This window comes from Drosophila grimshawi, unplaced genomic scaffold, assembly GCF_018153295.1.
Source record: "Drosophila grimshawi isolate 15287-2541.00 unplaced genomic scaffold, ASM1815329v1 contig_848, whole genome shotgun sequence".
NCBI lineage: Eukaryota > Metazoa > Arthropoda > Insecta > Diptera > Drosophilidae > Drosophila > Drosophila grimshawi.
Window position 1 is genome coordinate 22,295,068 of NW_025063692.1, and position 121,169 is coordinate 22,416,236.

A 121,169-nucleotide genomic window follows, 5' to 3' on the forward strand; every position below is an offset into this window, starting at 1 on the left:
AAAGAAAACATAATATAGCCGCCAATAGAAACAATCGAGATATCCATCGAAGTACAAAAATAGAAGATATTAAGATACAAAAGAAGAGTTGGCAGCTTAACTCCGATTTAGAAGGATATATATTCTTCGGCGCGTCTAAGACGGGTGTTGTTCCTTTTTGATATTTAAAGTCGCATTCGTTTCTTTATAAATTCAAAAGGATGTTTAGTTTAATTGTCTGTTCAACTGCCGCATGTTGCTTATACGCCACGAATGTGGTCCACCATAATAGAAGAGAAACTGGCAGTGTTAGTTATTCAGTTTATATAATATATGTTTATTGATTGTTAGGCTTAATCAGAGAATACATAAATTGTTAAGTCTTACCCAAACTCGTAATCGGAATGCGAAAACTGCAACGACGAATTCTTGTTAAATGCTGAATGTTAAATTAAACATAATTTCGAGGCGCATTTAAGGGAGCGACTAAAGATGATAAATGGTCGACGACTGACTATGGCAATAATATAGCCAAAAAAGCCAATTGCGACTAAGACCCAATGGCCCATCGGTCCACAGACCCAAAGCGACCGGGAGACCCACAACACGACATAAACACCAACAAAAAAACATTGAGACAGCAATCAGCAGCCGCGTGGGTGGCCCTGGATGGCCCTGGGTGGCTGTGGGTGGCTGTGGCGCCCCAGATGATGCGTATGCCGAACGCTTTGTCAGTCAGTCAGTCGCTTAGTGAGTCGAACAAATTGAGCTACGAGACTCACAGACCAAAGCAGACAACTTGCAAACTCGTCAGTCAGCCAGTCAGTCAGGAAGAGTGCGTTTAGTGAAGGAAAACGCTTGTAAAACTAACGATAAGCGTCATGTAATTTGTGATACGGCCCCAAGTGTGTGTGTGTGTGAGTGTGTGTATGTGTGTATATGCGTATGTGTATGTGTATGCGTATGCGTATGTGTAAATGTGCGTAAACAAACTCGCATTATAAGGCAGCAAATTGATTTATTGTAGTTTGTTTATATTATCGTTTATGCAAAAAGGTGCCGGCAACCGAATTGGGCTCAGGGCGGTGACCTATTTGGTCAGTAAACTTGAAAAAGTTCGTTAATAACTAGACAAATACATATTTATACTTACAAACACACACACACACGCACAACTGCTATCTGATTTGTTTTCAAAAAGGCAGCCAAAGGGTTATCGTTTTGGTTAGTGTGTAAATATTCAATTAACTTTGTTTTGTTAAAATTAAAGTCCACTTTGTTTTATAGAATTCTTCAGGCAGGCACATTTTAGGAATATCTTACATAGCATTTATTAATAACTTTGCGACCCGACAGACCGACAGACGTTATTCTGTTCAAATGCATTTGAAATATGTACAAAGTTACGGCTGTGATAAGTTTTAATCCAAGGCTACAATCTTAAAATAATCGCCCTGAAAATAAGATAAATTTTTTTACAATAAATTAAATGCTTTTAAAATTAAAAATGTGTGAATATAAAAACTATCTAAAATGTTTGCTAACTTTGGTAAAACATCTCCCCATAAATTAGAAATATTTTGTCTAAAGATTTTTAAAATATCCCTGGCTTTATGAAAAGGACAATTTTTTTCCGTTTTATACTCCCTGCATAATAAGATGAATTACCAATTACCCTTTTAAGTTAAAGGAAATAAATGGCGATCTTGTAATGCATTTTTGAGGTCAAATTTTTGCATAAATTTAAACGAAAATTTCATTTGATTGGCAGTTACTATGGTAGATATACGATATAGTCTTCAAACGGGATACAAGGATGTATTTGTGTCTATTGTGTTTATTGGAAGGATTTTAAAATTGGAGATTGCTTTTGCTCACAAGGCTCAGTTCAGTTTTGTGCAACAAATGAGTGAATTGGTGTCCTGCGCTTCACATTTACTTTAGTTTTAGGCCCACAATCTGCCCTCACACACACACACTCACACACACACACTGACCAGACTATGTGGTGTGCGTGTGTAGCACTGCAATTGTGGGTCACAGACTGCATCGTCGAGGACGGGACAGTGGCGGAGGATGACTGTGGGTCTAAGGCTCTGTGCCATTGGGACATATTTTACATTTAATGCAGAACATTTGTCATGTGGTTGGCGCATTTATTCAAAGTATTTGCTGCAATTTTAATGCCAAAATGAGAGCACAATTTCAAAAACCAAATGTGCACGACAATCTCCAGCATCAGCTCCAGCTCCAACTATAGCGAGTCACATTTTATGTGCCTGCGTCTGGGTCACTATTTACAAATGAATTTATGCGAACATCTGTATGCGTACATATGTGTACATATGTATATATGTATATATATATATATACATATGTGCGCAAGTGTGACAGTGTGTAATTTTCGCTTTAATACGTAATTGTTGTAAATGTGCTGCAAGCGCAACTGACAATATGCTGAGAGCTGTCTGATTTATGCATATTAATACATGTATAAAGTTAAATGTATGTACGTATGTATGTATGTAGTTTCAGCGGCTCGCAGGCGCTCGAAAAAATAATATACATATATATATGTATATGAATATTGACATTGTAATTTGTAGCATATGCACTAAAAAGGCAATATTATAAGTAGTTATATGTAAGTTCTTGACTGAAGATCATTTTGATTAAATTTTAACTGCCATTGTGTTTTGTTTGTTCCATTTTCAATATTTTTGTAGAGCTACTTGGAGATGACACAAAGTGAGAGAAGGACATAGAGAAGGCAATTATCAAATGAAACTCTTCTAAGATAACGATCCCAAAGGCCATCAATAAGTAAATGTGCATATACTTGAAATAAATTCGCCTAGATGTGCATATAAGTAGCCCAAAATAAGAACAGCAAACAGTGCAACAACACCAGCAGCAACACCAACAAAAACAATAACAACAACAACAACAACTACAACAACAATAATAATAACAATAACAAAGCAACAACAAAATAAAAGAAATAATCACAGGCTATCAAATTCGATTTCCAAATTGAATTTTAAATGCACCAGCACACAGACACAATCACTTCTCAGTGATTGGCAGCAAAGTGCAGAGCAGGAGGGGCTTGTGCAACAAAGGTGAAAGGGACGCAAGAGGAGCGAGCGGCAAGTGGAAGGACATAACGACAATATTTGCCATCAGAATCGAATTGAATCGAAGTAGTGACAAGGCAACAACTACTTGTTAGCTAGACAAAGTAATCAAAAGTTGCCAAGCAGCAAAAGCAGCAGCAGACGGGCGAAAAACGCATCGAGAGCCGTAAACCAGTTCCGGAAATATATAAAAAAAAAAAAAAAATTAAATAACGGAAGCGTTCGCTCGATAGCCAACATCAAATGGAAAAGTTTTAAAAAGAGAAACTCAAGGAGCGGGCAAATCACAAACGAGACTCGCCGCACAAGTTCATACATACTACATATTTATGTATATATGTAAAACAATTGTGGCATTGCAAAAGAAGTAACAATCACCAGCAACAATCAATCAGATTCCGTTTCGAATCGAATACTAAATCACATACCAAACAAACAAAATCAATTTCTCGGCGTTGACAGCTTAAATAGTCAAGGTCAACGGCCGCCGCCAGGAGATGTCACAAATGTGGGCAAGCAGCCGTTGCTTACAAACACCTTACCGTGCCGCAGACAGAGCCTGAGACGGTCCGCAGACCCTTCCGTCCACGCCACACCACACCACACCACACCACACCACGCCACACCAGACCACATCATACCACACCACACCACGGCACGCCACGTTACCGACTTTCTCGATTTCCGGCCAAGCAACCCCACAATTCCACACCCCCACACCTCCCCCTGCGACCGGGCCTACTACAACACCTGAAACAAGGAGAAAAAGAACATTTTTGATAAATGGTCGCCGAAAGTAAAAAAATTTTGCGGCAAGCCAGAAGTAAAAGTTTCCGCCTTCTTGCAAAATTGAAAGGCAAGTAAGGTGGCTCAGATAAGGGGCAGAAACAATAATAATAACAACAACAATAACAACCGTCCCATCAGGAACAGAAGTGGCGTTAGCAAGCATCAGCCTCGACTTTGATAACAGCAACAACAACAACAACAAAAATACCAAAGAAAATAAAATCAAAAAGGAAAAAACCAGAGAGGAAAACAAAATAAAAAACAATTGCCGTAGAAAATTGTTTTCGTTGCCGTTCCGTCACCCGTCACCCGTCACCCGTCCGCTGTCCGCTGACCGGGTGGTGCCTCTGGTGCTGGGTTCTGGTTATTGATTCACTGTGCCGCCTGATCGATGCGCCATATGTCTGCCTAACGGACGCTGCCACTTTGCCAGTTGGCCGCATGCCACAGGTTGAGGTTGCGCTTGAGATTGGCAATTGAGTTTCTCTTTTTATTTTTACTTCAGCTCGCATTTGAGTTTAAATTTGCGTTTTGTGCTGAACGGAGAGATTGAGTGATTGCAACATCATAGAGACACTGATAGCGACAGATGAATGGCAATCGATCGAGCTCCGTTTGATCGAATGAATAAATGAATGAATGGCCTCAATTGGCTTTTAACTGCTGCCCACGACAGGAAGCAAACGGAAGCAAAGCAAGGAGTATTGCCGTTTCCCAAATTAATATACTTAACTCAACCAAATGCGTCTCATTGTGGCCATAACGAGAATGAGTTCCCAACGGACACACGCATCGAGAACAGCCTGGCTGGCCTATGCCTATGTCCTCAGATTTCTAATACTGCTGCCAGGTGAGTCAGCCAACCACAAATTTCTTTATCCAATTGTATCTGATTACATGCTTCATTGTTAATAGTCAAGTGAACCCGGCTGTCTAATTATCAACTCGAACCAATTAAGTTAAGTAGCCTGTCGTTAATTGTTTTGTGGCAATTCTACTTTAGCTATCTGGAATGTTATTTGCAAATGTAATTAATTTAATTACATTAGTAATTGGGTTTTTTTCTTTCCAATTTCGAAGTATTTTCATTAGATGCATCCACTTACACAGAATACCGGAAACCTATACTTGAGAGCGGAAATTAGCTATGCCAAGCTTCAGCCTAAGAGCTAATAAAATTTAGACATTTATAGTTGCCGAAAAGTAATTATTATCAATAACGGATAGGGCTATAGTGATGATTACTTTCATTACATAACATGTTCTTGCTTGCTCTAGATGAGTTAATTGTCATGCTGACTTACCCTTAATACTATTATGCTACATACGAGTAGTGTCAAATCAAGTGAGTTTTATAATCATTCCGATATCCGATCAAAGTGCTTATTAGTAACAGCAGAATAAGACAGTCCATTTATATTTTAAGTGTTTATAAAATGACTTCAATTTTAATTGATTTACTTGAGCGCCCGTAAGTGTGCCATTTTTGTAAGTAATCGTTGCAATCCTCAATTGGGTGAAATTATCACAAAGTGTCCACAAGTACCCAAAATTACCTACATATGTGCAAATATGTGCATCTCCATATTTATGTATATAAACACACACACACTAACGTGAATGAGCATATATTTTTCTTGTTGTTTTGCTCAGCTGAGAAAATGTTGTGTCCAGCGCATAACGGGAGGTCGTAACAAATGTTTATTACGCATACGCAGCGTTAATACTTGCGGCAGTGTCATTTGGTGCTTGATGCCACATGTCGAACTATTGCCTGCCACACTTTTGGTGCTCGGATGCTGATAACCGCTGGCTGATTGCTGATGGTTGATGGCGGATGGCGGATGGCGGATGGGTAATGGGTGTTTGTGAATGAAAGTCTGCTGATTCTGATTCTGACGACTAGCAATTTGTTTATTTGATTGCACGCGCTGAGCGATGGGACGGGCACAGGCACTGAAACAAGCAACAAACATCGTTGTCGGAACGAAGAAACTGTTTGCCCGATTGCTTAGCACAAATCAAAATCAGCTGCGGCAAATGGCACGACAAATAAAGTGCACCCGCTATTAGCAACGTTCTGAGTTGCAAGTTGCAAGTTGCAATTTGCAAGCTGAGATCTGCTGCTGCTATACGCAATAGCTGCTGCACCCAATTGACAATCATTCAAAGTTAGCTGGCAAGCAAATTTGGGGCTGCTTTACATTTCGAACATTACGACAATTAGATTGATGCACCAAGTCGAGCAAAACTTGGAAACTCGCTCAGGAAACGAGTTCAGCACCCTGCTGTTATTCATGGCTTTGGAAAGGTCTTGGAAGGATGGCATACATACCGATATGTGTGTATATAGTTTTAAATGATGCCACCAGCATAGGAGACTGACTGATACAGAAAGATGTAAATGTAGCTACTACAAGCAAGTAGATGTTCCCCTCGAAGAGCGTTACTCAGGGCATTAATCACTTGAAATTGCTGAGGCTAGAGCATCTGGAGGTTCGGTGCAAACCTCATCATCATTGTTAATGCCAATGTTTTGGAGGCCATTTGCATAAGCCTCAGCAGCAACTGAACAGAACATTTCTCTTTCGTTATTGCTCAGTGGGTCTATTCAAAATGTTGGCTGTTCTCCGCATGTTGGTTATGCATAAAACAACTTTTGAGGCACGTTTCAATTCATTTTGGCCAAACTGCTGTGGGCTATTCAGCCAGCAGAGCCCCTCAACCCCATCTTAGCTATAACAAAAATGTTTCGGACCTACTTGCAAATAACTCTCGTCGCTGTATTGCTTCAAGTATTTCTGCATATTTTCTGTATGTGTTTTCTTTCAGTTTTATGAATATTTTGCACACACACACACACACACACTCACATATTTACTTGTATGTTATTATATAAATTCCAGTCGGCTTTTTTTTTTTTGTATTCTCTTGCTGAGGGTATTTCAGTTTTGAAGTCATTACGTGTACGTATGTGTGATAGAGCGGTGTACAGCAATAAGAAAGAGATCAACGTCAGACTCTTCGGATGCTGTTATATACCATATGAACTATGGGTGAGCTTTTGCTCGTTTGCAAGAGTATAAAGTGTTCGGCGTGTGGAGGATAGCTATTCTTTAATGCTTTTCTCAGTTATATTTTTGTTGCTTTTGTCAACCCGGTTCTTATTTTTCGCCATATTTTTTGTTTTTGCCAAGTTACACATTTTGCAGCATACCGTCCCAGTTTCCCATCCAGACTGACATTCCCATCCACAGTAAGACTCACTCTCATAGCTACATGCTGGTGCCTGCTGCCTGCGGCACGGTGCCAGGTGGTAAATTCTGACCTCGCTTAATATGCATGCTAATTTTGAGCTCCCACTGCTCAAAGAAACAGCGACAGGGACATGGACACTGAGTGGCACTGTCACCAATCCCAATCCCAATCCAAATCCTAATCCCAATCCCATTTACATTGCCTGTTTTTGACCTAACCGCGGTAGCAGGGACAATCCCAATGCTTACCTCTAGGGTATCTTATTCACTGGTTGCCCCAATTTTATTATAGGCATAAATATTCATGAATCAATGCCCATTCTTTATATCGGTAGCAGTAACTGGAATAAGTGTTACTTGTTTTTTTCCCGATAAAACAATGCAACAAATTTCATCATTACAATTTACACAGCTCATAAATTCGCAATTCGTTGCTACCTTTGCTATCGGAAAGAGTATGAAAAATATATATGTGAACTCTAGCATATTCAATTATTATGCCCTTCCAAAGGGTATTTGAATTTTGTTGTGAAGTGTGAGTGGACGAGACATATTCAATCCAATAAGGTACATAGATTCTTGATGGTTTTTCTTTTCTTTTCTCTTCTTTTTTTTTGCTTAGATGAGCAAAACTTTCTCATACAAAATTTTACAGTAAAAACTTTCGTTTAAACGAACTGTGTTTTTATTGTGAATGTAACTTTAGGCCTTTTATGTCCCATTTGTGAATGTCCCTAAGAAAATTCTGCCCTTGTTTTGGTCCCAAAAAAAAAAAAAACAATTGAGAACGTTGCAGTCAGGCGTAACCGACTGCGAAATACTCTGATACCATAATTAATGCCTTCTGATAACAGGTGCCACAAAACAGGATGGGTGAAGCCGTGAAATACCGGTTTTTGACGAGTGAGTGAAAAAAATTACAGAAAATGTTCCTAGTATTTTTCTTTCCAATTTGGTTACTTTAGCTCTTAAATTAAGAGAACGTTTCTACTAATCTTCCTTCCAAGTTTTGTAACTGTTGTTACTAAATTACGGCTTACATCGGCTTCTGGGAATTTCGGAGGCGGAAGTGGGCGTGGCCTAAAAAATTTTGTAGTTCTGTCTAAGTAATCTTCCTTCCAAGTCTGGTAACTGTTGTTCTTAAATTGCGGGAGGTATAGGCTTTGATTGTTTTGGGGACTGAAGTGGTCGTAGTCCAAAATTATATTTCCAGACTTTTTAAGGGTTAAGGGTTTCACGCAATATACCTCTCAAATTTCTTGACTTTCGCTGTCAAATTTTGTGATATATGGTTTTATCGACTAACACTAACAGGTGTAACGGTTTGGGGAGGCAGAGTAGGCCTGACCCTCTAAATTTTTATCGATTTCTTAGGGTAGTTACCAGTAACATTCTTTCAAAATCTTGTGACTCTAACTTAAAAATTGTGGAAGATCTGCGCATTTCAGATTTCTTTGGTCAAAGTTTCTGGGGGTGGTGAGTGTGGGCGTGGTCATAAAAATGCATATGTTGATCTTTGAAAGAGATTACCACCTCTTTTCCGTCTAAGTTTGGTGACTCTATCATTAAAATTGTAAAACATATGCAGTTTTATCGACTTACACTTTCCGAGCTATCGGAACCTACCAACCGGATTTGGCAACTGTAACCATATAATTTTGGGAGATATATGGCTTTATCGAGTTGAAAATATCGATTTACTAGTTGACTAATTTGTACACGTTGTCTGACACACAGTCCAGTATATGTTCAAGTTTCGATTGCCTAGCTTTAAGGGTGTCGAAAAAGTTGACGGACATACCACAAATCTGATATACTATGATACCTTCGGTATCAGAGTATAAAAAAAAACTTTATGAAACGTGCAAACGTTTAGGCATCGAAAATATGTATTTTGATCCTACTTTAGGCTGGCCCAAAACTTTGCAATGATCATACAATTTGTACATTAAAAGTTACTAGGACTAGGAGAAAAATTTTGGGATATCGACTATTTATACCAAACAAATCAAAAGGTTAAGAATAGATTAACTAAACTGAAGAATGGTAGTATAAGTGGGTCGGGACCCTTTGATTCGTAGCTCTTTTGGTGTGGGAGTGTTCTTGGTGACACCACAGTGCATCATTTAAAGGGCTAAGGGGACAGATTGGTGGTAAAGGGTTTCCGCTTAAATATTATGGATTATTTATATTATGTTACATCTTTATTCCTTAATATTATATTATATTCTTCATTTATCTGTTTTTTATCCAGGTAGATGAACTTATATGATGAATATATTTGTTTAGCAAATTTTTGTATTTATATTTTGTTGTTTGTTTATTTAAATTGCATTTAATTCTTTTCTTTATTATGTGTGTTCTTTTTTTTTCAAATCCTTTAAGTTGTTTTCTGTTGTGGGTAATTTAATCAATTAATTCAGTTTTGTTCTTAATTTTCAATCTTCTAATATTGCATAATTTATTAAATTATAATAGCAGTGCAATATAATAATACAACAGTTAAATGGAGTATTAAGTAATTATAACTATGAAATGGAATGCTTAGTAAAGGTTATATGGGTGAACTTTATTTTAGTAGTGACTGTAACGTGATGATTTTTATAGGTTGCATCTTCAATATTACGTACATTGTATTCAACTTTCAACTTGTAACTTTTTTCGCATATTAATATGTATATATATATATCCTGATAACTTTTGTTTTAATTATTAATTGGTACGGTTTAATTAGACTAATTATATTAAACACTGAAACTATTTCTCTATACCGAAAAATGCTAAGCTTGTTGGCTATTTCTTGTAATGACAAATGCAATTTGCCTTTTCTTGGCAGTTGTGGCGATTAAGTGCTGAAATCGGAGCTAATGCAAATTGGTCGTTGGTGTTCCTGTTGCTGCTTTTGACAACAGATAACAGACAACAGAGAGCAAACGCTTTGCTTTCAAATCAGAGAATCAGAAGAGCGTGTAAGCCCCGCCCAGCCAGTTAATACCCGCCCAATTAGTGCAGCTTAGCGACGGTTTTCGCTGACAGAAGAAACAGCACGAACAGCAGGGCCAAAAGCAGCAGCAGCAGCAGCAGCAGCAGCAACAGCAACAAAAACAATAACTATATAGGAACGCAACTTCGTGGCGTGTTGCAATTAAGTATGACAAATTACTTGACAAGTGCCTCTGGATGTTTCCTACAATGTTCAAGTTGTTCAAGTCGTCAATGCCTGACTGCATTGCTACTCCTGCGATTGCTGTTGTTGCTGTCACTGTTGCTGTTGCTGATGTTACTATTACTGTTGCTATTGCTGCTGCTGCTGTTATAGTGCCCGCGGGTGTTGATGAGTGTTTAGTTACTGACACTTGTCGGCCATGTCTCGATTTCTGCACCAGTGTGCCTCGGCTCGCATTTGTGGTAATTTTCCAATTTTAGCCATTAACACGATTACATCAGAGCACCTGCTGCTCCCATTTTGATTGTCGGAGTTAAATGATATCACATTTTTGATTTATTCTGTAGTGCTTCTTGTAGCTCGTAATATTGTGAGTTGAGTTAAGTGTCCTCTAGTTGGTTCGCATACTTTGTGAAGTTTACTTGCAATATTTAATTTTCATAATATTTAGCTAGAGCCTAATTGGTAAACTCTACTCGAACGAGCTGTCTTTTCCATTGTGTGAAACTTAAATTATAAAGCAGACTACTGCAATAGGTTCACAAAAATATGCTCATCGATCACTTTAATGTTTCTGCTTGAACCAAATATATACATCTAAGCAACAGGATATCAAACTGTGTCTGGCAGTGTAGGTCAATGAGTAGTCGAAACTGACATTTCGCTAAGTCTTTGGTATATTAAAGATATTTCCTAGATTCTTACTGATTTAGCAATATAGTTGCAATTTTATGAGCATTTCTTAAAATAACAATTTGACTTCTCTGACGTTCTTAATTGGCAATTTCTTCGTTGACAGCTAACAACTCTTTCCTCGCATCTAATAACCAGAGAGGGCTAATTAGCTAGCCAAATGCTCAATAATTCAGTTTGAGAGTGCTGCCAATTGCCAATGGGCATGGACATGAACGTATTCTGGTCAGGTTCGCTGAAAATGTATTAAAAAAAAAAAAACGAAAACGAAAACAAAAACAGAAACAGAAAACCTCACTTTGCCGCATTTCGCGCAGCATCGAATTGAGTTCAATGTTCAGTCCTGGCTAGAGAGCAATGAACCGAGTGGCTGGCATTGCAGTTGGCAGCTACAAACAGCCTCAGCAGCTTTGTGCAAAAACACACTGAGCACCCACACACACACACACACACAGGCACATACACATAGACACATACACACACACACACACACACACACACACAGTGAGCCCAGGAGATGGCTTTGCTGAAGCGAGTGTCGCCGTCGAATGGACCGCATCAATGTTTATAGTCAAGTCAACGAATCTGCTGGCCAAATACTCTCGCATACTCTCAGCCGGCAAAAGCAAAGCAAACCACTCTCTGCAGACCCACCCACCCCCACATTGCCAGAGGCTACAGATGCCACGCCTAGTTTTGTCTGTTGTGGCGCGCCTCAATAGTTTTGCAACTGCCAGCTTCGGCGTGGCAAATTTCAATTTGGCAAACGTGCGCCGCATTTATTTTTGCTCTTCTTTTCTGATTTTCTTTTTTTTTTGACTTCAACTTTTTGAGTACAAGTTGGCAGCGCTGCTGCGTTATTCAATGCGTTAGCAGCTCGGCAGGCGCACGTGCAACTGCGGCCGTCTTTGTCTCTGCCCCTGACGATGCCACTGCCACTGCCACTGCCAGTGCCACTGCTTTGCATCCAATATTACCGAATTCAATCTCTTTTTTTTTTTATTCTATTTTGTGCTCACTGGAATGCAGCCGGACTAAGCGGACACAATGCAGCGGCATCATCAAATTTGCATGCTAGCAAATCTTTTCAAAGTTATATGTTGGGGCACACACATTCGAGAAAATTGGTGTTTCTATGAGATACGTAGCTCTCTCCATGTTGGCATGCTGGATGCTGATGTCCATGTCCATGTCCATATCCGGTATCTCGGTATCGCTTTCACTATTCAGCTGACTGGCTGCATTCTTTCCCATGTATCAGCTATCTGCTCATGCCGAAATAAGTAAAGGTTGGATTACGCAATTAAGCTACATTTGTGCAATAAGTTTGGCAATTGCAAAATTCTTCCAAAAGATTAAGTTTCTGCAGTTATTTTCTAAGGCAGTCAAGTCCTTAAACCATTTTCTTATATACGATATACGATACAGGTCGCTCATGAATGCTTTGCTTCACGTATGTAAGCATATAACATTAATTGGCACAGAGCTCTGCAAGAAAGATGGGGCATGAAATCAAGATAAAAACGATACGATATCATTTCCCATCTTTATTGCAATACAAGCCGTCCATTGAATGGAAAGACAAGCTAAAATTGTTGCAGAATAAAGTTCGACGGTACAGCTTTAAAAGGATACTTGTATTTATTTCTATATACCCAAGTGCCAAGCTGTTCTAAGTCAATTCATATTCATCGAAATACATATCGTTTTAGAGGTGCAGATTTAGATCTGGAATTAGAAATAGAATGCCAACCAAACAATAATAACAATCTAAAGTAAATCCATGCAATGTGTACCAGGTAGTATATTGAAGCATTAATAAGAATGAATGCAGTTGGGTTTAGAATTCAAATAGATATGGGCTTTTTGGACTTTTCAGTTTATCTATGCTTATCTTAAAATCTTGTTTGGAATGCATGCATTTGCGCAAGAGCAATAAATTAGAAGCCTGGCTGCTGGGCTGCGACAAAAGCATCCTCTATTATCCTGTCACACGCATGACGACAATGTGTGAGCGCCAACATGTGAGTGTGAGTGTGAGTGTTAGTGTTGCTGCCCGTGCATCGGGGGTGTGGACACGAAGTGATCAACTCTCTTAAACACACACATAGACAATCACACACTCGAAACTATCTATAGTACATGCATCACCATGAGCTAGCATCAAATTCACGCCAAATACAAAATAACGGCTGTAAATGTCGGCAGCTAAAGGCAGACAGCCGTCGAACACAGACACGGCTAGCAGGCCATGTCGTCACTTCCCACTCCCATTTCGAACACTGTTCCTCTTATTTCCGGTGTTATTGCTAAGTCACAGTGGTCCGAAATAAGTAGGAGAACCGAAAGTGCTCATATCGAGAGAGCTCTCTCTCTCTCTGTTCCTGCATCGCTCACTTAGAGACAGCTTGTAGCCAAGTTTGTCTATCTATACTAAATCGTACACTTCATAGATATTTAAACCCAAATGATATTATATATTGCTGCCTTACAATTCAAAAAATATCTACTGCTCTCTAGTATATCAAATTAATTGAATTATTTTTTCGATCTGTCATGGTGTATTCTAATCTACACATCAGTAATCGATTTTGATCGATAATTGGAGAAACGAAGGAAGCTATCGATCAAATGCAATGCCTTCTCGACTAGACTAGATTTTTAATTGCTGTTTTATCAGTTGCCAGTTGGAATATAACTCTGCTTCCTTGTGGCTATGTGTGCCACATTTTATTTTGTGTATATTTGTGATCGTTATCATCTGCTGTGGCCCCACTGTGCGGCTCCACATTGGCTGCGGCTTAGTTTCGCGTATTTTTGATTGCTCCTTTTGCCGCGGCAGAGATTGTCCTAATAAATCAAACTGTTTTGTTACCGTATCCACTTGCAGAGTGCGGCAAAAGACACAGTCACGGTTATCCTGCTCAACGTTCCCCAAAAAGGGGAGGCCCCCAGTTAAAATCATTGCTGCGTCACACATATGCCGTAAAGTGGCACAATAGCTGCAAGTGCAACTCAAAGGCCCAATATTTGAGTATAAGCAGCTATTGAGTTGTTAGATGCCATTAGATGCAAGTGAAATAGAATGGATCGCCCTCTACCCCTCTCTGTCTCTCACACACTCTTCCGTTTTTGTAGAACTGAAATCAAATCAAATTGAGTTGCAACTTGCTTTTTTAGTCACTGGCAGCTGTGCTGCTGTTGCTGCAGTAACTGTTGATGTTGCAGCGCTGTAGACTATTGCCACACACAGCTGCTGCTTGTTTGTCTTGCATGCTGAATGAGCCTTTGACAGTGATTTGATTTTAAGCTCTGATTGTGCCTCAGCAAACACTGTTTGTCCCTGTGCTCAAAATAACAGATTCGCCTTAATTGAACCCTGCTGCTGATATTGCACTTTGCAACACGAGTTTCGCTTCTTTCAAAATGAATATTCCAATTAATCAAATTTATTCCAAATTTGCTAAATGGCAACGCAATTGATTGCGAAATCAACTTCAGATCGCAACTTATCTAGTATAATATTTAATTTCCTGCCAGCAACGGCACGCTGCTCGGATTTTCAAAACCTCAGGGCCGCAACCTTACTTACATTGATTTTGACTTTGCGATATTTTCAGTGCTTGCCGCACACCACATGGTGCCTGCCATCCGTGTCCAACTGTGCGAAGCTCGTTCGCCGAAGTTGGGCGAAGGAAATTTGTCAAAGTCAAAATAACTTCTATGTCTATCGATTTTGAGCGGCAGTTAAATTGAAAAGAAAGCACCAAGCGACACGACGCGCACAAGGATGCGGATAAAGATGAGGACAAACAGGGGAACGCGGAGCAAGGGGCCGCAGCATGCAAGTGGAGAATGTGGCGTGCCTTAAAACTAATTCAAAAACATTTTCAAGCATGTCTTGGAGCGGATGCTCCTCCTAAAGAATGTGACGCATCACCGGGCTGACAGGCACCAGAAACAGCAATCACTTCTCCCAATCCTCCACCCTTTCTATTACCCTTGGAAGACAATCTGTTGGCTTGGGTTGCTTTTATCGTGGTGTAACTAAGTCTTAGGTGGAGTTAACGTAAATAGCTGTTAAATAACCTTAAAGTTGAAACACAGTTGGAACTCTTGGCGGTCGATTAAAATATCTCGAGCTTGTGTGTGCTCTAAAACTATGCACCATGCAAGTTAGACTTTCTCAGCCACTCCCTCTCCTTCCCCTACCGTACTCAGTCTGTGTATGTGTGTGCAAAATACGAAAAACAATTCATAAAACCGAGTGTTTAGTGGTGCTATCAAGAAAGCATTGCAAGCGGGTACTTCTGGCGGTGAGCGGTTCAGTTTTACTTGAATTAAAGAAATCATTGTTCGTATAGAATTTCGGGTCATTGAGATCAATTATTTAGCATCTTTTCGACAACTAAAAGTCTTAAAATATGTATTGTACTTCTTATAAATTAGTTTATTCATACTATCCGTAAGGTGTCCTCTAAGGTCGGCCCAGGGCACTCTTCGACATACAAACAGTTGGAAGGAAGGACGGATACGGCTGTAAGATGATGTATTCATCTGTGCCGGAAAAACCCTATTAGAAAAAAAGGCCGTCTTTGCTCTAAATAGGAAATAGAATTATTGCAATGTTTAGGGCTATATTTTATTTACTGAAACTTATACGCTCTCTCGGGTTGCGGTTGTTGCTTTCAATGGGTGCCCAAATGATTGTAGTACTGCCTTCTCTCTCTCTCTACAAGGGTAATTATCTAATAGATAATATGGAAAGAATAACTAATTATACAAGTTAGTTGAAATTCTTTGTCAATAGCGTATAAGATACACAACTTTAGTTTGTATTGGCATCCTCAATTCCAGTGCAATGAGTTCACTGGAGGAAGTCTCAGCTGACGCCGAGCCGCTGTCATTGTACTGCGGAGCATTTTCGACATTTGCATAAGTAGGCAAGGACTTGGATCATCCACATAGACCCGACCCAGGCCGCAACCCCATCCTAGCTCCATCGCAACCCCCTCGCAACCCCCTCGCAACCACCTCGCAGCCCTCTCGCAACCCCTCGTGGCCCCTCATGAGCGCACACCGAAAACGTCTTCAGAGATTGCCTTTGTTTGGTGTTTGTTCTTCAGTCTTTTGCCGTTGCCGTTGCCGTTGCAGCTGAAGGGGCTAAGCGTCAAATGAGGAAGTTATTTGCAGTGCCGGAAGACTTCAATAAAAACTAAACTACACATTTTCAGTACAATACGAAAGCGGTTGCGGGCATCCCCCCGTCCTCCTGTTTCTCTCGCTGCCCCTGTCTGTGTCTCTATGAGTATCTGTGTGTTTGAATGGCCCGCATTGTAAGCTCATTAAAGTCTTACTCACACACACCGTGAATATTTCATTAAATTTCCATCGCTTGCTGTGGCTGCACGTGTTTTAGCGGGAGCGGGGAGGAATATGTGCCAAACATTAGCATAAGCATTTCCACGAAAAAAACCAAATTATATAAGGAAAAATCAACAAAAAAAAAAAAACCAAAAAAACTAACAGGCAAAGGCAGGCACTGTGGATGTTGCCAGAACAACCCAAAAGGAACCATAAAATAAAAAAAATAAAAATGAAAAATAAAGAGGAGAGGGGCTGAACAAACTGATAAAAACCCGAAAGAGCAAAAGCGCAAAAGCACAGTATATGCTGTGAGTAGATTTGCAACAAAGGCTGGAAACAAACTGAAACACGGATGCGGACACCATGGCTGATGGGCTCCTGCTGAAGCTTGGCAGGAGCTGGGCGAAGCGCAGCTCGTATTTAATAAATTATGCAAAGTTACCAAGGCTTTTTTTTTGTGCAGCCGCTGAATGAATTTAATGAAAATAAACCAAACAAAACCAAAGCCGGCTGCATGCGCATATTGCGTGGCATTGTAGGCGTAGGAGGCGTGGCTCACATTCAGTATAAACTGCATTGGCATAGGCTTAGCCACATATCTGTAGCAGGGCGGATATGAGCGCTTTGTTCTTTGTGAATGGTGAATGCATACCTAATGGATTAAACGGCTGACAAATGAGGGCTGGGGCGGCGATTTGCCTGGCTGCCACTTAGCTACAGTCCCGCATTACAAAGGACTCGCAGTGATGAGACTCACACACACACACACACACAGAGCTCAGCTCAGCTCAGATGGTCCTGTTGGTTCTGTGTCACTTTGTTTTGCTATCACTTTTCACACCACGAGTGCCTGAAACATTGTGCATCTTGAAAGTCACATTAAGATACCCTGCAAATCAGTTCTAATGCTCAACCTACTCATAAGCTGGCAACATTAAGGCCAAACAAATATTCTGCTATTCTGCTGGTTCCAGCATTTTTAACATCAGCTTAAATAAGAAGCGTACATACCCCACTTACTGCCTTAGGTATATGATATTTAAATTGCGGAAGTGTGGCAGGAAATGAAGATTGAATTTACAGCTAAAGGAAGGCTCATCATTCAGTGATGATGTAAACGCTTATCAAATTATAAAAGTGACCACTGCTGTGACGTACTTTGTGTGGTGGATGTTTGGTCTACCTGGGCACTCAACAAATTATCTACGGTATTAAATGATCGAGATAAACGATGGCAGCGAAATAAATTGAGATGTCGAGAACCGAAAAATAAAAAAGTCTTATAATTTTTTTTTTTTAATTATGAAGTTTGGATTAAGTTATGGTGGTTGGACATCTGTGAAGACAACGAATAAATTAATTTTCTTTATGTAATAAAAAAAAGAATCTTAATAAATAAAACAAAAACAATCAAAGGCAGAGAACGAGCTCTGACCAAGAGGGAATTGCACTTGGAAATCCGTGCAGTTGTGGGCAAAGTCGAGAGTATGGAAATTTTTGTAATAAAAAACACTCATAAAGTAAATAAAAAATAAAATATATTTACGTGTACAAACATACATACAAATGTATGCATATAAAGCGTCACATTTTGCGAGAACGGACCGAAAAAGATTCGTTAGCATGGGAACAGAAAGCAATTTTGTATAAATAAACGTAAACGGATATGTAAATAATAAATAAAACACCCACATCCAAACACACATCCGCCTACAGATCCACAGCTAGAGTGCGAGTGGGCCAGTCCGATGTATAAATAAATGAGACTAGCATGTCGTGGGGACGAGTGGGCGAGGGGTGGTTTGGTGGGTAAAATTTCGGCCAGTATAAAAAATACAATTGAATTTAAATTTATTTACGATATTTATTGAGCAAGCACACAGACAGAAAGGAGAGGGTGTCGGAGAGGGTACGATAGTACGGCTAGCACATACCCTATTCGGCAGTGCAAAGCCTATTAAGCTGCAGCAGAGCAGCAGTGCAAGTAAATCAATTGTGGGTCTCATTTGGGAGCGGCTGACCGAACACATTTTATTGCCGCCGCAGCTACTACAATATACAACACAAAGTGCAGCAGGTGAACTGAGCGTCCTTCGTTGCGACTGAACTGCGGCATGCTCTGGGACAATCTTGACAATTTAAATATTAGAAACATTCGAATTTTCGATAAATGTATGAACATCATTTGTGGTTTTACAAATTGTTGGTTTTCTTCACTTGAAACTGATACAAAAAATGACTCAAGCAAGGTAGGGTTACTCTTTTCAAATCTCATTTAAAAAATTACTCAAAAATGGCCTGTATCATTTCTCCATTAAAATCTCACTTATATAATTTGTGCCAGATGTGAAAGAAACTAGAGCTTATAATCAAGAGAAGAGTTGCTGACCCTTGTAGCTAGGACTCCAGCTCTCAAGCATTATATTATATTTAATTAAATAAAAAATATTCAAAAATATAGGCACTACAGGCAAGTATGTATATACTTTTCTATGCTCTTTTACAGGGCAGCAAAAACGATTCAAGCGTAAGGTCATTTGGCTGCCGAAGGCATCGTCTGCCAACTCGCATTAAGCATTTTAATGACTGCGTCTTCTTTGGCCAGCCAAAATGTATTCACAAATGTCTAAAAGAACTCCAAGCCGCATAAGTAGCTATAATTTTGCTAATTTCAGCACACACAGACACAGACACATACTCACACACCAGACACACCACAGAGAGATAAGAAAGTCTTAAGTATTTTGATGTTGGCGCAAGTCAGTCAGCAAACGGCAACGACAAGAGCAGCATCATGTGTGGCTGTGTTTCTTCTTCTTTTGCTTGATGCTTGCAACGTGGATTTTCGGCCCTTATGCTTTACTTCCACTTTGTCACTGTGCCCTTTTCCTCCATATCCCTCGCCCATCGCCCATCGCCTCTTAAGTTTAAGCTCTCCCAGTGGTCTTTAGTGTGCCCACAGTGCGTATTACGAATTAAAATTATAATTAGTGCATCGCACATAAAAGCATTTAAGTTTTCGCCATTAATTTTCAGACATGTCGGACTACTTTAGTTTATTCACAAGCTCATTTTCGCTCTCTTTATCCGACTTAATATCCCAAACCACTTGAATTCGTTTAGAGAAGAATAAATTCGATTAAAACTACTGCATTCCTCTGGCTGTACATATATATACATATTTACTTCAAAATTTGCTAAAATGGCTATTCGTAATGTAATGTAATGTAATTATAATTGAATTACCCTATGTTTAAGCATTTTTAAGAAGGACTATTTACCAATTTTGAATTTTCAATCACTTTTTTTCTCTTATTTAAAGCAATTGATTCAATATATTTTGTATTTATTTAATAAACCAAATGACTGAAGCAAATAAAGCAATCAAAATCTTTTCGATTTTGCTCATCAATTTGAAACAGTTATAAAATGTATTTAAGCCAAGTACTTAGCCGAATGCCAAGTGCAACTGACAGCCAAATTGAAAAATAAAATAAGAGCTCCACGCCTGAGACAAATGTATTTTCTGCTATGTATAATTGTGGCAAAGCTGTGGATCAACAACGCCTGCACTTCGTTTCCGATTAATATTTGATAAATTGAATTTTAAAAGCATGAGTGAATAGCGATTATTTGTTTTCAATGACTTTCGAAATTGATTGTTAACCGAACCAATTAGTTGAATACCTACTGGGCTCTTTGTACGTTTCTTGAGCATTTTTTTAAACTTATTATGAACTTAAAGTACATCCACTCCAACTGAACTTGAAGTAGTTTAACCAACTACTTCGCAGAAAAAACTGGTTCACAAATATAACAAGCAGCAGCACCCACAATTTTAGCAGCAAGTTAACCAGTTTGACTCCAGCTACTAGAGCGGCCACAGGCTGATAGCCATGGCTAAGAGCGGTGCACCAAATGCAAAAAAAAAAGGAAATGAAGAAATTACAATTGATCGCAAGTAAGCCTCTTTATTTTCATATCCTAGACTCATCAAATTGTTTGAAAGGTGTGCAAAGAAATGACGAATGAATTTTATATTAATACTCTTCATTAGGAATGAGTCAGTGTTATGTCCTAATGTCTGTCCGCATAAGCTTATCATAAGCTTATATGAATGTATATTAGAATATCTGCAAGTCGGGAATACTTAATTGCCACATTAGCTCTTGTTTAGAGCAGCAGTTGGTGGCTTTATATTTGCCATACACAATCGCCATTTGTACACATAAGTGCAACATCTGCATGTATGTTCATATATAACTGTATTTATATATATTTATATATATATCAGATATGCAACCCTCATATGGAAAGTGCATGCTCTGCTTTCATATTTATATACTAATTAGGGACTATGTGTTGGAGTCTAATACATATGCATTAGGATGCAATTCGTTGTAATATGTGAAGTCAACACATATGTATACATATAAAAACATACATACACAAATGTATGTAAGTTGGCTTATCCACACACAAATACATAAATTTCTACAATATCTTAGTGAAGACAAAATGTATAATATTCATGAATCTCATGAATATGAAACTAAATATTCTGCATTTATATGCAATGAGCTAAAATTTGAATTTATCAATTTCACGGTCGTCGGAACCCAATTTGCTCTATGCCAAGTGGTACGCTTAGAATTAATGAATCGCATATTTGAGCAGAGGTCAGAGAGTAATCCAAAAACAAAGACCATTGCTGAGATGTGGCTGCAAATAAGTTTGGAAACAAACGTTTTGGAAAATAGGCTTTTGCTGAATCGCTTCTACAAGCATATAATAATATCTATATTCGTATATTCTTGCTTAAAGACAACCATATTTTCTGCGACCATAAAACTTCATTTCACATAAAGCTCTGTTGGAAAAATACACATACAAATACTAAATACTAAAACAGTGTAGTTATGAGCCATATTATACACTCCGCGAAATTCGATTAAAGGCACTCGTATTTGTGGTGCTAAGAACTGTACCAAGCTTAAATTCTTCGTCAGTTTTTTTTCACTTCCTGGCCCTCGGTAAAGAAAGTAGGGTGTTATATGGTATTTCTTTGAATGTGATAATAAAGAATTCATTCATAAGCAACAGACAAATATGAATTAAAAGACGTCGATCGGCATCAGCAATTGATAATATGTTAAAATTAAAAGAAAACTACAACAAATATTGCTAAAAAAGGAACATCAAACAATTATCACACTGGCAGAAATCTACAATCTTACAGGCTGGCCTGGATAAACATGCCACGGCATCTTAAATTCTATTTGATTTAAGGTCACAAAGACAGTATTAATGAAAGCACACCACATAGGCAGATTAAATGTTGCAAGAGATAATGCAATATTTTCTGATGAGATACAATTTAATTTCAATGGTTTAAACGGTTTAAATTATTACTGGCACGACCTAAAGAAGTCTGAGAGTTTTTTTCCTTACACGAAGCTGTGTGAAGCGGTGCTTCACTCATGATCTGGGCTGCATTAATTTTTAGCTTTTGTGAAACAAAAAATTGAATTTAAATGTTATAAGGAAAAATTCAAGTGCCTTTAATCGAATCCCCCTTGATTATATACCAAACGTGGACTTGTTATGGTTAAACTTGGTAAAAACATTAATATTTTCTGATATTTATTTTATTTTAATTTTTATATTTTGAAAAATTGATAAAAAAAACATTGCTAAATTTAAGAAACTTGCTTTCCTATATTTAGAAATTATTTATAAAAACTAAAAAATATCTATTTCGATCGATCTTTTTTTTGAGTGTAGCATAGTTTCAAACTGTATATATTCAAATATGTACATATTTATATATGCATGTTATTATTTGTTTTTCATCCCAAATTATGATAGGCTCTGCAAGCTTTTAAGGTGAGTAAGTGGAAATTGGTTTGGGTTTCTTCATTCAGGCCATCCGGTGGTCGAGAAAGAGAGAGAAAGAGAGAGAGAGAGAGGGATAGAGAGAGAGAGAGAGAGAGATAGGGGGAGAGAGAGAGAGAGAGAGTGGAACATAGAGCGCGCTCTCGTTATTTTTTGGCTTACTCTCTGTTGGCATTGTTTGTGTCGTTGACCTCTCGGCTTGGCGGTGGTAACGGTCAGGCGACAAGATGGCTGTCGAAATTATTGTAACGGTGACAACAGCAGCAGACAACCATTTATGTTATATGAGTATGCGAGTGTGTGTGTGTGTGTGTGTGGGTGCGCAGGCATGAGACGGTGTCTGTGTGTTTGTTGTTGCTGGTTATCTCTGTGTTGACGGTGTTCGTGCCACTGCTTTCGATGGAACAGGCGTTTTTTTAATTGTGCAGACGGTTGAAGGAAAGGGTGCAGATGTGGCAGGCGGAGGGTGACAGGTGGCAGGTGGCAGGTGGCAGATGGCAGGTGGCTTTCAACCGATTGTCCTGTATCCGACAACTGCAACTGTGAAAGGTCCAGCAGCAAAAAGCCATTTATATTCAGCGGTGAGCGGCAACTTTAAGAGATGGGTCACAACTTAATGCCACGCTCTACTTAAAAATGTTGCCTGCTGCTGCTGTTTTCATTGTTAGCATTCGCCATCGCCGTTGCCGTTGCCGTCGCTGTCGCTGCTGACAGGTGACGGTGACAGTCGACTAATTGGCCCAGCATCAGTCCAATCCAACCAACAGACCACGACCCACAATCTCGCTCAGCAGCCACTGAAGCAGCAAAGTGGACGCTTCCCTCAATTGCTTCTGGGTGCTGCTTACATTTTCGTTTGCATTTACGTTTACGTTTAGTTGTTAAGTTGATGTGACAGCCATTTTTTATGTGAGTGGCAAGCATCGTTTGTTAGCTTGTCTTGAATTAACAATTCATTCACTAATCAATTTATCAAACAATCAATTAAGCACGATGCAAGCACAAAATTCAAAGGGGCAACTAAATGGACGAACCAAAGAGTGATGCCTCTGTAATTGAGTGCAATTCATTGCTGCTTTTCAACAAAATATTTGAAGTTGAAATTCTCTGCTATTGTTGTCCTTCTTTATTTCTCTCTCTCTCTCTCTCTCTCTCTCTCTCTCTCTCTCTCTTTCCGACAGTAGCCTAGTTACCACCCATCACTCAGTCATTCATTTGCCCAGCTTCGAGGGTTCGAGGTCAATGTGTGTGAGAGCGAAGTTGGGTCCTTTGATTGGGGCTAATTTCGTGTCAATGTTTGTTCTCTTCTCACGATTTTAAAATGGGCACTCACTCACTGACAGAAGGGACTGGAATCTGCCTAGACTATCTAGAATGAATTGTTGTAACTTCACCAAACCATGACAAAACTGGAAATGCACAATCAATAATGGATTGGAAATCGGATAGTATGGCCATAAAATTAATACTGGAGAGGGTAAATTAAGTACAGACGGCAACAACATTGATTCGTGCTTATCTTAATAAAAAAATATATTTCGTATATTTGTATACCATTGTAGAGAGTAATTAAATTTAGTTATTAGATGTGCCACGAAGTAAAATAGACGTCTTCGACCCTTTGTTTTTGATCAGTATCACCAGCCGGGCACTTGTAGACCGGAGTTAATCTACTGATATCATTAATCAAAATATTTGTTACAAACAACAGAACATGGAATAGGAAACCTATAAATATTATTTGCTTAAAAACTATAGAAATGTAAGAATATTTTTATATATATCGCTTCATATAATTTCTTGTTGTCAAAGATAATAAACGATGGTCAGCGAATCAGATAAGATAAATTGAAATAAATAAATTGAATCAGCAATCAGTCGATATAGATATAATATTTCAAGCATGCCCACAATATACATTTATTCAATTCAGTGTAAACTTCAAGGCTGTAAAAAGTGAGACATTACAAATCATCGCTAAGCTCGCCGGTTGGTTGGTTGTATCACTATAGTCTTTGCTTATAGGCACAGCAATTGCCTATGCTCACTTATCATCAGTTAGCATAATCCGACTAGCTAACTACTTATGTGTATAGCAGCTGAGGGGATTTGCGAGTAACTGACAACGTCAGCGAATGCATTCGTTTTATTTAAATAGCAGCTTTTAGCTACTTGCTTAGTTAACATTTTTTTCTGGCTCTCCGACTCGCACTTGTCGCTAAGCGAAATACATACACGCATTGCCACCACAGTAGATGTTTTTCTATTTCTCAAAGTTTGAGTATTTAATAGCACTCGTTGCACAAACGAGTACACACACACACACACACACACACACACACACACACACACACACACACACACACACACACACACACATACACACACACACAATACAAATACAAACAGACACAGGCAGCAGCTGCAGCAGCAGCAGCAGCAGTTGAATATGGAATTTGCCCCAGACAGAGATGGGATTCAAAGTGCACCATGAGGGCGATTGCATTTGTTTCCACTTGCCTGGCGTTTTGCACGTTCTGATGCAGCCGTCGAGTCGGTTGGGTCGACTCCTAAATGCATTATCGCTGCCATTCACGGCATTATAAGCGGGCGTGTAAACACCGTTAGGACATCAAGTGTTTTGCCTCCTCTGAATAATTTAGTTGGCGCCTTAAACGCTGCCTGTAACTGTAAGTTACAATTTGCACGTTGCACTTTGCACGTTGCACGTTGCACGCTGCACGCTGCACGGTGCACGGTGTACCTGCTGTTCGCAGTTGATAGGAATAGCAACAGAATGTGCAGCAGCCAAAAACTGTGTGCTGTGCACGACAGCCACTATCGCTGTTGCCAGCTTGTGCCAAATCCAAATTAGCCAACAAACTAAAAACGCTCAGTTCATTCTGACGGTTTTGATGATGAGCCATTTATGCCAATTGAGATGTGACAGCCATGCACTTACCTCCACGATAAATAGGTCACAGCATTAAATATGCAACTTTATACTTGCAAGAGGGCATTTATTCTTGATTTCGCAAATGTGTCTTTTAAGGCATGACAGCTGAAGACTGACCTTAGCATAGTCAGAATGTTTCAAAATGCTAGCGCTTTTTTGTTTTATCTATTTTTGAATGCTCTTAAAAGTTTGACCTCACTAAAAACAAGAATGTAAACAAATCATTATTAGACTCTGTACAATCGATCAAAAGAAGGCTCGTTTCATTGGCAGCAATAATATACTATTATTATTTATAAATATTTAATATAAATTGAAAGCTCAATCATTTTTTATTTATTTAAATATTTACTATATTTTTTATTTGTTTTTATTTTGCATTTCAAACGATGATTAAAGAAAAGATTGTGCATTATAAGCTCATACAAAACAGTATTAATGCTTTTTTGCTGGTCTTATGAAATTGTCGGCTGTGATCAATAAAATAATGTAGGCTTACTCAGATGATACATTCATTAAATATTGATGTGAGTTGCGCACTTTGCACAAATTACTGAATGCCACTTATGAATACTTTTAGTGGCATTAACTTTGGCCTCTCATCATAACTGGGGCTGGATACATTGAGGTGCTAACGAGTCCAGAGTCAATTTAAGTTTGTCAAAGAGCATCCGTAAGATGCATGGTTAGAGAACTAAATAATTTCACCTTGGAGCAGTCAAAGGCCCACAAAAGCTGGCAGCAAACTAACAGAAGTTGTTACAGTTTTTGTTGTTACTGACTGCCTTCAGCATGCACACACAAATTGTAATAAAAAGCCAAGGTAAAATCAAGTAAACAGCATTTCGCCTCAAACTCGACGCCAAACTAGTGAACGACTCAACCGACTCCAATCGTGGCTTGTGGCTTGTTGACAACTTTGACTCGGTGACTGGCAACGACAACTTTATAAACATCAATTTGAAGTCACTTGCAGTAAACATGAGCATGTGTAGACTCCCCAGCACAGCACTTCAAAGTGTGGTGCGGTTGATCGGGAGTGGGTGAGGGTGAGGGGTACGGGGTAAGGGGTGAGTGTGGTTGCTTGGATTATGGCTATTGCAACAGCTGCAACATGGCAAATGCAAAGCACCGCATGCAACATTTCATAAAAATTGATTCCGTGCGATTGCGATGATTGCCGCAAGTGCAGCTGCGACGCAGCACCCACAGCCAAACTTGCCTCAAAAGCGCCACACCCACCCACACACACACACACACACACACACACACACACACGCACTGCAGCTAACCAACGACCATCCTTAACAATATCTTGCATCTCTATCTCTCCTTCATTCGGTCCCTTGCTCCTTTTTTGTATGCTCAACACGTTCAGGCAGGCAATTCAACCATTGATCAAAAAATTCCGAACGTCGCTCATAACCAAAAGGAAAACTAAAACGAAATTGAGCGTATATTTTGCAGTTGATTTTCATTCTTTTAACTTTTCTATTCACAAACATGCACTGCACTGTGCCGTGCATTTGTATCTTTCTGTCTGTCTGTGCGTGTGTGCGTGTGTGTGTGTGTGTGTGTGTGTGTGTGTGTGTGTGGAATGGGGGCGTGGCGAAATTTGTTGCAATATTCGCAATTTGAATTGGAAATATGCTGCAGGCGTTGCATGTTTGCCTAAGTGCCACATTGCCGCTATGTTACTGCCTCAACACGTGTGTTATGCTCTGTATCGCTTTGTGTGTGTATGTATGTGTGTGTGTGTGTGTGTGTGTGTGTGTGTGTGTGTGTGTGTGTGTGGATGACTGCGTGTGCCTGAATATATTACGATAAGCGACATTTAACGCATTTGCCACACGCTCTTCAAGATGCATAAGTGTTTTTTTTGTAAGTGTGTGTGTCTGTGTGGCAAGAAACGTCAAGACTAGCGTTTGTTACCCTGTAAGCTGCAGCTGCGGCAGATGATGATTTCACTGTGTGTCGAGTGGCAAATAGTGTTTTTAAGGTAGACAATTCATAAGTAATGTAAATGGAAAAAAAATTAATTAATTTGGATTCTTAGCAAAAACAATCGCCTTCAATTTTAGTATTACTCACGCTTAGATTTCTAAATAGGCTAATTGAGTTCTTCTACAAACCAGGTGTTCTTCATTCTAACGTATATTTATCAAAAATGTAGCAAAACATATGTCTAATTTCGTGGGTGGTGTTTTTGTATATGTACATATAATACTTAGATTAGCCTTTATTAATGCCTAATGATGCTTAAGTAATTAAGCTTAAGTAATTAAGCATTAATTACCGTTTCTACTTTTTAGATCTAGTTTCTAATATTTGGAAATATATTTCTGGAAAAATAGAAAAACAAACCTTATAATTGTTTTATTCTAATTTCATATATTTAGAAAATATTTCTAAAAGCAAGAAAAGCTTTTTAAGATATCAGCGCAATTTTTTTCAGAGTCTATGTGTATAAATTTCTGTTTAGTACAACTGTAAAAGTAATACCCTTAAACTAGGTTTACCACTCTGCACACTTTCCGTAAGCAGGAGAATTGCCAGCACTCGATTACATGTGCAATGCAATTTCAATATGTTTTTGTTGCGTTCTGTGCTGACAAGTGTTTGGTGATGTTCAGTTCTCTATCTCTCTCTTTCTCTCTCTCTCTCTCTCTTTCTCTCTCTCTCTCTCTCTCTCTCGCTCACTCACACATTATCTACGTATCTGTCACTCTCTGTATTATGCTCAATGGGCGGGCGACCTAATCGTTTTACATACGCATACATGCGGGCAACTTGGGCGGGGCTGTGCTTCGGTTTTGCTGTTGTGGCGCTGTTTGCATAACTCATACGCCATGTATGACAGGCGCGCATTTCGTGTCGCATTGTACTGGCAATTGGCGGCAGCTGCTGTCAGCGAATAGTTCTTCTTCAGCCTGCCGCTTTAATGCGCCCACATCCGCCACAGAAACATGTTGGAAATGCATTTGACAGGTGGGTCCATCACAGCCAACCGCCCAACCGCCCAACCACCCGACCACAGACACCGCACCAACACTTCATGCGTATAAATCAAGCGGATTTCATTACATCTCGTAATTAAAACTCTTCAGCCAGACGTTGTGCTTCTTTGACTGCCGAGTGGTAAATGCCTTTTAATATTCACTGGCAGCCGCCTTCATTATTATTTTTATTGTTTCAGCGAGCATTTAAAATAATGAAATACGAAATTTCAGTTAGTCCTCAACTCAACTTCATTGCGGCCGCGAAAAATACAGAAAATAAACTGCTTGAATTAAAAGTGGAGGCCAAGCCGTGACCAATATTTGGTAATGCAGATAACTCAAAAGTTGACCGCTGAAAAGGAGCTGAAAAATCAACTACTAAACAATAGAAATAAGTCATTCCATATATATATATAAAAGAGTGTATTGGTGACATTAATGCGGACAGATTTTCAGATATAATTTAACACTAGAACTTGTAACTGGCTGGATGTTGTTGTTATTGTTGTTCCCAGCCATTTAAAATGTTGATCTCATTGCTGGGGGGCAGGCAGGGGACTGTTAAATGATTTTGCAGAGATATATATTTTGGTTAATAATATTATCAATGTCATTAGACTAACTTTCCACGATTACTTCATACGGCAGCTCAAAACTTTCTTAAACACGTGTGTGCTGTAAGGCGTGAGTGTATATATATATATATACATATATATATGCGTGAGCATGAGTGTGTAAAACTGTATAAAACTTTTCCAATTTGTCCTTTGTGCATGTCTTTCGAGTGTAACGAGCAACGCAGCGTACAAAAATAACAACATTGGGAACGGCCAGCAAAGAAAATTTAAATAAAATTCGTCTGCATATTTATGGCGTTGAGAATTCCAAAAAAAAAATAAATTAAAATGAAATTCAAGAAAACAAAAATTCCCACACACAAACAAGAAGAACTGAAAAAAGTTGGCGCTTACGCAGCGCACTCAAAAACAAAAAAAATATATATAAAAAAGAGGACACAACAAAAATTGTTGGTCAGTTGGGCAAAGGGTGGGGTAAGGGCGCAAGCGGGGGCATCCCGGTGCACCGCAGAAAAACACAGCGAAAATTGCGAGAAAATGACGCAGAATGGCAACGTGTGGCACAAATAAACCAGCCGAGAGAATTTCGCACGCGGCGACAACAAAACGCAAGTGCCCCGAGTTTTGAGTGGAGCATAGTGGGCAACAGGAAAAACAGAAACAATAACAACATCAGCAACTGCAACAGCAATAGCAACAACAACAACAACAGCAACAACAGCAACAGCTTTAGGAGCAACAGCACAGGAGCTGCGGTACAACTATCACAGCTTCCGCTTTATCAACACCCCAAGCTTCCGCTGCAGACGAGACCTGCCCTGGCATGCAGCAAAAGAAGCGGAGATTGCATAGCAAAAAAAAAAAAAAAAACAGAAACAGAAACTGTATCTGAACCCCACGGACATTGTCGTTGCCACTGTGCCGGCGTGCACAACTTTTGTTTTGGCATTTTCATTTATTGTGCGCAATCTTTCGCCGCGGGCCATTGAACCCAGCAATGGCAACGAGTGTGTTTTGTATGGGGCTTACAGCGAGCAGCTTCGTTGCCAGTTGAAAAATTGCATTTATTAAGTGCTCGACCAGCTGACAAAACTGATAAACTGTTTTTAGCCGCATCACACATACGCCAAGGAGTCAACAACTGTCACTCAACAAACAAAAAGTTGGCTTACAACAGCCCATCAAAAAAGCATATCAAAGTATTCATACACATTATGGCTGGCAGTTGCAATTGTTCAGTGTTGAATTTGGCTTTAATTTTGGTAACAAAAATAAAATACAAAATTATAAATACTAAACAGCACGCCATAAAGATAACAGCATGCGTGCTGCCATTGTCATTGTGTGGGTTTGGTGGTTGGCTTGGTTTGTTTCTGTTTCTGTTTCTGGTGCCACAAACCGCCAACAGCTCACCTTGGTGGGAGTGGATGGCGTATGGACAAACAACGTTGGCGTTGATGTTGCTAATAATTTTCAGGCCGCTGCTGTTGCCACTCTGCTGGAGTCGAGCTCTGACACAACCCTCCTTCCACCCCCAACTCTGGGCTACAGAATATGTACGTAAGGACTACTGGCAAGGCATTTTATGTGAATTCAGAATCAGTGGACACATAAATCAAATCAAGGAAGCGCCCTGCCGCATTGCTACTCCGGCTGCAGCTTTAGTAACAGCTCCTCCTGTGATAATAGTGCTGTAGTTCCCTCCCGTTCCTATCTCTGCTCTGCTCTTCGTGGGGCATCATATTACATTAAGCGTTATACAAATTTAATGCGCACATATAAAATATGTATATATTTGTTAAATATTATGCATTTTATTATTTTTTTTTTCAATTGTAAATTGAAAGTAAAATACTTGAAATGAATAAGAAATGAATAAATTAATAAAAACTAAATTCAAGTTAAAATATTGAATTACAACTTCACTTTTTTGCATTGGACTATTTTATAGCATATTTCTATTGCTTTTAAACAATATTTATTTTTAAATTTGAATTCATTGTTGAAATTATCAACAATTGCTAGTCCAAGCGAATCGTTTGCATTTCAGCTCTTAAGTGGAAACTAGATTCTTCTCTTGGCCACTTGCACAGAAAGAAGTCTAACCAAAGAAATCGCATTTACTTACTATATCTGTAAGCAGAGACTTGGCTTACTGTTTTCCATTGACTAAAGAAATATGCATTATGCTTATTAAATATCATACGTTTTCAAACTGATTGAACATTTGAAACCTGTGCGTTTGAAATGGGTCTTTAACCAAGTTCGTAATCGTTCTTTGCATCGATTCTAACGTATTTACACAGATATCCAATGCAATTCCCATGAAAGCTTCACATAGGAACCAAATATACAATAGTAAATCATTTTAGGCCATAAATATAATTTTTTTATATTTTTCAATGGGCGTTTCCTGCTGCTTTGGAGTTGAATTGACGTGACCCATGCCCAAGAGCCGTTGGTCCAATCCCGTGACCCCTTCTGCAGCTGTACAGCTGTACAGCTGTCACAAATGCGCATTTTGGTGCATTTTTTATGACGGCAAGTGTACTTAAAATTCAACCAAAAGCCCAGCACGTACGCGCAGTATTCCCCAACTGTGCCTGTCAGCTGTTGTTGCTGCTGTGGCGCCAACAAAGGATACAAGTACGGCGTTTGAAGCGATTTAACCAAAAGAGCGCACAGAGAGAAGTAAGCATCTTGGCCAGAGATGCTCACATGCATTAACCAGGATAAAGATAAAGTCGCCAAATTAAACGCAAACAAAACAGAAGACAATATAGCTAGAGGACGGAGATTAAGTGCTTTGCGCATATCCTCATTAATTGCACTCACATTACATATTCGCTTCGATACGTGTTCAGCTCGTTGTTACATGCAGCCAAAATATACACAAAACAAATGCCAAAGCCAAAAGCCAAAAGCCAGCACCGCATAAACCGTCTGACACAGTAAGTTGTCCAACAAATCAATTTGACGAGCACAGCATGTGAATTGCCTGGTTATAAATGCGGCAAATGTTTGCTCTACTATATATTTTTGTATTCACAAGCAGAGGCAGCTGGCAAATGTGGCAGCAGATGGAACAGCGGCCAGCTGGCCAAGTACCTATGCACATTTTTCCTGGGGCCAGAGTTCTTGAACTCAGGCTTGGTTGCTTTTGGACAGACTACAGCTGGCTGGCAGGCGGGCGAAATCCTCAAACAAATGACTAGGCCATCTAGGCAACAGTTTCCCAGTTACCGTCTCAATATCAGAGTGTATATTTTAGGGGCTATGCTCTTTTGCTGGCATGATTTATGCACGTTACTTTGGATCTGCATGCAAGCTGAGTGTGTTCTGTAATGCAAACTACCCGATGTAAAGTCAAAATAATGCACAGCATTAATGACCAACAATCAGTTTAGGTGGAAGTGAAAGGTTCTGGCAGCAAGCTCAACTGCCAAATGGAACCTGAGCTGCTGGAGACTGAATTTGAATCTGAAACTGAATCTGACTCTGAGGCAAGTGCTCTAACTGTTGGTCGTTGCATTTTTGATTGCCACACGTCGACAAAATTTACTGGCATCATATGTAAAAGTGTTTTGTGTACTTTTTTTGTGGATGTCATCCACTGCTCTGCGGGGTCCGCTCAAATTGTGAATGATGGCCAGATTTATGTTTGTCAAAGACCCACTTGGCAAAATGCAATAACAGCACCAGCAGCTGCTGCTGCAGTTGCAGTTACAATTGTTGCAGTTGCAGTAAATAAAGGCTTTACTCAACGAGCGCTTAATGAAAAAAATTTCTTTGTAATACCCACGTGGTGGATATATACAGAAGCGAAAACTATTGCTGAGAGTACACTATATACATGTATTTCATATGTTCAAAATTACATTATTATAAAAATGCGAATTAAATTATATATATATTTAATCCAAAAAACCAATCTCCTAAAAACTAAATATCTTCCAAATTTAAAAGCTTAAAAATGTATGCTGACTAAACGCACTCGGCTGTTGATGATAATCAAGCACTTGATTTTTACTTATAAAATTGAAAATAAAATTAAAAAGAATTATTTTTTGTTTCACAAAAGTTAGCTGTTTTAAATACACATCAAATTAAAATGGAATTAAGTTTGCAACATTAACATAACCTTTTTTATTAATTTTATTGTTGTTTAAAGTGATGTTAAGGTGCGAAATTCGATTAAAGGCAGTGCTAATAAAATTAATACAATATGTAGAAATTATATGAAAATATCAAATTAATAATGTGTTCAGCCTACAGATTTGATTATAACTTAAAAATGGATTTGACATCGATTCAACAACCATTTAGAAAAAAAACTCTCAGACTTCTTTATATCGTACCAGTAATATTTTAAGCCGTTTAAACCATCGAAATTAAATTTGTTCTCATCAGAAAATACCACATTTTGTCCAGGACATGTGTTCTTTTGCAACATTTAATCTGCCTATGTGGTGTGCTTTCATTAATACTGACTTTGACCACATTGACTTCCAAACCAATCGATCACCTGATGAAATTTGTTGAACACTATGTTTCGATATTTGTAACCTTAAATCAAATAGAATTTTAGATGCCGTAGCATTTTCATTCAGCCCAGCCCATAAGTTGTTGCTTTTTTAGCATTATTTGTTGTAGTTTTCTTTTAATTTTAACATGTCATCAATTGCAGATATTTGTCTGTTGTTCATTCCAGTATCCTTGTATGCAACTCATCTATTTTTACCAATAAAATATTAAATAAATATGTATACTTTATTATCCCTTTCAAAGAAATTTCATATAATGCCCTAATTTCTTTTCCAACGGTTAGAAACTGACTGCCTTTAATCGAATTTCGCACCTGAAACTAGTTTAAAAAAAACAACAAACAAAAATATGTCAAAATATTGGCAACAAAAACTAACGGAACTTTCACTTTGTGAAACAAAATTCTGTGAGGCTTGGTACAGTTTTTAGCACCATAAAAACGAGTGCCTTTAATCGAATTTCGCTGAGTGTATATACTCTATAGGGTCGGATATGCTTCGTTCTGCCTGCTACATGCTTTTACTCAACTTCATTATACCATTTTTTCTACATTTTATTTGGCTCATGGTATTAATACATATTCAAGCTTTATTACTTAAAATTAAAAAAAAAAAAAAAATAATAATAATTAGAATTATAATTATCGTTGCATGCAATCGGTGATGGTATCAGTTGGTGAAGATAAACATGAATATTACTCGGCTACAGCCTGATAACCCCCTAAACCCATATCCATGGTTTGGGCTAAGGGCTCAGGCATAAGCCAAGACTCATAAAAAATAGCTGCTGGGTCGAAGACTTTCTCTTTGCTGTCACACAGTTCAAAATAGATTTTATTGCCTCTGCTGCTATCGTTGATGCTGCTGCTCCTGCTCCTGCTGCTGCTGCTGCTACTGTTGCTGTTGCTCATTGTTGTTGTTGTGTCATTTCAATTTGAAGCACTCGGCAACGTTTTGATGCCGCTTATTACTTGCAGCGTTTTGTGTGCTTGTCCTGTGGCAGTGACAAAAGAATTCATAATTTCACTTGCAAAAATATGAAGCGAGCTGTCGAATAACTGCACAACGCCTTTGGCTGGCCAAAAGCAAACGACAAGAAAAAAAAAACACTTAACAAGTTTATGCAGCAATTGTGTGTGCTTGGGGAAGGGGATGGGGGGCAGCCTGCAGTTTGGGAAAAGTGGAAGCTGCTGAACGGACACATAAATAACTCAATACGCGTTGAGAGTCGCGTTACGCGACTGACATAAATTTTAATGCCGTACTCGAAACTCACGAAAGGCGCTGACTGCGACAAAGACAGACAAACAGATGAACGGTCTGACACGGGGACAGATGAATAAACGGACGGAGTTGTTAAATTCAACGGCAAAATGCCAAAATGTTGCACACACACACACACACACACACATATATATATATATATATATATACACAGCCAGCCTTAACTCGACCGTTAAGCGCATAAAGCGACCGCCGTTTGCCTCGACCGCGTTTGCATTTGTGGTCCACAATTTCCCTGCAATCTCACCGAATCCCTGTGCCCATCATCATCGGGTTGCCTCCTGCTCCTGCCCATTGCCTCCGTTGCCCTGCAGACCACATAGCTCAGCGCCTGCCATAACCATCCCATTCCCATTCTCAATCCGCATTTATCGCTGCATGGACATTAAACTGTAAGCTGCTGCGACTGCGAGAGGGGCTTCCGCACATAATGGAAATAAATATATATAGAACATGCGCGAACTATCGTTGGCACACCGAAGATGACATACCCTCATCATCGTTAACTATGCGATACACACACACACATATATATATATATATATAATGAATTGTATGAAGTTAAACGAGTGGATTTGATTAACATATCCAAGGTAAAATTAAGTTTTTCAGACGTGATTTTATCTATCGATCGAGAATATATATAAATGCTTAACGGATCAGACATGTTTTCTTCGCGACAACATTTCGATATACCCCCGGCAAGGGTATGAAAAGTCGAAAGATAAATAAGCACAAAAATCAACAGTGTGGCAACGTTGTCCCCAATTTGACCGTTCTCTCCGTTGTCAACGCCGGATAGACAGCGCACAAAGCGGTGTTCAATCAATTTGAAAAGGGACGAAAACAACGGCCACATAAACTGTGGCAACAACAAATAATAAATAAATAAAATAAACTTTAACTATAGCTTGCAATCACATTTACATATTGTATAGTAAAGTACATAGTTTGAAACTAGCTTCAATCAAGGCAAACTAAAATATACTCTTATGCGCCCAGTTAAGATATGGACAAATATCAAATATCATAAATAAATATCAATTAATAAGCGTTTCGTCCCCTCACCGTGCAGGTAATCCACACTCTTAGTGAACTCCTCGTACCAGCTATATAAACTTCAGGGAGGATAAATAGAGATTACAAGTGATATGCAAGTACTTAGCTTCTGCATTTTGTAAACTTTTTATTGCTCTATTGTTTGTTATTTAATAAATCAATTATACAAAAAATATATTAAAAACAATGATTAACCTTCTGAATTAAAAACAAATTTTAATAAAAATAGTAATATATTCTTTGATCTTTAATATTTGTGGATGGGTATTTTTAGGTTGTTTGTTTTTCATCGCTTAAATCCAATCCAACCAAAGTTCCGCAAAATAGTTCAAAGGATATGCTAATATTAAAAAAAAAAAACAAGGAGAATTTAGTTAACATTACGTTCATTCTTTACTCAAGTCTAGCTAATCTATCTAGTTTTATCCGAGCCTCAGCTGGTAATACAGTATTTAGTATATGGACACTGATGGGATCGAATTATGGCTACGATATCCACTGAGCTTCGCTTGAAGCACTTATATCTATATACATATTTCGCAACGTCATGATAATAAATGTGATTATTAATTTAATAACAATCGGAATACAGGGTATCTAACTGATCATTCGTGACAGCAAAATTCAAATTTGCTATATTTGAGCGCCGTTTGTGGCATCAAAGCAGCAGTGGCAACAAAAAGAAACTTCGTCAAGCCATAAAAATATTAATAACGAACAAAAATATGTGCAGATAAAAATCAGGAAACAAAGTACCAGAATAAAAAACAACAAGAACAATCCCAACAAACAGCACACACACACACACACACACCAATGTATACAGATTTGCATTTTAAGCTGATTTGAGTTGACAGTCACAAGAATGTTTTTCTTTGTTGATTTTCTTTTTGGCTGTGGCACACATGTTGCAACACCCCAAATACATATGACACACTGTACACATTGTTGCGAGCTGATCGAGTGTTGGTTGGTTACTTAACTGTTTGGTGTTGGCCCTAATTAGACTGTCTGTGATTAGCTAAGCCACAGTAATATATAACTACAGTATGTGTGTTAGTTGAAATAACATTTAAATTTGGTTTTAGCCTCGAATGGGGCCGGCCGCATTGGCGTACTGTGTTTTGTGTGTACATTATGCAGACACACACACACACACAGAAACGCTTTATTAAATTTATTTTTGTAATTTGAACTGCCAATTTGGCAGCCCAAAAGATGAGCGAAATTCAATTTCTGGGATGATGTCGGCCAACAGACTGCAGAGAGTTGCAGGCGAGTGTTGGCCATGTTGGAGCTCTGTAACTTACCCTGTGTGCTAATTTGGCGACTGCTGCAGCACATAAATCCATTAAGCTAATCACAAAAATTGCAAAATATGTTTGCAAACTACAAGCTATGCACAAAATGGAGAGACTGCACCAGCTGCAACTTGAGCAACTTAACTGAAGCAAAGCTATCAGCCTGCTAAACTGGCTGCCTCTCAGGCTCTCAACCTGACAGCCTTGGTCAATAGTAAAGGCTAGGCTCCACAAAGCAATGATATGCTAAAGGAGTGGCAGTCCAATTGCAACACCCCTGTCTCAGATTCTGCCCCTGGTTATGCTTCTGCCCCAGCCTCTGCCCCTGCCCCTGCCCCTGCCCCGACCACAACTTTAGATCCTGCACCCGCTTCACTTTAGCCGTCTTACTGAGCCGCACTAAGCCGACATTTAAGACTTTTCCATCATTTTATTTCATTTCATGTGCGCCCGATTTTCCGTCGGTCTCTCCTCTTATCTTTTATTTATTTTTTTCTTTTTTTTTTTGAGAAACTGTTGAAGCACTTTGCTTTTAATCTTGCAGTATTCGCCATGACAGCATCAGAAACAACAGCTATGGTAACAGTGCACAGTGCCACAAAATGAGTAGAATTCAACGCTTTTGATTTGGGTTCAGTATTTTTTAGTGTACTGAAATTAAGTAAAATGTAAATCATAGTTTATAATTCAATTGTATATATATATTTATATTCAAAGCGAAAGTTTCAAGCAATCCGTTAACAATTATTTCTGGAAATGTATTAACATACATACACATAATATAATATATAATATATTTAATATATATATATATTAAGAAAAAGTCTTCTTAAAGTGATTGAATTTGGTTAGAGCTTTTTAGATAAAGATAAAATACAATGTGATATATATTTGTAATCTATATAGTGTTAAATGCCGTATTTGGACTTTGAAAATTACATCAGTACCACTGTGCGCAGGCACTGCCTGCTTTTGCCTTTTCAACGAGTTGGGTTCGTTGTAGGCAACCCAAAGATTTTCGAACAATTTGAAGGCATTGACTTACTTGCAACCGGCACAGTGCTGGGCAGTGGTGTGCTGAGGAAGCGGGCACATCCCATACACTCAGCAAAAAGAAAACATATAACGAAGTTTCAGTCGAGCGCTCGACTATGAGATACCCTGAAACCAGCTTTTAGATATAAAGCTGTATCTTTAAAATCTGGTCTCTTATTGCTATTAATTTCTATCGATACTTTCGAAATCTGGGAAATTATAGATAAAAATAAAATTGAAATATAAAAATCATGGTATAGGAGGACTTTTATTCCAAAATTCTAGTCTCTGAGATTCGCTAGTCAATACAGAGAAGCAGCCAGTCAGACGGACATGACATGATGACTCAATGATTCTGATGCGTTCGGATAAGCTTCCTTCTACCTATTATAAGCTTCTGCATAACTGTCATATACCCTCTTCATCCATTTTTTAATGGATGTTTTTAGTCCGTTTCGTACTTGAAACATTGTACAAAAATGTGCGCTCAATTCGTACTTAAAATGCGTAAGTTTGTGTACGTCGTATGTGTGTACAGTAAAGCTAAAGAGGAAATGGGCTTTAGGAATAGAAAGAGGGAGAACAGCAAAGCGCCCCACACCTAATTAGAAGGTAAGTCCTACATTTAATGGTACATCTAATGTGTCACGCTTTGAATAATGTAACCCAAAAATCTGTATTCAAAATGTGCTAACTCGAGCTGTAATCAATTCCAGCACTTTGTCTGACGCACAAATAGCAGAGTATATATTTCAAGTTGCAAGTTGTACGAACAAATATGCTCGTTTAGCCTCGACAGCAGAGTATAATTATATAAACCTAGATTAAGTATGAAATTTCTTTCCATTGAAGCTGAAGGGAAAAAGAAAATGAATATTGAAATTGGTTTGGCAGCAGTAAACGGCTTTTTTTTCAAGGCACGCTGAATGTGTGGCAGCCACAGGAAAGACTTACAAATGCGCCGCGCCATAACATATGCAACACAAACCCACACACAGAGAGTGGGCGACTCAAATATGGATGGGTTTTGTAATCACCCTGTTTGTTGCATGCCAAAGGGATGCCCAGGCTGCATGTGAGTGTGGAGGAGACCCTAGAAAAGTATGTGCAGCAATAATAGGCTGACCAGAAAATCCATCGACTTGCAATCTCAGCCCAAATCCGAGCTGAACTTTGAGTTGCGATTCATGTTAACATATTGCAATAATGCCACGCCCAATGGGCAACAGCCAAAGTGTATTGAAGTTGCACAGATTTTTTGACATTAAAAACAAATGCACCGAGACATGGGCATACTTCGTTTTGGTTGTTGTTTTTGCTGTTGTCGTTGTGCACATTTTAATTATGAGTCTGACTATAATGTAAGTCGACTACAATTGGAGTGAGCAAGGGTGTTGATGTGGGTGTGAGTGTGGCTGGGGCTTTGGGAGTTGGTGTGCCTTTGCTTTTACGGGCATAAAGTCTGTCAATCATGCGACAATATCGCACAGGGACTAAAACTGAAACTAAAACTGAAACTGGAACGAGGGGAGTGGTGGCCTGGGTTCAATGGCAGCGCTTTTGTCGGGCTGCTGTTGTGTTGCTTCGTGTGTAAGTGTGAGTGTGGGCGTTTACATGGGATTTGCACCAACAAAATGGCAGGTAAGGTAAGCATTAAAAATAAAATGGAAATTCATGATAAGATCAGACAGCAATAGCAACAGCAGCAGAAGCGCCATAAACCGGGCGGATGGGCTGCTTCTCATTTTGTCGATTAGAATTTCTTCGAGATGTCGCTGGCAACAGCTACCAGTTGTAATTTAATTAACGCAGTCACAGCAACAAGAAAAAAAACACAGAACAACCCCAATACACATCTGCTGGTTGTTCCACATTTACGGCAAGCCAGCATGAAAATGAAAATATAATTGCGACAGGAGCTAAACAAATTTGTTATCTCAATTTCTTCTTTGGTGCTCGACTAACTGATATATTTATCGGGTCCATGGAATCCGAGATGTAAACACAATAAACCAACTCCATGCACATTAAGTATGCCTTTGACGGTTCCTAAATTATCAGCACACTACATTTTCTCACTTGCTGTCACCATTTTTTTACGACCACAACAACTTGAAAATAATCAAAAGTATTCCTAAGTGTTAATACCAATGAACTTCATAAGAGATTCAGCTTAACTATAGCAATAACATTTATTATTGCACAATTGCTTAATTTTCAGTTTAAGTACTGTAAAATCCCCAACAGCAAAAGTTCAGAGCAAATTACATGCATATAACAAGGCATATCAGATACTGTTTACAGTATTCCCCTGTTATCTTGTTTTACACTCAGAAAAAATGGAAGAAAGAGTCATGAATTTCGCAATAAGAATCTATACACTTGCCATGCAAATATTACCAATTGTAATAACTGCAATGTAACATAAAAACTTTTTGGTCCACTTATTTGTCGATGCAAATAAATTCGTTATCTATTTTTGCAAAAAATTCGTTCTGTCCTAATATAGAGTCAATTTGAGAACCATTTTTTGAATACCTACAAAAAGTTTAAATTAGGTTCGTTATTCGTTTCTTCGTCGTAAATGGGAGACAAAGCTATTGCGATATCGATTCAAAGCTTTGAATCGCTTGGCATTCGCTTTGCTACGCTGTAACCAATAATTACTATTTTTTTAACAAAATCTCTGCAGTCAGTAAATGGGTTGCCTAAGAGACGAAGTCAACTAAAAAGCGATGATATGGCCTCAAATCGCCGGGATAGGTATGAATGCCATTTCCTTTGATAATTTGTATACCCTTGACACAGTTGAAATGTGTGAATAGAATTTAATGAAGTTGTGCAAATGTGTGTAGAAGGCACAAACCCCGCCCACAATGCACAGAATAAACCAAAATAAAATACGAGCATTAATATCATAAAAATAATAATAATTATTATAATTATTTTAATAGACAAAACTTGATGCTTTGCTTGCTTTGTTTTAAGTTGAAATGTCTTGTAATTTGCAGAAGTTGTGTGATTCCATTCTAGATACTAAGAAGAATATCTGATGTAGATTTCAGTTTTAGAATGGATACCTTTGCATACTATTTGGTGGCAATTACAAATCTCAGGGTTGAATCAGCTTGCAGCTCACCCGCACATAAAACGCAGCCTAACGGATAAGTTTCCCTTTCTCCACTTTTTTCTCATCTTCTTTTTTTTTTGTACCGTAAAAATCTAACCAGCCATTTGCATGCAAATACAACTGAGGCAAGGACACTCGATTGGGTTGGCACTGCCTATGTGTGGGAATGTGTATGTGTGTCTATGTGTGTGGTTTTGTGGATGAGGCTTAAGGCTATTTCCGGGGAAAGGTTCACCGGTGGGTGTTTGAATTGGTGTTGCTGCTGGTGGTTTGCTGATTCTGATGCTGACGAGGATGACGATGCCGAGATGCCGTTTGCCTGATATTAATTGCGCTGTTGCACTTCACGATTTTAGATTTGCATGCAGTTTGTAGCCCCCCATAGAGCTGCCTCCCACTTCACCTCCATTCACGTTTCCATTCCCGTCCATTCTAAACCATACCGGGGCCCCAAAATTGCCAAGTCATTTGCCAACTGTGACTCTGTATGCAAATTACTTTTGTCGGCACCGGTTGAGAGCTGCGGCTGTCGGCGGTTGGGTGATATGATAGGGGCTGTTGCGGGGGGATCGGCTGTATTTCAGTTCATAGGCTTATGCATCCCATGGTGCATCACCTCTCTCTCTGCCTGTCGGTTTGGGTCCAGTATTACGCGGGCAGTTGGCAATGAAGTGCAAAGTATGTAAATTAATATTGGAATTTCACTAATCCGTCTATCAACTGGACGCTCTGTGGGTTTGAGTCAATTTGGCGTTATTTTGAGGCTATGCGGCTATGTCTGTGTGTGTGTGTGCGTTTGTCTGCGCTTGTACACATTCTATATATATGTAAATGCATGTATAAGCCACACAAGTTTGGATGGAATGCAATAGCGCCTGCAACAACCGCAAATTAATGTCACAGCTATTTTGCAAAATTATAATTGGAAAACAGCGAGCGAGTGAGTCGCTTTAATTGTAACGCTAATCCCGGCAGCCATATCAATAATTCGATTTGGGTAAATTAGTGAGATCATATAATTATGAAATGTACTGAATTACACATATTCTTGATAATTATTCTTGTTAATTAATTTTGACAGATTAATGGATGACAGTTTTCTCTATACGTCAATGACATGTTAATAACAGGTATTAATTTAACAGTCCATTTAACAGTGCATGCGATAACAAAAAATTGGGCTTAGAATGAAGAACTGATGAGAAGCATATATGTGGCAGTCGTGCATAGTTAAGATTTTGGCTAAATCAATTTCCTTAAATTGACTGTGGGTGGAAAGCGTTCCACTTTTTTCTTGCTTACAAAAAATCAATGGCATAATATGCCGCTGGCCGATTTTGCAGCAGCTGCCGCTGCTGTTGCCATTACAACGACTTAACATTTTTATGATAATGCAATGACAAAACCGACATGGGTTCGTGCTTTGAGTGTGAGTCGGCGACAGAAATTGGGCAGAGCTAGGGCCACAGACGGAAGCAGAGAGTGCGATGGGTAACACGCAATTTAAGCATACATCTATTGCATAACATCTATGTATGTATAAGCACCCAATGCAGCAGACCAGCTAAAGCAGCCGACAGTCAGGCAGCTGTCATTCGAGTTGACATTGTAATATGTACAAATAAGTAGAGCATATGAGGCGTATGATTAATATTTAAATCAGGAAAAAAATACAAATAAAACTGCGACTGCGACTGCGATGGAGAATGTAAATGTGAGCCAGTATAAAAATGTGCAAGCCAAGCAAAAAAGAAAAAAGATTTAAATTGAAATGAAACAAGAGACTTAAGTAATAACGGTTGTTATTAACAGGACTCTGGCAGGGCTGGCACGGCCTGCCAGTGTGCTTGTGTGGGGTTCACATTTTATTGCCTACATTCTAGCGGCTACATGTTGGCGATGATGATGATGAAGATGATGATGTTTGTGCATGTGTATGAGCCTGTGTGTGTATGCGTACACCAAAGTTCATTGAGGCTGTTGCCAACAAGAAAACCCACTTTGCAAACATGAGCCAACAATTTGATAGATACAAGGCAGCAGCCACAGAAAAACAAAAACAACAAAAAATCCAAGCGAATTACTCGTGCTCAAAAGTTGGCGCTGAGGCGGTCAAGTCAGCAAGCAAGCATCATTAGAAAATTAAAGTGCTATGCTCAGTGAATGTGTGTCAAAGAAAAAACGGAATCGCAGAGATGCAACTCAAATGAAAATCAGCGGATCTTAGCTAAGCTGACGGAAAAAGAGAATTGCAACTGGCCAGCGAGCTTATTTTCAGTATTCTGAAGTGATACTTAAGAGCTAAAAGGCTGCATTTGTCACAGGACTTGTTTCGTTTTATGATGTATATGGCAACTAAGACGGAATTTCAAACAATTCAATGTCCAAAATGGGGAAAAGTTACTGTTTAACTTTAAGCTAAATAAAAGTGATTTGATAACTGCATATACAGATTTTACAGACCGATTCATAGAGACTCATAGAATAATTCTGTTGAGTGCGCTTACACACTTGAAGCCACTACAACCAATGTTTAATGAACTCTATAAACAAATTGTAATGCTCTTAACAGCTTCAAGAGTTTTGCAGAAGTACTCAGATAGTGAATATAAACATACAAATTTAAAATATAGCTGCTGATAAACTTTTAATTGACCATCCAAAGTACGCATTAATTCAAGTCCGATCTCCCGACTCAGTTATTAAAATGCACAAATGTAATATTATTTCTTAGATAACTCATGACTTGTTGCGTCTCTCTTATTAAGTAACATAACTTATTTTACTAATGGCATACACATGCACAAAGTGCACGTCTCTGCCATTTCTCTATCACTCACGCTATCGTTCTCGATCTCACTCTTAGTGCAGCTGCTACTTTTACTCGAAAGGCAAAATCGAAACACAATGGAAGCCCATCGCCTTCCTCTAGCGATGCAGCTGCCAAGACGTTGGCTACATGAAATTTATTTTAACGGAGGGAGACAGAGAGTGCTAGGGACACATATAAAGACAGAGGGAAGGAAAGGGAGAGGGATGGGAGAGTATGGCTCGGCCAGCACTTGACTGGCCAAATGCATTTGCCTTGGCCGTGACAGCAATGCGCTGCATTAATCATACGCACCGTTGTACGGCTGCAGTTGCTGCTGTCTTGCCTGTTGTTTCACGTCGCCTGCCGAGCTCAAAAGCATAAAAACGCTGCAGCAGTAGCCACACCATGGCAATACCCAAATACCCAAACACTCTGTCAGCTCTAAGCTTGCGAAAAAAAATGGGCAAAAATATAAATGCCAGCATAAAAGCAAATTTTATAAGTTAAGAATTAAATGAAGTATACGAGCTGTGCTTTCGGCTCTAGTGAAGTTAACGTGCAGTCGAGCAACTATTTACATTGGTGCAGGACTCAGCACTGTTATTGTTGTTTACTTGGGTTTGCTGTTCATCTTGTTGTTGTTCTTGTTTGTGAGCATTGTTGCCACTGCTGCTATTGTGGATGTTGCCACGGGTCCTCAGTTAGAGTCAAGAGTCTTGGCGCCGCAACGCGCGATGGCAAAATGCAACACCTAAGAAAATGAAGCCGGAAAAGGGCAACAAACAGCAAATGCGGAGAGAAACAAAAAATTAATGGAAATGGAAATGTAAATAAACTCTTAGTTCAAGTTGTACCACAGCAGCAGCAACAGCAGCAGCAGTAGCAGCAACACTGCAGCCAAAAAACGAAAAGCACCAACATCAAATGGTGTGTGTAAATAAAATGGAATGCATTTACCATTGCCTCTAAATTAAAATCAAATAAAGCGTCCTCAATATGTTGACCATAAAAAAGAATCCCTCACGAAACGACTGCAAGTAAAGAAACTGCAAAAGCAACACAAGAACTCCACAAAAGAACGCAAGCGAAGCGAAAGAAAGAAATCCAACTTAATAGGCGACTTACATTAAGCACTTATATATGTATATAGCTTTATATTTGTATGAAAGATATGTATGTGCGAAAAACTTATTCAACTGCTTTCGGTGCTGGAGTGCTCTGGGCACATGTGGCTAAAAGGCTTCCATTATGTAGTAAAATGCAATTTCCGATTCTTTAATTAAGAAAGTTGCAACTGAAAAAATCATTTATATTTGCACTAACCTTTTCTGGCATGCGTTGATTGCGTGGTCAACATTCTGCAAAAGAAAAAAAATGCGAAATTCCACGGAGGCTCTTTCTAACTTTCAAAATGTAAAATTCAAATTTAACAACCTTTTTTGCTTCATTTTTATTTAAGTAATTCCCATTTATGTAATGAAAAAGATTTCAAAGTTAATGAAATGAAAAACGAAAATGTTTTTTAAAACAAAAAAGTTGCATTTTTTCGAATGTAAATAATCACTACATAAAATTACTCAAACGTTACTTACTCTATTTTCGATTTTCCCTTCGCATAATGCCAAAAAAAAAAGAAACAACAAAGTTGGATACTGGTTTTGATGTCATTTATTTGCTTTCGTCAACTATTTTGTAAAGTATTGCCAATGGATGTAGGCATTATTTAAAAATGTTCATGTTGCATTGAGGTGTGCAATCTGAATTGAATACGTTTGTTGGAATTGAATTTATGTATACAAGCAGCCAACTGTGAGTAAGAAGACTAGCTGACTAACTAACTAACAACAAGCAAAAACAAAATGTAAGAAAGTCAGCTTAATTTTCAAGTTCATTGGCGCGCAGGGCAGGATCAGTGAATCGGGATCATGGACTAAATCGAAACCACATATATTTTTGTTTATAAAGCTTAGATAGGCAGCCGAGCGAGAGCGGGGAGGGAGGGATGAGCTTAGATGGGTGGGCAAAATGGAATGTACGGTGGTATGCCACTTAATATTGCGCCTGAATGGCTGAATGGCAGCCACTAAACAACTTCCGCACTTGAATGGCAGCTGGTACAAAAACCGCAGACAAGACTCAAGCAGGAGCTGGAGAGGTATGTGAAGCGCCGCTTGGAAGCCAACTTAGAACAAAACAAAAAAAATAATACAACAGCAACAAAAACAAAATGCTGTACCACAATGCATAAGCAACACAACACAAAAAAAAAAAAAAACAAAAAAAAACATTGGCAGTTGCATGCATAATAAACTTCTCTGGCACGGGCTTTAAAGTTTATGCCTTTCCCGAGAGCAGCAGACAGAGAAGATACACACAATGGAAGAGAGCAAGACAGAGGGAGATAGTCAGCGCCAAAACGAAGTTAAATAGGAAAAAAGAACGTGGCAAACTGAGGCTGCCACTGCGACTGAGACTGTGACTGCGACTGCGACTGAGACCGAGAAGGAGAACGAGAATGAGAATGAGACTGGGCACTTGAGAACAAAAAGAGTCAACGTCAACGCATTTTGAAGAGTGTGCCATTATGCAATACACACGCACACACACGCACACACACACACACATGCATCGTAGTATCTGCGAGCTTTAAGCTGGCTTTCCCTAAGCGTATTAACATTTGTGTATGTTACATGTTGTGTGTTGCTTGTCTGCCAAACAGTTGCACATTGCTCTGCTCATTGCCTGCAATTGCATAGTTGTCAAGTCAACTTCCCCTTCCCTTAACACACATTCTATAACTATGCACCTCCCCCACACACACACACATGCACTTAAATACTTACATATATTTATAAATACATGTTGATGTATATCTATATACATACACACATCCGCTTATCAGTACACACACCTGTCTGTTCTGGCATTTTAAATTATCAGTCGCTCTCCGTCTCTCGCTCTCTCTCTCTCTCTCCCTCTCTCTCTCTCTCTCCCGCTCTCGCTCTCCCTCTATATCACTCCTTCTCTAGTTCTAAGCGCAAGTTGCTCTTTTCTCAGACTATCCCTCGTCACATTATTTGCCACGATTAATGAGACCCTAGCTGCTACACCAACAATCACTCACAATCAGTCACAATCACACTCGCAGTCACAGTGATCTTCCCAGTCGGAGTCACCAAATTGATGGGTACCTGATGGGGACTGCTTATAGGTACAACCAAATTGCCTTTGCATAAACAAGCTAACGACATTCTTCAGTCGTCTCAAATTCAAGCGACACACACACACAGGCATAGACACAGATATACATATGCATGCAAGTGTGAATGTGCTTGGGATTTTCTCGTCTCGCTGGTTTTTGCCACACTCGTCACTCGCAACACTCTGCTCGTTAGTGGCACATTCATGTCAAACGCTAAGTGGCTAAAAGCAGTTGTGTGTGTGTGCGTGTATATATGTGTGTGTGTGTGTGTGTGCTCTAAGACGTTTAATAAGTTTCTTGAACTTTGATGTCTGTCAACACTTTGCTTTATGACACAAACAACGTCTTTAAATTGCCGTTGTGCTATAATACGAAAAACCAGTAATTGAGCCAATTTATAAATCCAGTTGTATGCCATTTACATAAAAATATGTATATACTTTTACGTCATATGTAGATTTGCACATATAAATGAATTGTTTACATTATTCCACGGATTGAGGACACCAACTTTCTCTGATTTGTCGATATTATTTAAGTATTGCTTCCATAAATTCATATTCCATAATCCGATGTCAATTTCCATTGGGTGTATATATCTCGTTGTGGATTATAGACTGTAGATTGGTGTTTCAAGAACTTGTAAGCTAAATTTCTTGATAAATTTGATACCGAAGATATCACAGTATATTGGTTTTGTGCAATGCCCGTCATGTTGTCGTCCGTCTGTCCGTTTATATGATCGCAATTTTTATCGACACCCCTATAGATAGAGACTTGAAACTTGGAACATTTACTGGTCAGTGGCCGACGTCAAACAAAGTAAAAATTGGAGTGCTACGTCCACTAAGGGGCTAGGAAATCGATAAAATCGATAAAGCCACATTTCTCCCACAATTTTAAGGCTACAGTTACCAAATTTGGTTGGTAGGCTGTTGGCGATGTCCTTCAAAAATCATATTTCATATGTCACACCCATCCCCGCTGTTCACAGGCCCCCGTTCCCTACAAATTTAAATTGCTATGTCTTCCGCAGTTTTTAAGTTAGAGCCATCAAATTTGATATGTATTTTATTGGAAATACTAGGAAATTCTGCCAACATTTTCTTTTTGCTGCTTTTTCTTCGCTGGTATTACTTATGGTATTAAATTATTTCACAGTCGGTTGCGCCCGACTGCAACGTTCTCTCTTGTTCACACTTACTATTAGTATTTAGTCGAATAATTTGAGAACAAATGTAAATTAAACTGTCACCAAAAACTCATTGACTACGTGTTTTATAGATTTTGAATGGAAATTGTATGAAAAGCTCGGATTAAGCCAAGTAATTGTTTGATAAAAATCTTTCTTGCTGAACATTTCAATCAAAGGCTTCAGCAAATTTTCAATTAACAAAATAAATTTAGCAGTCTGACGGCAGATCCACTGCAGTGATTGAAATTGTTTGCAAGAAGTTCATAAAGATGAAATTGAGACTCGCAGACAGAGGACCCGACAGCCGAAGATACGTGGACCATCGAAGTGATACAATGACCATCTGGAAAGATGCCATTTGAAATCCGTGGCCTGGCAGCACGAGAGTAACAAACACAAGACTCGATAAAAGTGAACAAAAAAATTAACATTTGGCTGTAGGAGACACCACTGTCTGGTGGGGGTTGAGCGTGAAGTGTGGGTGAGTGCGGCGGTAGAAGTGGGCGTGGCAGGTGCGCAATCTGAGCCCGGGCACGTGACAAAGTGAAATTGTTAAATTGAAGGCTGTAAGCGATAAGCGCACACGCACACGCACGCAGACAAACAGCGCAAAGAAAGCGACAAGAGCAGAAACGTTGGAGTGTATAGGAGGGGTGCAGAGAGGAGAGCAGAGGAGTGAGGCGGAGTGAGGCGGAGTGAGGCGGAGTGGGGAGTGGAGAGTGGATAGCGTACGCAAACAGGTGAAACAATGAGGTGCAGAGAGTAAGCAAAACTTTTGCAGCTGATACGGCGGGCAAGCTGACAGCGTGTTGAGAACATTGTGGTGCCAAGATGCTATGTATGTGGCTGCTACTTAACCCTTGGCCCGCATTGCGACTCTGTCAGCTGTTGCTACTGCTGCTGTTGCTGTTTGCTGTTACTGTTGCTGTTGCTGTTGCTGTTTGCTGTTGCTGTCGTGTGTGTGGCAATGCGGCAAGAAACAATTTAACCATTTAACTTGGCTCGTTAACATTAATTTGGACGCAACAGTTTCCGGCGTCAGGTAATTGCTCTATGCCCCAACGCTCACCTGTATGTATGCATCAGTATTTGGGTGCTTGCCACTGGCCAAATGGCCAACACTAACGAGTTGTCATCAGCAGCAACAGCAGCAACAGCAACAGCAACAGCGACGCCTGTCAAAGCGGAAGTTGGTGAAATGCTTGCTTGAATGTTATTCTGACGGATGTGACGGAAGTGACCGTTACACCGTGCTGTCAACCGCCCCCCCACAACGAGGTCAACCTACCCCCGCGCTCCCTTCACCGGCTGTCGTCATTATTAAATGCTGTGCATCAAGCTGCCATATGTTTAAGTCTTGAGCCGCAATACTACTTAATCTGGTCACGCCCCATTCAAATCGCTTGGGTGTCCCAATGAAAAATGCAAATGCATACCTTAAAATATATGCCACGCCCACAACCCACAACCCAAAACCCCCAATGCCCAAGCCCCAACCGCCTATCCATAGCAGACGCCGAACTGCCACGTTCGCGTGAAGCAATTATTATGCGTATCTAAAATTAAATCAGTTGCAGTCGCAGACAGACACAGTGGCTGCAATAAACTACGGCCAAGTCATGCAGAGCTACACAGCTACACAGCTACAGCAATTGGAAATTGGGGGAGGCGGTCGGCGGCGGACACAAAGTTGCCTAGAGAAACTATTTAGTGTTGTTGTTGTTGCTGCTGTTGTTGCTGTTGCTGTTGTTGCTTGATGCTGCTGCGTATTGTGGTGTAATTTATGTTCGCCTGCTGCTTGCCAGTTGTTGGTTAAGTTTAGCGACAATGGCCAATAAGCGCTTTGGCACAGTTGGCGGTTACATAAAGTAAATAATGAGGGCCTTCTACTTGAGCAGGAGTTAAGAACGCCGAGGCTAACAATAGACTTCAATTTTCAAATAAGCACTCTGAGACGACTTATACCAGATAGACAGGTGACTCTTCCTATATATTATTGTCATTTCCTGTATTTTAACAATTTAAAACATCAACTATAAACAATTGATTAGCATTCGTAGCACTTCTACAAACTAAACTCGTCAAATACTACCAATATTAAGAAAAACAAATGCTCAGTATTATGTAGGAATGCCGTGCTAGACAGGATTATAGTCAATCATAGCTGAAAATTGATTGAAAAGCTGGCAGTAGCTGCAATATACACTGAAAACCTATCCTTCCCAAACCTCATTGTGTGCTCAGTAGGGGATACAACTTTAATTGTACTTAAAAACTTTGTGACACAACTGCAATTCATCAGTATATATATTGTCAGCGAAGGTCTATTGAATGTAGTCGTATTTATGTTGCTAAAAACTGTACCAACCCTTACTCTGTTATGATGCATCAATGGAATGAAATTTCCGTTAGATTTTTTCCAAGTTTTTTGGGATTTTTCCTTTTTATGGCTAGTTTGGGTGTGAAATTCAATTAAAGGCAGTCACTTTCAAGCCTTTGGAAAAGTAAGTAGGGCGTTGTATGGATTTTCTTTGAATAAGATAATTAAGTATACATATAATATTATGCAAGTAGAAGCAGATTAGTTGCATACAAAAATTTGGAATGGGAAAGGAAAAAGCAGTCTAGTCTGAGGAGATACTTACGATGCTTGCTTACAAGGAGACTGGAGTGAACAAAAGGCCAATATCAATTCAATTAAGTCGTTCGATTGATAATGTGTTTAAATTTAAAAAACAAAAACTACAAACACAATGCTAAAAAACCAACATCAAAAAACTATCACACAGGCAAAAATCTGCAATCTTACGGGCTGGGCTGGATAAAAATGCTAGGACATCTAAAATTCTATTTTATTTAAGGTTACAAATATCGCAACATGGTGTTCAACAAATTTTATTAGATTGTGATCGATTGGTTTGGAAGAAAACGAGGTGAGCGACTGTATAACCGAAGGCGCACCACATAGCCACATTAAGTTTTGCAAAAGTACTTCTGAAATGACTTAAAGAAGTCAGAGAGATTTTTCGCTATTCGAAGCTATGGTGGTGCTTCACTCATGATCTGGGCTGCATTCAGTAATCACAACAGGACCCTGATTTGTAAAATTTCAGGCCGTATGAGCTCGGAGGGTTACATAAGCCTTCTGGACAAAGTTTTGGTGAACTTTATGGATCATCAACCAGACCCAAATACCTTATTCCATCAGGATAATGCTCCAATATATGTGTCGTTAGTCTGTCGTAGGTGGTTTCGGTATCGCGAGTAAGATCACGCGACCTGGATCCCATAGGAGACATGTGGGGCAACCTGTGCAGTGAAGGCTTATGAAGGTCATCGACAGTTTGTGCAAGTTGAGCAACAACGAAAGGCTGTCGTTAAAGAATGATCCAAAATCCCACTACCTGACTTCCATAAAGTTGTTAAATCGATGCCAAATCGCATTTTTGAAGTTATAACAAATCGGCAGGCTGGACACATAATTAAGTTTAACAGCAATGCTTTTAATCGACTTTCGCTCGTTTATTAAAAAAACATTGAATAAGCAATTTTCTGTTAATGTTACCAACTTAATTCCTTTTTTATTTGACATGTATTTAAAATGGCTTTTATAAGGAAAAAAGGCAAGTGGTTTTGCACCAGTTTTACAGAGAGTATATATATATAAATATTATATAATTATAATTGTCGCACATTTCTTATAATTTGATATTGGGAAAAATTACTTACACTTATTATTATTTTTTTCACGTACATTATTTTTATTTTGAACATTGATCAATGTATTGAAAGGTTCGACAAGGAACGAAGAGTATCGGAAACCTTATGCCAATTGATTGACTTAACAAATAAATTAAAGTATTGAATTAATGAATTATGTTTTGTTTTACATATGATAATCGTATTGTTATTTAATTTATCTTAATATATTCGATCAAAGACGTAATTGGGCTCTTTCTAGCTCATATACCTTGTTCCATCGTGCAAGTAATTTTCCACACATAATAACAATTATTTAGACATATACGTACATACACACTTGCAAACACACATACATATATACCTGTACATCATACATTATTATGTGGGGCCTCTTGGGGAGTTGCGCAATGCTTTGGCGATGTTTCCCGACGACTGGCCAAATACTCGTAAAAGATAAACACACGCAGGCTAGCACACACACACACACGCACACACACGCACACACACACACACACACACACACAGGCACACACACACAGATTGAGCGCATTCTGGGGGCGTGTATGTAGTCATAGAGCAATTTCGATTAAATTTGTGGCACGGCCGCAGCTTATCGGCCATGACTAGCAGCATGGAAGCGTGTGTCGTGGGAGGATGAAGGGGCACTCAGTGGGGTGTATGAAGTGGTGTGTGTTTGTGTGTTTGTGTGTGTGTGTGTCTGCTCGATGCTCATTTAAAGCGCCATCCAAAAGACATTACATTTTATTTTCGCAGCGCCGTCGAATTAACTTGCGGCCTCATTTATAGCATTCCGAAAATGATTTCGTATAATTTGGCCATTAACGCGCACAATTTTAATGCTCTGCCCGCCAACCAACTTTGGGCAACTTTGCAATTGCAGTTACATTTACAGTTTGTATATTCAACGCATAATTAGCTGGCCAAAGCAGATTTTATTTTAGCGCCAAATAACTGCAGCTGTTTGTTTTGCTTTTTGGTTACAGACAATAAAAGCACTCAACGTATTCCATAGGTAATCAAATGTATTGCGATTGCAACAAATCCTGCATGATAATGCACTAATTTGCCTTTGCCACTTGCCATTTGCTTCCCGCTACACGCCACTTGCCACGACCAGTGCCAGTACCAGTGCCGCTCTTGCCACTGCTGCTGGCATTGCCACTGCCACTACCAATGCTGCTGCCATTGCCACTGCCATTGCCACTGCCACTGCCACTGCCACTGCCACTGCCACTGCCACTGCCACTGCCACTGTCAAGTGGGGCCAAGTAGCCGCAGAGTGTTTCGCATGCATAATTTATGGCAAACAGCCGCAAGCTCTAGGGCACTCTGCTTTGGCCAGTGTATAAGCCAGCCCCTTTTGGCCACCCACGTTTAGGCCAAACAAATGCACAGCAGATGCGCGTAGATTTGTTTCATGTCAATTTTTGACATGCAGACGCAAGTGCCACAACCCAAACCCGACCCAGGCCAACCCTTGAGCCCACCTCAAGTGTTGGCACTTAATTGAGCAATTAATTGCAATTAGCCATTATAAGTTAATGCGCACTTTCTTGTTGCCTGTTGCCTGTTGCCCGCTGCCTTTTCATCAGCTGCCATGCAGCCATGCAAGTCAACGCAGTAGGTGGAATTGTTTTGCTCATAATTACTTCAGGCTCTTGGCACTCTTGTACCAGCCATCTGACATGCAATCGTTAATGGCCGGCACTTTAGTGGCTGTAATGGCCAACGAGCTGGCTTCGAGTGTCTCCCAGTCAGTTGAAGGGACAAAGCCGCACGTAGCCCGTTAATGCATTCATTAATAAGGCCCTGAGACCATCGCTGATGTATTTCACGAGCAGCCAACAACAATGCAGTGGGTATTCAATCCTGCTTAGATTGGGTTAGTAAGAGCTCCTCCCTATCCTCCTCGTCCTCCGCCTCGAGGAGCAATAGCCAAACAACCCAATCACATATTCTGTATGTAGACATATGAGCCAGAATCTACATTAAAACGTGGTCGACGTGATGTGATTTTCCCAGTTTATTGCCCCCCAAATTGTAATCCAACAGATTGCGCAGTTATGTATGTGTGCCTGAGTGTGTGTTAGCCAGGACTGTTATATGATAGAAAGTAAGCGTTATATATAATATTCATTGACATGTTTCTCCCAAGTTTTCTATTCAAGGTCAACTAGTCGCTTATGATCTCTTTTTTCTCAGGGAAATTTTCATTTTGGGGTGATTTTTGTATGACTATAATCATAAAATTTATAATATTCAGACTAACTCTAGGATACCATGGTCACCATGATCTCCAATAAATATAAATCTATCACTAAGCTAATGCAATAAGCGTTCCAGTTTGGAGCCACTGGAGCTGCAACTATAAAATTTCTTGTCTCTGGTGCATATATGTAGGATAGCAACCATTAAAAATCTATCAATATGCGGACAACACCAATGTATTTATTTATGTACATTTTTAACTTTTGAATGGGGAAACTTTTAGCTTATGATTGTTGGCCCAAGAAAAAAGAGTGTACAGGCTGGGATGCAAATAGTTATGAAGTGTACTTGCTGACACATCTGTTATTTCTACTGCTTCAACTACTACTGCGACTATTATTATTGGTAGGTGTGAGCAGTTGTGAAGTAGTTCGATCTTTTCCCTGTCTCAGGCAGCTGTTGCAGCTCAAGTTCCACATGCTTGAGAATGATGCAAAGTTTTCGGCACATCAATAAACAAAACTTGTTTGGTGTATGGGGCTCCAACAGTTGGCAATGTGCCTTAAGCATGCCATGAATTATTTAGCACTTGCCTTACCTTCCACTCCACTCCATTCCAATCGATTTGATTCGATTCCTTTTGTTGGCTGTTGCAGTCCAAACTTTGGTCAGTTGAGAGCACGTTCCGCACTGGCCGACTCCTTGATTGTACTTTAATGTGCACCGCAAGACGGTGGAGTTTGCTACGTTTGCATTTTAGACCATAAGTAATTGTCCTAATTGTCCAAACTGACCTGATGCAGTGGCTGTTCCAAATTGCCACTCAAGGCTCTCGGCTTAACTCAAAAGTGCCCAAACTGTTTGCACAAATTTGTGGTTTAGACAATTCTTAGGACGACGGCTGACATTTGAACGTTGGCGTTGGCAGTTAAAGTAAGAATCTAAAAATCAATATCGAAAATCAATATCGAACAATATCGAATTAATATAATCGTTTATTTTTTGATGAACTCTGTTTATAATTTAAAAATGTTTTTTCGTTTCCTCTAGCGATCTATTTTGATATATTTCGAGTCCCATCGGTATTCGTTTAGGGAGACGAGATTCGAAATATATCAGAGAAAAGTATATTTAAATTAATGTTATTCTTGGCGTGTTCTTTCCGCATCTATTTACAAAAGGTCCTTAAAATTTTAAACTGATATAGACTTAAAAGTATCTTTGAATTGTTCTTCTTATCAGCTTAACCAATTGATTGCAAGGTCAAAACATATATAAAGCAAACTCTTCTAAGAATATTATTATTTCTAGCAAGCCACTCAAACTGTAGCATTTCATGTGACGTAGTCATGCCTATAAGCAAAGTGTTGCTAATTCTGACGGACAGACAGGATGACAGACATTGCACAAGGAGCATATCTATGGATAGAACATTTAAAATGTCGAAAAATAATTTTCCATAACTGTCCTCTGACCGGGAATTAAATCCATGCGAAATCGCTGCTCTTCATTGTCTTCCTTCGGTGAAAATTGCGATTGTTGAGTGATAATAGATAAATACAGCACAATAGCGATACAAATGAAAATATAAATTGAGCTCGAACGTATCTGTGCACGTGTATACAGAAAATGCTTGCTTGCTGCCATGAGGTTGGGTCAACAAAACAAAAAAATACAAACTTAAAATTAAAGAAGAAACAAGACAACCAAATCCCTGCCATGGCATGGAGCTGTTGCCGTCCCTTAAAAGCTGAAGAGGCAGAAACAGAAACAGAAGCAGAAGCAGAAGCAGAAGCATGTGCTTCTGATGTGGCTGTGGCTGTGGCTTAAGCTGTTGGGCTGCCCCAGCCACAGGCTAATACTGTTGGCAACGTCAAACCAAACCAATGCCACTTATTGGTTGAACAAATTTAATTGGCAGCAGCAGCCAGGTGGCAGGTGGCAGGGGCAAGCAGCAACAGTGACAGCAACAATGACAACGATACGTTAATGCTGGTTAACTGCCGCCATGGTTGCCTGACTCTAAGCCCAGAAAAGTCATTGTAACGTTGTACTCCCCACACACCCATACACCCACCACACACCCATACACACAGCAAAAGCACACCACACTTTCATTAAATGGAATTGAGTTGCGAGTTACAGTTCGAGGTTGAGTTCAAGCTTCTTATTGGGCTCATAACATTGTTGCATGCTGACTTTAGGCAGCGACTTATGTATTTGTGGCATGCACACACATCCTTACAGGAGAGTATTTCAAAAATAAATAAACTTATATATATATATATTTTGTTCTTACAGCCTGTTCAGCTGGACCGCACGAGAAGCGTTTACTGCACGCCCTGCTGGACAACTACAACAGCTTGGAGCGACCCGTGGTCAACGAATCCGATCCATTGCAACTGAGTTTTGGCTTAACACTAATGCAAATCATCGATGTGGTGAGTCCCTTAAATGTATTTAGCTGCTCAGGCAATCTGCATTTTTACAATCTCACAAAATATATATATATGTACAAGTTATTAAATTATTGCAAAAGTTCATCACAATACTCCTTATAATAATAATAATATACAGATAGAGTTGGATAACGTTTTTGCCTTTAAATATTCATTTCGTAGACTGTAACTGTATTTTGTGTGATTTGAATTGAATATGTAACAAATGTTTTTTTTTCAGCATTGTAATCTTAAGAAGCTGGTTATCTGATATTTACGATATGTATTTTTTGATTTGAAGTCATAAAAAAGTAACGGCAATTCATCTTTGTGTGCACTAAGAAAAAAAATTCGGCCCGCAATTCAGAAAATCGCATTGAAAACTAAGTTTTTCTTTCTGAAAATAAAGTCGAAATATACGCAGGAAGAAGCTTAAACTTAGAAGGGCTTTTCCATATTTTCCATAAAATTTTTTTAATCAAATTAAATTTTTCTAGAAAGTAGAAATCCAAACCCAGAAAAATCCTTTGCTTTTCGACTGCTGCGTTTGTCAAGTCATCATGAAAATGTGACATATTTATTTTGAACTTTAGAAATATTTACCATATAATTAAGAAAAGAAAAACTCTGTTTTTGAATATAAAATATACTCGTTTCAAAAATATACTTTCTAAATAAAAGATTGAGTTACCTTTTGGCCTCAGCACTATTTTTTTCAGAGTGTAGAGAATATGGATAAGCAAGGACTCTCTGCCTTGATTCATATTAGTATTGGCAACACGAACTTAGGCATGTTTTGTTGTGTGTGGATTGCTACCATTTAAGACTAAAAGCTGAGCTCAGCTGACGGTCGGCAACCATTTGGCAAATGATGGCACAGCACCAACTTCGAGTAGTGACTTAGTGACCCAATTCGTGTTCGTATGTGAGTGTGTTTGTGCTTTAGTGTTTGCGTGCGTATTTATGTGATTTTCGCCGGCAATGCCGAGGAACGACATTATGCGCCAGGGATGCCAAATTTCAAAATACACAACCTAAAATATTCCAGCGACGCGTGCAAGACAACAGAAAATTATGCCATGAGTGCAGATTATGGCCATTAGCCAAAAGTGCCAAGTTGCTTCTGTCGAAGATTATGCAGCAGCACAGCATCAACAGCTGCTGGGGGGTGAAGTGAAGGCGCGAAAGCACAAGGGGCAGGCAAACGGAGGCGTTACAAGTGCCGCACACTTGCGAAGCAAAAATTGTCCAATTTACAAACTCATACTTTATATGCTTGAGTCAAGAGTTGAGAAACAATGACGATTTGTGTTTTAGAGCACATGAATGAGCTGCAAATCGTTCCACTTGATGGCATTCCAGTAAAGCGAAACGGATACCATAAATGGAGCGGCAGGCTGCTCAGAAAGTAATAACTCAAACGAAATATGAATTTTAAATCAGACAATTTTCATTTAGGCACAATTATTTGTTTTTAGCCTAGTTTACCAAATTGTATCTGCAATTAAGCCTTATGCTCAAATTTCAAGCAGCTTTAGTCTGCAGCTGGTGCTCTTATTGTGTATGCTTATTGAAGTCAATTGTAATGTCCAAATTCAAGCAGAAATAATAGGCTTATAATGACGACACATAAATAAAATAAATACACACATTCAAAAACCTGTTGGTAAGTTTGAAAATAGACAAAATGTTCGGTTTTAGAAATGTATAAAAAACTCTTTCAATTCTATTTTATTTAATATTATTGTTTTATTAAACATTAGTATATTAGGTTTTCAATATACAAATATTTTATACAACTCATAAATTCATATAATTTAATTTGAACAAATTCAGATTTTACATTAATATATTTTTTAAAAATATTTTCGATAAAAACAAAGAAGCGTTCCTTATTTTAAGAATTTGTTTTCGTGTATTTAAAGATTATTTTTAAAGACAATGAAAAGTTTCTAGTTTTCACGGCGGTTTTCATTTTACAACTTTCATGACAACTCCAATCATAATAAGCGGCAAAGGCAAGTTTTAAGTTCTTGGCCAAATTTGTCGTTGCATAAGGCAAACAAATATAAATAAGCAAAGTTAATGTCATAAAAAGTCAGTATTCAAAGAGTTTTTCAATTACATATGTCATATAAATCATAAAATGTGTTCACATGATATTTAACATGCCAATATGTGATCACGAAGAGGATTACTTTTAAGAAACAAATGCACCCAATTTCTGTATATACATTTGTAGGTTTGAGAACAAATAAAATATTTGAATAACCGCAACTGGAGAAGGCGAGTAGACACAGTGACAAAGCGACTGTAATTTGGTGAAACGAAATTGAGATAAAAGGCAACTGACAGGCAAATATTGCAGCTGCCCCTCATCTCTCCCCCTTCACCCTATCGACTCAACCCTGATGCGCATGCTGCTGTGCACACTGCAGCCGATAAAGTGAGTGGCGAAGTGCGCTAATTAAAAGGGCCGCTGCCCGCACACAACTACCCACACCCGCACCCGCACCCGCACCCGAACCAGCACCCGCACCCACATCCCCACCACCACTCACCACAGTTTGCAAACAGTTTTTGATCACAAAGCGAACGTTGAACGATGAGTGTCGAGTGCAGTTGGTGCAGGGGAGAGTGAGGTGTAGAGCGGGGAGATGCAGGTACTTGTGATTTGAATGAAGGCCAGAGCAAAAGGGAGAGAAGCACCTGGAGATATGCTAGTCAGCAGATAACTAAGCAAAACCGTTAAAAATAAGAGCAGACGATATCTAGTAACAAGAAGTCTGCCAAATTAACGAAAAGAAGAAATTGCAATTAAGCCCCAATTAAAATCAGCAAAGTATTCCTTAAGTTCTACGAGTGAAAACCAAAAATTAAGCTCAGCTAGATTTTTAGAATCTTCTTTGAATTATAGTGAATAACGTAAGATTCGAACTAGCCGAAATATAACAAAGTCAGTCGTTTTAATGAAGTTCTTTAGGAGTTGCAGTTAAATGTATTAAGTCCACTAAAACACATATCTAAATTTATTGCCAACACGATTTACACACATTTAAGAGCTAGCAAAAAGAAACTGAAATCATCGACTTTCAAGAAACCTGTCTCCAGTTTTAGTTAACAAAATTATCAATCATGCGCGACACACTATTAATTCGTTCATCGAGCATTTTTCTGGCAGTATCATTTTCACTGTCTATATATGATATGATATGCTATTTTATACGATATACAAAAAATTGACTCCATTGTTGATGCTGACCTGGGCTGGGAAATACTTCTAAGTGTTAAGCGCTTTTGCACAACTTCTTTACACAATCTTTCATGGTATACAAAAAAAATAGTGACACTATCTATAAATATAATTATATTATTAGCCAACAATTGACGATGTTCTTTAAGTGCTTAAAATTATAACAACAACTTGCCAATTGCAGCTATCTTTCTCTCATGTTTTTCTAATGTCGGTGACTTTAGTTAACCTGCTTCTGTTGTCTGTTTAGAGCACAGCGATTACAACTTGGCTGTGCTTGGCTTCTGCTGCTAATTAAGTTGGTAGCCTTAGCCGAATCCGTGAGCCAGTTAATAACATTTCCAGGGCGAAGGGCAGCGTCGGCGAGTCACTTGACAGTAATAGTAATGTGGCCTGCCTAGGGACTGGAACTGGGAGTTGGGATGCGAACTGAGGCTGCGATTGGGGTTGGAATGGGGACTCACTGGTCACTGGCTGTAGTAGTTCGGTGCTTTGACTTTTCTAAATAAAAGCTTTGCATTGTTTGACAATTTGCCATAGCAGACTTTTGGGACTTTCTTCTCTCTCTCTCTCTCACTCCCACGCTGTCTCTCTCTCACTCTCTCTCTCTCTCTCTGTCTGTCTAGCTCTCTCTTGTTGTATGTGTATGTGTGTGTGTGTGTGTGTGTAAAGTGCACTAGTAAATTACAAGCATAAATCACTTGATAAGTGACGCCTCCGCTTCCCCAAGGCTGCCAGGCTGTCTGTGCCACATGTGCGAGCTGGGCGCGAGGATGTGGGAGCTTATCAGCTAAACAGCAATCAGGTCAGCTAAAGCAACAGCCAAGTACTCATCCTTCTGGGTGTACCATGTGGGCGTGTGTATATATGTGTGTGTGAGTGTGTGCAGTTACACATCTTTTTGTTAAGTTCACTCGAACATAAATTTCTTTACAATTGTCAATAGCAGCAGCTGCAGCGCCTTAAGCCTTATACCAAAAGCCCTCCAGATCTCTAGAGTTTCCCTCCCTCAAAACTTTCTCTCCCTTGCTCTCTTTCTATCTCTGTGTAAAGCTCTTGCTATAAACTTGCCTTTTTATTATATATACGAGTACACACACACGCACACCGTCATTTCTGCAGCACTTTTGTTGCACTTTGCACTTGACGTTTAATGGATACAGCATTGTGAGAAGAAAAAAATGCCAGAGTTCTCTAATCCAAAGTGCCTGCAAAGAGATACTCTGTTCCCAAGCCTAGTATCCATTCGTAGTTTCATAAGTAAGTCAAACTAAAAGTAAGTCTAGCGAATACTACAACAAACACAAACACTTCTCCTTCTCCTTCAACTTTGTCCAAAAAATATATATATATATGTATCTGTGCTTATTGTCGGGTCGTCATAATATTTCAATAGCATTAGGAAGGCATCCGGAAGGAATTGTAAGTTTTGAATTGAATCCCGAATTTAATATTCTTGATAAATATTCTTCTTAAAGACTTTCAGATCTGCTTGATAAATGGATAACAAAATAGACCGATAGTTTTAAGCGATAGAACAGATTAAGAAAAATATATCAAATCTATTATTCCGTACATTCACCTCCGTAGATCCAACGATTGTTGTCCCCTTTTAACCAATTTTGAATAGGGATGGGTTAAAAAAAGAGATAACCAAAAAAAGTAAAGGAACACAACGGAACGGGTGAAGCCAGTACGAGTGAACACGCTGCGAATGAGTGATTTTAATAGCTCGAAAGTGTGCATCAACAATATTTGTCACACTTGAGATGACTTCAGCAGAGCGCTTAAGTGCATGGGCGTTAACGTGGACGTGATGGGCGTGGCAACTGCTGATTGTTTAATGACATCATTCGCTGAAAATTATTCTATTTTTAAAAGCGCTCATGAGTTCAAGGCCAGATAAACGCTACCGCACAAAACATTTCAAAAATGCTGCGCTCTTTTTTGTTGCCACATTTCATTTCTGAGTATTTCGCACAGAATGCGTCAAAGAACATTTTGGCGTTTTGTCCGAGCGAGTTATTCGCGCTGCTCCCCCTTCAACCTTTCAACTTGCAGCAGCTAGTCGACTATGCGTTTATGTTTGCTTTGTTCTGCCTGCCTGGCCGTCTGCCCGTCTGTCCGTCTGTCATATCGCAAGATATAACCACATTCACGTCTGGCAGCAGCAGCAGCAGCAACAGCAGCAACAGCAGAATCAGCAGGAAATCGTTTGCTCTCCATTCGGTCTGTCAGTGTTTTAAAGTAATTTTTCAAATGTTTTGTGTGGGACGTGCCTTATACGCAATTTGTCTACGTTGATGCGTAATCCTCCGACCCGTCGACCCTCCGACCCTCAGCCTTTCAACCCCCTAAGCTGCTCATCCCCCGCTGTGATGTGAAGCTTCACAGCAGCAACCAACACCTGCTCGCTGCTGACGTCTTTTGTTTGGATATGCCAGCAAATCCTAGCAAGATGAAGTCCATAATACCGAAAAATACGAAATTTTTGTATCCGTTTCCGGTTCTTTGCAAATGTTGCGTCTGTGTGTGTGTGCGTATGTGCGTATGTGCGTTTGTCTCTGTGTGTGTGTGTAGATGTGCGTGGGCTTCTTCTTATGTATCGAATCGAATGCTATCTGAGCGATAAGATGCAGAGCTCTCGCCAGATTTGGTAGCTTTTATTGTGTTGAATATGTGAGTCAAGTCTCCTTGCCTCCTTGCGCTTTATTACCCATGACTGTTTATGGCCAAGGTAAGCCTAGTTAACATGGACCTGCTACCGGCTAACCCAAATACACTATCCAAACAGCTACACCTCGTTCTCCATGTGCTCGAAGACTTGAGGAGCGTCCTTAGCCTTCCCTACCGATCACTGGTGTTATACCAGCTTACTACAAATATGTTTTACTTCTTCAGACTCTGATATTTAGTCAGCTGCTATTACTAGAACAGAGTCATGCCATGACCTGATCTAGTTTTCTTATGGAATCCGCGTATTAAGCACGAGCTTGCAAACAGTGGCAGGATGACATCCTCATCCAATGCACATTTCTCCAATGGGAGTAATGGACTATAATTATTTTTCTATTATTATTTATTTACTGTTTACTAAAAACAATTCACAATTTTTTAAAAGCTAAGAAGGCAGATAGATAGAGAGAGATAAGCAGTAAGACAGAAATGGCATAGAAAATCTATTTCGAATATTGGACCATCAAATAATGGTAATTAATATAATTCATATCTGCATAGAATGGCAAGTAATCAGTAAGGAATTTGAAAAGCAAAATCTAAGCATTCTGAAACATTAAAAATATGAAATCAATTCAGGCAGAATCTGCCCAGATTCCAAGTCTACTGAGTAGAGAAGCCACAGTTTGCTTGGATAGGGTGTCCTTGGATCGGCTTTCCACTGTTTTCGCTTTATAATTTTAGTGGCATCATTCGCATTTATATCACGTAGCACACCTCATGCAGGCAACTCTTTATACACACACACACACACACACGCACCATAAGAATAATTTGGCTGCAAGCCTTTTTTTTTTGGCATACTTGGTGCTTACGCAATTTGTTTTGTTGTCAGAGTCACAGTCGTAGTCGTTTTCGTAGCTTCTTGCCACTGAAAGTATCATTTATTAATTGAATACGTTATGTGCTGCACAAATACACACGTGCACACACACTTAGTCAGTCAGCTGTGGGCCTTCACTCTTACAAGGATTTATATGTCGAAATGCTTTTAAGTATTTTTCTTGTACAATATTGATTGATAAGCTTGGCAGCAGAATAGATTGTGTAACAAGTGTAATAATACATAAAATATACTTATCTTACCTATATTATTAACTGTAATATTATTTGTATTTAAGTATATTATAGTTAATACATATAAATAAATAGAGATAATTAACTCATTAAGCTGTCTAATTATGCAAGCATAAATCAACTCAGAACTTATAAAAGCTGATCTTACAAATGGAATATTTTTAATTGAAGAGGACTGCTCTGCAAATCTGCAGTATTAAATACAATTTTCATTTTCAATTGTCAAATCAGCAAGTGAGAGTGATTTTGTTGGCTAATAAAAAAGGGTCAACTGTAACGGAATGACAAATGAAATAGATGTATATTAGTTTAGCCAGAACTTTGCAAGCTTGATTCAAGTAATGACTGATTATTTTAATCACGTTTTCAAGTTTGCAACGTTTTGAAAAAGCACAAAAATGGAAAATTACCGGATCTCACAACTATAACATATAGCTGCTTGAGAAACAAACGGTTGGTAGATGCGACTTAGGTGATATGGGACACTTAAGCTGTGAGGTAGGCCTCGACATACATACCCAGTAAAATATAATATACAATACAAAATATATATAAACAATAGTATAATATTTCAAACAACAAACTAAAATTGAGATGTCAGCAGATCAACTCTACAAGGTCTAGTAATACATATCTGTTAAACGGTCCATCTAACCATATCCCTAACAACAGAGAGAGATATGGCACAAACCAACGACTTAGGACTGGATTCACATTTTCCAGTTGTTTCTTTAACATTTATTGACTGTAGATAACACACAGTTAAGAAAATTACACAACAAAGACACAGTTAACATAACAATAGTACCATATAAAAATAAAAAAATACAGAATTGCTTATGTATGTTTAACTTACATAAAATAATACTATTTTCTATAGCTTTTGACAACTAGTCACGCCCATTTCAGGGCTGCTTGACAGGTGATGAGCAGTGTGGAGAGACGGAATGTGTGTTAGAAATGACAGGCGTCTAATAAATATGTTGGAGTAGTATTAATTACGCAGCTGTCTACACTACTTGAGGACGTTCAATCAAGCGTCGACAACTAGTCAACAGTACGACCATGACACACATAGATATATATATATATATATATAAATATATATATATATTGACATATATATTTGAGCATGTAGACGCATATAATAAACATCGAACTAATGCTTCACATTTCTAATTGGCAATTAACGTGATGTGCTTCTGTCGTTTTATAACAAATGACCAACCGAACAATAAGGCTAATTCAAGCCGTAACACCCAGACCGCCCGCCCCCACCCTACACCCCTCTCTGCCACAATGCAATGGCCAAGATGAGCAGAGCTGTTGCGGTTTGTCATGCGCTCATAACATTGTGCATATATGTGAGTGTCGGTGTGTTTGTGTGACCATTGTGCATGATGATAATGTAATTGGGAATTGGCAACTCTACGTTTCTTGCAGTAGTAAACTAGGTGAAAGTGGGGCGAATTGGGGGTTCGGGTGGGATTATTGTGGCCAACCCCTAGCAAATGTCGTAAATTGTGCAAAGTTGAGACTGTCAACTGTTGACACTTTATGTGGCAATATAGAAGCGTTTATGTTTAGCAAAACTAATGTTTGTTCTTATTCTGCATGTCTATTTCGCTCTATGGGTGTATGTGTGTATGCGTGTGTGTGGTTGTACGTGTATTTGTGACAATCCTGGCGCACACAATGCGTGTAATTGTCCCTGCACGCATCGTTATGCAGCTGGCAAACACACACAATGCCTGACTTTGAGTGACAGTTTAAAGTAATGGCTGCTCCAACACAGGCCATATTTAAATATTGAGGTTGGCCAGCATATTTGCCATACTCAAGCCGGCTATGCTGTATCGCAACTGCCATAGTTGCCGAGATAATTGCAATCACAATGCTGGACAGCAAATACTCAATTGCGGCAAGCGGGCAATTGGGTATATTCCATCCCCCCGCCCCTACTCTTTGGCTAAATATTATTGCAAGTTTCTCGCAAATTTAGAAAACTTTTTTTCTGAACCACTTTGCGTCGATTGTAAATATATGTAAATAGTAATAACCTTATAAATGTGATGAGTGAACCTTCGAGGCTCATCACAATTTTAATTGCTAGTTGACTTTTGCTATATGAATTCATGATCGTGGGAGTTTATTGTTTCTTGTTTCTCGTTTCTTGTTCTTGTTTTTGTTGACGTACCACAAGGTTCGAGAGCGTCAAATGGCAGACACTTGGCATTGGGCTGGATGGATAGCAATTCTGGCGGCATTAAAGCAATTATATATGGATGAAGGCACGTCGCTGAAATATGTTTCGCTGAGTGTCGAAAACTTTGGCATATCAAATTACACGATGGCCAAACAAATACGGGACACGCACGCATTCACACACACCCACACACACACACACACACGAGCACACACACACACACCACACATTACGCATACGCGTATGGCAGTGAAATGCCCACGTACCGGGCAATATCTCACCGCACGCCTCTCACCTCCCCCAACAGCTCTCGCTGACACGCCCACTCACTTGTCGGTGGCTGACCACAGTGAAACCTATGCGCCATATGCACTTGTCATTCGCATCCCTATCTCATGCCTTCGCTGTTTAACATATTAAAAGAATAAAAGGCATTATTAAAGCACGCACGCAGCAGACAAGTATGCTACACATTTTACTCGAGCCTAATATTTGCATGTACAAGTGTGTGTGTGTGTGTGTGCGTGTGCGTGTGTGTGTGTGTGTGTGTGTGTGTGTGTGTGTGTGCTTCTCCTGTTTTTATGGATGCATGTCAGACTGTGTGTGAGACTGGCCATGCTGCTCACCACTTAAATGGACAGTGCGCAAATAAACAAACAAATTTTATGCCTTCATTTATTTAATTGGCAAGGACTTCAAGGACTTTTGTTGCCCGATTATCTAATTGTTTGCTCATTGAATATCGATTCACATGTGATGTTAGCTTAAGATTTAGCAGAAGATTACCATATGCATTCATGCTTATTTAATCATTATTTGCACATTATTTGTATCTCTTTAAAGTCATGAAAAATATGACACAAACATCTGAAAGTTAAGAGCAAATTTGAAGAGTTCTGTATACTATATACTATATACATACTGAATACTATATAGCAGTATTATCTGCACCGAGTGTCATTTGAGTATATCCAGATATCAGATATATGTCTCAATATTTACAAAATAAGTCGTGCTGGATTTTAGAAAAAACAACTTTTTGTTTTCTATTTTTCAGAAATATATTTCTTAGTAAAGGAAATATTTCTAGATCTGGGAGTGGGCGTGGTTGAAATTTTTTGTGTGCGATATATGGTCTTATCGACTTACACTTTCTGAAATATAAGCATTGGCGATTATGGGCGTGTGACCTTAAAAAGGCGGCTACCATTAAAATACTCACCAAATTTGACAACTCAAACCCAAAGAAGGTGGGCGTGGCATACGCCGATCTTTGAAGGACGGGCATTACACAAAATGATACCTTCGGCAACAAAGTATAAAAAAAATAATGTAAAAGATCTACATACACAATTAAAATGCTTTTGGAAATTAGAAAACTTTGCCTAAATTAAATAAGAAAAGCTCTCCGCTCTTATTACTTGTACTATTTTAAAATTAATTGCCTATTCCATTTATTTATATTTGATAATTTATAATTTAACGACTTATATTTGAACAAGATCTAGTCATACTGATATTAATATGCAAGTCTCGTTGTTGAGAATAGAGTTAATCGAAGAAGGAATCTGGAAGAAGGAAATGAAGTTGCGATAATAATAGAACACAACTCAATTACTCACTGATTTAAACAAACAACTAATTAATTACTTAAATGAGCAAAGTAGAATACGCATTATATGTATTCTTATATACATATGTATGTACATGCATGTACATATGTACATAATCGTACATAACGCAGTCACAATTTTCATGCTGTTTTATTTATTATACGTTTGTTATTGGCTGTGCATGTGTGTGTGTGTGTGTGTGTGTGTGTGTGTGTGTGCGGCGTTTATTAACGGCACTTTTGTTCGACTTGTTTTCAGTTTGCGCCATTTTTTAATGTTGTTGTCATTGCGGTTTTTATTGTACTTTTTTTGAGGTTGTTGTTGTTGCTGCTGTTGCTGTTGCTGCTGATGCTGTTGCTGCTGTTGCTGTTGCTGCTGTTGCTGCTGTTGCTGTTGCTGCTGTTGCTGTTGTCGTGACCAGCGTCGCTAGTAATGTTTGTTCGTTTGCTTACTTCTGCTTATATAACCGAGTCGAATCGACCAGCAACGAGCAGGAAAGCAATGCAAAAAGAAATTATTACAAAAAAAACAAAAATTTATCATTAATTAATTGCATGCCATTCGCATAAACGCTTTAAAAGCCTCTCGCTTATTTATGTCATTAATTTAATGCTTCATGACACAAAAGAAAAATAAATATTCATAATAATATGGCAATGAAGTGTTAAAACAGTCGCCATCCTCATTATAAAGTACAATTACCAGTAATGCACCGTCAGCTTATATAAACGACAGCAATTTCATTTTTATTTATTTTGCTTTGATTATTTATCAATATGGTTTATCAATTTTCCAAGAAGCAAGTAACAATATTATTAAATTTATTAAAAAATGTATAAATGCCTTTTCAATTTCACTGTAGCATTAAAAGGCTTTAAAAGTAGTAATAAGTAAATATATATATATTTATGTATATGTATTACATATTCGAGTAAATATTTATATTTATTGCTGCTTTTACAGATTTATTGAAACACATACGTAAAGTTAAAGTTGGTCACAAGCAACTTAACATCAATTCATAAAATGATATGGACATTTTCAAATTAGGCAGCCGACCAATTTGAATAGCAAATGCAAACAATTTTAATTTGGAACATCATCCCATACACACACACACACACACACACACACACACCCAAAACCACTTTAATTGGAAGATGACTGCCACATGTGTGTTGTATGAATGTGCGTGTGTTCTATGTACGTCTGTATCTGTGTGTGTGTGTGTGTGTTTACGTGATGTGCGTGTGTGTTTTTGTGGTTTGCTCAGCGTTCTAATTAATTGTTGAATTGCAGCACTGCCACACTGCCTCACCGCACGCTGCTGGCTACTGGCTGCCTTTGTGTGGCAGACGTAAATTTAAAATTGCATTTGACGCTCAACAAAATGCGGGCCAATTTACAAAATATTTATCGCCAATAGCAACATGTCCATCCCAATCGGCCATCTGACCCATCCCATACACGAGTGCCGCCCAGCACCTCAACCCCTCACCCCATCAACCCCAACAACCCCATCAACCCCATCAACCCCACTCTGAGTTCGTCCGTTTTATTTAGCATGCACATACTCATTTTACACAGTGGCCCCCACAAGAGAAACAAGAGACAAGTAGGAATGTTGCAGTCGGGCAGGAAACGACTGCGGAATACTCTAATAACCTTGTGGGGGTGGGGGTTGGATGACAGTGGATGTTTATGCCTTGACCATTGAATAATCCTTAATATGCCTTTGAAATTTGGTCGTCGTGACTATGAAATCTTACCAATCCTAGGAGGAGGTTACTCGTATATCGACCTTTAACGGACATCAAATATATTTTGCGAGTTTCAAAATTCTGGTAGATATGCACTTCTATCGATTGGCTCTATTAGATAGAAAGATTTTGTTTGCAATTATGCGGGTGGGCTTATCGATAGTTAGTATATCGAAAAGTTCACCAACTTATCCATTGACAGAACAGAAGAGTATATTTTCCCAGTCTCCAAAGAAAAAGCATGAACGGACTGCAAGACGGGAATTGCACAAAACCAATATACTCTTTTCACTTGGGCATTAGGGTATAAATATTCGCACATTGACACACAAGCGCATCTCTTTTGCGTTGTGCCCTTTGTACTTTGTCCTTTGGGCCACTCCACAAGCAGTTGTCTTTTGGCATTTGTATGTTTTACCATTTGCCCGAAAATACATTTACAGTTCGTCCGAATAACAATCATTTCTGCCAGCCAGCCAACCGCCCAACCACCCAACATTCCAATCGCCATCCCCCCCCCCATGAGAGACAACCCCCGCTTGGCATTTTCCGCTTTAGTTGCTTGTATCCTTTTGTTTTTGCAAAGTTTTTTTTTTTGTTTTTTGGGACAAATTTGCTTAGCAATTGGAACTATGCAAATTTATAGTACACACACACACACACACACACACACACACGCACACATGGGCAAGCTTTCAATTTAGTGCATAATTGCGTAATCAGTGCTGCAAGGCCAAGGGGCGAGGGGAAGTCCGTGTACATATTATGCTACGAAATACTTTACCACATTTTTTTGTTGTTTCTGTGGTGCGAAATAAATTCAATTAAAATAAATAAATAGGCCAGCCTGATGGTCGCTGTGGTAAATTTAATTTAGCTGCTACATCAAATCAATCGAAATTATTTGTTATATTGTTATCCACACTCATCACACACACACACACGCACATACTTGATGAGGCTCTGTCTGAGTTCTTCTTCTTTCCATTCAGCATCAAAACCATTTACAATGTAATTCAACACAAAATGTTGCCACCATCATTTTCATACACTTGTAGTGGGTACTTCCAAAAAAAATCTTTTCTCGGTATTTTAAATTAATAACACAAACAAAAAAAGAAATCTTTCCAATTTTTGAAAGTCACATTTTTCTGTGAACAAAAATGTAAGAGCCATAAATATATTATTGGCACATAGAATAAAGGCAACCACACAATAATTTATTTGGCTAGCTGAACCCCCTCGTCCAATAGACGCTCGTTGGTTTGGGTGTCTGTTTATGGCTGTTTACGTATATTTAAAGTTGCAAATTTATGGCATGGCAAATGTAGCGCTTACAGAAAACAGCAACCATTTGGGCGCCGTCATCAATCCATTGTTCTTTAATAGACACACACAGCCGTACATATACAGAGAGCGAAAAGAATCAAATAAACTATGATAAGTTGTGCAATTAATATTATAATCGGAACTACTACTAAAAATACGCTCACTAGCATAGATTATTATTTACAAACAGTTTATTAGAGTCTATATCAACTTCAAAACTAAAAAATACACGCCTATTCTTTGCAGTGTACAAGGCAGGGCAAACAAAAGTATAAGCATATTGTAACAATCACAACGGCGCACATATGTTTGCTGAATGCCTCTAGTTGAATGTGTCTGTGTCTGTGTCTGTGTCTGTGCCTGGGCCTGACTTTTTTATAGAATATGAAAATGAAATTAACTTCAAAATAATTGACATTTTTTGACGGCCCAATAGCAGCCTAGCCCCGTCAAGCATTGACGGGCTGCCAGGACTTGTGTGCTTGCCTGCCTGTGAGGGGATCACAGCCACCGCTCCCTTGTTGTCAAGCGTACATGCCATATGCTAACTGTCATCTCAGGTGTCGTATAATCCGAAAGAGCGGGGCGCTTCGAGGGGCACACGATTGTGTAGCAGCTGTCCTGGAGACAACTGGCTTATTGCCGAAGGACACAAGTTGCTCGAAGTGCTGATTAAGAAAAAGAGCATCGACTTGGTCACTGCCACTTTAAACATTCCCGTTTCATTTCAATCTAGGACTTACTGTGATGCCTTTCAACATTCGCTGACTCCACGGCAAAGTGCTGTGGGTGGATTCTACACAACCCACACACAGAACTGCAACATAAACAAAGCAGCTATTTTTAAATGAAGCAATGCCGGCACACACACACGCACAAGCACGTATGCAAGCACACACACACTTACATACATGTATAACGCAAACAGAAGCACACACAGACACACAGTCACACACACACGCATAAGCACACTTAGTTTCATTCAATTATCGCTGGCCAGAGAGTTAGAACAGCCGCGAAAAGGAAGCGAAAAAGCCTGAGCTTCAGTTGTTGCTCTTGGACTGCTCACACACAAGTTCATATACGCTTCCTATCTCTCTCTCTCTCTCCCTCTCCCTCGCTGTCTCTGTTGGCTGCGCTCGCTTGTGTGCAGCTGTGTTGTTGTTGTTGTTGTAGCTTTTTTTGATGTGTTTGCTGTTGTTGTGGTTTCTGCTGTTATTTAGCTTTGCATCCGTTTTTTCTTTTGCTTCTACTGTTGCTGCTCCACTTTGCGTGCTTTTTTAAGCATACTTTGTACCCGTTTGTAATTGGCTAAATGGGGTATGTAAATGCATCAAGCTGAAAGCTTAATCATTAATTTCTTCCAATTATCTGAATTAAAAGACTTAAAAAAAAACATTTAAAAAATATAGAAATAATTCAATTCGAATCTAAAATGAAATATGTCAGATACATAGAACGTAAAATATCCAGTTAAGTTGTAAGGGTAAGGTACAGGGTATCCGCCTACCGAGTCTCCGCTCGTCTGGGTGCATTCCATTACTGGTTGCTTTGTGCCAGCCCCTCTCCTTCAGCTGCTCTGTTTACACAGACAATTGTAAAACACAGCTCGCGCCACGTGAGCTTAAGGAGATTGACGCTGGCAGCTCTGAGGTTCGCTCTGTTGTTTGCTCCGTAAGCGCTTTGATTGTTCATACATGTGAGTATGAGTGTGTGTGTGTGTGTGAGTGTGTACATACATATGTATGTATTTATATGCGTCAGCTAGTACAATACACTAATATAATGCATCCATTCTTCTCATCTACTGCATTGAATTGCCAGTGGACAAAGCCGCCAGTGGGTTCTCTGTCTGGTTGGCGGCCATTGGCATTGCCTTTGATTTGCATTGTGGGCACTGTTTCGCTATATTAAAGACTCGAAATCAAAGGCAAATTTTTGTGCAGGTCCATCTATGTATGTGGATTTATTTCGACTGTTCGCCAAGTCGGACATGAAATCGCTGGAAATTTATCAGCGTGAGGCGACCAATTGGCTTTAAAGCAGCAAACGCTCAACTTTTCCAATAAGAAACTTTTATCGCCAGCTTGTGTTGCCATATCATATATAAATATATATATATATATATATACAGACATACAAACATATGGATGTACGTATATAGACATTTGTACCTTTAGTTTTATGTGGGACAGGAGGGGAAGGGGCAGGTGTGGTAGCGGAACACACACTGTGAACTCGACCCAGTCAAGGTGAAGGCAAATGTCAGCAGTCCGCCCACGCACACACACACACACACACACACACACACACACACACAAGCGGAAGTGTGCAAGCAGGCAGGCCAAACCCCAAACCAAAATGAGCGCTCGTCGTTTCGCTTTTAATTTCCTTTGAAGAAAACTTATCACCCTGCACGAATTGCCAAAGAAATGGCAATAAAAAGTGGAAAAAAAATATATTTAAAAGAAAGAAAATAAAACGAGATGGCAACGAAACTCAAAACGTAACCCAACTAGAGAGAGTGAGAGAGAGAGGGAGAGAGAGAGAGAGGGAACGAGCAACTTTTTTTGCCTTAGAAGCAGCAGCAACAGAAGCAATGTCAATGGCAACGCTGCTGGCGTCGCTGCTGGCGTCGCTGCTGGCAACGCTGCTGGCGTCGCTGCTGGCGTCGCTGCTGTCGTCGCTGCTAACGTCGACATTGCAGCTTGTGTGTTTTGAGTTTGTGATTTAAAAAGTGCACTTGATACCCGTGTGAATGAAAGCTTGGCCAGTGTGTGTTTGTATGTATGTGTGTTTGTTTGTTTGTTTGTTTGCTTGTGTGTATTCAGCGAGTCGCACGCACTGCTGACATCCGTTCTGCTTTTCAGTCGCAGTCCTTGGCCAGCGAGTACCGCTTGCTGGGTGACAAGGCCAAGAGTAACGTGACTTGACCAACTCAACGCTGGCCATCAGCAGCTGTCACTGGATACTTCAACAATACAAAATGTTGGCATCGTTTTCCTTATTCACAGGCTGCACATTCCAGCATTCCAACAGAGAACTTATTTCCTTGAAATAAGAAGCAATACAATACACTCACAAAAAATCATCCATTTTCTAGTTTATACAAATAATTTCTGCAAAAAAGAAAATATCTTAAGTCATTAAATCTACTGTCTCAACTGCTTTTTTAGAGTTTAGCTGCTGCCTGCATTGGACTTAGGTCCGTCACTGATCGTTTTGCTTGTTCTTTTTTTTAGCAATGCTCTAAGAGTAATTAAAAAATATATAAAAATGCCGTAGATTAATTAAAGTGAGTGGCACATTTGCGAGAAAACAAATTGGAAATATTTCAGACACGTTAGCATGTTCAGCTGACACGTTTGAGCTATTGATTTTGAAGAACACTTTAAAAATAAGTCAATCAATCAATAAAGGTACGTTAGAAGTGAATGCGTCTAATTATGTTCTACCCGAGAAGTGTAATTGAGAATGTGAGTGATTTAGATTTGTTTGCCAAAGTTATAGCATTATAATACAGTCCAAGCTACAGTCCCACCAAATTTCCACCCAGTGGGTTGATAAACCGTCATTATTATTGATAATCGGCAATCAGTCAGGTTAATAGCTTGACAGCCATTCTGTTTGATAGGCATTGGTTCAGTGAGCGTGTTAAATATATTATGATATTTTGATTTATTCCAGTTGAACAGCAACAACAAACAACTTGGCATTCATGAATAAAACCGTTTAATCCATCAAATGTAAATAAACTGAGCACACAAAAAATGTCATTTAAAAATTAATTTAAATAGTCTGATATTCATGTGAATCATATTTGAATTGAACTGAAATCTGAAGAAAGAAAAGCCAAATTTAAAGTTTAATTTTCGTTTGCAAATTCGTGCAGCTCATCGAAAAATGTGTGAAAAGCGTCAACAAAGCTGGGAAATAACCTAACATTTTCTCAGTTCATTATGGTAATGCTTTGTCCCAGAACAGTTCTTCAATCCAAGATATTGCGCTGAAGTTAAAAAACAGACAATATTCCATTCCGTTGCCTTCTCCTGATTACTACTCGCATTCGTATTTCTGAATTTGTGTTTCGTAATTAGTTTTACTTTTTTCTTTTTCTTCCGTAATTATGACTAAATGCTCCAGATACTGCAAGTACAAACTCATATCAGAGACATGTATGATGTATGTATGTATATCAAAGGGGAGACGAGACTGGCAAAATGAAAACAAATTTGCACTGATTACTATGCGAGAGAGATTTATGGTGTGCAGTGGAGGGGATTGGGTATTGGGTATTGCGTATTGGGGGCAGGGAGTGGGTTGGGCTGGCAACATGTAATTCGCATGTCGCATGACAAATGACACACATTTAGTTGTGAAAACAAAAAAAGGAAAAAACGTCAACGCTGACAAAAATTAAGATTGATCCAGACGAGCAGACTCGCATCGAAAATACCCTGTACGAAAGTTTATCACTATCTTTGAATCGTAATTGTCGTCCATGACGCTAAGCTGAAATTCAAACTGGGTAGGTAATATTCCAAATTTAAGATATTTAAATATTCGATTAATAATCATTCTACAATTCAATCAGAGCCATAAACTCGCAGTCGGCAAGCGATTGCTGTTATTCCTGTGCAATACCACAGACACACACATTTGTATTTGTATTGTGGTTTGAATATGTATTATGTTTTTATAGTGACAATTGTCAACGATTGTATTTAGTATACCCTGCACCACTTAATAAATTGAAAAGCAGTTTCGACAATGCTTCGATGGTGAAATACTTTTTAATCGGTTGCTTCAGTGTTTTAATATACTTAACAGATGAGTACAGGGTATCTACCAATCGCACACCTTCGACTAGAGCATTGTGACTTATTAATGATAATATTATTGCTATTATTATTGTTGCTGCTGCTGATGCTGCTGTTGCTGTTGCTGTTGCTATATGCCACATCTACTTTCATATATTCTAACTTTAATCTTTTGAACGAGCGAAATCAATTTTGTAGCTTCTAACATTGGAACTTTCTCAATAAACTAAGTTAAACAGAAATAATACTTCTAGTTGAAAGTAGTATAAGTTATTTATATTATTATCAGAAACCATTCAGGAAAAAATCGTCCTGAATCGCCAAGGATAACTAGCCTGAAATATTGTGTCTTCCTAAAAACCAGGATTTTTGTTTTCTTAATTCCAGAATACATCTTTCTAAAGTGTAGGAAAAATATGTATATTTTCCAAAGTGTTTTTTTTATTAAGAAAATTGATTTATTATAATTAAATATTATTTCCAAAACAAGAAAAACTTTCCAGTTTTAAGAGTTCTTTAAAACGCAGGTCGATTTTTATTTCTGAATGTATCAAATTATCTATGAGACTGAAATAAATGTAACCAGAATGATTTTCATTGCTTTAATCTGTTTATGCCTCGAACGCAATGTTAAAGGCTTTGTCAGATGTGCCATAGAATGCAGCAAGCATAAGCAGGAAGAATACCCGACCCCATATATCATATATTATTGATCTGCATCAATAGATTGGATCAGTAACACGGCAGCAAATCATACATTCGTATTTTATAAATTAGGAAAAATCTTAAGTGTTGTTCGGTTTGTGGGTTTTTGTTTTTGAGTGCATATGCGATGGTATATGTATGTATGTATGTATGAGTATGTATAAGTATATGTGTCGGGGATACCTTCTTACAATTTATTACAGATCATGTGCAATTTCCTACTCATGGTGCGCATACATCCGCCTTTCAGCAGCTCCTCAGCATTGTTGTTGCTGTTGTTGCTGTTGTTGTTGCTGTTGTTGTAGGGTTTGATTTCCTGTTTGGGCGCAACGCTTTTAGGTTGCCATTTAACAGACCGCAAGCACACATTCGTCACCTAAACTGAGGATTTGGCTTGCGAACTGGGGCGGGCGGCGTTTGCCATTTGTCTGTTTGTCGATTTCTGTTGTTGCCACTTACAAATTGGCTTTTGGCCACAAAATGCCCTCGTTTGGTCAAAGGCAACCGCAGCAACGGCAACAGCAACGCCAACGGCAACAGCAACAGCAGAAACTTCAGAGCAAAACCCTAATAAGCCAAAAGGTCAAACATTGTTACCAATATACAAGGCGAATATATGCCAAAATCAGAGAGAGCGAGAGAGAGAGAGAGAGAGAACTCTTCAATTGGCCAGTTGCCTGTTTTGGCCCCAATATAGACCCGGTCAGCTGGCCAACTTTTAATGCCGGGCACGTTGGCAAATGGCCGGCAGCTTGGCAGTGTCCAACAAAAGCGTCACTTCCGATGAATTCCTTTTTAATTTATATGTTAATCATTGCGCTACATAAATATGCCAGCTACAGAAAACCCGACAACAACAATGGCGACAGAATCAAAAAAAAAAACAAAAAATTGTCTTCAGTTTGAATATGAAAATGCCATGTAAATAGCCGTCATGGCCTTGCTGGCTAAATGAATCAACGGAGCGAATGTCTCGAATGCAATTTAGCCATCTCATTGTCTACTTTGATTTCCGTTCTTTAATGAGCAGAAACAACAACAAGAAAAACAACAATAGCAACTACAAAAACAACATCATTTGCCCACCTCTGGCATTGACAGACACTGGGCTCCTTTTGTGTGCACTCATCATCAATGCGGCTAACGGAGCGTATGCATAACTGAATGATTACACTGGCCGACAGCGTTTTTTATGCCGCCGGCTAGCAGTTGCTATCTGCTTCATTGTAATGCATAAGTAAGCCGCATACAAAATATAATAACTACAATTAGCGAACTTCGTCAAGCAAAAAAATCATTTACAGTTTTTATCGTGATACGATATACAAAATCTTAATGGATATAAACGAGCTACTGTTTTTAAGCTTGACAGATATTCATAGCTAATTTCCGCTTCCGTCAAAAATTGGTCTATATGGCTGGAATAAAATTCCACCTACATTTTAGAAAATTGCCCGAAAATGAGAATCGCACTGAACACTACAAAAATATTAAATAAAATTGTAAACAGAATTGAAATGCCCTAATAGAAAATATTTCTAAAAAGTAGAAAAGAAAACAAAATATATAAAAAAAATCTTTCTGAAATTCAGAATTTAGAGATGAATATTTTTTTCTTTGGGAAAACTGTGAATTTTTTTTGGATTCAGCGATTATTTATTTTATTTTTCTTTTTTATATTTTTCTTTTCTTGTTGGCATGTGTAATCATTGAATACGAATACGAAATACATATTTATTCATTCATTTATTGACGAATATTATTGTTTACTCTGAAGCATTCAGGTCCGTCGGCTATTGATGATTGCGCTTCAATAGAAGTCAATTTAATACTAAAATTACGCAGTTCTTTCTTTAGCTACTGTTCACTTCCGACTAATTTCATTACCAATACCAGAGTTCTTGGTATTAACATAACATAGTTGACACGTTTTTGAGATGGGCAGCTGGCAAATTATGAACACATTTCAAATTTCTGAAGAATTATGTGTTGGAGAAAATTGAAATTTTATAAGAATTTGTACTACAAAAATGTTTGACACGTCTGCCAGTGTTTTCCAAAGAAAAGCATTTTCAGCCAATAAGCCCTTAAGTTGCTTATAATTTAACAATAAAGATTGTGATATAGTGTCAAAAATAAATATTTTTGATTTAGAGCTGTACATGTGTCAATAAGTTGAATGAAGTGGAGCGGAAACAAATCTTGTAATATTTGCACTATAAAATGACCGTAAAAGTTTGATAAGTATTTGAGATGTTTGAATTTAATTTGCATGCTTTATTGATTTCGACTGCTTGTACAGGACCAAAACAGGACACTGCTTGGAGAGATGACCAAACTGGCCAGGAAAAATGCTTTATTTTGATTTCAATTCAATTTATTTTGATTACCTTCTATTGGTCCACCTTGACTACATCTCGAACAGTAGCAGCTCGAGCATGCTCTCAATTGTGTGATTCAGTCTTTTATACAAAGTGCCTTCCAAATATTCAAATGGGACATCAAACAAATTTATTTGAAGTTGATACAATTGTAGTCTGTATTCTCCTCGTGCTAAGTGTACACAAATGAAATTTTTCTAATTTATAATTTATGCTTTTTCATTCTTTTTCATTGCAGGACGAAAAGAATCAGCTACTCATCACAAATATTTGGCTTAAATTGGTAAGTTCTCGGCAACTTTTAATACTAAACATTACTAAGTGAGGCAGCATTATTCAAATACGAGTACAAATTATTTTGGTTTTCCATCGCACACACGAGTCTTGGCCAAAGATTTGTTGCCCTTCAGGCAATAAATTGTGTGTCGGTCTAAAACTCAATTCTCCCATACGCACAGCCACACAGTGCAACGAATGAAATTGCCCCAATTTGTCAAAAGCCAAATCCAACAAAAATACAAAAAAAAAAAAAACAAAAAAATCAAATAAAAAAGTAACGAAATAAAAAACAAGATAAAGACAGACTGACAAAAAATGGCACTCGCACTTGAGAAAAAAGCTATGGAAATCACTTAATAGCTTAAAATGCGTAAATTGCGTAAATTCCACAAATGCGGCCTGCCGTGGAGTAGGGCATTCATTTTAATTTTCCTTTCCCCATTTCTATTATCATTTGCACTTCACCCATCCACAGCTGCTTCAACTCTGAGCCGTAGAAATCCTTTTATTCGCCGCCCTCTTACCCAACCAAACTTCTGGGCAAAAAGTGCGTTCAATGTCTACTCGGTTCGTCGGCTTTCTTTCTTTTCTGTGATACCCACAGCATTAGTAGGAGGCAACGTCAGCGAAATGTGTGGTATGTGCCCCATGCAAACGAGCAGCCAGCTGCTGGTCGTTTCTGCCACTTCGGCTCAATCGGCTGCAACTAATAAAGATTATTTCGGCCTAATTGTCATATCGAGTGACAAAATAATTGGACATTGCTCGCAAATGCAAGAAAGTCGCAATTTAATTCAAAATGAAGATAAAAATGCCACTAACAGCAGTAATTGTATTCTGAATTTAGCTCCAGTTAAAAGGAATAGCTTGTAAATGTCCTAATTCAAATTAATTATTTTCAATTAAAATCAGCTAGAAATATGTTTGCAAGTTAATAGAATTTGTACAGCGTAACTTAAAATAAAAAATCAAAAGAAAAATCCAAATTATGCTTTTGATTATAATAATGTAGGCATTAATCAATTTTAAAAGTACATTTCTTAAAATTAAACATCTCACAATTTTAAATTTATCAAAAGATGTCTTCGAAGACTTATTCAGCTGGAAGATTGGCCAGTCAGTTATTCTACAAATATTTTCGAACAAAGACTTGCATTAGAATTAATCTTACATTTTAGATAAATTTAGAAAAAATGTATTATCTCAAAAGACATTTTTCGACTCGCTTTGGACTTCAACTTAAATTCACATTGTAAATGTGCATTGTTAACGATTTTATTCAATTATATGCAATAATTTTACTTGACCTAGCATTTAAGATCTGTTATCAAATTAATTTGATTGCTCCGGCCACGTCATATTCATGGCCAAGTTCGAGTTTCATTCGAAAGCAATTAAAGAATATATGAATGATTAATACCCATGATTGGGCGCCAGGTACATGGGTGGTAATTGCTTGTAATTTGATTAATCGATGCGATCAAATGCAAACAGGACCATTTCTACCATTTCATTAGCCTCTGGCAGCGAATCGATGCGCTAATCGCCTTAAGTGTCACAATAGCAACAAATTTAATTACGATAAGCATCAGCAGCCCCCAAGCCCCCAAGCTCTCACCAAATAGTTGCTTTCAGCATTCACACCCAATTGTATGCCCGATTCGGCTCTAGTTTATGACCGTCTATCCATAAGCGTGCACATTACGATGATTGATGGTTAACGCACCTTTCCAGTCCACAATCTCATATCCAATATTTTGCCACTTGTTTTATCGGCGAGCGGTGGACACCGCTCATAGTATATACTCGATCACGTCTAATTAATACGTTATTTGTAAATGGCCCACAAAACAGGCTCAAGATGAGAATGAAGCTATTGATTAGATGTATCCACAAATTATGTAACACTCTGAAAAACAGGAAAATGGCATTGAAAACTAGAAAAACTTTGTCTTACAGATAATTTCTATATATCCAAAAATAAAAAAAAAAAATTAAAATTACAATGGATAGAAAATATTATAAATATATACGGAAGGGAAAACAATTCTCTCCGAAGTTCAGAGAATAGTAATGAAATTTGCTTTCTATTACAGTTTAGCTATTGTTTGTCTTAAAGGACGAGTAACTTCGCCTCTTATTGGTATAACTTACGATTTAATAATCGGTATGAATATTTTAAGCTTACGTTTATACCGTCAAAATATCAAAAGGTTGAGTTGAGTTGTCTTAAGGAATGGATCAATTTGTCAGCATGTTTCATTTCAGAATGATTTCTGTATTCGCATTTCCATTATTCGTTTCACAAATAGACTTTAATTAATTAAGACGGGCGTCAGCGACTGAAATTCTTTTGTTTAACAAAATTCCGACCTTCTGGCTTATATACAATTGAAACAAAGAGAAACGCATTTGTTTATATATTTATATATACAGCTATATATATATATATATATATATATGTATTTACATGTTGTATTGTTTATGTATCACTATATCCGTATTTCACAGGAATGGAACGACATGAATCTCCGTTGGAATTCCAGTGAATTTGGAGGTGTTCGCGATTTACGTATACCGCCTCATCGCTTGTGGAAACCGGACGTGCTCATGTACAATAGGTAGGTGAAGCTTGGAATAAACATTTTTCAATTTTATTTAATTCTTTATGACTGCGGTGCTGCGGTTAGACACCTTGGGCTTATCCTGGCAGACTTATGATGTTGCCATCTTGATGGGACAGAGACAATTCAATTGGGCCTTATGTTGACTATCTATTTTTATGGCCAATTCCCGTGCCCATACAATGCTTTATCATTCTGTAATAAAAACCCTGTGCGGTTGTTGTTGTCGCTATCATTATTGGCTTTATGTCTGTGGTTTTATTGCTTTATTCATATAATTTTATTTGCACTTGCAACATTTTGATAATATGTAACGAAAATGTGTGTGTTTTTTTTTATTTGCTTTTTTAAACCCTTTTATGCTTATGAGCTGCCATTTGTTTGCCTACGTTTTCTATATATATATATATATATATATTTGCTATATATATATATTTTATTTTTTCCATGTTTCATACCCTTGCATTGGGTATTCTTATTAGTGTATGGAGCTCATAATTATATATTTACATATCTACTTGATGGAGCTGAGCTGATGCAGACATGAGTATGTCTGCCTCTCTGTTTGAATTTGTGAAAATGAATCTCTTAGCTTTAAGGCTTTTTATGTAAAGTTCAGTTTATCAGTGTATGCTATCTTCGGCAGCCTTGTAATCGTTCTAGTTTATCCTATTTTTGCTGTTGGCAACTTGATTGTCAACACACCCAAACCTTTTGCTCCTTTGTATTTATGAATGCAATATATATGTAAATATGTACAAATTACGTGCTCTGCTGCTGAAGATGTTTAAGGTCAGTTTTCATTTATATATCTACGCGAACTTTCTTTAAGAAATATTCGGGTATTCTTAAGTATTACATACATATATATATATGTATATAGATATCTATATATAGCTCAGCTAAGAATACCCAAATATTTGCAGCTTTTTGACACAAAGCCACAGCAAAATATAAATATAATTATAAATATATAAAAAGAGCTAATATCGCTGTTAAAACACACAGTCATTTATCAATTTGTAGCTTTAAATTTTGTCCATTTTTCACTTCACTTCAAAATAAGTTGCTGCTTTGAGAATGTCAATCAATGACACCCATCGCATAATCCATTGCCATGCGGTATACTCTTTAAAATTGTGTGAGTGGCATTTTAGTTTTATGACAAATAAAGAGGGGCCAAGAAGCGAGCAGCTGGCCGCACAGTAAACGCACAAATTTTAATGCGTATTTGGGCAAGTTTTTATTACAAAGCAAATGACTTGCTGGAACAAAGGCTGAGTAGCGGGAGGTGCAATTAAGAGGGGATGCTGTAAAAGTGCTCAACACAATGCGAACAGTAGCAATATCAGCAGCAACGACACCGACAACAGCAAGAACAATGCCAGCAAAGGCTGTAAGTGCCACCAACATAAATTCACACATACACATACACACACATATATATATACATGCACATATACATATACATGGGACTACAAGGATTTTATGATGGCTACTTGCATGGGAGCAACAGCGGCCATTCTCAGCTTTTTGTTGTGCCCTGTGCTATGCCTCAGTGTCAAGATGGCTCAGATTTTGATGATGTGACTACAATACGAGTAGATGGCACGCCAGCATAATGAATCATAATTTAACTGTTGACATGACCAGGCAGTCCGCTGCACAGGGGCGTTGCGGGGGCTGCTTACTGTTTTGGGTTGGAATAATGACAGAGACAAAAACATTAGCGCAAAAAATATATTTCACAGCTGCTACACTTTATTCGGTTATATGCATCAAAACAACACATGACGGAAATGAAAAAAAGATTCTCTTCTTTCTATTTTTTTTTTTTTCATATTATTAATATGTTTTAAATAACATGGATTACTAGCTTTTACTTAGAAAATAAATCGTTCAAATTTGTAGAAAATCGCGAAAGGGGCAACTTACTTTATTAATCCGAAAATAAGAAAGTATATATCTAAAACGGAAGGTAATGTATTTCTAAAATCCAAGGGTTTCTTATGTTAATTCCAGAGAACATTTACAAAAAATATCTGATTTCAAGGCGTATATTATTAATAAACATTCATATTTTTAGATTTCACATCAAATTGTTTAATTTAGGAAAAATTAACATCACTTAACTTGGAAAAATGTCAGACTTTGCGACGATTCTAACTCGGAACCCTTCGTTCTCTAGCTTCGTTCCTTCCAAGGCTAAACACGAACATAGCAGTCGTAAAGCAAATTACATTAAAATTTCCTACAAAATATGGGTTTGCATTGCAACTTTTAATGCACTGTTTGCTACCCTTTTGTGTGCGTAGAATAAGTCGACACTTTGAAAGTGATATACCCAATGAAGGCGACAGGATTTACTGGGTACAATTAATAAATATTAAATTAGTTTGCCAGCGGTAAAAATTGAACCGTAAGAAATGAGGGAACGCAATACAAGCACCGCATTGCCTATGGATTAATCGATAATCAGTGACACACACACCCACACACACAAGCACAAACACACAGACACACACACACACACACACATACACACATACAGAAGATGACACCCAGAATGGCAGCGCGGAGAAGCCAGTGAACAGTTGGCAGTGTTAAAATGATTTATGCACAAAAGTGTGCCACATAAATTTCCATATGCGTTGTGCCTGGTATCCGATTGTAAAAAAAGAAAAGTCCTAAATGCGTCAACGTGGCCAACACACAGCCACACACATATTTCTACTTACAAATATATGTACACATATGTATTATGTTTAAGTACCTTTTGCCATTACTTATATGCATATACGTTGCAACTTTACTTGCAGCGCGGACGAAGGCTTCGATGGCACCTACGCCACCAATGTGGTGGTGCGGAACAATGGCAGCTGCCTTTACGTGCCACCTGGCATCTTTAAGTCCACGTGCAAAATCGACATTACCTGGTTCCCCTTTGATGATCAGCGCTGCGAGATGAAGTTTGGCTCCTGGACGTACGACGGTTTTCAGGTAAGCGCAAAGCGTTTCATATTATTTACTGATTGCCACATTTGTAATTTATTATGCATCATATATCATGCAACACATATTTATAACAGTTTTCATAATCGTACAGAGCGTTTTACAATTTGCTCACATTGCAGTAAACGTCACCGACCTTATATATATATATATTTATATTCTTGATCAGCATCAATAGCTAAGTCATTAAAGCCATGTTTCTCTAGTTGTCCTTATGTGAATTAGTTTCTCAGCTCGAAGCTTTCTTGTTGACGATTGAAAAATATGAGAAATATGAGTTCTTCTTCGAGGAGCTCTAATATATATTCAATTTATATTACTATTAAAAATGCTATAATTTGTACAGACTCTAGCATAGCAGTCGGGAGAGCAAATTTCATTACTATTTTCGAAATTTCAGAAATGATTTTTTGTAAAAATAATGGTTTGCATTTCTGCCTTTTAGAAATATTATCTCATTAATTTATTGCAAAGAAATGTATTTATTTAAAATATATAAAAGGCCTTTCTAATTTTAGGAAACTGTTTAATATATTTACAAATTATATTTTAGAGCGATTTTTCGTCTGAGTTGTGCAAGGCTCTTTCTCATTTGGTGTCTTTGATTTTCTAATTTATTTAATGTAATCTGGATCGGTGTCAAATTGGTTGCATTCAAATTCGATTGCAATCATAATTTGTGCAAATTACATTAAGTGCATACGTTTACAGTTCAATTAGTGACCGAGTAAAATGTCAAATGCGCAGCCTGTTGACAAATTGACAAACATTTATTTAAGCAATTCAATGAACAATTCACCAGCAGTGCAAATGATGCAAATGCAAATACCCTGCAACAAAATACTAAAATACTATTAATTCATCTAACTACGCCAAATAATATGCCCCAAAAAACGTACGAATTAAATTGATGAGCTTTGACAATTGATGCTGCAATCGTATAAATTAAATTGTTCATTGATAAAATTATATTATTGATTGAAATTGGGTAGGGCGTTGAATACAATTTAATCAAGTTGGCAGCTGCATTTAGTGCAACGCATCCTTATATACCTATTAACAATAATTGCATTAAATATCAGCAATAATTAATCCTGACACCTGACCATTTCCTACCACAACTTCCAACTGCACACAAGTTCACATCCAAATACAGAATCAAAGATGACTAGCATATATGGCATATAGAATCTCCGCATTGCCTAGCAAATCAAATAATTTACACACACTTGTGAGTTCTTCATCGAGCTCCTTCTGATTCACACAGGCACAAGCACATTTGCATACAGACATGTATGAATATGTAAATGTACTCACTGCGAATCCGCATAACTCATTCAATGCGCTCATCGCGCATAATTTGTAATTCCGGATATCCGGCATTGCAATCCATAAATATTGAATGAGACAGCGCAAACAGAGTATCCCGCATCCATTTGACCTAAATAATTGAAATGTGCATATATTTCTTCGACATTTATTGTTAATACAAATACAAAACTTTGCAAATGAGAAAGTAAAAGGACGCCAGCTCGAGCTTAAGTGCAGTCAAGCACAGCTTAAGTTGTTATCCAGTGAATCGGATCTCATCTATTAATATACATACATATCTGAAGCCAAATAAATAATGAGTCTAATTAGTTAATTGCTTTTAACAAATTGGCTTAAGGCGATGCTAATTGATTATTTTATGCTAGAAGTGAACTATCTGCGGTGGTGTCATTATTGCTTATTATTTTCCATTAATAATTGCCAACTAAACAGAATTTGATTGATTAACTAATTTATTAATTAAATTGTAAATTTTTTTTTAATTATTAAGTATTTGTATGTCACAAACATTCTCAGAGATTCGTTACTAGCTTTTTGCAGTGTACAAAAATTGCGACTTTAGGTCGTAGCAGCTAGACTTGTTACAAACACATTAACAAAACTCATTTGCAAATGTGTGTGGTGTGTGTGTGTGTGTGTGTGTGTAATATATGCAACGATGGTGCGTGTGTGCTTGTATAAGAGAGCTCTAATCAGCAAAAATCCATTGGCAGAAAAACTGGCAACCAACTTGGCATTGCATGCCAAACTCAAGACAAACACATATTAGCAGGCACTGAGTGTGCACACACACACACACACACAAACACACACACACACACACACACACACACACACACACACACACACATACACACACATTGACTTGTCATACACCATTGCACAGTGCATTAATGTGCATGGCAAGATGCTGACATGGTATGGCGAACGAGCCAAAAGTTTGCTGCCAACTCAAAATCAGGCAAGAGAGAGAGAGAGAAAGAGAGAAGAAAGACGGTTAGAGCGAGTGCGAGAGTGTGGCTGGAGGCAAAGAAGAGACGGCGGCGGTTAGAATTTGCTCATAACAGTCTACGCAACATTGTTGCCATCGGTCTTTAAGCCTGGGACATTTTTTGGCACACAAAAGTTGACACGTAAAATATTAAAAAAAAAAATAAAATATCTCTCTTCGCTTGCAGCGCATAGCCTCAACTCTGCGGTTCACACACACACACCCACACACACACACACACACACACACACACACACACACACACACAAAACAAGGCACACGCATTCCGCATCCTTGTGTTCAAAAACATGCCAAACTGCTTGACTAACAGGATGCGCCTTGTTTCTTTGGCTGCTTTGGCGCTGCGAGTAATACTAAAAATAAGAAAACGGAATCAGCGCAAAAAAAGACAATAACAGATTTGGCACTAACTGGAGTTCTAAGCAGTCGTTAATATCGCCCAACGAGGACAAATGCCCACATCTAAAAACTAAAACCAACAAAAAAAAGCTTTATTTAAATTGTTTCGCTTTGCAGACGTCGTTGAAAATGCTTGGAAACTAAAGAAAACTAATCTTCCAGTGCTTTTTTTTTAACATTTATATAAGCAATAAGTGAAAAGTTTTCCTAATTGAAAAATTCAGAGGAGCAGCCGGCAGAAAAAGCTAGGGCTCATTACTAAGAAAATTGACAAGTTTAAACATATAAATTGCTATACATTGTGATATGTTTTCTTTCTTTTATGATCTGGAGAATGAGCGCATCTGCCGCATCTGTACAGGCTCAAGATTGGAATCGAATGTATGCATAAACTGAATAATCGAGAGATGTTGTCAACACGTGTCGTAATTTTGAGTGGATGCGAAAATAACCTCATCGTTTTTGTTTTATTTGATTTGTCTGATAAGCGAGACAATAAGCGGGCAAGTTAATCAAAAATAAATATCAGTCGCGTACAAATCAAAAATGCAAAATCCATGGAGGAATCACACTCAGCCCCAACGTGAAGCCAGTCAAAGCGTTTTACAGAGTCATGTTAAGCATTCAGCCAACGGCAAAGACACCTGCCTGGCTGGCAGGGGGCAGTAGACTGGCGGGTGACAGTTTGCGAGCAGCAGTTGGCCAAACAGAGACGTTCACTCCTGGCCTCGGCCTGTCAAGTATTTTAATATCAACGTAAATATTACATTTATCAACTGGCAAAAAGGCGCAGCGCTATACACAAGTGAGGAGCGGAATTTGGAGGGAGGGGAATTTGTGTTGGGGCAGATATCACAATGTCATGCCCAGATGGCAGTTATACACCTGTCGTTTAGTCGGGCTGTCATTGGCGACGGTGACTGTGTTAGTCACTTGACGGAGTCAACCGTAAATGGGCGACATGCTTAAATCAATCAGCATAATGGCTGAGGGGTTACAAAAACCTTGATAATCAGTTGGCAACTAGCGTTTTAGCCGTCAATCGGCGGCCATTTCAATTTATTGTGACTTAAGTCACGAGACCGTGACAGCGCCCAAGCTTATTCAATAAATCCTTTCGACCTAGTTATTGACAAAGCTCTTAATTGCATACGAAAATGCGAGCAGTCAGCCAACCCAATAGTTTACCCACCAGCTCACTAGCCCCAGCACCAACCAGAGGCTCCCAACATCCAACCAGCTGCATGCTTTAACTAATTGCAATAAAATTTCTGGCATCGCCCCAAGCTCAGTGCGCGTTAATGTCAAGACTCAAGACCGTCAGACAATTCGTCAGCCCGCAGCAGCAGCTTCGCAGACACAGTCAACTGGCGACATTTTACATATATGTATAGAAGTGCTATACTCAGCTCAGCTCAGCTCAACCTTGCCTTGCCTTGCCTTGCCTTGGCCAAGTGAGTTTTCTCTTAACTAACTCATCCCGTCCCAGGCCAACAGCGTTTGCTGGCATCCACAGCAGCTGCTTGCTATACCCATTACTCCCTAAAGAGACGAGGATGACTAAAAGAATATCCGAAATAGGGGAATACCACGACGTAGGATTTGGTTTGTGCATATGATTATAAAGCCAATAAACCTGGCTGGATTCCTTGGGAAATACAATTATATGCAATATTTTTCACACTCCAAAAAAAAATTCCAGAATATTTGTTTCAAAGCTTTAGAAAACTGTACCCTGAAATTATAAAAAAATAAATTTGAGTTTCTAGGTATAATTTTGTAAGCCTTCGAAAAATAGATGTGTAATTTCCAAGGTGTTTTGTATATGTATATAGACCACTTACGTTAGCTCTTTTATTACTTGCAATTACTTATTATGAAACATTTTTATATTAATATTTTACATATACAAACATCTTATGGTAACTCTAGCATTTCATAACATGTTTACAAGGCAGATTTCATCATCATTTTCTGAATTTGAGAAAGAACATTTTCTTAAAATAATGTTTTTCTTTTTAATTTTTTTAATATTAAGAGAGAGATTTATGAAAAACAGAAGAAAAAACTTAGTAATTTAATGAAATTGTTTTTTTTTTAATATTTAGAAGTTACTTCTTAAAACAAAAACATTTTTTAGTTTTCAGGAAAGTTTTCGTTTTAGAGCGTTTTTTTTTAAATTTCAAAGCGTTTATAGAGACGACATTAACAGAGGGGACATAACCTGAGTATTCTTGTATTTCCATACATATATTCGGCCAAATATCGTTTAATATTAAATATTATGTTCCTTATAGCAACTTGTGTTCAATCAATCAATTGAGAAATTGAATAAAAATAATTACTCTTATTGGCATTACGCTTCATAGGGTATATTGAAGTCGATATGCTGTGAAGGAACTGGTTTGTAATCATGCTTTTCCGTATGCAATGTCAAAGCGTATTTGTGCAGATGGCTCAGTGACGTTGAGTGCCAAATCCATAAAAGTGAAATGCAGAAATGGCAAACATCAACTGTGGGAGGTCCTACTTATCCACAATCTCATCCACACTCTCATCCACAGCCACATTTACATTATTATCCACATTATCATCACAATGACGTTGCCAGTTCATAGGCTGTGTTAGGCACAAATGTTACAGCCAAATTGATCGAAATGGAAGTTGCCTCTGACTCTGACTCTGATTTGGATTCTGATTCAGATTCCGACCGCGAGTGTGACTCGGATTTTGAATGATATTGACTGAAACTGTAATTGGGCGCCATTAGCGTGAATTAGTTTATTTCTATTATGATATTGATTGTATTACCCGTAACTGTCGTGTCATGCACATCAATTGTGAAGTGCTCCCATCACATAACATACGAGTACATTTCTGCGTATAGACTAGACAGAACTTAACCAACATTTAGCACAAGAAAAATGCGCAAGCAAGAATTCATATTATATTTATCACACTCAATAACTAAATGAGTTATTGACTTTTTTCGCGATTATATATATATATATATTATAAATATACATATAGAAAATGGTGATAGAAAAAGTATATGTAATGTTTTGTTTGCTTCAAAGTTGATTTGAAAGGATATATAAAATATACGCAGTCTTTTTAATTTTTCCTTGCTTCTAAATATATATATATACATATATATATATTTATATTTAAATATCACTTAAGTAACAAATATATAATATTGAAAAATCGTTTGCACTTTTATTTTTTATGAAAGTGTCCAACTTTAAGAACTTTTTATTGACTGACCTAATTGAAGCGGTTCGCCATCGAAAGGTGTACTTGTTTAAGTTTTATCTGGGATTATTTTGGGGGCTAGGTAGACGAGCTAATACGGAGTGTATTAAGAGGTTTATAACTTGTGCCAGCTAGCTCAGCTCGGCTCAAAAGGGTCAGAAATGGGTCCAATGCCGCTGTGGGGAATAGTCGGCTAACTGCGGCTCGTAAAGTACGCACAAATACTTGTTACAGCATAAGGACATGAGAGCACTGCTCTGGGCCGGACGTGCTTGACTCACATAATAGATGGCCAGCACGTTGTAGCCGGTGTTCGTTGTTCGTTGTTCGTCGCCCCAGCTCTCAGGAGCATATTCGGCAGTAAGAGGACCACAGAGCCTTCGCCACTTATCAACCAATTGCCCTTCTTCTATGCGCACTTATTATTTTACGCACTAAGCAATATGAATTAAAGTTTTATCGGCTGCAGTCGAAAGAAGTACAGCTTCACCGAGGCTTGCATTGGTTAATGTCGCTTAGAGGTGGCTTACAAACAGAGAATGAAAAATCCAAATATCGAAATGAACTCAATCAATCAAGTAACTACTGCATATCAGATAGCGTACCCAAAATGGCTTAGCTAACACAACATCGAATTGGGTTGAGTTATTAAGTGAAAGGTCAGCTACGTACAGGATTTGGCTTATTCATTATTAAACTGGGACACGGAGTAGACGCAAAGTCTGTGTTAAGGCCCCATCAACACTTAACAAGCCGAGAACATTGATTGACGTTATCATCTATTATGCAGCAGCTGACGCTAAAATATCGTAAAAGCAAAGGTAACAGCCAGTTAAATTTGAGCCACAACTGTGGATGTGTGCTCCTCTAATTGTGAATGCAAATGGTTTAGCTGCAGACAAATTAGAGTCCAATTGTAAATACTAAATCGATTAACTACAGATCAATTACACTCGAAAAGGAAGTGCATACGAATAGTCAATGCTACTCTTGATATCTATTAAAATATTTGTTTTTCACCAGTTAAAACGTCAGGTGACCATTGAACTGAGGGTTAATTACAGCACTGATTTCATCAGGAAATATTTATTACTAATTTATTACTAAATAAAATGTATATTCATATACATACATCGAACATTTGAGCAAAATGTGCTGCAATTAAAATGACTTTCCAATACAAATGAAAGACAGTAACAGTAACAGTAAAAGCCAAATTTAAATATTTAGTTAGACTTTGGGCAGTGTGTTGAGCTCTTAGTGCGATTGTATAATTGATGCAGCGTAACTGACTTTTTGACAGCGTGCACACTACATGCAAACAGACTGAACAAAATGGAACTCAACTTGATGCCCAGCTTTATAAATAAACCAACAAAGGCAAGACCTGGCTTGGCTCTGTGCTTTACGGCTAGTTAACTGGCCAAAAACATTGCCGAGTCGGGCAATTACAAGGCACAACTTTTGCAAGCCCGCATCTCCGAACTAATTCAAGCAACCAGACACACACACATACACACGCACACACACACACGTCTGAGGTTGTTGTGCGCAATCATGCAGATACACATCAACATACACACACACACACACACACATGTGTGTATATATTGCTCATACGCAGCATGTGCCATCGCTGTCGCTGTCGCTGTCGCTGTCGCTGTCGCTGCCGTTGTCGTTGTCGTTATCGTTGGTAACAAAGCGCACGGCCACGCCTCTATCCGGCGCCCATTGGAAATTCAGTTGGTGGCTAATTAGCAGGCGGCAGCCCGAATATGGCTGCGCATAATTGCATGTTGCATTAAATTAAAAAACTCTGGCGTAGGCGCCGCACTCAGAATCACTCACACACCCACATATACAAACTTTTGAAAAAAGCCAGTCAAACAGAAGCGAAATTGAAAATTATGAAAAGTGCAGTATAATAAAATGTAGGCGAACTGACTGACGGCTCAAATTGTGCGTTGAGTTTTTCTCTGGTTGTTTTCGTTTATTTTTTTGCAGCAGTTAAAATTGTGAATGCGAAAATGCTTAAATCAGCCCCGAGATTATCTGGGTTAGTAGAATTCGCGCGCATTTCCTGCTCATTTCAACCGCATTTTAATGTGACAGAGAAAATTATTATAACACAAGTAAGCGAAGAAAAAACGCCGTAAAGCAAAAAGTGAAAACTTGCAAGAACAGAACAGAACAGAACACACACACACACACACACACACACACACTCGCTCTCTCTCTCTCTTTCCCTTTGTGTGTGCCTATGTGTGTTAGACTGAGACGGAGAGCGTTGGCGCAAGGGCTCAACAAAAAATACGAGCAAAGAGTATTTTTATAATTTACACTGACTTTTCCCCAGCACTAGCGTTAGCCTCCTCATCCAAAGCACCAAAACCGGAACAAGGGGACCGAGAGTTTTTGGTGCGGGTGTGACGGGTGTGTCGGGTGATAAAGGGGAAAGGGGGAAAGGGGAAACGGGAAAGTGGAAAGTGGATAGAGGGGGACTGCTATTGTCTTTTTCTGCAGCATTCCGTGAATTCCATCGAAAGGCAGCTGTAGCTAAAGCCAAGGCAACTGAGTGCAGTGAAAGGGGTGGCAAGTAATCAGGCGCAACTAGCAAACTTTTACTTATACCTAAATGCTGTAGCTGCACTGGAATACTGACAAAAAACAGTTAGACGGACGACGCGCGACGGGCGACGGGTGAGGGGCGACGGACAACGGTTGCCGGACGAAAGCCGATGGCAGGAAATGGAGGCTGCTGCTGATGTTATTCCTTGCCATCTACACTCCAACAAAAAATACCTAAAAATCTGGAATATCAACCTAGAAGCCAAAAATAAAATCTTTTTCTATTTGTTCGCAATAATTTCTAAATTTACAAACGACATTTCCCAAAAGTAGAAACTGAGAACTGAGAACATTAGGAATGCTAACATCAAATTGAACATTTGCTGAAACAGTCCTTTTTAATTTTCAGAAGAAAAAAAACAAAGTTAGATGCCTTACCAAAAAATTATAATTCATTTATAATAGATGACCCTGAAAATAATTCCTAAGATACACAAAGATAAATTAAGTAAACGTATAAATAATTTTTGAAGTTCGGAATATAATGTATTTAGAACTCATTTCCTATTATTATTATTTATTAAATTGCAGACAAATCTGTGTAGTAATGTACAAATAATCGCTACAAAAATAAAGTGGGTTTCTTAATCCCCATACTGGCTATCATCTGTATCCCTCCACCCATCCCCTGTGCTGGATTTGCCTAAACTGTGCTGAGTATGGCGCCAACAAAACAGTCATTAAGCCGTTGGTAGTGCAGTCAGCTGGCGCACCAAATACAAAGCTTCAACATACAAAAAAAAAAAAAAGAAGAAAAAGCAATGCTGCAATGAAAAACATAAAGTCCTCTTAATGTTGAACCAATTCTTAGAACAGTCCTGCAAATCTCTGCAAAACTTTTGATATTAAGATTACTCGATCCCATAATGCTTGAATGTTATTGTTTGTCCATCACAATCCATTTTAACTATCAAAGAATTTGTGCAGATGTTTGCTGGCTGATTTATTTACGAACGTAAGTGAATCAACTATAAACAAGTGAAAAGTCCAAACATTTTGTTTGTACATCAATAAATGCATTATGACAATAAATTGTTGAACAAAAGACTATATGCATTACTTATTTAAGCTTCGAGTGCTGTTTTATTCACTCTTTCATCTGAAAAATGCTCGAAAACAATGGCAGGCGAGCTGTTCGGAGAGCTGCACAAAAATGCTGGGGAATGAGCCTAGTGGGGATGCTGGAAGACAAGCAACTAAACTTGCAACCCAAATGTTGACATTTCAAATGTGTCATAAACAACTTTGTGTGCACATTTTCGACACACACAGACATAGACATAGATATAGACAAAACTAACACATTCATATTCACACATAAAGTCAGCTATTTGCCAAAGCTGATGCAATTTCAATTTGAGTTTTATCTGACGCAATGTGCTTGTGAATGTATCGTATTTGTGGACCACGAAGACCATCCTAAATTCATTTAATGGCCAAACTTTTCTTTTTTTGCAACGCAAACAAGATGCATATATGCATTAATATAGTTGTTTAAGCCATAAGCATTTTCATTTAAGCGCAGTAAGTCCCTCGTCTTTACTTCTTTTTAGCCCGAATAGCACACAAAAAGAGCGCAATTTGTTTTTAATTTAATTTTAATTATTAGACATGCGTAAGATCATACAGTGAAAGATTAACATATTATATTGCATTCTCAATATTAGTGAAATGAGGGCTAAAATACCAAGTTTAATCATCAATAACTTTAATTCATTTACATAGATATAGGCATAATACACACCAAAAATAATGTAATATTCTGTGTTCCATTTGTTGATAGCCGTAATTTTGATTTTGAATTGGAACATTCGCATCCCAAATCGCTGAATGCATTACACATGTTGCGACACAATTCTAATGCCATCATCTCAATAATCGCAACATTCGGCCAAAAAATAAAAAATAAGCCCCAAGTCATCAGCTCAGCTGTGTGAAAACAACCTAGCCATGAGCAGCCTATAATCTTCACACACATATAGACTAGTTCAGATCAGAGAGAGAGAGAGAGAGAGAGAGAGAGAGAGAGAGAGAGAGAGAGAGAGAGAGAGACCTGAGTTCACAGCTCATACTAGCGATGAGTGAGAATAGTTATAATTTTTAGCATTCTTTTGCCTACTACGTTTTGCTGTCACTTTTGCTTGTGCTTCGACTTCGGCTTCGGCTTCTGCTTCTGCTACTGCTTCTGCTGCTATTCTTATTCAAGCGCACTTGAACAAATAAGCACTCTTGGCCATACTCACTTAGCCACTTACTTACAGCTGTTGCCATTGTTGTTAGCATTGTTGATGTCGCTGTTGTTGTTCTCGTTGTTGTTGTCGTTGTCGTCGTCACAACTGTCACACCCACTGCCTTTGAGCGTTGCCCAAGCATTATATGCTTTATTAGTGTAACATAATGTGACGATAGCTGGCTGTGAACATTATTTTGGTTAAGCATTCTTTTTCCAGCTCAGATGATTCCTCAATTGTACATAAGCAATCCAAAAACTACTTTTAGCTACATACAGACCAATAAATGCTTTTTGTTGTTTGGTCAATTAAACTTGAACGTTACTTTGTCCTGTTTGGCATAAGTTCTTTGTCCTCTTCAATTTAGTTCTTAAATAACGAACAATTACAGACAATGGCTGATTCTAAGTCTAGCCTTAGTTATGATAAGTTACATAACAATATATATTATATATATTATATATTTGTAAGTAACCTGTTTTTCATAATTATTATCTGTCTTTATGACAAGATTTAAGGAGCATGATAAACGCTTCTTACACTTACAAATATTTCAGATTTCAGATTTTAGTTTTTGAGGAAATGGCAACTGAATAAATAAATCATAAATTTAGAAACTATTCATAAGAAAAATAGAAACTGAGTTTCTTGCCTTTTCTGTACTTTTAAAATAAAAGATGAAAAATAGGTTTACATAAAACAATTGATTCACATAAATAAATACATTAGTTAAGTGTCTTTTCTAAAGAATAGAAAGACTGCTTGAGAAGAGCAGGGCTTTCACTTTGTAAAATTGAGTCCAGTCGTGAGCTGTAAGGAAATTTGCAAAATATCTTTTCTTTCTTTGAACAATTTAAGTTGCCCAATTACGAGTAGTGTAAGGAAAGTGTATGCAAATATAAAATAAACTAAGAACCAACAAACAAGAACAAGAACAAGAACAACAACAACAACAACAGCAACGTCAACGTCAACAGACGTTGTTAAATAAATACCGCATAGCTGGAGAGTGTACACATTTTTGGATGTGAAACTGCATTGTGAAAAGGATTTTCAAGCACTTGGACGGCCAAGCAATGAAGTGGAACAACTGCAGGCCCACACCGAATGGCGTACACTCTTTAGCTGAACATGGTAGTGGCTGTAGCTGTTAACTTTATTTAAGATTCGTTTATCGCTAATTTAATCTCCCCTATTCAATATGAACACAGCTCATTTTAATTTTAATGGCATTCCTTGTACTAGTGTGGGTTAAAAAGCAGATGTACGCCAACAAATAGAGAATATGAAGGGGGATAGGAAAACACAAATACGAGCAAACAGTGAAACAGTTTTGTCAAGTGTGTTGAATTTTATTTTAAGGGGGGGCTTGCCTAAGAGTCGGAGGATGCGCCACAAGATAAATATGCGACAAGTGAGTTGGGCCATCGGGCAGCGACCTTGAGTGGTCAGTGGGGTGGTCGTCCATCTACAAACCACAAACCACTAAAGCCCACGGCTGTCCAGTGCAGCAATAAGTGTCGTCAAAAATATGTCCTTACTCGTACTTGCCACACAACTTTGATAAGTACCCGTGGTACTCGGATTCCTACAAACAGTGCCAGTTGTCCCTGCTTCGGTCCACTTGCCACTTTGGTTGCCAAGACGTATGCGGCTGCCGCAAAAGGCATTTTGGCCACATTTAATTGTGCCAAATGCACCGAAAATTCAGCACAACAACGACCAACATTATAATTTCTTCTTTTTTTTTGTGCTTTACAACCTAAGACTTCGTGCAGCTCTTATTTACATAAATTAATTATTTTGCCACTGACGGCAATTTCGGTGCGAGGCCTTTTCTTGTGTCCTTGCAACAAAATGTACATTTGCATTACTTCAATTGTTGGTCCAGAAAGAAAACTATTTACAGTGGGAACTACCAGTTTAGTTCCTGCAACTGCCCACAAATTTACATTATTATGTTAGTTATTTCGAAAATAAAATAGTCGCTGTGGCACTAAAACTAATTACTACTAATGACTACATGATCTTCGGACCACTATGTCGTATAGCTGCCATAGGAACAATGGTCAAGAAACAGTTTTAAGTGAAATCAAGATAGGCGTCACCCTCCTCGGTAGTATATAACTACACAAATGTGGAATATTCAGTTAACTGGCAAACTTCATAAGAAAAAATGTTATTTAATTTGAAGACGGACCCCAACGGGATTCGAAATATATTAGAGTAAAAAACAATTAATACAAATAAAACAACTTCACCAGGAGCCAGCGAAAAACATATTCAAATTATAAAAGAGGTCACCAAATAATAACTGTTGGAAATAACTGTATTTGCCTATGTACACCGCAGCTTGTCTTGCATTCCCGTTTTGTAGTCTTCGTCTGTTGTTGCCTGCGAGCAACGGTAATTGTAAGTTCCTTATGATCAAGACCTTCTTCGATGCTATGTTTAAGCTACTTTCATGAAGTAAGAGTCAGTCGCTGTTGGTCGCTTGAATCGCGTAGTAGAAGTCGCATGAAGCGGACATATATTCTGTATTAAATACAAAGCTATATATATATATATAAATATAACCCCAAGTTATAATAATAACCAATTAAACAATAAAGCTCTAAACTAAAAGTTGGTTGTCAGGAAAATAACTCCAGTCTGTTTATAATCTTGGCATTCCTTGTTTGTTTTTTCTCTCTTAGAGCTGCTCCCGTTGCTGTTAAATCTATTGCTCTGCTATTGTTAGCGTCATTTTGTTAATGCTGCCAATGGACTTACTCCAAGTGTTTAATGCTAGTGATATTTTTACTTTTTAGTGTCTCATCTCTTACTGTAAACTGGACTTCTATCAATGTTATTAATACCGTTTCAACATTTACTGTAAGCTATACCTTACTCGACTGCTTCGAAAAAAGCTACAGTTTATACGCTGATTAATTTCTTAATGAATCTTCAATAGCTAGATACATATGTATACACTGTTGTAGCAACCACTACTGTAAATTGTTGAAACGCCTTGCTGCCACTGCCATTAATTACTTCTGCAGCTGTATTCGTTTTTGCAATTGCAATTAATTCAATGTCAGTTGAACTGTTGCTGCGACAAAGACTATGGAGAGCAACGCTTTAGCTGGTCGATGAAACGGATGGGGCTTGTCACCCTTACGTCCTGGCCCCATGGGACGGGGGCGGGGTGCCAAATGACAAGTAGTTTGTCGAGGCAGCGCCATTTGAAATCGCTAAAACTTTTTGACAATAGCTCTTACTGCGTTGCACTCGTAAGTGCTTATCTGTGCAGCCAAAGACGGCGCCTCGATCCATTTGACTTTGCCCTCAAGGGCTCCTCCGCAAACCCAACTCCGAAAAAGTCGATTTCGATGCTGTTGCCACTCCAGAGATTAATTTTGCTTGCCTGTGCAACGTTTTTAATGACGATAGCGATGATGCTGTTAATGATGATGATAATGATGATGATGAATAGTTGAGGGGTTGCATTCTTCTGATCCGACTAGAACTGAATGCATTTCTATACTTACTTGCTAAAGTAAATTTATTAACAATGAAATAACATTGTTTATTTTTGTGAAACGTACACTGAGCGAAACTACGAAGACAGCTCAATTGCTCTCTACACAAGTACTTCTAACTTTAAAAGTGAAACGCATTGTTATTATTCAAGTCCACATTACTATTAACTAAAGATTGCAATAGTCGTAACATCATATGGATATTTTAATATTATATATATACACATATATATATGCACATTGTACTTAATTCATATTTGATTCTATTTAGTTAAACATACTTACGTTTATTATGATTTAGGGGCACAGCTTAGTTGTTTGCCATTGTTTGGGTTAGCTTTGGTAAATAGTTCCCAAAAGTCCAATAAGCCATAACAACAATATGCAGCATTAATTACTGTTTAAAGCTAATTATATAATATGGGAACGTTTTTTTGGGGCCAAATGTACGCAATTGGCCTTTTGGCATTGCCATGAAATGACGCCGTCAATGTCAAAGGCAAATTTAGCAGCGCACAAAAAACTTTAAAACTGCGCACCAACGGCAACGACAACAGCAGCTGGAGCAGCGTACCCTTTTACCACTACTCCCCTTGTCAACCGATTATCCGATTACCCCGTCAACGGTACACCTTACCAAAAATACGTAAACGCAGCTTAGCAAATTTTGCCCTGCCAACGACTTGAGTTTTATTTTTATGTTGATGTAAAAACTTTACGTGCTCAAGTTTATTGAGTGGCTGTTATATAAATATATATATATATATATATATATACTATATACATACTATATATATATTTATTTATACTTTGAATTGACTTGTATCTCATAGTAAATAAAGAAGATGAAAATATGAACTACAAGTTTATTTATATGGGTACTACAAAATATGCTAATCACTACTCCCGCACACTCAGCATGTGTAAGCTTATGTGTGGATATGTGGCTAGCAGTCAAATAGGTAACAAGGGTTAAGCTCTAGAAACGCAGCATGTCTTGGGGGTTAATCAGCGATAGTAGAGTTTTTATGTAAATGTAGATATAACTTTCAGATAGAAAGCACTCTTTGACTATCAAGAAATTAGATCTTATCAAGGAACTAGCCCGGAAAATATGTAAGTGGAATAAAGGCTAATCATAGACAAGCTATGGGCAGAACTTTAAAATGAGAATAATAACTCGATACACTCGGAAAAAAAGGCCCTGCATTTTAGAATTTCGTCATGCTATTGGCGCCAGGGTAAAGCACCTTATTATTCTGAAAGTATATTCCCAAAACGGAATCTTGTGTCTTTCAAAGACTAATGTTTTTCATTTTTTAATTCCCAGGATAAATATAACTCTAACATTCGATTTATTATTTAAAAAATTAGTATTTTAAGACTTCACATGTACACACATCTTAGATAGTTCATAAATTCATATAAAATAGTTTGAAAAATGTTTCGAAAAAACTGAGCTCTAACATAACAGTGTAGAGAGCGAATCTCCATTTCATTTCTATTGTTTATTTTATTAAGAAATAAATTTATAAAATAAAAACATTTATAATTTTAATAAATTTGTTTTTATATATTTAAAAGATTTAGATTTCCAGTCTTCAGAGAGGTTTTATTTGAAATCGATTTGAAGGCATCACATGTTATACTTGTAAGTTAGACAAACTTCGCCAACAACGTTTTATATATTACGAAGCTTAGTTACTGCCACAAGCATACTTAATAAATCCATATTTAGATTAATTGAGTTCATCTCTTAAAATTGTACCAAGTACCAATGAAAAAACACACAAGACTTCCCAATAGGAAGTATTCACATAAAAAATAAAATATTATATCGATTTGTATGGCTTATTAAGGCATATTAATTCAATATTGGTAAATGTTGTCTGAAATAAGCAACTAGATCGGTTACCTTGGCCCATTCTTCCCGACTTTAAGCTGGAAGCAATTTCACTTTGCATATTCATTAGAGAGACGGCTTGTAACACTGTAATATCAGATGCCAGCCAAAGTAAATGTCTTGTCTGCGGGCGTCTCAATTTTTAATGAAGCCAACGCAGCGAGTAGCAGCGAGGCCCTTATGGCCATAAAATAAAATGGGGGAAATTGGCGCCAAGGGGCCCGCAGCTGGTAAAAGAAAGACCAAAATGTTGCATCACTTTTAACGGACATAATAAAAGCCATTAAGCAAAAAACTAACACGAAGTGGGCCAGCCAACCAAACAACTGAGCAGCACCCAATTTCCGACTGCAGCATCTTTCAGCATAGTTAACAGTTTCAACTAAGTCGTGATGGCGAGATTGCCGCACGTGCCCCAAAAAACGCTCGATTTCTGACTGCCTGTTGACAAATTTACCACCAAATAATTTCACACACTTTGGCACACGGATCATATTTTCGACGTTGTCACTTGTCAGGCATCTTGACACAAGCTCGCAACGCCAACCGGAATACAATCACACAAGTCCAAGTCAGACAGATGATGCTCCAACTTGCTTCTAAGTATTGCGAGATTATGTTTGACATGTGTACAATTTGTTAATCTGTGGCACATACATGTACATAACAAGTATATAGGCTTAAGCTCAATATTTTTGAATTCTTACATTTCGTATTCAAAGTAATTATCAGCCTATACTCAGAATACAAAATCACCCTGAATTTTAGAAATTTTTAGAAAAATGTGAACGTATTTTAAAAATATATTAGTTGTTCTTATCTTAGTTTTAGAAATATACTTTTTGAATAATTGTAAGATGAGTTACCCTTGTCTATATTTGTCAATATTTTTGTCTGAGTGTATAGAAAGTTTGCCGTGTGAAAGGTCTAATATCTAGGTATCTCCCTAGTCTTTGTTATAACAAAACTAATGACTTCAAAAAATAATGAATTATGATATCAAACGCATATGCACAGATACAAATCCAAACACACACACACATGCTCACACTTATATGATATGCCATCCTTATGACAATGCCTAAGAAGCTTAAATACTTTTAATTAAAAAGTGTATACTATAATCAAAGAGTTGCTGCCCTATTTGAATTTCATTTTGGCAATTTCTTATGCGAATACAAATTAAATAAATGAATGAAATTTAAGCACGTATGCACACACACACACACACAAAGAGCTACTACTATTAAGTTTCCATATTTATGTTATGTTATCAGTGTGTATGTGTGTGTGTGTGCGTGTGTGTGTGCAGAACTGTTTGCCTACAACTACATCAACACTTTTTGGCTTTGACTTGATTTGTACAAAGCAAAAGAGATGCTTCTGTTTGTCTAGCGCCCTCTTTTGTTTGGAACATTTAAATGAGAAAACTTTTATTCGACCCCCATACCCCCATACCGCCCCCCGCTGCGCTCCTATACACCGCATTTACCAGCTCGCCATCTGCTTAACATGCCACACACAGACAGACAGACATATATGCGATCACACAGACACAGATACACACATGCCTAGACAAAGTTATATATTGAGAACGTCTTAAAGTGAACTAAACAACCAAATGACGCACATTGGACTAAGAATATCAAAAAATTCTCGTTTGGACCCAAAAAACACAAAACAACCAAGAAAAGTGATTTTTTGTTTGCTCTTCTGAACTGTACAAGTTACACACAAGTTATGCGTGAGTTTTATACGACTTTTTATTGACAAAATGACAGCATTCTATGGCTGCCAGCCACATAATGATACTAAAGTACGACTCAAGTGCACTGCGTATTTGTGTACGAGTATACCCTGTGATTAGCTCAACATTATTTTGGCTTACCGCGAAAAGAAATGATGGAAATTGTGCTAGCATTTCTATGAAAGGAAATTACAAGCTGGAATACACCTTTATATTTTCAAAGTATCTATATTATATAACTTATATATATATAAATAAACTACCATATAGATATTAAAGAAAAAGTGAAAGGATTAAAGGATTACCTAACGTCGCTCCAAAGAATACATCACACCAGCGAATTATTCACTAATGACTGAATAATCATTTTTATACACTAAAAATTGATTTGATTTGAAAGATTGATTTTCTTATTTTATACTTAATATTAGACAATCGACTTGATTTAATTTAATTCTCTTATTTTTAATATTTATAATTTAGCTGGGAATGTTTACTTTGATAGCTCAAAGCTTTAACTTGAAAATTAACTTGGCAATTAACTCTGAATATATTTCATTTCATGAATGCAAGTACCGTTTTTCGACAAGTGTATACACAGAGCATTCTGCCGCTATTTTGGCTTTAATCTTATTTAGATATCGTTATATACTGTTATGTGAGTTACAGTAAGTTGCTGTTCGGGATGGAGCATAAAAAACTTTAAGAAACCAAATCGCATAAAGTGTTGTTAAGCAAAAGTGTGATAAATCAATTTGTAATTGGGGCAAGTTTCGCCCGTTTCCTGTTCGACTCCACTTGGCTCTTGGCTGTCCCCAAGTGGCAGTGGGACTACTCTGCTACTCGTCCATATCCCACAAATATATATGTGCCTAAACACAAATATATGAATGTGATTTACTTGCGTTTTTTTTAATATTTTTTTTTTGGCTTTGGGGTAACCGATTGGCGGTCTTGTTGTGAACTTTTAGCGAGCTTAAGCAGTATTTAGTACATATTTATATACTTATTCGCAGAGAGAAAAAATAAACAGTTTATAGTTTGGAGTGTCATATATTAAGACCAATTTATATGTGTCATTTCGTTATTAATACTATTTTATATATTAAAATATTTTATCTCAAATATATATTTAATATTAACCCCGAAAATCCCACTAAATATTTAAATATCTAATATATATAAAAAAAAGAAAACATATTTTGTGGAATTAAGTTTTATTTTTTTATTAAAAAAAAATATAAACAAATCTAGATTTTTTCTCTATGTGTTTATTATATATCCACACATACGTACGAGCATATATGTATGTGTGTAAGTATGCTGTTACTCAAGTCAAAGCTGCTGTTATGGTGATAAAATTCTTACATGTTGCAGCCCTTTTGGTCAACAGCTTAACTTGGTCTATGCTGGACTTTGATACAAATCCCCGCAAAATATAAGAATGACAGCATTAAATATTTATTTGCGAGTACAGGCTTTTGGGACTTAGTATTGTACATATACTCGTACGTTTTGCACAAATCTCATGAGCTTTTGCATGTTTTTTTGTTCGATTTCAATTACAGCTGGACCTGCAATTACAGGACGAAGCTGGCGGCGACATCTCAAGTTTCATAACCAATGGCGAATGGGACTTGCTAGGTGAGTTGTTCTCAAATTAAGCATTGAAAACTGTGCTAAGTATTATTTAACTTGTCAACATACACATACATGCATACTCAATAAGGTCGTTAAACTGACTAAAGAACTGTTTAAAACTGCAAATAACTAAACAAGCTAAAAAAAAAGAAAAAAAAAAAAAGAAAAAAAAAAGAATTGAGTAAATATTTTACTAATTAATAACTATAAATAATTCTCATCTTCTCTTTTGCATACGCCCATCTCATTTGCATCTAATTACCAATCAACAAAACAAATAACAACAACAATAATTACAACTAATATATATATATATATATAAAAACAACAAACAACATCAAAATTATACCCAACCAGGTGTGCCCGGTAAACGTAATGAAATCTACTATAATTGCTGCCCAGAACCTTATATTGACATAACATTCGCCATTTTGATACGACGCAAAACTTTATACTATTTTTTCAATTTAATTGTGCCGTGCGTATTGATCGCATCGATGGCACTGCTAGGGTTCACACTGCCACCAGATTCTGGTGAAAAGCTCTCGCTTGGTAAGTGTCCATTTAATACACAGCAGAAACAATCCAAAAACCAAACTACAACTGAAACCGCAACTGATATCCCTTGTCTTTTAACGCTTTAAAGTGTTTTGATATGTTTAATTGTTGATTTTCTGTAGGAATATTTGCATGCTCTACAAACCGAATTCCGTCTAATACCACTTACCTGCATACATGCATACTTAACAACATACCTACAAACACACATATATGTCTACATATAAAGTTATTTCGAAACAGAACGCAATTCGCTGCGATGGGCTGCCAGCAGTAGGACCCAAGTTGACTGCCACCATATTCCACATTAAATATATGCCACAGATCCTTGACTAACTATGCAAATGCAATCCAATGGCCGTTGGCAATAAAAAGTCTGGCAACAAGCAAACAAAGCAAGAGCCAGCAAGTGTGAGCCACGGCTCACAAAACAGTCACCATCATTTGTAATCAAAGTCAACGTTGGCAAAGTGAAAAATATGCCACAGCTGCTGGCCAACCTTTCAGGACTAGAGTAGCGCACAAATACGGGACGACGGACGACAGCGGACGGACATGAAATGAGCACAGAGCCTTGAACCCTTAAACCTCAGCTGCAGCTACTGTTAGTTAACCATGTCAAGCAGCGCAGTTAAAATACAAATATTTACAATATAAACTTTCTCCATCCTAATGCATTCAACTTAGCAAACAACAACAATATGCGCTGAATTTCAACTGCACTGAGAGAACTTTGAACAAGTTTCCTAAAGCTAATTTGTAATGCTAAAAATGTATCGATTTGATATTGATTTTAATCGATGCTATCAAAACTCTGCAAGCATTTTCACAATATATTAAAAAAAAAAAAAATGCCTTGAATAAATAAATAAAATATTACCTAAAATTACTTTTACATAACATGAAATAATGATCAACTTCAGATATGCGATATATTTCGAATAAAATGTGATAAATCTTATACATACTATATATAATGCATATACATTTTTGACAAGCATAAAAACATTGATCAAGATATGCTTTAGGAACTCGAATTGAGAACAAATTGTTGGACTGACTATGATTCACCGAAACAGATCTGAAAGAGTAGTTTATAATAAAAAATTGCACTTTACAGTTCTAGTTGAATGAAAATTGATCTGGGAACTATGATCTATTGATCAAATTCATTTTGTTGCCTTCTCTCTCCAACGTTCTTGTCAGTTTCTGGCCACTGACAGGACACGCACACATTCGAGACAACGTGCGCATACACACACACACACACACACGAACACACACACACACACACACACACACACACACACACACACACACACACACACACACACACACACACACACACATATACACACATAAAGTTGGGAAAATAATGCGAAAATGTGGCAAAATACTTTGCAGCTCATCTCCTGAGCATGTGCGACTCAAAAGATACATTGGCCATTGCACTGTGGTCCCAAAGCATACTTTTTTGAACAGAATTTAAGAGTGATGGAAATTTTCAAACATTCCTGAAGAATATTTGTATTGGGCTATTTGTCAAATTATTACTGGCTCAGTTCAAGTCACAGCCAAATAAAAGGGCAAAAGTATGGAAAAGGAAAAATTTTAAAGACTTTAAAGACTTTACTGAGAGTTTGTGCCACAGTGAATTGTTGTAGAAGTAGTTGCCTCTGCGGCTCATCACGTACTTTCAACACGCGGCATATGGTGCATGGCAAAATGTATACAATACTGCTATACAAAAATACTTATTTGAGTATATAATATGTATATACCTATATTGTGTACATAAATACATCGCGCTTATGAGCGCAAGCAGCAGCAAAAGTTTTGCTTGCAGCTGCCAAAAAAAAAAAAAAAAGCAAAAAAATGCCATATTTTAAAAATTTCTCATAGAAAAATCTACCCCCATCCCCAGTACGACATGTGTGTGTGTGTGTGTGTGTGTGTGTGTGTATTTAAAGGAAACGCATTAGGGCCGCCAGCCGTGGCTCATGTATAATAGACAAGTTTGCACAAAGCTCTGTGGCTAATTTATGTTTGCCCGACACTTTCGTCGAGCTCTCTTTGGAGAACTTCGCGTTTCCCCCTCACGACCAGCTGATTTTTGACATAATTTATACAAGGTCGAAAAGTAAGCATATCAAATATGCACAGGACGAAAGAAGAACCAAAATAATATTCAAAATACAAATAATAATAAAAACGGAACCAACCAAAATCTTTGATAAGGCTAAGCACTCACTGACAAACACCAGCTGCCCCAAGGAAGCCCCAAGCGAACCCATAAATAATGATAAATTCCATAAGGCTTCGCAGGACTATGGGAAATGTGTGGGGTGGTGTATTATCTCTATGTGTGTGTGTGTGTGTGTTGGTGTGTGTTTGTTGTTGTCTTTTATTGAGAACTGTAGTTGTCGGACGTTAGCACATGTGGAATTCGTACTGTAATTGTTGACGGACTTCTTGAGGTTCAGCGCAGAAAATACGGTAGTAGTTTTTTATTCAAAACGAATGCCACAAAAGCGGGACAAGTCGCAATTACATCATAAATGCATCCTTGCAGCAAATGCAGCAGCTGACGACGCAGGAAGCAGCAGGCAGGATTAGATGGAACAGCTCGTGCTCGTGTACTCATTTCTAGTTTGGCGAATTTTCTGCAAGCGCATCCTGTCTTAAAAAAAGAAAGCTACTAATAATAATATTACTTTTGTTCTATCTCCTTTCTCCTTATACTCTTCTCTCTCTCTCTCTCTCTCTATCTATCTCTCTCTCTTTTTCTCTCTCTCTCTCTCTCTCTCTCTCTCTCTCTAACTCTCTCTCTCTCCTGTATCTTTTAATAACATGAACACACACAAAACACCCACTCACAACACACACACACACACACACACACACACACACACGCTCACTTACGAACGGGGCGCGCAATAATTTTGTGCTGCATACTTGCAGGAGTCACAATATTACTATCGCTCACAGTCTTCCTGAACATGGTAGCGGAAACGATGCCAGCGACTTCCGATGCCGTACCGCTGCTTGGTAAGTATAGGCAACGCCATCTGGCGTTGGCTGCTGACAATTAGCCCTGGAAGCCCACTGACTTCAATTGAACACACATTCAACTCAGTGCTACAACAACAACAACAACAACTGCAACTAATCAGCTAAGATTTTTACCTTCCGCACAGCCTTAAAAACGGCCGCCACCGGTTTTCGCGTACTATTAACAAGTTTTTTAGCTCTATCAATTTTCGATTTTTCTTCTTTTTTTTTGCTTACTGCTTGTGCGCGGTATAAAAATATTTGCAGTAGAGTATGATGATGACAAACAATGAAATGGAATGTTAATGTTAATGTTAAAAAAAAAGGGCGATTCGCAAGTTTGTCGTTTAGATGCATAGGCACTTCTGCGAGACAAGACACACTTGGACATTATGAATATGTGTGTATTTCCAAAATCCTGAGAAAAGTCCAATTCTGTGTTTTAATTAATTAAAAGTACTCTATGTTTCAAGAAGCACAATCAAAAGCAACTGTAAACAACAATAGGAGCAACAGCAATATTTACTTTTCAGCAAACAATGAAAGCAGAGCGCCAGTCCTTTCTCTCAGTGAAGATTTCCACAGCTATTAGTTTCCAATTTGAAGTTTTGTTATTGTTGCTGCCAGATTGTAAGCTATAAACACGTCATACAAATTGCCCCGTCTCAAGTTTCATACAGCTACACGCACCTACGACGAGGCTCCCACATCGAAGGAGAACTTTTCTCGACTATGCTGCCATGCCATCATGCTGGTGTGCTCGGGCGTCCTGAAATCTTTTAGTGTCTAGTTTCTGGTGTTTGCTCTTTGTTTGCACCATATTTCATTTAATGGCCGGCAAATGGAAACGATATCGATGGCAAGGCCGCCATCGCATTCAGCTTGGCAGTTTGGGGGTAAAGATGTTCGCCGTGATTTAAGCGATTTCATGAACTTTCAAAATGTTGTATGCGACGCACACATCTCAAGTTTGGGCCAATCACGTGCATAGATAATATATTTCGAAGACCCAAGTTGCACGCACATCAGAAACTGTTGCAAATGGCATGGCACAACTTTCCACTTCTTAGCTTAAATATCTACACACATCTAAGACAACTACATACTTGAATTCCCAATGCATTAAAAAGTATTCAAGAAAGTGTAGCGATAAATATTAAGATACTTTTTGTTCGTGATGTCTAATATGAACACTGAAGCCTCGAGGTCTCTAATACAGATAAAATATAAATAAATATGAGGACGTGAGACAATATAGCCACTGAAAAACATCAGATGAACGCAAAAGGGGAACAGTCTTGGCAATGGTTTGCCGAGAATTTTACATAATAAATATGATATGGCTTAAAAGTTTGCTTAATTTGAATAGAAGCAAGTGTAACTAAGAGAAAAAACCACACAGTAGTTAATTGAGCCATAGAGAAAGAGTACGATTTAATGACACCCATATCTATATGTGGTCTAATGGACTTTAAAAGCACCCTCTTATGTGAGCATAGAATAGATCCCTCTTTGCACAAACCATCGCCAATAATAACCAAATGGGCATTTGTTAGTTATTGTGGTTGTTACTATCCCTCAGCACCCTACTATGAATACGATTGTGAAATGTAGATGACTGCAGTTGTATCATATGCCCCGTAGAACTTGAAGTAGAAATGTATATTAATTTATGCTCCCCGTCCGATTAAACGTAGTACCCAAAAATGAAATATGGTTGTAATTTTAATATCTAATTTTATCATTTATGTTCCTTCTAATAATTTTCTTTTATTTCAATAAATTTTAGACGGACTATATTTGGAAGTTCTTAAGTTTTTTATTCACATATTTGTACATGTATCCCATATACTTATTATTTTAAAGAGTGGAAAGTTCTATGGGGATAGTTCGATGAATCTACATATACTTCTAGATTAGTATAGTGTGCGTGAGCAGCAATTAGTCAAAGATATAGATTCTAGATCATTTAGTGCCAAAATGCAGACAGACACTGGAGCAAACATGCATTGTATGTGTTGTCCGTGTAAATGAAATTAAATTTGTCATTTATAATTATTAAAATGAATGTCATTTGCATAAATACAAACCATAATATAACTCAAGTGTGAAAGTGTTACTTATACATGTATATATGTGTGTGCATGTATGATGTGTGTATGTAAGTATATTGTATTATTCTGTATGCTCCCATATTTGGTGGACGGATTGCGATCCAACCAGGTGATGCCGTTGTCACAATTTAAATACATACAAACAACAAGCCACATTAGTGCCATGACTAGAAAAGTTTGCACATCGAAACATATACATACTGATATATAAACGTATATTTATATCAATAAATATAGATCAGTTAGGTAACTTGTTGAATCATCATAACTAAGTATTACAACTTGAAGCATGATAATGTTACAAAATTTAGTTGGACAATAACAATAATAATAATAATAATAATAATCCCTAATGAAGTGTTCAGATTTCAATTCTTTCGTTTGTAGCTTAATTGTAAGGTAAGTCACGTGTAAGTCATACAACCGAAGACTACAATCATCCCAAATTTGATCAGCTTTAAATTGATATCTCAATAAAGTTGGGTTAAAGAAAAATTACAAAAATTCTCAACATTTCAGATTTAATAATATACATATTTCGTTAAATACAACACTGTCATCTATTTAAGCATGTCATTCCTTCATATTCGATTGTGATCTTTAGTACTTTGTGTACTTTAGTATTTTGAACTATTTTAGATATCATAACGTGCACAGATGATAATGCATATAGCGCACACACACACACAAACACGCACTCTTACATATATTATCGACCGTATACATATACTCATAATACATACACACACACACACACACACACACACACACACACATGTGTATTAATTTAATTTCATACCCATCATATGTAGTATGTGTATTTTGAATTTCATCTGTTGAACCTTATATCGTATCGAGGACTGGTATGGCAATTAAACTTAAAGCATGCACTCTGGACCTTTCGATAGACAAACTCTCGTATTTGGTTAATCGAAATCCAGCAAAAACTTGCGAAAACAAAACGAAACAAAACAATACAAAAAAAAAAAAAAGAAGATAACAAAAGTGACAGGCCAGATTCATGAGTCGGCGGGTGTCGAGAAAGTCGAGAGAGTCGAGTCGAGTTGTGTCGAGTCGAGTATTAGGCAACTTAACCAAGTTTCTCTCTTAACCATAAGTATTTATATAGTATGTATGTATACACACGCACACACAAATAACTGTATATTTTATTTACAACTTGTGTAGAGCTTTGTTTTCGATTCTGTGATTTATTTTGGATTTTATGCGTACAACGAGTGCTCGCATTATTAATGTCTGTGTCAGATATTGCCAAGGACCACTACCACATAATGTAAAAGAAAAAACGTTCTTGTTGGCATGCAAGAACACAAATGCCTATAAACTGTTGACATGCCCCGGCCCCCACGCTCCGCCCTGTTCCGATACACACACACCACACACACACACACACAAACACACAGAGAGACAAAGACATATTCACACACACACACACACACACAGATAAATAAACATTTGATGTATCGAATAATTTTGTATTGCACATTCATACAATATATGAATACAAATATGAATATGAATATGAATATGAATATGAATATGAATGTGTCAAGCGGCAATCCATGCAATATACACATTCCAACTGAATTGCGTTCGGGATGTGTGGATGTGGATGCTGTGAATGTGAATGTGAATGTGAATGGGGGCAAAGGCAGCGCCAACGTCAACGTCAACATCAACGTCAACTTTAACGTCAACGTCAACGTCAACTTCAATGTTAACAGAGACCGTCGTTAATTGATGCTTGAAACGCTATTGAACTTGCACCACTGTCTCCAGATGGTCAAACTATTCAACGCAACGCCCAATTTGCAATGATTTTGTTTGAATCTTGCCAATATACATATACACATACAAAAACACACACACACACACACACATACATAAACACATAGACAGCCAATGGGAACAGCTATGTAAATAAATATAGAAACAAATTAATGTCCGTAATTAATAAACAAAATTTAATAATTAAAACTAATTCCAAGCGAACAAACTCTGTCTGTTTCTATAATTACATCTTCTTCACTCTCTCTCTCTCTCTCTCTCTGTCTTTTTCTCTCTGTCTGTCTTAATATTTATCTTTAGCTCGCTCTTCAAATACTCACATTCAAAAAATACAAATTTTAAAAACAATATTTGTACAGCAAAGTTTTTTTTCTTAATCGTTTGCATGTAATATTGCAATATTTTGTCAGCTCAAGTTATGCAAATACTACTATGTTGCTAGGGAAATGGAGACTTTGTATTATAAATATCTATATATATACATATATATATATCTATATGTATATTATATATATATATATATATACATGAATATATACAGATGATGTAGTTTTAGAGTTTGGTTGGTGTCAGGCGGCTTCTGGATCAGCGGATCAGTGGATTAGCGAATGTATATACATATATAAATATATATATATGTTATTTTCTTATTCTCAATTTTGGTGTGGGCTCTACGAATAACAATTTCTTACTATAAGTATGTGTACATATTTGTCTTACAGTTTTTGCGTTGCTTATCGATTTTGTTTTAACAATTTTACAAATTGGTTTAGTTCTGTTGGAATTCTCTGTGACGTAGTGGGTAGACTAAATCTTGTTGTTTATATACCCCAATGCCTTATACAAAATTATTGCTAACTGCATATCTCGTGTTTGATTATATGTTTGATGGTGTTTCGCTTCTTTACCGTACCATACATACATATGTACATACATACCACATAAGCTTAATCACATGAATACTCCTACATGTACATACACACAGTCGCACACACATAGAACATCACAAGTATCAAACACAATTAGCTGAATACATACACACTTGTAAATAAAAGACACGATGTTGTATTTATTATGTTTATTTTCCTTTTGTTTTGCTCTTTTTAATGGATACCCTTAGCAAACATACTTACATACATGCATATGCATACTCGTATGTGTACATAAATACCTACATAGTAGAATCGAATCATACATGTGTAGGTACTACATATACACAGACTTATGTCTGCGATGTATGCCAACTTTTGCCCAATCGTTAAGGTAATTCCACAATATTCAAATATTCAACATGCATATGCGACTAGTTGCTGTATACAAACAACCATTCATTCATACGCTTTATGCGCCTTAAATTCTACAATTAAATAGTGGAGTGTATGTGCCCCAAAAACCAACAAAAACAAACCAAGAATACCAAAATCTTAACCTAATCAATCATATTTAAAGCTAATATGCCATTTTATTAATCAATATGCATAGTGAAATGGCAAAATTTGTTTTGCTTCTTTTGTTTATTCGAGTTCGAGAAATCAATTTGTTACCAATGAAATTTTATCTAATCAAAAATCGAATACAAATGCTATTCGTTAGTTGCATTTTTAATTTAAAACAAACAAAAAAAAAAAGTGTTTCGGAATGTTGTATTTTTCTTTTCAAATTGCTCATCAAATTTTGCGCCCTCACTGTGCATAATTTAAATAAATGCAATTAAATAGTATAAGATAAATATGTATATATAAATCGAAGCAGTCAAATGTTAACGCACTTAACAAAAACAGGAAACTTACAATATCCATTCCTATTTAATTGCCATTACTAACAACAATAACAAATACAACAATAACAATAACAATAACAATAACAACAACAGCCACAATACCAATAACAACCACAAGTATCACAAGCCGTAGCGATACAGAATACCCACACCTTGCCCAAGACCCATGTCTTTCATCAATTTATAGCTCAACAATTATGGAGAACAAAATCAGATCTCGATTTTTAACAAAAAATGATGATTGCGGATAATTGGTTGTGCACAAAGTCAAAAAAGAAAAACCCAAAAAAATATATATATTCAATGATTACAAAACCCAAAAGCTACAGGAATAAAAAAAAAAAAACAAAAACAAAAAAAAAAAAAAACTGAGCAAAAACTTCAATATGTAATTGAGCGGCCAAACAGCAGCAAGCCAAACCCAGCTTAGAAGTCAGTTTTCAAAGCGAACCAATTCAAACGCGCGGTTCAGTTCAAAGGCGCAACTCCTAACTCAGAGAAACCTGGCGCCATTTGAATTGGGCCACAAGTTTGTGGCGTTCTTCGGGGCGGGGAGGCAGTGTTCTATATATGTAGCGCAGAGCTTTTTCAATTTTCTTATCTTATCTTACTACTAATATATACCCAGTATTATTCGATAGGCAAACACCTGTAAAATAACTAATATTCTCACTCAAGCAACAACTCAAAAAAACTAATATATATATATTTCAAATATATACATACATATATGTTTATAAACTTAATAATTTCTTTTATATACTGCTTTGAACTTTTTCTCTAACTTTACTCTTACTTACGCCGCAAGTAAACTTCAGTAAGCATTAAGAAAGAACTAAAGAACAACAACAATACACTCAAAAAAAAAAAAAAAACGAACTTAAAAACAGTCTGTTGTTATTTTTTTGTTTTTTTGTCATTTCCAAAATTTGATGTAAGATACAATGCGAATTTGTACATAGAACAGCAAATAAACATTAATGTGTATAAAGTTTTTACTTAATAAACAACAAACAGCACAACAAACACACACACAATACCAACAACTACTTAACGATAACGATAAATCAGGGAAAGGCATTCAAAAAACAACTACAAAAACGTTATAGGTGTTTGAAGACGTGGCGGCCAACGTCGTATAATGTATAATCCGTATACGACAAAAACAGAGCAAAAAAAATATATAAAATAAAATTACAAAATATAGTACTCGTATACCATGTAGAATGAGCGAAAAGCGAATTCGATAAATCGATATATTACCACAATGTTTGTGTAATTTTTGTGTCCTTCTAGGAACTTATTTCAATTGCATTATGTTTATGGTGGCCTCATCAGTTGTGTCAACCATACTTATCCTCAATTATCATCATAGAAATCCAGATACGCATGAAATGAGTGAATGGGTAATATTTATATTTAAACTTACTAAACTTAACTAACTTACTTGCTAACTACTTACTTACTTACTTACTTACTTACTTATTCAAAACAAAAAAGAAAACTATTCATTTTTGAGTTGAACTATCGATATAATTTCAATTTTTATTTCTGAGCGTTCTGAGAGATACCGATACGTTTTCAATCTTGCTTTTTTCAAAACGAAACGACCATTTCAATCAATATATTTGAAATACCAATCCTAACATCAAACACCCCACACTCCACACCCCACACCCCACCGTCCACACACTCCAGACATTCATTCGGTGAAACAAGAAACAAAATAATAAAACATGTAGTCCGAATGGAAATCACATTGTATATACTATTTATACCTACATACATATATATACCTAACTCTATATACATACATGCTAATCTCAAACTAAGCATATTTAAACGGTTAGACATGAAGTTAACTTTTAATACACTCGCATACACATTTACCCTCAAGTCATGTGCACAAACTAGTTTCTTATACTTTTATACTACGCTGCATGCAAAACATATTGCAAGTCATACATACAACCACAACAAATATGGAAGGAAAGCCTAATCAAATAGTTAGATTTATAGTCACAAAATACATATATATTTTGTAATGCAAAAAAAAAAAACATTCGACACGAAAATGTGACAACTTGTTCAAAAAGAAACATTCCTCGGCTTTTAAATGCTTTTCAAAACTGGCTTCTGATCTAAATCATAATCAAAGGAATTGTTTTAATTAAAAACAAACTAAAAGCTTTAAATATACCTCACTGAGTAACAAAAGCTTCACACGGCGTCCTTCAAGCCCGACTAAACTAAATGTTTCTAAATGTTTCCAGTAAAAATGTTATTTTTATGAGAACCTTAAATGCCAATACTTATTAAAAAAACAAAAATTGAATTAAATAAAAATGCTTTTAAGTAAATATTTTAAACTTATATATCTTTGTATTATACAGATTAATTAAAATAGAATATTATGCGATGTCTGTTTTAAACTTCTACAAAAAAAGTCCATAGCATACATATATTTATATCTATATATCTAGTAAATTCAAGCAGTCTGATTTGTTTCTTTTATGAATGATAAGATTATACTTGATTGCATTATAAGTCTTTCTATCTATACTTAGTTACTTGCATATGTACATATGACAATCAAAGCACAATAATCACACAAAATTTTTATTTTTCCAACAAAAATTCTGGCCAACAACTACAACAACAACAACAACAACTACTACTACAACAACATCTACGTTAACTGGCAACTCTCAACGCTAAAAAAAAACTAAAAAACTACTCAACTCAACTGCCTCTTCAAATATTTCTTTCTCTCCCTGTAACTAACTAACTATGCAACTAACTAACTATGCAACTAACTAACTATCTTCGTACAACTACAATAACAAAAACTACAACAACAACTACAACAACAACATCTACAACTCTTCACGTGGCCGGCACTTGCTTTTGGCCACGAAACGCGCGTGTTTTTTGCCATCCAACTCCTACTCACTGAACACCCTCACAATCACATACGACCAATGTGTTATTAACAACTTCAACAACAACAACATCAACAAAAACAACAACAACAACTACAACAATTAATCCAAAAACAAACAACAAAAAACAATCTATTCTAAACGTTACTCAACTTAAAACTGAAATAATAATACGAATATTATTAACATATTGAAACGTTAACGATTTTCCTATAAATAAACCTAAATTTCAAATAAATAAATCTCTCATTGGACATGAACAAATCATACAAAATATTTTCTGACTGCCGTGTTTCGTAACAATTTCATCAACAAACGAAACAAACATGAATAACGACATATTTCATTATATATTTATGAACACTACGAATTATAATAAAAAAATAAAAAAAAAAACACTTGCTAATCAAATAACTAAACAATAACATAAACTGCTTGAAAACAAAAAAAAAAATATATATATATAACAAATTATAAAAAAAAAACTAATACGGTTTATACAAAAAAAAAAAAAAAATTCCAAAAATATACTTATTGCTATTATTTTTAACCGCATTACCCAACACACTCCGTCTCTCTGTCGAACTCGCACACACAGATAAGAGTAATATTCCTTTATTGGTTACCTTGCATATTGCGCATGCAAAGACCCGGACAGGTTGGCTACGAATGTCCGCCGCCGCCCTCGTCTTCGGGCTCCTCCAATGCTGGTGACAAAAAGCAACAGATACAAAACGTTGAGCTCAAGGAAAGGTAACCAAACTCTCTCTCTCTCTCTCTCTCTCCATCTGTCTTTCTGTCTCTCCCTCTCGCTCTCGTCTCTCTCTCTCTCTCTGTGTGTTTGCGACACATTCACTTTCTGACTAGCAGCTGACCATCCATCAAATGCTCGTTCTAAACATATCGATACTACTATATAAGCGTAGTATCTATCCAAACTGAACTGATTCTCCATTGATTAACGTCTCACACTTATGCAATAGATCCTCTAAATCGCTGCTCGCCAATGTTCTCGACATTGATGACGACTTTCGCTGCAATCATCGCTGCACCAGTGCCACTTTACCCCATCAGCCCACTTACTACCGGACAATGTTTAGGTGAGTTCCGATATTGTCTAACAGCAAATGATCTCATCACGGATGGCATTTATAAAAAAAAAATAAATAAATAAGAAATATAACCCTTCATTAAATTGCAAGGTAAGTTAAAGGTATTTCTCAAAAGAAACACAAATGTTTGTCGCTGCACGCAATGTATTTTGACAGATTACAATTACAGAGCAAAGTTTATAAATGAATCCATCATTTTATTTTCAATCAAAAGTTCATAAAGTAATCAGTGCCCATTTTAACACAAATGATACGAATTTATATGTCATGGTCCGTGAACATCGCACCGTGAAAAATAAGCTGAAGTTCCATTTGTAATTTTTGCATGTAGATACAAAATAAAAGCATTTATGCGGACTGCGGCATACCCTGTTCTTCGTATATTAGCCTCCCAAACCTAGCTCGAAAAATAAACAGGCATCAGTTGCATCGAATAGGCTCAAGAGCCAACTTTAAAGTTATATGTAAAACTATTCAATATTGAAACTGAAGTTTTGAAAAAATCTTAACCTTAAAGATTTCAGATACCTTAGATTCCGAAGTAAATGGGGATTAGTATGCAAATATCTTGTTATTAAATTCAAACTCATGTTCTATGCGAAGTATTGCAAAAGTGCTTTAAATTTGTAGGCTGTATTTGCTTAATAGAAGATGTATTCTTCACAGTCAAACTTTGTGATACCGCACTTTCTATGGCAAACGGTTATCGATATCAAAAACAGAAAAACAGAAAAAAAAGATGACAACATTGGTAAGCAAAAAAAAAGAAAAAAAAAAACGAATACAAGCAAGAACAACTTCAACAAGCCACATCCTTATCCGCATCCGCATTCTCATCCTCATTCAGCACAGGCTCGAATGACAGTCAATGACAATGACAATGACAATATGTGTGGTTCAACAACAAAGAGACAACAGCAACAATAGCAACAACAACAGATATAACAACAACAACATCATCAACAAACGCAACAAAACATACCAGCACTTGAACAGGCCAGGAGAAAGTAGTGGCAAATGGCAAGGACACGCATTATGTGACAAGCACAATGAACAAATGTTATAGCTGAAAAATATAAATACAGTCGTTATATAAAAGACTAAGCAGAAAAGAACAGAACAGAACAGAACAGAACAGAACATAGTATACAATAAAACATCTCTCTCAGCTGAGCTCACTTGTCCATCCACAATAGACAACGATATTGGGTCAATAAGCTAGTACAAACCCCGTCACAATTACATACTCGTACGCCTACAAAACTACTGGGTTGGCTTACATATGCGCTTCACAGGAACAGGCTGACAATCCCATCACCCGTGTGCTCTAGAACAAATCGCTTGCAAGACAATTCCAATTCCAGTTCCAATTCCAAGACAATTCAATCACATAAAAACTTGCTAAGCAGCTGTGTGATTTGTTACATCAGATTCATATTGCAAAATTAAATGCAGCTATGTCGCAAGTCTTCAATTACAATGATAACTGCAAATCAAATAAATAGTCCTAAATTCTATTTTAAAATACTTACTGGCTCTCAATGCCACTCGAGTTATTCTAATGAATGTGCCCAGTGCCAGTGTGGGGCGCAATGTCTATAACTATTGTTGTTTAACGGGTTGTGTATTAAAATCGTTATATAATATATAGCACCTTCTCTCTCTCTCCCTCTATCTCTCTCTCTCTGTCTGTCTGTCTTTCTGTCTCTCGCATTCGCTTTGTCTTGTAGTGCAGTTTCTTAAGTCTGACACTCAGCGAGAACAAAAGCCAACAAAATGAAAAGGCTAAGGATATCGCATCACTGTCTCAAGTGTTTGCCATGTCAATAGCAATACTTTCCAAATAAGCAAATAAGTGGGTGCCGTATGCTACATACACTCAAAAAAAAACCAAATGCCATGCACTTTTGAAAGCAGCTCTGACAACTAAGAACATTTTCTGTTTTGTTTTTCAAATAATTTTCAAAAATTTAAAATTAAAAAAAATTAAAAAGGTTTTTTCTATTTTTCAATATTTAATATATATTTTTAAATATTAAATGCAAATCCTTAGTTCTTCTGTAAAGTACAAAACAGTAATTTACACTCTCTACTGCTACGTAAAAACAAAAAATAAAATAAATTATAAAAATACCAATGTCTAATTATAATATAATTAACAAGACAAATTGTATTGTCAGAGTTCTGTGTGAACACCCTGGAAATTAGACATATCTTTTGTAAATCTGATAAAACTGTGCCCTGAAATTAAGTACAGAATAATTTTCAGTTTTAGAAATATACTTACTGAATAATAAAGTGAGTTGGATTTTTACAAATACAGGGCGATTTGTTTTTTCAGTGTATGCATACATATACATTGTAAATACATACAATATACAGAATCGTCGAGCGTTTAACGTGAAAGGCATATTGATGAAATGGTTTTCAATGAGTTGTTTTCACAGGCAAGGCGACGATGGCAGTGTGGGCCCGGTGGGTCCAGTGGGTCAAGTGGGCCAAGTTGGACCCGTTGCCGCCGTAACCGATGCTCGCATGCACGAGGCCATTTCGCATACCTGTCTAAGCTCCTCGGCCGAATATGAGCTCGCCCTCATACTGAAGGAGCTACGTTGGATAACCGATCAGGTGCGTAGATGCTGAGCTGAACTGCGGTCAAATGGCCGGTTGCCAATCGATCGATGTTATTTGCAGCTGAAGAAAGAGGACGAAACAGGCGATATTACGCGGGATTGGAAATTTGCCGCAATGGTCGTGGATCGTTTGTGCCTTATTATTTTCACGCTTTTCACAATTATAGCCACGCTGGCTGTATTGTTTTCGGCACCACATTTCATTGTAAGTAGTCGCTGGGCTTTGAACTTGTCTTTTTATATTTATTATTTGTGTTCTTTATAGTTCCCGTAAATGCTTCACGCAACTCTCAACAGTGTCCACAACCCTTCGTTTTGAGACAAGTCGTACAAATATTATTTCTACTTTTGTACAATTTTAATAGAAAAACCAATGTATGAAAAAACAAAATAACAAACTAAAACTAAAACAAAGACAAAAACAAAAACAAAAACAAAAACCTGTAAAGAATACATAAACAAATGAATGCTTTTCAACTTAATGTTCTTTTGGATTCGATTCGATTCCTTTCACTTGAGTATAATTATAACAACATATTACTATATAATGTATAGATAATTTTTTTTAAACAATAAAATATAAAATAATATATTATTGTACGACGGTTTTAGTTATTTCCTTAACTACTGACTTCATAATTTAGATTTGTGTTTTTTATTACTGTAAAATAATTCACTGTTCATTTATAAGTATTTTCATATTTTCTATGATTTTTATTTTTAGTATGTAAAATAGCGTATACAAATATGTTGCTGTGATAGAAAATTGTATGAACAAAACGTAAACCAGTCACAATAAATTTCAAATTCGAAGTGAACAAAACAAAAAGTAAAAAATAAATAATTAAACAAACAAAAGAAAAGAAAAAGTAAATGCATAGACAACACACACACACACACACACACACACACACACACACACACGCAATCCGGTTAGTTGCTTGGATTTTGTTTATTTA

General features: G+C 37.7%; 1 protein-coding gene across 1 annotated transcript; it reads left to right on the top strand.

Moving 5' to 3' along the window:
• The first annotated feature begins 4,128 nt into the window (after positions 1–4,128).
• LOC6564751 (neuronal acetylcholine receptor subunit alpha-7) lies at positions 4,129–120,576 on the top strand. The gene is made up of 14 exons (XM_043216203.1): positions 4,129–4,755; positions 56,611–56,750; positions 78,866–78,910; positions 81,418–81,527; positions 84,350–84,530; positions 104,139–104,214; positions 104,569–104,763; positions 107,731–107,817; positions 114,820–114,929; positions 117,064–117,218; positions 117,449–117,565; positions 120,025–120,205; positions 120,272–120,415; positions 120,476–120,576. Exons 1-14 carry the CDS (start codon positions 4,647–4,649, stop codon positions 120,482–120,484), a joined length of 1,659 nt encoding a protein of 552 aa, XP_043072138.1. The 5' UTR covers positions 4,129–4,646; the 3' UTR covers positions 120,485–120,576.
• The last annotated feature ends 593 nt before the right edge of the window (positions 120,577–121,169 follow it).

Bases quoted from the DNA above. Each gene is read 5' to 3' on its own strand.
- LOC6564751 (XM_043216203.1), top strand. From the start codon at position 4,647: ATGCGTCTCATTGTGGCCATAACGAGAATGAGTTCCCAACGGACACAC. The intron at 104,215-104,568 runs GTGAGTTGTTCT...ATACCCAACCAG, and splicing joins TGGCGAATGGGACTTGCTAG to GTGTGCCCGGTAAACGTAAT. The intron at 114,930-117,063 runs GTAATATTTATA...TCGCACACACAG, and splicing joins CGCATGAAATGAGTGAATGG to ATAAGAGTAATATTCCTTTA.